Source organism: Opisthocomus hoazin, chromosome 1, assembly GCF_030867145.1.
Source record: "Opisthocomus hoazin isolate bOpiHoa1 chromosome 1, bOpiHoa1.hap1, whole genome shotgun sequence".
In the NCBI taxonomy this organism is placed as follows: Eukaryota; Metazoa; Chordata; class Aves; order Opisthocomiformes; family Opisthocomidae; genus Opisthocomus; species Opisthocomus hoazin.
The window spans coordinates 110928978-111073156 of record NC_134414.1 but is presented as its reverse complement, the minus strand read 5'-3'; the positions used below and the strand labels follow the sequence as shown (position 1 = coordinate 111073156).

Sequence of the window (144179 nt, the reverse complement as noted above, 5' to 3'; positions counted from 1 at the left end):
AAGGGCTACAAGGGCAAAAGCAACAGAACCAGAAAGTTCAGGTAGCCCAGTACACGAACACCACACTCGGGGAGACAAGGGCAAGTTGGAGGACACGGTGCCCAGCCCTGGGGTACTAATACTCCTGCTCCTGCAGCTTTCTTGCTCAGGACAGGTTCAGGCAACTCTACCTCACCCATCGTTACAGAGGGCCAGCGTAACACCAGGGACCTCAGTGCCCAAAGCAAAGCTCAGCACCAGGTCTCTACATTCCCTTCAGAGCGGTTTTTCTGGCCAGACACGTGCATGGTGCAAATCCTCTCCTGCGCTGCTCAGAGCTCACGCTCCAAGATGTGCCGTTGTCCTCATGCCACTGTGCCTGCTTAGTCTGCTCTGGTTTAGGGAAGTTGTTCTGACGTGTGGCAGGGTTGTCTACAGTTATACCTCTCCCTTTGTGTCATAGAATGTATCATAAAATGGCAAGAGTTGGAAGGGACCTTAAAATCACCTGGTTCCAATCCCCCTGCCATGAACAGGGACATCTTCCACTAGACCAGGTTGCTCAGAGCTCCATCCAGCCTGGCCTTGAACACTTCCAGGGAGCGGGCATCCTCATGCAGAGCCGAGTCATTGTACAGACCTAAGGCAGTTGTGGAACTGGCCTTTTGTCCAGACTTAAATGTAATTACAACATCATTCACTCCTTTGGTTTCTAGACATTAATTTGTTTCTCACTGATTTACAACACCTCTTGCCAATGGAATAATGCTGATTGACTCTAAGGATGGCTCATCAAATAATATTATTCTCATCTGCAGCCCCTCAGATTTCTAGTTATGAACCTATTTAATTAAGATCATCAGGAGTAGACTTAATACAGTTTACATGATAAAAGAGATATTACTGCATTAATGAAAACATTTTAATTGGCATTTGACAGATGTTAAAGGAAATTCATTCCAAGGCTATAGTGACTGCATTAGTTTTTCTATCCTATAGAAAGACCAGTCATCAAATTATCTTCACAATATAGAAATTCATCACTCTAACTGTTATAGCCTGAAGGCACATCAGAAACTTTCCCCAATCAAAATCATTAGTCAGTTTTGAAAATCATGTCTATAACCATAAAGAAATTTAAAAAAAACCCACCCAACTTTTGTTGTTAGCTGAAAAATTCTCATGAAAATTTCCACTGAATTTTGGTTAGTGAAAAAATGTAAAGACAGGACCTGCTTTCTATCAGTGCTTTATAAATGTTTAAATTCAAAGTTGTGAGGTTCCCTCTGGTGTGCATTTTAAACCAACCAGACACACGCACAGGGTTAGAGAAACAATTGTAGTATTGGATAAAATCAGTGTTTTCCTTGCCTTCTGCTTCCCGTTCCTCACCAGTCCCTCCTTATCTGCCGCTTCCCTAGCAGCAGGTGATGGGGGAATCAAAACCAACTGGAATGAAGGGCAGATGGATTTTTCCACCTGAACAGAAAACAATTTGTTAGAATGATCCCAAAGGAGAAAAGAAATCCATTTGAAAAGCAGTCTTTTCTCCCTTGATGTTTCACATGGAGAAACAACATTTTCAGCCAGTTCAGTCCTAGCATGTTTGTGTGTGTGTATTTAGAAACAGACTCAACACTTCGTCTCCTGCTGCCACCTGCTCTCCAGAGCTTGAGGTTTAGGTTGGAGAGGTGCATTTCAAGACTAGGAACAGGTAGCACCTACAATGATCCATTTACCATTTATTGAAGTGAAAAGGAACATTTTATGCTGTATTTAAATGGGATGGCAGAATTTTTACTCCTAAATTTGGCTTAGGCTTTTATTAGAATATCAAGAATATTTTATTAACTTTTACCACTTTTTTATTTTATTTTTTATAACTGCAGTTTGACAATTAAAGACATACTTGTTTTTGTGGGATCAGGGAGGGCTAACACTGAAGTCTTCTCCAAATCTTCATGCTTCTCAAATAGGGGCAAACTTGCTCTCATCTGTGTGGTGCCTGCTGTACAGAGTCTATGTCCATCCTTACTGATGGGAGACCTGACTAACACTTTTAGTTTATTTTAGAGAACAGACTAAGTCCTCTCTCCTTTTGGACACAACTTAATGAGCAAGAGAGGGACTATATTTTCTGAAAGCTCTAGGACAAAGTTCACGAAATTCAGCATAAAAATGCCTTCTTAGTGCTTTTATCCTGATCTCAACAGCTCTGTTGCTGTGCTAGAATTTTTTTTTTTTTTACTTTTTCCTATTATTTTCTTCCTCATTTCTCTTACATACAGAAGGGCGACGAGGATGCTGCTTGAAGGTAACCACTTTCAGCAAGACTTTCTCCGATTCAAACATTCATAGAAGCCTTAATGAGGTCATACTCAAAGAACTGCATCTCTCTCTGCTATCCCTTTTAGATACACATTAGGCACTTCATAAACATTTGCATGAAGAGGCAGACCATGAGTCTGGTATAGGTACTGATAATGTCCAAGGATCTAAGGCCTTTCTAGCAATAGCTTGCTCTTCTGTTTGGTCCATAACAGAGATGTGCAAATGCTAGGTTTATTTTCAGTTGGACAGTGAGAGAAGCAAAAAGTTGCATGCCCGTGTAATTCAGATAAAATTTCAGATCATTAGATCTTTGCTTTACAGGAATGAAAGTCTTCCACAGTACATTTAATTTCATTCAAACCATGCCACTTGGCTCTGTTTGAATCTCTAGACAGCCAGGGATGGTACCAATGGCTCTGTATTACCCAGAAGCACAGAGTTAGAGCATTCAGAGGGAAATTTGAGGCACTGGAGGGAAAGGCAATGCTACTAATCCCCTCAGGTCTGTAAACTTAGTTCCTTGGTTTTCCATTTCCACCTCTCCCTCCTCCTGCCCACCCTAAGCAAATTATTTTGTTTTGGCCATAATGCACAGCTCATTTGGGATAACAAAACTCAGGTATTTCACCAGATTTATTCTTCACTGGAAAATACTCAACATCTCCTGGAGACCAGTGTGCCAAGAGGGGCCTCTTTGTCAGACTTTGCATGGTTTGCTCAAATACAGAAGTAAAAATACTAAGTGTCCGGATTTTATGGCTACAGATCAGCTGAAGGATCAGCAGATAGCAGACACAGCATATGCCTCACTTCGTGTTCCCAATACTGATTAAAAAAAGAGCGAGGCTGGCAGCCAGCCTGCCAGACTGTGTAAAGGGGCTGCCTTATCCAGGCCAAGAATCTTGGCGGGGAAAGCAGCAGCACAAATCCATGGACGTGGGAAGAAAGGCCATCCCCTGCCAGGGCCCAGGGAGTAAGGGCTTGTGTGGCGAAACTCATCCTCTCACATGAACCCTACATTTGAGGAGGTTCACAATGATTTCACTGCAGGACTCTGAATCAAACTGGAGTTCCTCCCAGGACCTCAGCGCGGGTTTTCTGGAAGCAGTCTGCCTAGAGAAGGGGAATACTGTCCGTGGGTCTGCTGTGGGATATGAGGCTTTAAGTGGTCCATGAGCCAGCACCGGGGGACACAGCCTGGGCAAAGGCAGGAGCAGGCTGTCCTCAGGCTCCAGGTCTCTGCTTGGAGGCCAGAGTGTCTCAGCTTTGAAGGACCAAGCATCTGCTTGTTTGTGGGGGTCCTACCCACTTAGGACAGGTGGCCACCACCACAGCAGGAAAGGTTTGCAGTGGGTGGGCAGTGGGGTACCATCAGGTCCCGGGGGGCCCTCACTGTGAGGCTGCAAGGCTGTCAGGGAAATGAAAAGCTGAGAGCCATAGTTCAAGACAGGGGAAGCCTGCTTGAAGGCCACTGTGAGGGCTTTGGGACACTTCACTGGGGTGCACCTGGTGCTGCCCAGAGGCTGTGTGGTAGACACCCAGAGCGCTCAAGCCAAGGCAGCCCTTAATAATGTAACAGAGGAGCAAAGATGTTACCAAATCTATCTTTCTAAATTCATCACTCCCTGCGTTCTGCTCTTCGGGTGCGTATCTAAGCATACATCACACTACCAGTAATCGCGATGTAATTAGTATCTGCCCATCAATATTAGCAACACGCCTGTGTGTAACAGCACTTATCTCTCATCTATGAGAGATCTCAGATGATTGCAAGCCTAGAATGCTTTGCTGAGTACATCTATGAAATAAATGCCCTGGCTAAGGTTTTCTAGGGAAAAGCCACTGATCTTCCATTATTTCTCATGCAAAATGTATGGCACACCTAGTCTGAAAATCTAAACCCCTGTGTCTATATTAGAAGGCAGCAGTTCTGAACTTCAGTGGAATACTGACAGTAAACAAAGTTACTTACAAGGCCTGGGCAGCAGCCACAATGTTGTAAAGGCACACTTCATTACAACAAAGTCTAAGTAGGAAGGTAAATTTTGCAGCTGCTAACTAGGATAGAATTTTCCAAAAGTTTTTCTCAGGCTAAGAATTAAAAAGTACATAAGAACAAAAGTCAACAGTCACATTTTCCTTAATTTCATATACCAATGCATTTATATAAATGACTGAGTCATGCTGTTCTCTTGCAGGCAGTACAAAATTCAGTATTTTACTCTTTTCACAGAATGTTAGAATGGTTTGGGTTTGAAATGGCCTTTAAAAGCTCATCCAGTCCAATCCCCCTGCCATGGGCAGAGACATCTTCCACTAGATAAGGTTGCTCAAATCCCCAACCAACCTGACTTTGAACACTCTAGGGATGGGGTACGCACAACTTGGGACAACCTGTTCCAGTGCCTCACCACTCTCATAGTAAAGAATTTCTTCCTTATCTCTAATCTGAAGCTATCTTTTAGTTTAAAATCCTTACCGCTACAGGCTCTGGTAAAAAGTCTCTCTCCATCTTTCTTCCAAGTCCCCTTTATGAAAGGCCACAATAAGGTCTCCCCGCAGCCTTCTCTTCTCCAGACTGAAGAACCCCAACTCTCTCAGCCTGTCCTCACAGCAGAGGGGTTCCAGCCCTCTGACAGTTTTTGTGGCCTCCTCTGGACCCACTCTAACAGATCCATGTCTGGCTTGTGCTGGGGGCCCCAGAACTGCAGTACTGGAGGTGGGATTCTCACAAAAGCAAAGTAGAGAGGGAGAATCACCTCTCTCAGCTTCCTGTCCATGCTTTTTATGCAGCTTTTTTCAGCTCCTCTGTTATGACATCAGCCCAAGAATATCACCTTTCCCTTTGTCTCACATGGTGCTGAACAAGTGTCCACAGCAAAACAAGAACAAGAAAAGTTTCAGGGATGTTTTTCTTGCAAGCTTCTTCTAGAATCCTCCGTTGTCCCTTCTAAGCAGATTTCTGAGTTTTACAAAAAAACCTGAGGATATTAAATCTTTACCAGATATTACCTCTGGAAAAATACCAGTTATTTTTATAGCATTCATGACAAACGCTTGTGGCATCTCATCACACAGGTGCTTCTGCTGCAAGCACTCATCAGCGTTCACTGAGAATATCACAATGGGGACTATCAAATCCAAATGCTTATTTTGGCCCCTAGAATGTATTTTCACAAAAGCTATTAAGGCAGTTTTGGGCTCTAATGGTCAAAACACATTTATCCACGTCCTCAATCCCTAGAGGCAAACTACACTGGCCACGGAGCAGGGACAACGACCGCTAACAAGACAAAACACAAAAGAAAGTAACATTGGCTTTTTTTTCTGAAAAGCATCATGAAATTTAAGAAAATTCTTACTCAGAAGATTGAAGATAATGTACTGCCTATGGGTTATAATCAGGGCCACATGGTAATCAGACTATTTGAGGATGTGGCAAGCAAACCACCCTCAAGCCTATGAAGACAAATACCCATGTATTTATAATACAAAATAAGAATGTTACCACCAGTTGTAAGGAAAGAAAATTAAAGAAACAAGTGCATGTAGGAAAATAAGAAAACAGTCTATTGCTTTAAAACTCATTGGTTCAAATTCATTACTGATACAACTTTCTTAAGATCAGTTGAGTCATACCATGAATGGGTTGGTTAATTGAACAGAAATTATGAGGCAAAAAATCAGATCTCTTTTTTTAATAACTGGAAAAAGCAGACTATCTTAAGTAAAGAATAAACAGGATAAAGAGGTTAAGAGTGGGAAAAGCTTCTTCCTTCTTTTTTATTGAATGAAGAGGAAAACAGATTAATTCTGGGAGTTGTTCATGGTACAGCCTGCTTGCTTATTCTGCACGAACCCTGTGTCCACGGGACCCTTGATGATCTCTCATTAGACAGCTTCCTCACCCCAGCAAAACAAAACAGAGATGGCTGCTTAGAGTCTAGCTGCACTGAAGCTCCTCAGCTAGAAGCTACCCTCCTATTCTTGAAGGTTATAATCCATAATGAATCATTTCAGTAATGCGATCATGAGTTACTGCTTATGGGTTACATCATAATAATTCGATGCCCAACATCTGAAGACTTAAGTCAGGAGAAAATTAAGTGAAAGTAAAGTGGAATAGGCAGGAGCTGAGCAGCTGCTCAGACTCACTTTCCTTTCTTAAAGCAAAAACAGCTACGTGAATGTTGGAAAGATCCAGCATAAAAAAGCTATTGTATGACTCATCATTGTATGATGCTCATCACAAGTGTGAATAATTTCTTAATAAGCAGCGAGAAATCAGAGCAATACTAGTTAAGAATCCAACAGCTGCACCAAGCATAACATTTCTGCACCTTGTGTGCTATACAATTCAGCGGAACAAAGATTCTGATGTATATCGTCCTTAAATCTATTATGTCTCAACCCATCTGCTAGTGCAAGGTGGGGCCTGAGGTATTTTTAGTTCTTCCTTCAGTACACTGGTTACTGACATAGATGGTAGGACACGCGGTAGGTAGGAGGCTCGTCCGAGCTGTTTCATCCCTGTCCTGCATGGACAGAGTACGCACAAGCCAGAGGTTATTATGAGCCCCGGGCTGATCCAAGTCTTGAGCAATGAGAAGATAAGGGCAAGCTGTGAAAATCACGTTGCACAGGTGGTAGCGCCATTCCAACAGACCTCCACTCTTCAATTCCTAAACTATTAAACTTTTATAAATGTATGACAAATGAAATTGTTATTTGCAATGTCTTTTTTCCAGTTAAGCAATTTAATAAATCAATGAATTAGCAAACAGAAGGAAACAAAAAATAAATTAGAACATCATACTTGTGTTTACATTAAATGGTCACTTGTATTAATGTTTATAGCTGGTTTATCTAAGGGCAACATCCTATGATTCATTATTCATCAGTATTAATGAACCTTTTGTCCTCTAATTTCTATAAAGAGTTTTGCCCACAATGTAACTTGACTACAGTTTTTGAAGGATGTTTTGAGAACGCCAAGGAGCTGAAATAGGAAAACACTATTGACAAGAAGGGGAGAGTATGTTACAGAGAAGATGTGTCCCTATGTTTGTAAATAAGACACACAGTTAAATAGCAATAGAAGTTACTTTATCTACTGCCATTAAATCAACCATAAAGTCAATCCCTACTTGCACTTCCTGAAACCCCTACTCCAGCAGAAACTCTCAGAAGGCACCTGACAACCACTGGCAGGTCTGGATGCCTTAAGAGGCTGTAGCAGTGGCTGCAGGCTTGGTAGCAAACGTGATGCTGCTACCACCATTTGTTCTATAAAATATCAACTCTCCAATTCTGTTTAGGATCTGTTCGGCCTGTTCACTTCAAGAGAATGGACTCATCACCAGGATAACAGCTGTCATCCATGGGAGAAGAAAGGAAAAGAAACCTCCTTCCATGGGGGTTTTCAAGACCTGCCTGGAGAAAGGCCTGAGCAGCCTGGCCTGATCTGAGAGCTGGTTCTATTTTGGGCATCAGGTTGAATCAGAGACCTCCTGAAGTCCCTTCCCACCCAAGGGATTCCACAAAAAAGAAAGCACAGGAACAACGAGCCATAATCCCTATCCCTTTTACTGGAACTGTGAAAGATCTGAGAAAGCAAATAATATGAATAACTATATGTTCAAAATAGTCACCTCGCAGAAAATGAGGACCACCCATGTTCTTTCAACATACATTACTGAAGACTTTTCCCACTCACCAGTTAAAACTTGCAACAAAATACACAAAAACAGTTCTTGAGCAATGTTTTCAGAGAAAACCACCCTTCACATTCTTGCAAGGAAACAAAGAAGACTATTATTAAACACAGGTATTGGATTTGAGGTCCTAACTGGAGAAAGTCATGAAGCCACAAGTAAAATCCAGAGACCTAAAGAGATGCAGAACCTGCAGATTTCCTCATTTTCTTTCAGATTACATGGAGACAGAGGAGCTGTATAGTTTTTGGATCCTTCCCCTGGTACTCAGCTCTTCCTATTGCAGCATGTGAGAAGCCAGCACCACTACTCAACTGCGGCCAAGTACCTGGAAATTCACTGTGGTGGCATCCAAGTTGTGGGCACACTGCAGTCTCAGTGCTTGACTACAAAACGAGGATCAAACAAAAAAAAGTTGTGTTCCTTCCTCTGACTTGCAAGACTAAGTTTTTGATGCAAAACAGCATTCATTTCTAGTCTGCATAGGTAAACAGTAACAGGAGCTTTATAATCCAAATTTTAGGTTGCATAGAATAGCCGTTAGGTAGCTAAATTACATTCCAAAGTGGTAAACATTGCTATGTTTTTCTTACACAGAGACTGTTTAATTGGATTCACTGTACTACAGTAGCCTAGCTCTGGAGTCAGAGGTGACTGCTGCTAGAAGATCAGAAGGTAAAGAAGCTTTTCTATATCATATATAGTACCTCAGTGATCTTTTTGGTGGAATGAGATATAAAAAGACCTATTTAACTGACTCATATGATGTCTGATAGCTGAAGCTAGAGAAATTCAGCAAAAAAGCATGCCTTACTAGATGAAGGGTATTTATTCTCTATCCAAGCAAATCTGTAAATCAACATTAAATGCTTAGAAGATATGTTCAAGCAGAAGGTAAGGTTTTGATGCAAAAAAACATTTGGTAAAGTTATGGACTGAGCTTGGCAAGATGGCAAATTATTCCAGCAATGCCTTAGAGAACACTAGTCATTTTGCTAGCAGTGTTACCACCACCAGGCCCCTACTATTAAAACCTGCATGAAAGAACTTCTGCTAGAAACCAATAATCAGGCCTTTTCTTCACAGACTGATCTATTTTTCAAAACCTAATCTGTGAAACAAATAGAGCAAATCCCCTCTCCTTTGATCCTTTCTAAAGCCTCTTTATCTCATAAGGGGTCCATTCCTATTCACTCTGTGACCATCTCCAAACAGATTTCCTAGCCAAGGAGTACAAATATCTCTCCTCTACTCTTTTTGTCTTTTTTATGGGGCTGTGCACTGGCCTTTTAATTGGGATCCAGGCTCCCTGCAGACTGCCACCTTGTTCCATAAACTTTTGTCTGGGCAGCCTCTCATTATTCACACTTTCAGGTAAGTCCATCTCTGTTAGTGGATATTAAGCCACCAATGGGAACTTTAATAACTGTTGTATAGATTTTGTGTCATGAAAACACTCTTTAGGAATATTTTGGCACTTTTTTGTGCTCTTTGTGTGCCAAGATTAAATTCTGACTTTGGGACAGAATTCTGTCCCTGTCTGCCCTGTTGTAGAGAATTTTGATTGTGTCTTGATGTTTTTGTAAAGAAATCAGTGTGTAAGTACCAAAGATATCAAACCTATCAGTCCTGTTTTGACTCGGGGTAAGACCATTGCCCTCTGAAAGCTCTTCTATGCTAGGGCAAGACATTATGACATTAAGAAAAATTCTTTAAAGTTACCACAAACTGGGCCTCACAGAAATCATTCATTTGTACTTAACTCGATAAACTTTGCCTGTTTGCCTCTAATGTGAAAATTGGAGATGCTTGGTACAGACTTCCATATTCTGTGATAAAAAGTTGGTCTGCAAAGTTTCATTTCATTATGTTCCCATTTTCTTGAAGAGTACTTCTTGCTGTCCCATTTCTTCTGAATATAAAAAAGCTGTAATTCAAACTCAGTGGTTATGCTTCAAGTTTCCTAGTTCATATAGCATAAGGTAAAAGTTAGAGACCTCATGGATATGCTTTGATTAAAACTGTTTAAATTATAGGTCCTGGACATTATGTGATTTTAGGATAGAAGACCACACCAGAGATTTCTGAGGATGTAGATATATACATATATTTTCTTCAGTAGTGTAGTGGACTGAGGTGGCCCCAAGTCTTCCCACCTCCACTATCAGTTCCTCTTCATGCACCATGGTTTATCACCATCTCAGATATACCTATGCAATACAAGATCATGTAGTAACCTGATAAGCACAGATATTTACTTTTTATGGAAAAAATTCCTCACTGGTGCTGGTCTGCAACCAGTTGCAACGGCATGCCTGAAAGGGCAGTCAACTTCAAGAGAGCACGCAGAGCAAGGGAGGGCTTAACTCCCTTAAAACTGCTTTGCCTCTAAAGAAAATGCAGTTTTAAAAGATATGATTCAATCTGAATACCTCCCATATGGTGTCTCCAATACTATGATTCAGCTGAAAACATTTAAAGAAGGTAAAACTGGAGTTTAGAAGTGTCCAGTTCGATAACGGTTTACAGTAGGTGCAAGCCACCTGCTTTACCCCCATTTATGTATATCAGCATAGCTGCTGATTTAGCAAAGTAATTAAATCATGCCTAATTTTAAGCATGTGAGGCGCCCCATTAGATTCAAAGAGATTATTCATATGCTTAAGTACATTGCTGAATCAGTGCCGAAATGAAAATAGTTACATAATTACAGGATCATATGAACATAGAGTTGCAAATGTGATGTTTAAAAGAGAAAGGCTAATTTACAGGATGATAGGAACATTTAATTGCAGTTTAGAGATGGAAGGAAATCCACAACCGTAAATGATACAAAACACAGCATGTCTTTTACAATCACTGTGGCATCTTTAACTTGGAAAGCTTGAACTGAGAACCCAAGCAGGTGTATGAACAGCACAGTGCCACAAATGAATTATCACATACAGCTTTTGTATATTCCATTCTGTACCTCTACACTTCTATATAAACATGTCTGCTTTTCATCATTCTTGGGTTTTTACTCTAACCCAACACCAGTTTCATTGTGCTGTAACACTCAGGTTGTAAACCTGAATTATTTCACAAGCCATTCCATTATCCCAGCTGTAGGAGCAGAAATCCCTAACAGACTACAAGGCTGAATTGCCTTTTTTTTTTTCAAAATCATCTATCACTGATTAGATCCAGCATCTATGTCCATACCCACAGATTTTAGGGATTTATTATCCAGAGTAGGATCCAGAGCCACACACCAAATCTACTAACAGCAGAAGGCAGCCTCATCTTGCAAGTAGAGACTATCTCATGTTGCAACAGTGGATGACACGGGTGCCCTCCACTGCCCACTGCACCCCTCTATTCTACATTTCCACTTTTTCTTCCTACAGGGAAGGACAGGTTGCTCCTGAAGCCTCTGACCTTTCTCTACTGCAGATGGCAACATGTGTGCAAACAAAACCTCCATACAAATCGCTTCAGGCCTGCACAGCCTCCATGAAGCGAGGGTAGATGCATCATCTGCTGACCCAATGCAAGTTGCCCTGCTTGCAGTTCAGAGCCTTCAAAGGTGGCCTAAAGATCAGAACAGAAAACCTTTGTGTGCCCGAATCCTGTGCCCCTCTGGATTTCACATCGTGAGTATAGCGAGGTTTCACCTTCTCTTCTGCTTACAACCCACAAGCAGCTTCTGAAGGGAGAGGTCTACAATTATCCATTGAAAGAATGGACCTGGCCTATCTTCCAAGTCATCTAGGTGGCCACATGCTGCTCTCAGTCATATCTAGTTAAGTCAGTGAGGTTGCATCAATGTAAGCCTGCAGTCTGACCTCAGCTGTGCATGCCCAGCTTCCTCAGCTGAATAGCTGGTGACTACAGAGGAGGTCAGCAATGTCTGACAATACTAATGAAACTGGCAGCTGTAACTATATATGAACAAGTTTGTACGGCTTTGTTCATGTGGCTCTTTCCTTCCTCTAAATTGCTCACCGGTGCATAACACTGACACCATTCTATCAGAATTTTTCAAGGGGTAGCAGTTCAAATGTGGACAGGCCACTGCTATGCTTTGCAAATCAATACAGCTTAGACATGGATTATCAATATTTATTCCATGTGAGTGTAGAATAAGACAGGCAAAGCCCACAGGAAGATTAGTGCATGAAGAGAAAGCCATTGAGACACCCCTTAGTTTGGTTCACAGGCAGAACAGGTTTGGGGTGGTTTTATGAGAACGCTTGATGTGTGATGCTTATTTTTACCTGCTCTTCAAATCCATTGAGTTCTTGCTCTAAAAACACAGGGCTATCAAAGCAGCCCAAAACAGTAAACCAGTAACAACTTCACAATAAATCTTTAAAAACTACGTCAATGTGAAATATACTTGCAGAAAATCTTGGTGGTGTTGAGCTATATCATGCCTCACTAAATAGTTTCCCAAACATGTAAGCTTGCAGAAATACTAGCAAAGATCACCAACACTGAAGTTTTCTGTGGTAAAACAGAAATACTCAAAGCTTGCTGACAGATACAATATGTTATGCTTTGTGCTTTACCTGCTGGAAAAGCGTAGTGTCATTTTTCTGCCATTTAAATCAAAGTTTTTGAAGAACAAAAGCCTGGTTTTAGAAGACAGAAGCAAGTTGCTAAGTTCAGAGTACAAGCCTGGCACTGAAAGTTGCCCTTTCATAGTCCTTACCACGTTATTGTGGCTTCAGTAGTTGGTACACTTCGTTCCCAAGATGGAGGATCACATCCATGTCTGGGAGTTTCTGGAGTTAGAGACTCAGGGCTGTACTGTACGAGTAAACCCCTGTGCTTGATACTTTGTTCACCTCACTGCATAGTGTAAGAATAAATTGAGGGTGTATTTAATCTAGTCAATGTATCAGGAATAGTTGTGGGCAGTTATCTCTGCTAAAAAGTATTTTTGCTCAGGTGTGTGAGAAAAGGCTTGCCAGCTTTTCCTGGTGGACTGCAACTCCTGAGGAATTAGGCGAGTCTGAGAATGCAGATTCTTAGACTTACCTAATTCCATCTGCATATAGATGACTTTTTTGCTGTTTCTCTCCTCCTGACTTACCTTCTCTAAACAGTGCAAACCGGTCAGTTTTGTTATGAATAAATTGCCTATTACGCTTGCAAAAAATCAAAGCCAGACTGGGGCAGCCAGGGTTTCTCAGCAGGGGAGGACCACGGCTGCAGGGGGCCGCTCAGCACAGGCCAGGCCTCCTGCCAGAACCCACAGCAGCTCCCCGAAACAGCCAGGGATTTCTCTGGGCACCCATGCACACATACAGAGATCTTTCTCTGCATGTGATGAGACGCCTGCTTACATTTTCAACTTGCACCTGAACCAAGAAGTCTTAAAGCAGCCTAACCTACACAGAAATGAGACCTGGGGGAGTTCAAAGGAAGCAATTTTCAATTTTAAAAGAATTCCTAGTCATCTGATCCTTTCCCCAACAGAAACACAGCGGCAGCACCCTGGTCGTGGTTACAGGAATTACTCCTCAAGCAGCTGGCAAAAGAAACAAAACAGCATTGTCCGGCCAGTCAGGAAACAAGGGGAAACTTGTGAGATCAATCACAGCCAACCTCCACAGCTCCAGATGAAAGCACCAAGTAACAATCCCCTGCAGCCTGAGGTCTGTAAGCACTGAACAGAATTAAAAAATGAAAAATAGTTCACTTGAATTCATTCAAGCAAGCAGTTTCTTTAAAAAAAAAAAAGTAATGCTTATGTTTCATGAAAAAAAGAAGAAACTCACAATTTAATAAGCTTCACTTATGAAGTGTGTGATTTTCACATGGTGAAGGCATGTGTACTATGTCTTATAGGTGGGCTCTGATGTCAAATATCCCCTTAGGCTAGTGGCACTGTTCTGCTGTCCCAGAAACATTCATCCCAATGAGAACCTTCGCAGCTTGGTGTTTTAAAGGTGAGTTGTGTTCTGTGATTTTTTCCCCCTCCAATTATTTTCTATAAGTTAAAAACATATGCTAGATCTTTATGCAGTACGAAAACAGACCCTTTTAATAATTCATTTTTTTCTAGCGCTACCATGTTTTTAGTTTGAAAATGATTAAAGCAGTGGTTTTCATAAGAATTGGTGAATTACAAACAAATCTTTCAAAGCTGCATATGTTAGGCCAAGAATATGTACAAACATCATAACCTTGCAATTCTTTGGTTTATTTCAGTAAACTCTGATTAAAAGCTTCTTACACGTTTTAAACAATTGGCTAAAACAGTTGCGGAGCAGTCCTAGTTTCTTTGTGCAGTCAGATATACTGGAGGTCATTTCTATGACAAAAGCATTAGCTAAAGGAAGAACAGGAAATTCACCACTTGAAATATTCTTACCTGAACTTGGAAATACCCTTGATACAGGATCCCACCATCAAAATCAACAATCTGACTACCGAACATTAAATGTTCAACATAAATTATCTTCCTTCTGCGTAAGAGTTAGGTTTTCTGCTCTGGGATTAGGATAAATTGTTTTTAGAAAAAAGAACAAATAAGCTTTGCAAAAAGTCTGGTATTTCCATTTTTAGTGAGCTTTCCTCATCCTCATGAGGACAAGCCTGCAGAACACCAGCTGACTGCAAAAGCATTTAGCCCACTATCAGTGAAACCATTCTAACTTTGCAATTACCTTTGATTAGCAAAGGGCACTTAAGGAAACACGATCATCAACTTCACCTAGAAATTTTGCTCTAGATTTCAGCGTGACAGAAGTGAGCAGTGCACCAGGAGCTGAAGGGTAGCAAGTGAAAGCACTGGTAAAAAAAAAGTGTGAGCCCTTTTAAACTTGTAGGCTGGCTTTCTCCATTTTTATATATCTACTTTGAGAAAATTAAAATCTTCGTGAAATAAGACCTGAGAAGAAGTAAATAAAGCCCTCTATCATCTCTGGCTTCATCCTGTCTCCTTAATCATACTTCCATTTCCAGTATACATCTGTCAAAGATCAGCTGCTGTCTCAGCAGATGACACAAGCAGGCTCCCAAAGCCAACGCAGAGGGGCTAATCATGCAGCTTCTCTGTGTTTGTTGGCTGCAGTGCCGTTTTCATCCCGAGCTTCAAGTGTTGGATTAACCGTGTTTGCTGCAGGGCAGGGGCAGACCAGGCATCAACAGCCAGCAATGTCCCACAGACATGTCCCGGGGCAAGCACAGCCTGAGCATCTCCCAGGAAGATCAGATGATGCTTGTGACAAACTTCCCCTCAGCAAGACGCATCTTGGCAGCCAGGAGCTCTCCCTCCGGCAAGTCAGAATCCATCCTCCCTTGTTTTTGACAAGCTATCAGCGTTCTGCTGGCGTCATGTTACTTTTGGTTGCGTGGCAGCATCTTTGGGAGTTACAATGAAGCCCCGAGCACATCTAGTCATGAAATAAATGGCACAAAGTGCTGTAAAATCTCTTATGAACAGGCTGATGGGCCATGCAGCAGGTCTATCTGAGCAGCAGGTGAGAGCCATAATGGATCTGGATGTTACAGCAGGAGACTGCCCAAAGTTACTGCCTGCAGTCTGCAGACCTCTGGGTGTCAGAGGAAGCCAAAGCTCTGCAGAGGCAAGAGAAAAGCTGGAGCTTCTTCCAGCTGTCCCTGACTGCCTTGCAGGGATACTGTTCACATCCTTCTCTTTCAGGACTAGTGACATGACTTCTAGGTAAAAGGATACAGTGTATGAGCAGCGTAGGGATTAGGCACGGCTACAATACACTTCTGTTCTAGATCAGCTCTGATGTGCTTTGGGCTCTCCTCCCCAGCCCCCACCCGAAAGCCTAAACAAAAATTCCTTCTCTGAAGCTCTCATGACTCTCCTCATTCCTTTCTTTTATCAAGCCACACGCTGAAGCTGCTTTGCTTGCCAGTGGAAAGGAGCATTCCTCAATAATCCATTTTACCTTCGATTTCACTAAAGTGAATCTTCCAAGAGATCCAAAGAGCTCACTCTTGCAAGAGACAGCTCTGTCTCAAAATTTGAGTGAGGTCCGCTACTCCATTTTCTCACAAAACTATGGCATGATTTGCAGTTAAGTGTTGCTGTTTTCTTCAGCAGGGAGAAACTACAGATTTAGAGAGATGTGAGCAATGCTTCCTTGGCTATAATGGTGACAGAAAAACTATGTAGGCTAAGCATTTATGTATCACAGATATAGCACCGAATATTGTGGATTCCATACTGATTTACTATATTGTAAATCAAGATTATCTAATCATTATTGCTACTTAGAAACCTATGGATTTTGGAAGCCTTATGACACCCTACAGCTAGATTAACAGTATATCATGCAAGGAACTAGAGCGTTTGTGTGTCAAACATCTGACTTCAAAGTCAGTGAAAGTTTTGGAGTGCAGTAGGAGTTTTTTGAACAGCTGAGGGTTCACCCCACTTCCTACTCGCATTAGTACAGACTAGGAGAGCATCAGAGCCAGCCTAACTCCACGCTCATATATTAATACGGGGCTGTCCTGTGAAAGCATCGTCCCACAGAACGGGCCAGAAAAAAAGAAGTATTTTACTGAAGTGCCACAAAGTTGCTGAAGTAACACTCATAGAAGTTCAGTTAGATTTCTCTTAAGGTACAGGATTACAAGTATGGAGATGCTCTTTCTAATGGCTGAGGAGTATGGATTTCCAGGAACATTAAGTCATGTGTCCTCTTGGTTCTTCAGCTTTCCTCACTACAAGGTGTCAAGAAACCCCATCTCACAGGCACACTGAGAAACTAAACTGATTTTTTCAGGCACGTGCTGGTCATGAAACAGAAGCTACACTTGCATGGTGAGTTAGTTCAGGCAAGCTGAAAATGGGTAGTATGAGTTTTTCCTCCCTCAAAGGTACCCAGCAACGCTACTCAGCTTGTGTCAACCCTAATTCCATGCAGCTCAGATTTCTCTTCCTTGCAGCTTGTAAAGAGTTAACAGTTAAGCCAAGAGAAACAAACAGTGAGAAAGAGTAACACTATTGCACCTACATTACATCCTTTCACATACTTTTTTAGGAGGCTGAGTATACATATTTGCAGAAATAATTTTCAGACCATTAAGTACAATGCCTTCTTGCATGATCCATTCTAGAAATAGCTGATATCTGAGGCTATGAGAGCCAATTGCCATGGATCATCTTAAAGTAGGATTAGAAACCAGTCCAGTTAGACTAGTGAAAAGGCTATATGTTCACCCTCATTCTGAATTCAAGTGGTGGGGTTTTTTAAACATAATGGGTTGAAAAGCCTTTGCTCCTTAGTGAGGAGGTATCAACAAATCAGAAATGCTAAATGCAAAACGTTTCCTTGAATTTATAAAGTAGGCTTTCTGTGCAACACATCAGGTATAAAGAGGTATGTAAAAATCACATCAGCCTGTGTAAGACTGTTTAGTATTCTGAGTCTTTTTACATTATGGTGTTTGGGAAAAAACCCAATAGATTAATTTAAAAACAAGTGTAAGAAGGGTGAACACAGTAATTAAGTACTTCTCTTAGGTGTTATTTCATTGGCTTCCTTCTCTCTTCAGTTTTATGAGTACTGCTGGAAAGCTGGATTATGATTTTGTTATTTTCCAGTGCTTCAGTGTCTCCCCTTTTCTGCAGGATCATTTATTTGCAATGAGAATTCACGAGAGAAAGCCCTCAGTAAAACTGACATTTTCAAAACATGCAGGTTTGGATCCTACAAGGCCTTCAGCAGGCATCTCACTTTCCTGCTGAGCTCAGGAGGAAAGCTGCAGACATGGTCTGTGGGAAGATTAATGTTCCAAGAGACTTTTAAAAAAGGAATAAGGCAAGATATCAGCACACATTTTGTATCTGGTTTAACAATTAAGATAAACCAAATAAAAAGCTTACTGCACCATATGCTTAAAATAATTTAGTGTTAAGAAAACTTGATATTATTTCAGCTGAGAAAGCATATCCATCTCTGTCACTGCGTTCTATGCATGCATATGCAGGACACAGATCTAATCAGTGGCTGAAGTCATGCTGTGTCAAAACGACTGAAATATTACATATATTAGATTTCACGGATGTGGCAAAGGTTCCTTTTTCTGGGGAGCTATTTATAACAACTTACAACGAAGGCAAGAGGTTCCCTTCTCTGCAATCACACAAATATTCCTTCAGAAGGATTAAGTCCTCCTAATTTAACTTGGAAACACTGAGCTCTGCTGTGAGTTTGATGGCAAGCCTAGCTCCGAATACAGTGTATGTTTGTATCTCAGTGGAATAGCTACATCAGTCACATTTGTAACTCCAGCTGCCTTCAGGGTTTCGCAGAGTTGGCTTCGTGCTTCCATTAAGCAGAAGCTGTGGGTTTCTAGGTGTCTGACAGCCACTTGAAAGTCAATTTGTAGCTGTTTATGCCCGTTTCACCAGAGCGGCTCCTCACGGTACCGGCCAAAGGGACAGCAGCAAACACACAGCACAACATTTCGAGTGGCCCATGAAAGGCAGGCGATGGGGAGCTCTACAGGCTGTTACCAGCAATCCTGCATTTCCACTTGGCAGGAGTTGGACACACACAGAGGAATTAATTTGGATGTGAGGTAAGAATCACTAAGAGCTCGACTGGCTTAGGATTCCCTGGAAGATCATAAAAATAAATTGGTGTCCTAGATTTATTCCTAAGACTCATTCTGCTTTCCCCCCAATACGTACTGCATTTCAACACTTACACATTATTCTCCTTACAGTTGTCTAGCCACCCCCATCTTACATTGAATACATTTTCTCTTTTAGGGATGAATTAAAACCAGCCTTTTCTCCTGCCTGTAAAATAACACACCAAGCAGTTATAACCGCTTTTATCTTCTGAGTTTTACCTGTCATAACCTTTCCATTCTCCAACAAGACACTGCTGTTGCCATGTCTGGGGTGACACTATATTCGGTTCCTGTTATCATGAGACTTCATGCTTGTAAAATTTACCACAAAATCGATTTTTCTCCTTGCCAAAGGAACACACTTTAGTATACAAGCTGGCTTTAATTTTAACTTACACTTCTTGTCTATATGGTGTGAAGTAAACTTAAAATGAAATAGTATAAACAGATGTAATGATTCCCTGAGCTTGAAGAGAGTCCAAAAAACACTAGGGTAAGCAGCAAGGATTGACCACTTCACTTTATAGTCAAACTGATTATTATGAGCAAGCTACTCTGGGTTGAAATTATCCTCTAGTCTCTTTCCAGGCCATGTTTGGCTATTCAGTATTTGACTTTCACAAAACACTATGTGCATTATCTGTATTTTTTGCCTTTTAACATCACCCACAGAGTCCATGTGGGACACCACATAACACCAACCCAGCAGCGGGGAGGAGATAATTCTGCATCTCAAGAGAAGAACGTCTCAAAACAGTACTAAATACACTTGTATGCATGTAGAACCTCTGAAGCCATTAGTCTATAGGCCCTACTGGCTGGAACTACGTCCATGTTGGAGGAACCAGGAGCACCTGCTGAGCTCTAGGTTTGAATGCACGTGTGTTAGACTTCAACGTAGACCACTGAGAAGAGTCTGATGTGTTCATGAGGACAAGGAGAAACCCTCTGTGTCCCCTCACCTCTCCCCAGCCCCTCATTTTGCTTGAAGCATAAGGCTTGAGGGCCAACTGCAGAGCACAGCTGTACCACCTTATCATAGTTTTAATCTGCCTCTAGTTAAAAATATATTAACAGAAAGTCACAGAATCTCCTCCTACTATCAACTTCCACAGAAAAGGTTGATCAAAATAAAATAGTGAAAGGTCACAGCGGTGAAGACAGAAGCAAATTTTTGCATAAAATAAGAATATGCTAAGTGGATTAACATGAAATAGAAGTACATTTAATGTTTCACTGTGGTACACACAATGAAAGAGAAGGCAAACTGGCCATTAATTAGCCGTCTTTTACCACTCCTGAAGACAGCATCTAGCATCAAAGCCTGGGGTAACGACTCAACAGTATATCCAAATAAGCATTACATATGCCATGCTCAACATCTGCCCCATTTGCTGAGTACTTTAACTCAGAATCCAGATGTTACAATAGCCAACCTCACCTTCTCCTTTGCGGCAACTGGAAGCTTGGCAGCAAATAAAACAGTAGCATTCATTCCAGAGTGAAGAGTTATACCAAGGTTAGGGGATACCATCACAATGTTGCCAAAGCTTGATCTTGGGAGTATTCAAAGCCAAATTTTTGTCTCTAGAAATATATCTGTCCTCCAAGACAGATTCAGATTGTCTAAGCTAAGTCCTACTTTTAATCAGCCTCTAAAATATTTTGAGTAATTTCTTATCTGGGATGTAACATCTCATTTTCTTTAATGACTGTCCTACTAAATGGTTACTCTTTCCTCCAGGCACTTGCAATTCCAAGATTCCTTCAATATTTAATGGTGCTTTCAGCTCAATCCAATATTTACTCTTTTTCTAAGGCCTCATTTGCACTGGGTGGGTAAACTTCAAGTTCAGATTAAAAGTCTTGATGGTTGGAGGGAAAAAAAAGTTAGGGAAAACTTCCACAGATCAACATCCAAGCATATACTTTGAATAGATGCTTAAGTCTCACAAAGTTCTGTTTCTCTGTATATAGACAATGGCTCAGAACATTTGCTAGTTAAAGTCCCTCAAACCAGCATGCTGGCTGCTTCTCTTCCGAGTCCAAGACAACATGTCAGGAAGTGCATCTGATCAATACATCTTACCAGCTCTGCATTTAGAAAGTCTTCTTGAAACCATCCTCTGCATGCACTGTGAGAACTACAGCCATGTGACAAGAATTCTTCAACCAGTGTCTGGGAAAAGAGCCACCCACACACTCACAAACCCCCCACACACACACACCTGTGATGCTACACACTTATTCAACACAAAGGTGTAAAGTTGGAAATGTTTTTTTAGAGAACAGATGTTTCCTCCAGCTATACAGAATCCTTACTTTTTATTCTAGGATAGAACTGAGACTCACAACACACCTCTCTTTAAATCTAGCCATGATTATCAGCACTGTGTGTAGGCAGTATTTAAAGAGTTTATTCTCACTTACTGAAGCACTCCAATGGTTATTTGCATTGCAGTAGTTTCTTTGCCTCTTTCTTCGAGTCACATGGTATTCTGATGTACATTTGTTAGAACCAAAGTCTCTGTATTTATGTATTGTATGCTTACGTACAAGAGACATCCCACAGCAAGTAAGTGGCTGGACTGGGCCTCATGCAATTAAAGCTGATTAGTGGTCTGTGCACCAGATCCCACTTCCAGATGATTTCCCATTGGAAAGAAATACATTTAAGACTAATCCAGTCTTTCGCTGCCAGTTTAGTACTCAGACAAGTCATTATCAAGGGCTGAAACACTGCAATGCTAAACATGGGGGCATGGAAGTAAGAGGCCACATTTACCAGAAAGCATCCCAAAATGATGACCAGAAAGCAGGAGAGCCACCTCAGAGGGCATCCCCCAGCAGTTCAGGACAGCCAAGTAAGTGTTCATTCACTTTGCTGGTCTCCTGCAATCCCCACCGGCTGCTGGGGAGCAGCGGGCAGCTGGGGCTGGTGCCAGGGAGCAGCAGACAGCCCTGACAGGGGGGCAGGAGAGGTGGCCAGAGGGAAAAACCCTGCAGGACCCGAGTCGCACTTCTTGCTGCTTCTCCAGCAAGCAGCAGGGGTGACTCTTAATGGGGCTCCTGTGGGTCCGTGTGCCTCCACAGGGGCTGCCACCACCTCCTCCTCCTCCTCTGTAGCCCACAGGATCATGACCCTGCACCTCTGCAGTTCAGGGTGCTGGCAGCACTTCGATGGTAGCAAGATGGATACTCTTGGCTGCTCAGACATTTTCTGCAATAGCCACTCATTCATGAACAGTACAGAAAACTCAATAAGTATGAATTTCACACCTCTGAAGATTTACCTTCTATTAATACAAGCTACACCCCAAACTCACATATTCCAGTAGTCATTTGGAAGAACTCTTTGTACAAACAGCTGTTTTTCAAGAATGAGAGAAAAGATATGGTCTTAAAATACACTGTCTTAAGCTCAGTCTGGTACTTATGAGGTGTTTTAGCAGTAAGAGGTTTGGCTAGTTATAAGACCTCAGGTTGAGGTTATCTGGCATCTCTAAAGAAATCATAGACTAGCTTGGTTTGGAAGGGACCTTTAAAGGTCATCTAGTCCAACCCCTCTACCACGAGCAGAGATACTCTTCTAACTGATCTTATAATAGATCTCATTCTTACATGAAACAAAATGCAAAACACTGGCCAGTAAGCATTAATGAAATTGGTGCTGCTGAATGCGAGCTGACATGAGGATATGTCCTATTTGTCTTCCAGGTAATACCCCAAAATGCACTGACAGTTATTGTCTTGCCCTTTTCTTTGTTATTCATGGGGTTAACCTCACTGTGGAACAGCAGTTTGTCCTCCACTGAGCAGATGAATAAAATTATCATCCACACCAACACACCATTGCCTCCAGAATGATAAATTGAAGGATTAAACCCAGAAAGCAGTTGTTCCTCTTAGTCAAAGACATAGCAGAAACACCAAAACAGCAGTTATCATGCAATAGCTGGCTTCCTGAAACATGACAGATCTGAAGTCTTTTACACCAGCTCCTCGCTGATCAGAAGAATAATAAGTGGAAGATGCAAGGGTTGCCTCATTGCTACTGTTAATAAACATAATATTAAATATATCTCTCTCTTTGGAGACTCATTCTTATTTCATCCTTGAAACCCAAACAGCTCTATTTACTACACAGAAATTAGGTATTCAAGAAATGTGAAGTGCCAGGAAATGAATCCAGAGTTTATTTTAATAGATTCATTGTTACCTGCAGACACAGACTAAGCAAACATTTCCTTCAGCAATAAAGTCAATAGCAGCCCTTCCTGCTGCTGTAATGACTGCCTTTCTTGACATCTCGGCTGACAGTTGTCTGCTCCATATTAGTTTGTTGAACCAACACCCACACAATAACAGAGAAAACTGAGACAGTTTTAATTTTAACCTCCACACTCTAAACAGATGAGCAGTTTCCTCACATATTCATGATATAATTAAGAAGTTATATCAAACAAAATGTGATTATTGGACAGGGAGCCGAATTACTCAGCACTTCAGAGATCCCTAAGGCAGAAGCTCGCAATAGCTGCAGACCCGTCCCCGTTTAGGTGCACAGCTCCCTGCCACAGCCCACGAGGCTGTCTGTGACAGGGCACAGCACTGAAGCTCTGAGGAGGTTGTCAGGGTTTTGCCACATGGTAAATATTTAACTACAAAACATGGGCTGTGAGTGTATTAAGGATATCTGGGGGCAACACGAGGCACTTGAATTAAGGAAGAAGGGACAGGAAGACGTGTCGCAGCATACATCTTCCTACTCTGTTTTTTGAGATACTACAGATTTGTCCCAGAGTTATCCCTCCTTCTGACTTTATTTGCTCTTTTTATCACTAGCATTGTTTACATCAGAAATGCAAAAGTGTGAAAAAGAGGTTACAGAAAATGGTACTGACAGCAAAAACCCTTTAGTTTCCTTATTCCTTGAACTTTTTCTTCCCCATGCATGCTGGAAAGGGAGCAGACTTCATATTACTTTCTGGGTCTTACAGGCTGAGGATCATTCTGGCAAGCAATTCACCACCCAGCTGTAGGGATTTTCCTGTCCATTTGAATTACTGGGCTGCTGTGATGGGGAATCATTTATTCTCCTCCTTCCCCCCATTCTTCTTATGCGATTTTCACACACTCCTACATAGAGGTGCATGCTTGCTCACATGCACATATATAAATACATGCTCACACACAAAGCAGGTCTTGTTTCTGTGGCGCTAAAGCAAAAAGATTCTGTTACATGTCAGAAAAGAAAACCCTGCAAGCAATTATAGGTCTGAAGCTAAATGAATGACTTGCTATATTAGTGTGTCAATAAGAAGTCTTAATGGACACCACAGCCACAGTGTATATGGCTGAGGAACTCCAGAAACAAAAGTGCAGATTGGCAGGATACCCCTAATGTCACTGCTCCAGCAAAGGGTCAGACGGAAAAAAAAAATTCTTGCTTTCTTGAAACAGGAACTGGGAACTTAAGAACTTTATCAGTCTGGAGATCTTTTAGTCACAACAGTGCCAGAGAACCACCACAATTTAGAGACACACATCCCCCCACTTCAGCTGATTTCATTGCTGCCCCCACAGCAGAGCTCAATGGACGTTACCCAGAGCTGCAGGGCATGCTAAGAACGATTCCTGAAGTTGCCATAATTCCTTGTGGCTTAAAGCTTCTTTTCTTATCACAGACTTAAAGAAAAACTTTTCTCTGCATTAAAACAGCCAAGAGAGATGTACATTGCTTTTCTTGAAGTTTAAAGAGCTGCAGATCTCTTATCAAGGTGTATGTCCCCAATGGCATGCAGGGAGAAACCAGGGGAACACTCCCCTCTGCTAACTGTGGCATTCCAGGTATAATGCAATAACAAAGCCACAAACATCCAGTGTCTTTTGGGTACCCACAGCCTAACCTACCTGCTACTTCAAAAGATGCATGGCTCTACCAGTCCTAGGTCATCTCTGCCAGCCCCATGTTGTCCTTCCAAGGAACATGAAGAAGCTAAAACAACCTGAGGACTGATATTTAAGCAATTGAATCCCACCCCAGCTGTTCAGACTACATATTTTATCTAAGATCCACCTGCAGGCAATGAAGAGAACAAGGTGTCTTCAGCAGGTGATTCATCTAACTTAACAGTGATCTAACATCTACCCTGTAATGGGTAGCTCTCTCTTCTGGAGCTCAAAGTCTCAACTAGCCTAAATGAGGCATATTTTAAGAGAGGTGTGCCAATATTTTAACATTTCTCTACCTTAAAGGTAGTAGCAAGAAAAAAAGAAAAGAAAGGCCTAAGCAAAAAAAGCCCAGGCCCTCAAAAAGCAAGGCATAATCCCTTTTCAGATAATCTTCCTTTTTATAGGCAGTATTGTCCTCTTTCTAGCGAAGTATTTAAGTCAGAGAACAATGACAGCGTGGGCTGTCAGGTATCTGATACACATAATCATGTCTGTGGTCTGGTTTCCCTTCTCATCAATATAGTTTAGGCAACACGATAGATATAGCTTTTATTCATTTTCTTGTTTACTTTAATGGCACCAGGGTGACATGCTGCCTGCATGAAGACCATTTCATTGGCCTTTGGAAAAAACAAGGTGGCAAATTGACAGCAGCCTGAACAAAAGGCAGGAACAGATTATTCTGCTACCAAATATCAAATTATATTTTTGTTATCATACATCCCTGGGTATATAAGCCCAAAATTTTGTGGAGATTTTCAAACAAAGAAAAGAAACAAAAATCCCTGTTTGCTCCAGTGCATATATGTACTAGAGAAAGAACCTGCTACAGACTCAAAATCTATGGCAATTTTTGAAATCAAAACCAACGTGCATAACTTGGAGGCGTACTAATAAATCAAACCTATCCATGAGTGTCCTCTGGCTCTGGGGCCAGGAGCCACCAAGTCCCTTGAGCCCACCAAGCATCCTGAGTCCCAGCTCCCCTGCGGAGCCTGACTGCGGCCAGCCTGTCGATGGGCTCCCTGGGCCACGTTAACTCCCACATCCCCGCCACAGTCTTACCCACGAACTGTTCACTGGGGTCATCGTAAAGCTTCCCACATCGAAGGGAAGGCTGTGGAGGTGAACAGGACTCAAACTCGTGGCATTGAGCCCCCTGGTGCTGGCAGGGCTGCTCCCCACAAGAGCCAGGCATCCGCAGCAGGAGGAAGGGAGATGTTGCAGGAGCATCTGGAAATAGCACAGTGGGATTCCCTGAGGAAGATGAGGATCCAGTTGTGCAAATGGCAGAGCTGTACGCTGGGGAAACAGGAGGGTCTTCACACCCTAAGACTCAGCTGGGTGCTACCCTAAATCTGCATCAGTATTCAGACATTCCGTGTTGTCTACAGCTGAAGGTGAGCTAGCAAAACAGACCACAGATAATTCCTGTGCTCAGAGATGACAAATGAGATAAAGTAAATGAAGTTTTGAATGAAATCTGTGACTGGGTTGAAGAAAAACCCATGTTTCTCTTCAATATTTTCTAGAAGTGTTAGTATCTCAAGAACACCTTGAGTTGTTTGAAGCCTTTTCATGGGTCTTTCTATAGCTGCTTCTCCTATTTAACATTAATAATTCCACGGATGTTCAACTCGCCCCACGTGAGCATGAGATTGCTAACCAAAACCTCCAAAACATTTTCATATGTGAGCCACACTGACTGATCTTTTCCTCATTGAGACTGGGATTTGGCGTGAAATTATGACTAACAAAGTGCTGTGTTTAGCACAGATGATGTTTTATTTAACTAGAAAATGGCTAAGAAAGAGCCAGTATTATTTTACAATACTTTATCCCAGAATTCACAGAAACTATGTCTTCTTTACTTCCAAAGCAGCAATCAATTCTGCAGTGTCCCATGAAGAGGATGCCGTCTTCTGCTATAAATGTGAAATCTTCTTCAGAAAAGAGACCCAGTTATTTATTTTAGAGAGACAATACAGAGCAAATGCTCACCAGAAGAGCTCTTTGTTCCTTGGGCTGCTCATTTAAAACAAGGCTTACAGCATAAAGCAAGAATATAAAAACACCTGGGTTTGGAGTACGACTTCAGGGAGGACGGAGAACAGCAGGATCATTTCTGACCGTGTTCCCTCTTTGTGCCTTTGAAAATGTAGTAAAGATACCCTGTATCCTCTCTCTTTCTCCAGCAGCTGAGGGAACCATTTTGGGTGATAGCATCTCAGATTTTCAACATCCCTTATTAAGCAAGTTGAGACACGGAGAGATATTTACAACGATACCGCTATTTCAGGTTCCAAATGATTCGCTTCTCGCATAATTATTTATGGCTAAAAAAAAAATCAGATGCTGAAATTAAATCATTTTGTATATAGCATTGTGAATATAAACGCACTTCTATCACTAGCTGACACAATGGATTTTCTCTCTGAGAATAATTTGGGTATTAGACTTATGTGTGCTTTCCCGCCATCATGCTTATAATAAGCTAAGCTACTTAAAATGATTAGCTTTCAAAATGGAATTTACTGAATTGGAGAAGGTGGCAGAAAATGAGGAAATGAAGTTTTCCTTACTGCTGAGGAATATTTACAAATACTGTGTGTCATTTCGGCTATGGGAATTTTGAGTTTTGTTTTGTTTTAATTTGTAGCACAGAACAGAAGTCACACAAATGCTGTTGTCTCTTCAGATGACAGTTTAAGTGATAGGGTATAAGAAGTTCAAATTTAGATTTGGTTTATGAAAAAACAGTTTCAGGCAGTATGTCAGCTCTACTAGAGTCATCGTACAGAGACTGAAGACTGTCAGAGTCCAGGTTGCTGAGCTCTTCTAACGAGGTCCATGTTCCCTGGACCCACAGAGATAAATCTGAGGCCTGGCTTTTGTCTCTGTTTAGTATGAGCTACGATCTTGTTGTCTGCCTTTCTCTCTGTAGAGAGGTCAAGAACCTTATAGACATTAAATACTTGCAAAAGTAGCTTAACTGTAAGCAATGCCTTGTTCAGCTGTGGTTTATAGTGGCTTAACTTTCATGCAGCATATAGTAAACATACAACGAGCCATTAAATGATGTTCATCTTAGTGAGGATCTAGAAGAGGAGGAAGAAGTTGTCTTCTTCCCTGGCATTACCTGCAAGGTGGCCTTTAGCATGGAAAGGATGGGGCAGATCTGTACTGGGAAGGCTTTTTGCTGTACGGACGTCAGCTGAGCTGTGCGTGGTGGTGCAGGTCTGACTCTGGTTCCTGCAGTCAGGAATGAGGAAGCACGATTTTTTTCTTTTGAAGAAAACCAGTTCTGAGAAAAGCCATAAAACTAGCAGGAACGTAAACTTGTTGAATCCCAGGGAAGAAAGTGTTATGCAAACATAAGTAATGTTTTAGTTAGAATTAAGCTTCTGGAGTTATTTATGCCCTGATTAAGCTGTGTGAAGAATTAGGCCAATTAAATGGAATAGACTGTAAGAGAGAATTTTCCTGTCGCAGTACTTCATCTGGGGGCTGCTTGTGGCAGGAGTATTTCGAGTAGCTGCAAACTTTTAAAAAATTTGTGTTTATTTATTCATTCTTTCAGTCTCAACACTCTTCAGTTGTAGGCAAACAGGATGTCAGGGATGCATGGATATGTAATAATCAAAAGCTTCTAAGAAAGCACTGAGTTTATCTCTTCTTCTGGGAAAGGCAGACAGCAACCCTTTATTTTTACCAAGACAGATATAATTATTGCAGTTCTGTTTGTACAGTTTTATTGGAGTTTCTTCTGAAAATCATAATAGGAGGGAGAAGAAAAGATGGCCTGTCACCAAAAGCTAGGAGAACCTGAAAAAACCCTCTTACTTACCACTGCATGAAAGGAATACACTGTTCAAGAGACCTCCACAAGCTGACCTCCCACTGCTTTGAGCCTAATTTGGTCAGAGAGAAAGAGAAAAATAGTGGCCCCTGAAAACTCAACATCACACTGCAAAAGTCTGGTCTAAACTTAACACGGACCTTCAGCTGCCATTACCACAGTCAGATGTTTTAGAAGCGTTGATTTTCTCGTACTGATGATAAAATGGTATGAGAGTATTTGTCCAGTGAGTGCTTGGTGGCTTTTTTTCCAAAGTTAAGTACATTATCTCCTCTGTTTCAGAACGTTCTTCTTTCAGAGAAGCCGTATGACATTAGACTGCTGTGAGTACGACTGCCTGCCAAATCACCTTTGTCTCTTCAATATTTAATTACAAGTCCAAGGAATGACACAAATGTAGGAAACTGTAGTCTGAAAAGCTGTGCTTACGGCAACCCATTTTTCTCAGCAAGGAGAACAACAAAGTCAGAGCAAGGTTTTTGGCCAAGCTGAACAGTGAAAAAATTTCTGCATGAGTATTCATTCATGCTTTCTAAGACTTCAGCTGGTCACACCGATTACGCCTGCCTTCCACAAATTTCAGATTTCTAGTCAAGAACTTTCACCTTGGAAATGAGGTCCCATAGGAATTATGCCGACCCACACAGCCCAGTGACCCGTGTGGCACGGCTGTGGGTCTGACTCCATCTCCGTAGCGTTATCTTGCTCTGATCTCTCCTCTCCACCAAACCGCTGAGATCTGCTCCTGGAGCAACCTCACACTCCTTACCACTTTGGCCGTGCTCTTGGCATGAGTGTGGTGCATAACTCACTGTGCTGATCCAGCGGATCTGTGCGAGTTCAGGCATGTCCTGGTCTTCCCTACAAGAATCCATGTGCAGTGTGGTATAACTCCAAGAATTACTCTGAAACATAGGGTCGGCGCATTTTTATACACAAAAATCTTTAAGAACAAGCCATCCACATGGATAACTCTTACATTTAGAAGCTCATCATCAGGTGACACACCAGTCTGGTCTCTTAACTGATCACCTTCCTTGATGGAAGATGAACTTTTAGCGTCTGTCAGATCCCTCATATTCTTCCCTGCTTCTGTTCTGTGGACCATCAAGGAATGAGTTCCTGCGGGTTCAAAGAAAGACTGAACCTGAATCTAGGGACCTTTTTTCCCCTTTCTGCCTGTTTCCTCAGACTCTTTGGGTGATTTAAGCCAACAGAGTCATGTGGCAAAAAATTTTACAGTGCTAACACACAGTTACAGAGCCACCCCCAGCTCATTAGGCATGTCCCACAAAATACAGTTTTATTATTATTTGCCCTGTCATCATTTATGCAGAATGCTTTGTTTCTGAAGGAACATTAGGGACAATAAGAAAATTAAAGCAATGACATAGAACTGAAGAGACGAGGAAACTATTTGTCCCAGTAGGACTCTTAAGGTCAAGCAAAACAAGGATCTCTCTGGCTACCCTCCAAGTGGTTCTCCCAAAAGGCCCACCGAGCTGTACCATCTTTTGTTAAATCACCTATGTTTGTCCTTTTCATAGTCCTGAACAGTAATATATTCCTGGACTGGCTGAATTATTAAGTCCTTGGTGTTGCCACTACGATGATTAGGCAGAACGTACTGCAGATGTAGAAGGACTACCGCTTGTGTGTGCAGTTATGTGTGTCAGAAGCGTTGAGGAGGAGAGAAGGTAATTTTGAGGAGGCACATAGTCATATTGATCCCAAGTGAAGCAGGGGACAACTCACCACGACAGGGACTTACCTGGCCCAGGGAACTGCCCCATGAATCAGTCTTGCTGGTGATGGCTTTCCTTAGGCTACAAGCTCGACTCAGTTTTTCACTGGGACGAGTTTCAGTTATTTCTTCCAACAATGATACACAAGTCTTTCTTTTTACTCTCTACATGGGCAGCCTAGGCAAGCCTTTTCAGACCCAGGTCCTCCTGGCCTTTGGGTGAGAAATATCTGTCCTAGATGGAGTGCCTTGAGACAGGATGGGCCTTCGAGGGGCCTTACAGGGAGCTTGCAGAGCGACATTCAGTTTTCACTGGGGAATGTTATTTCCTCTGCAAAAATCCTCCATCACCCATAAGCCAGGGCTGGGGAATTCACGAGTATTTTTCTGTCAAAAGCAGTTTTTAAAATCTGTCAGAATCATTCTGTCTTCATCTGTACTCACAGACAGATTTCTACACAGGACTATCCACCACTGTGGCTGAAGACACAGGTCTTCTCTGCTTTGCAAAGACCTCTGCACGGTCTGCCTTTCATGAACAGACACCCAGACACACGCAAAGCTCCACAGCCTCGTTTCCCTTCTCGTTACAGGTAGTACAGATGATGTGAGCGGCAGTCTCCTCAAAGCTTTTTGGCTAGCAGACAGGGGGACACCACTCCATTAATCTGTTTGAGTTCTTTAACGGCCTCACCAGAACCACACCTGAACCACTTGCTGACTTTAAGTGGTTCTGTGTTACAGCATCCCTGTGCTACAGAGAAATGCCATCCCTACCTTACAGACAGGGAGCTGAAGCACAGCAAAGATTAGATGTTGAAAATCACAGCTGCAGCAGAGTTATGAGGAAAAGTACATCCTCGGCGAGTGGCTGCTTCATTCAACTATCCTATTAACAGTTACATATTTGGAGAAGAAAATGAGGGTAAAATAATAAGGGAAGGAGATGTCAATAGAAAGAAAGAAACCACAGGAAAGAAAGATTTATCATCAAGTGATTTTACTGGGTAATCAGGCAATTCTTCTCCATTTTGTCTTCTTGAGAATGTCCCCTGTCGCATAAGCAAAATGGCATTTGGGGCAAGCTTTCATATTCCATTTACTGCTGCTGCAAATGTGGGATGTATGGGAATGACAAAGGCCACTGGATGAGGGAGCAAAATTTGCTTTGACCCAGGACCGCACAGGAAATCAGAAAAAAGCAGGAGAGTGAGAAGAAAACCTCTGGTCAGCGGTTTGAGAACGCACCCCGTAAATAGGTTAAACGCCGACCACTGCCAGCTGCTTCTAAACACCGCAAGCACAGTGCAGCTCCTGGTAGTGCTTACTCACACCCAGGCGCTTGCAGTCGGATTTTTGCTCTGAGGAAATGGCTCAGAGCTTCAGGCACTCAAGTTTCAGAAACTCGGGCCAAACTGAATTTGAACACACCAAAAAAAGAAAAGAAAAATGAAAAAAGGAAAACCAGCCATCCTGTAAAGTGAGCTAGAGCCACTGGCCCTCGGATATCTCGTAAATAGGGTTATCGACAGGTACCTTTGGGAAGTTGTTTGAAACTCAAACAAAGGCTGTATTTAAATAATACGACAAACTATACTTTCTAGACTATTCCTGCTCCCATTTTAATCATGTTTTCTTTCACAACAAAAACGAAAATCTAGACGTTTAACTACCATCTCCCAAGACAACGTTATTATTATAACAGAAAAGCAGATTTAGAGACCTAATAATAAAGTATAGATTATGTTTTCTTGAGCAAAAGGAATCACTTCATAATATATTGCTCGCAATAAAGAGTAAGCCTCAGATTTCGTGCAGCAATATTAATTACTAAGGAGAGAGAATGAGAGAAATCACATCAGATTAAGATTCCTCTGAATCACAGCAGAGAAGATAGAGTGTGCCTTCTGAACAAACAGATGATGTTACAGAGAGTAAAATTAGCAGGCAATCTTCAGCGATGCCTGCCTCTAACAGTTCTCCGTATGACTTCTTGTGGGCAGGCCCAGGGGAGAACAACTGATGGCAGAATGATTATTTCGGCTTCCCGTGTTATTATTCTGCAGCCTTTCTCAGAGCGAGGGGATATTAACTATTCCACCTCTTCTCTCTGCTGCGGAGAAATTAGGCTTCACATCAGCATGTAATGTGTGTGCAACAAATAATTGCTTATCACAAAAGCTTTTTGATCTGAAACTATGAGAAATAGCACATAGAAGAGAAAGGACTTCGTGCATTACCGCTGGAGGAATGATAAATTTCAAATAATTGATGTAAAATAAGATTGCCATCAAGAAAGCAATGTAATAACCACAGGTTCTCACACACGAAAGATCAAGGTACGTGCTTTACATGTTGCAGCGAGAATATTTCCACTGATTTTGGCGGGCTCGGCCGCTCTCCCCCGCAGAACAGGACACTGCCCTTGGCGGCACAGCATCCCTGGGGCAGCACAAGCCTGCGTCACCGGGGCTGGGCTGTCCTCCTGCTCTTCGGCTAACGCTGCCCATGAGGGGCCGGTTCTTTCACTGACGTGCACACAGTTCATCCCTCACGGAAACAAGGTTTGTGCAGGCCCTGGGCTCTGGAGGAATTTGTTGCAGGCTGCTTCTATTTTCTGCCCAGCTGACAAGAAAACTAATAATGTCCACGGTGCCGGAGCCTGCCAGCCTGCACACGTCTTCCCAACGTGCTGGGAAGTCACCCGCGGCTCAGTGGTTACCCCAGCTTCATGCCTTTGAGTGCCTCAGCCTTGACTTCACGTTCTTCTCCCGCCAGCTGAGGAGATTGAGGAGCAGATCAGAAATCCTCAGCGGGGCTCACATTGCCGAGACGTGCCCTGTGTAGGCTGGGGCACCCGAAGGGCTGCTGGGGCTGTGGGCTGTGGCCCAGCGCCGGGGTGGGAGTCGAAGCCCCCCCGCTGCTGGCTGCTCTCGGAGGATGGCACGGGGAGCGGGGGCACCGGTGGGAGCTGAGGGGGCCGGCAGCCCCAGAGGTAATGCCAGCTCGGTGGCGGGGAGCAGAGACGTTTGCCCCACTGCTGTTGTGTGCCAGGGTCGGGGAGATCGGTACCACAGCGCCAGCCTACCCTTGGGTGCCAAAAAATGTTGCCCACGTGTGCTGAGTCAAGGAAACCCGTCACCAGCAGTTTACTCATGAGAATCTCTCCTGTCCTAGAAATCCTGCAGGGATTCTATATTTAAAAAAGAAAAAAAGAAGGTTCTGAAGTACTAACTTTCTCCTTAAAATGCAGTGAGGTTACACCACCTCATGCCCACGTGACGTTCACGGAAATGTCTCTCCTCCTTTTCATCAACTGAAAAACTCTTTGCTTTGCCAAGCTCTGCAGAGATCCCAAAATGCACCGTTGTTACTCGGTGATGAGAATGGGGTCAAGCATGAGAGAAGCTCTTCATCCTATAAACTTCAGAGGTGCTTTTTTAAAGGCGTGGCAGTAATTGTCCCTCCTAGAAAGGTGACTAAAATAAACGTACTGGGTTTTTGTTCAGAGCTGGTGGGTAGACTGTGCTGTACAGGGTTTGTTCTCTCCCTGCAGGAGGCACGCTTCCCGGGCCCTTGTGGTGGGCAGGGCTTGCTCGCGCCCACGTACAACACGCTGTTTCTGTTAAGAACTCCTCTTTAGCCTAGGTGTTTCTCCAAAGCTTCATACACCAGATGAAACAGCAGCTGCCTAGAGATAATGACATAACACCTTGCCCTTTGGGAAATACCACCTAACAGGAATTTACTCACTCTCTGAAAAATAGGTAAGAGAACATTTCTCCTTTGTTTAAAAAAACTTTTATGCTTAAATCCTTACTAAGGAAGACACTGCCTTATACTGTATATAGCCCTTCATTTCTGAAATTCTGTGATAGTTCCTAGCTATTTCTTCAGTTTTCACTAGAAGAGTCAAACAACCTTGAGGTAATGAGATGGCTTTTGTGCTAGCCTTTTTTTTTTTTAGGTTTGTGTCTGCAAGGTTCTCAAAAGCGGAAAGGGCTCTGCCTCGGAGAGTCACATAAGAGGGATGCATAGAGCTTCCTTGCCTTTCTGAGCAGCATCTACACCTACATAGTGGACAGTACATGTGAAGCAGTTCAACTTGCCTTTGTTGTAACAATGGTATAAGGTACTTAATTCCCATACAGTCACTCCCACCCAGGAAGAACAGCACGATGTAGCCCAGTGCGGCATCCTCATGCCAACAGAAACCCTAATTATACGTTGGGCAGTGAAGAAAAGGGGGAATAACATCTCAGTTACTAAAGCAGTTGTTAAAATAAAATAGGAATGCTCCAGATGAAGCATGAAGTCACAGAGAAGATATTCGATGTCGTGGAGAACTGAATGCTGGATGATGGGTAGCCCCCAAATCACAGACCAGTGGTCCCTGCTCCGCAGGAGAGGAGGGCTCTTTGCCAGAGCAAGCATGTTTTAGCTGTCCTTTCTTCTGGGGACTGCCACAATTTGGGCTTGGGCAACCACGAGCTTACTGCCTGATGACAGCAAGTGAGCATGGGTCTCACTGTATAGTATTTCCATGTGGCAAGGGGTTTTTTTTGGTATTTTCTTGTGCTTGCTTTGATGTGGCACAATGAAGGACCATGTCTGTGGATGATCCAGTCACCTTGTGTTGGGCTTTCACCCGTCAGTGCATTCACCGTCCTTTCCCAAAAAAGAGAAACAAAGGGCTCAGAGCTGCTGCTCTCCCCACCGAGAGGAGGAACAACTCCCCGACCAGAAGAGTTGGGGCCGAGGGACTTTCACTCCTGTAGTCACACTTTCACTCAACAGGCAGCTTTCAGGGGAAAGGGAGAGGGAACTGATGTGTGAAAATAGACTATGGACATACACAGGTAATTTGCCAAACTACCTGCTGACTTCAGCCTCACTAAACTCACATCTCCAGCAACGTCCCGTGAAGAAGCTGGCACACCCCAGCCAGAAACGAGGTGCCAGCTGCGGGGGATGGAGGCAGCCCAAGAAGGAGCGGGGCTGTTGGGGGCACCCAGCTGGCCCCACGGCTGCGCGAGGGCCGGGCAGTGCAGGCTGGCTCCGCCACCGACCCCGGCCCCAGCGTCCCCACCGATGGGTGCCGACGGCACCGTCACGGAGAGCAAGGCCCTGCGCTGCTGTGCTGTGTTGCAACGGGGCAGCCATCGGGATCCAGCCCATTTGGTGCGCGTAAAAATTGAACCTACAGCTTCAGCTCAGGTTTAAATGGGAAGGGAGCTCTTCCTTCCTTCAGCCTGCCTGAGATTTTTACAAGACTGCAGCTTCCCTATGTGAAAGATGGGTATTTGCCTATTTTTTTGGAGCTGTCAGATGATAGGCAATGGTCTCACCGAAACATCGCGCGTGGGACAGTGCCTCCTGTTGCTTGCAGAGTGTGGCTGAGGAAAGGAAAGTTGCTCTCATCAGTAAAACAACCAACCCTGACTTTTGTTTCCACTTGATTTTGCAACAAGGTAACCAGGACTGGTTATTAGCTTAGCCTGTGGTAAAACTTCTTTTTTTTCTTCCTTTTTTTCAGGAACCTTTATTTCAGCCTGGAGATTTCCTGGACAGAAATACAAACACACACAATAAATCTGAATTTTCTGGAAAGCTCTGCGAAGACCCGGTAAATCTCTTTCAAAGATAAAATTAATTTAGCAGAAGGAGCAGGCATTCAGCAGCATCTGAGCTGGAGACCCCTCTGCCCCTTCCCAGGCCCGCCAGCCCTGCAGGGAGGGCGCGCGGCAGGCAGCAGTGTTTCTTCCCAACAGCGGCAGCCTTCCTGCCTCTGACCCTTGTGTGGTGGCCCCAACGGGTCTGCTGTGTATTTCCAGCAAAACTCTGGAGAGCCCTCAAAGTCTGCTGAGAAAAACTCTCTGGGTGGATAAGGAAGACACAGAAAAACCTGTGAAAAGTTGGGAGACGAGGTCATCTCAGCCCAAGCAGGCTACCAACCCAGAGTGGGTGGGAAGCTTTCCTCTGTTACAGCGATTTCATTATTTTTGCCTCCAGGTCACGCAAGTTTATTCAGCATTCAACACAGGAAAACAAAGGGGGAAAAAAACGACAGGGCAGCTGCTCATTTCAGGGTAAACAAACCAAATTGAAGAAAACCATCCTATCCAACTCATATTCACACTTCATTTATCATAAGGCAACCTCCTTTTAGCCTGTCTGTTGTAAAACAAATCATAACCTACAACATCAGGAACAAAGTTTAAAACAGAGATGCTTCCCAATCCACTTAAGATGGTTCCAAATTCCTCCTGGTCTCGACAACAGCCCTGCGGCGTGCACAAGGGTAACGACGCTTCCTCCCACTAAGGGGCTCAGGGCAGGCTTGGTGGCCTGCAGTGGTCACAAGAACCGATGCCCGTGGCACGGTCTCAGCAGAAGGTTTAGACCGTTCAGTCTCTGCACCGCACACTCCAGCCCAGGAAAAATTAAATTTCAAGCTCAGTGACAGAGCCAATGGTGACCCTTAGGCAAGCTCAGCAATACCACACAGTCAGCAGAACACACGTTCGTCTCCGGGGAAGCCAAATACACCACGGCAGTTTCATCTTCCACGTGACTGGATGCTCAGACCAAATGGTTTCTTTCAATGGCATGACCTCTCCTACTGCACCCCGTTCTCACGCTGCCTTCGTGGGGTATCAGGTCTCACTCAACCCAACGCACCCAACTCACACTTGCCAGTAACGACATGAGTAACGGCAGCAGCAGAGACGTGGGGGCCAGGGGCTTACAGCCGCAGCCTTGGAGGGCGGTGCAGCCTCCCCAGGGCCCCTCCGTACCTCCCCACTGCGGGTCTGCATGTTGCATGCCCTCTGCTCCCCTCCCAGCTGTGCCACAACCTGTGACAACCACGCTGCCACATCGCCACGCGGACCTCACCTGAAGTCCTGCCGACACGTTTCAATGAATGACGCGAGTAAGGCGCTTTCACTGCCAACCTTGTATTCAGTCTCCCAGCGGGCAAAACTGAATATTTTGCCATGCCTGATCACATTTCCACGTTCAAGTCTTCACTCAGACTCTAACTAGATGCTGACTAATTTTTTTCCTGAATTACGCAGAGACTAGCAAAAAATACATAAAGGAAACAATAAAAAAAAAGCGCACTATTTTGCGGTTGCGTTGTCTCTAGTAAATAGAGACCGTGAAATGGTATTACATTCAGTATCAATTATTCATATTTCCAACAAGTACCTGACACATCCTCAAGTTACGACTTCAGTCCACACTGGCTATAAAATACAGTTTTCACTATGATTGGAATGGCTGTTACTGGCTGTCAATTAAAATATGTATCATGTATCAGGCAATAGAAGCTGACACCACCAGGAAGAAATAACACTTGACAGCCACTTGGGAAATATATAGGCAAGAGAAGACTGAAAATTGCTGAAGACCTTTGTCTACAGCTTCTTACTTTTAAACACTGACCTCCAAGTTATGAAGAACAGAAAGATTTATCTGCACTTGAAAATTCCCCTTACCTCCTGTTGTTCTGTTTCTTTTTCATAACCAGGATAAATGAAAAATTTCTAATTTACAGATTGCATTATGCGTATTTTAAAGAAGCAGCGTCAAAGTCACTCCCACTGCCCAGCACGAGAAATTCCTCTTAGCAGAAATCCTTGGCTGTCGGTGGTGTCACCCTTGCACCCAGGGTGGACTGGAGCTAATTACCTGAAGTGAGGAAGTCTTCAGGTGAAGCCCAGGGAAGATTTATCATTTTGTTTGTTTAGCCCTTAGATCCACTGGAATTGGCCTTTCATAGCAATATATTATTTGCACAAGAATGAGGATTTTTTTTTGGAATCTGGCAATTTAGACAAAATATTCCCAACCCTTGGCTAGGCATGCAGATCACAGAATCACAGAATAGTAGGGGTTGGAAGGGACCTCTGTGGGTCATCTAGTCCAAGCCCCCTGCCGAAGCAGGGTCACCTACAGCAGGCTGCACAGGATCTTGTCCAGGCGGGTCTTGAATATCTCCAGAGAAGGAGACTCCACAACCTCCCTGGGCAGCCTGTTCCAGTGCTCCGTCACCCTCAGAGGGAAGAAGTTCTTTCTCGGGTTCAGCTGGAGCTTCCTCTGCTTCAGTTTGTGCCCATTGCCCCTTGTCCTGTCACTGGGCACCACTGAAAAGAGCTTGGCCCCATCCTCCTGACACCCACCCTTCAGATATTTATAAGCATTTATTAGGTCCCCTCGCAGCCTTCTCTTCTTCAGGCTGAACAAGCCCAGCTCCCTCAGCCTCTCCTCATAGGGGAGATGTTCCAGCCCCCTCACCATCCTTGTAGCCCTCCGCTGGACTCTCTCCAGTAGCTCTTCATCTTTCTTGAACTGGGGAGCCCAGAACTGGACACAGTACTCCAGATGAGGCCTCACCAGGGCAGTGTAGAGGGAAAGAAGAACCTCCCTCGTCCTGCTGGCCACACTCTTCTTGATGCACCCCAGGATCCCATTGGCTTTCTTGGCAGCCAGGGCACACTGCTGGCTCATGGTTAACCTGTCGTCCACCAGGACACCCAGGTCCCTCTCCGCAGAGCTGCTCTCCAGCAGGTCCACCCCAAGCCTGTACTGGTGCATGAGGTTGTTCCTCCCCAGGTGCAGGACCCTGCACTTGCCCTTGTTGAACCTCATCAGGTTCCTCTCTGCCCAGCTTTCCAGCCTATCCAGGTCACGCTGAATGGCAGCACAGCCTGCTGGTGTATCTACCACACCTCCCAGTTTGGTGTCGTCAGCAAACTTGCTGAGGGTACATTCTAACTCTTCATCCAGGTCGTTGATGAAGAAGTTAAACAAGACTGGGCCCAGTACTGACCCCTGAGGGACACCACTTGTCACCAGCCTCCAACTAGACTCAGCGCCGCTGATGACAACCCTCTGAGTTCTGCCATTCAGCCAGTTCTCTATCCACTTCACCGACCACTCATCCAGCCCACACTTCCTCAGCTTCCCTAGGAGGACATCATGGGAGACTGTGTCGAAAGCCTTGCTGAAGTCAAGGTAGACAACATCCACGGCTCTCCCTTCGTCTACCCAGCCAATCATGTCATCGTAGAAAGCTATCAGATTGGTCAGGCATGATTTCCCCTTGGTGAATCCATGCTGACTACTCCTGATAACCTTCTTTTCTTCCACTTGCTTCATGATGGCCTCCAGGATAAGCTGCTCCATCACCTTACCCGGGATGGAGGTGAGGCTGACCGGCCTGTAGTTCCCTGGGTCCTCCTTCTTGCCCTTTTTGAAGATTGGAGTGACATTGGCCTTTCTCCAGTCCTCGGGCACCTCTCCTGTGCTCCAGGACCTCTCAAAGATGATGGAGAGTGGCTCAGCAATGACATCCGCCAGCTCCCTCAGCACTCGTGGGTGCATTCCATCAGGGCCCATGGATTTGTGGACATCCAGATCACTTAAGCGATCCCTCACACAGTCCTCCTCGACCAAGGGAAAGTCGTCCTCTTTGTAGGCTTCTTCTCTTACCTCCGGGGCCTGGGATTCCTGAGGGCCAGTCTTAGCACTGAAGACTGAAGCAAAGAAGGCATTCAGTAGCTCTGCCTTCTCTGCATCCTCCGTCACCAGGACACCCGCCTCATTCAGCAGCGGCCCCACGTTGTCCCTAGTCTTCCTTTTGCTGCTGATGTAGTTGAAGAAGCCCTTCTTGTTGTTTTTGACATCCCTTGCCAGCTTCAATTCCAGGTGAGCCTTGGCCTTCCTCGTCGCATCCCTGCATGCTCTCACCACGTTTCTGTACTCTTCCCAAGTGGCCTGTCCCTCTTTCCACATTCCATGGACCTTTCTCTTCTGCCTGATCTCCGCTAGAAGCTCCTTGTTTAACCATGCAGGTCTCCTGCCTCCTTTGCTAAATTTCTTTCTCAAGGGGATGCATTGCTCCTGTGCATGGAGGAAGTGTTGTTTAAAGAGCGACCAGCACTCATGGACCCCCCTGCCTTCGAGAGCCCTGGCCCACGGGATTCCTCCCAGTAGCTCCTTGAAGAGGGCAAAGTCAGCCCTCCTGAGGTCCAGGGTTTTGATCCTGCTTATCGCCCTGCTTCCTCCACGCAGGATCCTGAACTCGACCATTTCATGGTCACTGCAGCCGATTCTACCTCCAACCTTCACATCCTCCACCAGTCCCTCCTTGTTTGTTAACACGAGGTCCAGCAGCGCGCCTTTCCTTGTTGGTTCCTCAAGTCATACGAAGATGACTTACAATACAAAGATGACTTACACAAAAAAACCCTACACTGTCTCAAAAATTAACAGTCTGGAGATTGCGGAGTTGGTCCTGTAATTGCCCAGGAGTTCCCAAGGCTGGATGCAGATGCTCGGAGCTGTGCCCATTCCCTCCATCCGTGCCGTCACCAGGCTCTGCAGGAGGGCAAGGACAGGCCCAGCTACTGCCAGAGGTCAGCCTCCACACCACCTTCTTACTCCTGGGGCATGGAAGAAGCAAATGGCAGAGACTTGATTACTCTTTTCAATTCCAAAGGTCAAATATACCAGCTCATCAAATTGATATAAAATGAGTAAGTGTATTTCTGAATGTAGATTCCACTTTGCTTAATCCAACTTCATCATGCAAGTCTTATGTGAGGGTCATGGTGAACAGGGCACCAGGTGAACCATTTTTCTCCGTCTAGATCAGAATTATTCCGTCATAGGCAGCACCGATCACTCTTGTCCTATTTCATTTATGAAAACTCTCATCGGATACCTTGACCATCGTGACCAAAGTAAGTCTACTATACATGGACAGAGAAGTGCTTTAAAACTGCAGTGAATCTTGAGCTCCAACTAGTGAGATGCTTTGTTTTCCCTCAGTTCCCACAAGCCAAGATCCAAGATCCAAGATCTGGATCAATCCCTTTTGTTACCCTTACTGCTGTCAGGAGGATCACTGTCCAAGCTTACCAGTGAGCAGAACAGGCTTTAAAAGGAAATTCTCTGCACTCCTCAGCTAGAGAAAGAACGTATGTTGGGCTCCTGACCTTTTTGTAAATGAATACGACAGGCATGGAAAGGACAGGAACATCAGGATGCCACTCTTCTGGCTTTAAAGACAAGCATCAATAAACTACATGGTTATGGTGTGACTCTTCCCAGGCTTCTTGACTGTCAGGTCAATCCTACCTTCCTGCAGGACGCCAATCCTTGAGACACATGTCATCCCCTCTATGCACCACATCACTACTCACAGCTTGTCCTCAATTTCACTCGCTGAGGCTGACCAGAAATTAGAAATACCAATAAACACCAGCAACCAGAAGGATTTTGATGATCAGTTTTTCAATGGAAGTAAGTACTGGCTCTTGCCAAGCTGACTTACTGCTGTGTCCCCCTCTCGCTGGCTGCCCTGCAGAACCGGGGAGCAGTCGCTTGTACAGCGGGGCATGAGGACACACGGCTGGGGACAGGGAGCCCTCCCCATCAGGGAAGGATCACTCAACTGCCCTCGCTTGATTGTATCACATAGTGAGAGCTGGTGGAAACTGTTTTACTTTACCAGGCTCTCGGATGCGTCAGGGACTGCTTACACCTCGCTATAGTCTCTCGTGGATTACGAAGATGGATACACAGCGACAGCGTAGCAAGGGCTGTGGCAGACCTCTTCAACACAGGCTCACAGTTTGTCAGCAAGGAGCCCAAATCTATCACCCAGCCGGGATGGTTTAGCTCCAAGTTCATCGCTGTGTGCAGACACACATGTACCAACTGATTTCCCAGTCCCGAATCAGATGGTTGATGCCCCACCCTCCACCTCGGGGGCAGAGCACCACCTAATGAGGACCAGTAATGCAGCACATATGTATGTATTTTCATTGCTAAATCTCAAGAATTTACCTGATGAGGTCTCAGCGGAGGCACGGTAGTGGAAACTGCGCTATCACAGCACTTCTTTGATGAATGCCCACAAGAACTCTGCCTTGTTTTTTAAACACAGAAATAATGATGATGATAATTGACAAGGGCAGCTTGAGATGATGTCATAAATTCTTGCAATGTGAGGCAGCAAGTACAGCAGCAAACTTGTCTCTTAGCTGTCAATAACAGGCAGGTACCCTGGTATCCCTTTACGCCTTGGCAGGTAATCAACCACCCCAAGCCTACTACCGTAACAAAGTGGTGCACTGCTATGATACTCGGCCTCAGGCAAGGGCCAGTCGCAAGTACACAGATTCATTCCACGGGTATGTTCTGCACATCCCGCCACTCAATCTATGCCATCTGTAGTTGTCGAGTTATTGTTCACGTTTCAGGGTATAATGAAAGAGTCTGAGTCCCACTATGCGGGTTCACTGGATTCCCAGCGACAGATTAACATTTTGTTTAACTAACCACAGCCTAGTCACCAACGAGTTACTGCCTCTATAAGACCCAGGGACCTTCGATACCTAAAAATTAAGCCAGGAAGCATATTAATATTGGGCTATAGATACCAAGCTCACAAGGCAGCCCTAGGTAACGTTTGGGCTTTGCAGTTGCACAGATGCCCAACGCACACCCTCCTCTCCTGTTAAAGATGCTCTACAGTGAGGAGACCCAGAACCACTCAGAGAACTCTGAGACGCGTCATCAACTTGACAGCCGACAATACACAGGGAAAAACATCTCTCAAGAGCTGAGCTGAACTGGCACACAGGCGTGGGCACGAATTCTCTTCCCACTTCCCTTTCCTCTTTCTAAACTGACCGACCACTTTTTCCTTTTTGGAAAGCAGAGAGAGCGAGCGCGGAGTCTCACCAGCATCAAAGCTTGGGCTGAGGAGGATCTCAAGAGATCCCTGCCGAGGAGGTGATATTTGGAAGCGGGATATGGACGACTCCTGTGGAGCCCAGCCTCCCCGGGCAGCCCCCAGCAGTGGGGACACGGCGGGGCAGGGGAAGGGTCCGCTTGGGCAATGTCCTCCTGTGGTCAGCGCTCTTCGGCAAAGCTCTTTGGCAAGCAGCAGTAAAATAAGGACGCAGCCCCGAGGGATCTTGAGGGAGCGTGTAAAATACGGGCAATGAGATGAGTCACTGGTAAATACACTGTAACACAAAAAAGATGGGGCAATTTGGATAAACTCGTTAAAGGCCATACCAGTCTCCACATTAGTTCCTGTAATGGAGGACTTCCCATCAACACAGCACGGGATCTGCTGAGAGAGCTGGGACTGCTTACTGGCCATGAAAACAACATTTCTGCCCGTGTTCCTGAAAAGGAACGTGTGGCAGATGTGTGGTGGCGAGGGCTACTGGCTCAGACAGGCAGCGTGGCACCGGCGCTGGGCAGGAGAACTGCAGCAGTGCCCCTGAGGCACAGAGCCAGCCCTGGGGAAGACCAGCGCCACACCGCTCCCACTGCCTGCAGCTCCCCAACGTCAGAAGGCAGCTGCCTTCGCTGGCGGCAGGCCAGCTCGCCTCCCTGAGGGGTTAGGCTGACAAAAAATCCCCATATTCTTCAGAAACACCTCAGTCTTTGGCGTTCCGTTTGTTTCTGTTGGCTTTGCTCCACTCTGAGTCATCACTGTGACAGCAATGGATTCCGAAGCCTGCCCTTTCCTGCTCTCCACGAAGGATGCAAATACTAATCGTGCTTAGCACAACAAAAACAACGAACATTTTCCATTTCCAATGCTGTGTCAATATTGACCATCTAATTTTCACAGCACACCGGACCGACAAACGTTACTGCTCCAGCTATCGCCTCCACCACCGTGACCTACATGACCCCGAGCCGCAGCTCCTCGGCCCACGCCGCGCTTATCACCTTTGCCCTTCCCACAGCCACAGCCGCCGGCACCAGTGAGCCCTCTGCTCACGTAGGTCATGCAAAATCAAAAAGTCATGACTGTTCTGGTTCTTCCCCCATCTCTCTTTCCCTCCTGCAAAGCGAGGGACCATGGCCTCTCCTTGCTGCAGCCCTCTGGCTGCCCGTCTCCACCGGCCGCACACCAAACTGGTGACAAGCCGGAGGGGTCTTTTTACAAGGGGTGCATGGCAATCCAGGCTTGGGCCAGGGCTCTGCTTTTCAGACCTCAGACATCGCTGCAATATAAAAACCACCGCTACACCGGGTGTACCCGCCGAAAAGCAGTAACAGGGACTGCTTGATAAAAGGTCCCGGGTGTTATTTTCTCAAGGTGTTTTGTCCAAGCACTGACATTTTAGTGAAACTCAAGAAATATATTCAATTATTTCCCTTAATTCTTTTGTGCAATTTCTGCCTCAGGGTGTTACATGCTATTGCTGTGTGCTGTTAAATACCTGTTGTGCTTTATTCCAAGGTGGCTAAAATAATTATTTTTCCAGTTGCTAAAGGATTTGGAGAGCTTCCAGGATGAAAGTGAACACAGAAATGCCAAACATTTACTATTCTAATAGATAGCCATCAGTGCTTTATGAACTATCCCATTACATCCAAAAAATATCACTGTGGTTTCACAAAGGGTCTTGAGAACATTTGCTTTAAATTGAAAGACTCTATTTCTACTCTACCAACAACAGCGTTAATATCGATCCAGGCGCTCTATGGAGCAATCTGATTTTTTCATTGCGGCACTATTGAAAATCTGGTCTAGCACACTGGTAAAACTGCATCTTTCAAAGTTACCAACATGAAAAAAGCAAACCATTACATTTTTCATTAATTAAAAGAAGCTTATAATAGCATTAACGATCCTTTCATTGGAGTGTGTCATTTAGGTAATGGCAGCCTAGCACATTAACTTCCCTTGGCTTTGCCTTGGCCTTTTAACTCCTCCAGCTGATTATTACCCAATTTGTAAAGTCTCCCAAATGGGTCATTAGCTCTTAAATACATTTCTCCTGCTGTTTGGTATATACCCCAGAAACAGTAGGCTGTCAGAGAGATAACTGGTTCGGAAGCAGCTCTTTCTGGGAAAACAAAGAAATGCCAGATTAAATTAAGTTTGCGAAATGAATCACGGCTTGAAATATCCCCGACACATGATTAACGAAGACATCACACCGAACTTCTGTTTTTCCACCAAAGAGGACTGGCATCAGAGCGCACGCAAGCACATGCGCCCCTGTCAGCACCTGCAGCTCCCGCTGCTTCCCGCCCATCGCAGCGATCGCGCAAGCAGGCAGTCACCCACCGCGCCAAGGGAGGAGACCAAGGAGAAAGGCTCGTGGGGCCAGCTCCTGCGCCCCGGACACGGTGACCTTCCCGCTCTGCCTCCCCAGCTCAGCCTAGGAACTGTGAGCTAAAGGCAGAGCAACCCGAGACCGCACGAAGATCAGCAGCACCTGGTCCAGGTATGTGAAGTGCCCGAGGCAACGCTACACTCGCCGACCAAATCAGTAACGCCGTCCACCGCCAAGCGAGAAAAGCTAAAGATCGTTCGGCCTCTCCCAGCCATAGATTACATTTTTGTATTTTTTTCTTACTTCACAATACGATGTCAGGTGTGAGACTGAAATAAGTAGGTGTGACTAAGCAACAACTCTTTGCACAAGAAATCACATGTGAAACCGAATAAATGACTACCGGCCAGCAGTATCTGCACTGCAGGAACTTTGAACAGGGAGGTGTTGAACAAATTACAGGTTTCCACACAAAGAAAATAACACTTAAGGTATTACACCACTTCAACTTTTTCAACTAAACTCAACTAATAAAACTTCAGCACTAACAAATGCTCGCATTTGGTTATGCAGCAGCTTCTGTGTTCTGTTCCTTTACTTTTACAAATCTTTCTGACGCTCTCCTCCCCCTCAGCTGCCGCAGTTTGCTTGCTTCTTTTCAATGCAATCATCACCTCTTTCTGACAAGAGGCTGCCCTCTACTAGTTTTACCTGGTTTGCTGGAAGGGCAACACCTTTATGTTTTATGCCCTCAGCAAGGACAAGAGATGTGGCATTCTTTGAGAAGTAAAATCACTGCCTGCTATGGCCCAATACACGTGGATCTGCAGAACCTTAATTAACATACTAAAATCAACACCTTTACGAGTGTTTTCATAGCAAACAAATAGCTCTCTATCACTATGAAATTCTCAGTTTGCTATTTCCATACTTTTCCCCTGGAATAAGCCACTTACGCACTGTAGGTGCTTCGGTCACTATGACCTACTTGCAGCATCATCAGAGGCAACACACAATCACAAAGCTGAAAAAGAGGACTCTGTGATCAAAGACTTTTCGTTCTTTTCCAGAAATGCCTTTTTATTTAAGAAACCCGCTTTATAACTTGTTCTGACAAATGTCATGGCTGGCGAAATTCTTCCTCTAAGGGAAGATTTATGATCTATAGGATAGTTTTCTTTCTCTGTATTTTTCAGGAGACTGGACTCATCAAACACAAACAGCTCTTTGATTTGTGTGTCTGCATCTTCAGCACAAAGAAATGAAATACCAGAATGGGGAAAATGACAATGCTCTTCATCTATAGGTAACTTCTCGGCACACAAGTATCATCCGGTGTGATCAGCTGGAAAGTGCTGAGGTACTAGTGTAGAATGATGTGGTAGGAACAGGACTTCCCGCAGAGAAAACGGTGCTTATCTTGTTCTTCACGCTGGCCACCACGTTGGCAGGCACATCAATACCCCAGCAGATGGTTTTGAGTAGGGACTGCCAAAACCCTGCGTGCAGAAGGTTGCCCTTCATGGGAGAATTTCAGCTGAGGAACATCCATCGATCTCTGGAGAGGTCATGGCATCAGCTGAAATGTCGCACAGCATAGCCCAGAGCAGAAGTAATTGTACAGACAACACGTTCAGGACAGAAATGAGAATACAACATTCCTTCCCTGGAGAAGACTCCAAGGAACTAGCTGCAACCAAAACCTGTGACACAGCTCGGTTTTCCCCTGAGTGGGTTACAAATGCTTCGGTAGCTAACTGGCCTGCGACTCAAGGCTCAGTTTGGCCAAGGGCCACAGCACAGATCTTCTGAACTTACGGTGGTGAGGACTGAGGCCATGTGCGCTCTGAAGCGGAGTTTCAAGAGGATAAGCTTAGTCAGCCTGGAAAAGACAAATGCAATTACAAAGTCTGAGCAAGAACAGTCAATAAGGTCTTGTTTACAAGGCAGCCTCTGAACAACTTCTGTTCTCAAAGTTAAAAGGTTGCTTGAGTTCTTCCCTGAACCAGGACTGAATGCCACAAAATATGAGACTTAGGGGGTGACGACAGGTTGTCCACTAACCTCATCTGGTTATGGTACCACCTATTGCAAGCTGGTTTTTTTTTTATTCATTAATGCACTGATAGACCTGAAAAGAAGACGAGGGCTACACTGGAAAATATTTAAATGTCTTCCAGTCTCCGGGAGTCAGAGGTAACCTGCAGTTTCTCACCCTGAAATGGACCTGATGCCACAGATGTCCTGAACTCCACATTTTTGTCACCTTCCACTACTTTGGCTGTAGCATTCTCAAATTGCCCAACTCAAACTAAGGACATTCAGCGCTTTTAAATCCCCAAAGAGAACTACTGTCTTTGTGGTTTGCATATAAAACTGAGAAAAATGCTAGTCTTCCCACTGCAGGATGATGCTTTAGGTAACCCAATGCTCTATCCTGAAGCCAAACAGCTGCTGCTGAATTACAGTTAGCCCCATAAGTATACAGAACATTTTACATCACGAAGGCCTGTACTTTACATAGTAGAGATAATTTTGAACAATATGTGTTACAAAGGCAAAAAATACTGTTTGGTGACTTGCAGTTTTAAAATGCCCAAGACAACATTCAAAAGTAATCTGATGCTCACAGTCTCTCTGCTCATCTCTTTGGTTAGGCTGAGTATCATTAACTCATTAACAGTATGATTTTATTTTAACATAGTCTTTACGCAATCCAGTTGAAGACAAATCTATGATGTTTTAATATTTGGTTTGTATTTCTTCTCCCTCTTGTGAGTTTTCCTGATTCAGTTATTTTTTAAAAATTTTGAAGTATCATCTGCTGATAAAAAAGGCACGATAGAATATGTCCAACGTATACAGTATTTAAGTTCAGGTAAATCAACTATAAATTAGTGTATTTCACATATAAAAATGCTCTTTATGTTTACATTTCAGGTCACGGACTAGTCTGAAATTGTTTAAAAGTAGGTACTTAAAACAACCTGCACTTGGCCAAAAATAATATCCATCATTTACTGGTTACTGAGTAACTCCAAGAGCACTTCTCTTGATAATACGCTTATCAGGCCAATACGCACAGCTGATCATTGGGCACTACCAGCCTGAAGCAGAAACTGAAAATAGCTTCAGTCTTCCTTGTTCTTCCTTATTTCCCTCAAGGCGTAACACATGCTTGAAGACAACAGTAAAGCCCCAGCAGCTGCCTCTTGCACTTTCGAAACAGCTTGTTGAACCATTTGCACCACTTGCACGTTCTTACACGGGAAGACCTCCGCTCCCACGCGCTGCAACGGGCTGCCGCCGAAGCTGAACGCTGGTGCTGAGCACGACTCACCAGGCACTAACTTACAGGAACTGTTCGCTTCGGTCACGCATTGTTCAACCACGAAACGTGATGGTCTGGAGTGGACCGTATTTTTCCTCATCCTGAGCCATGGCAACCCTCCCAGGTTATTCCAACACCGGGCCATGTGTGTGGATGCAGACTCCATCCTGTTTGTCCCTGAGCTGACAGCCTTTGTCCCAGCGGTGCTGGCTGTTTCAACAGGCAGTTCATATCCGTGTGAAGCCATGTCGCTACTTCCCTGAATACCCGGGGTAAGGAGGGGGTGGGGGATACTGTATCGAAGTCTGTGGGGTTGGAGTATAAGGTGGAGGTAGGTCAGATGGGTACTCCATTTCATATTCGTAACTGTATGGCGGTGGAGCCACTGAAATGGGAGAAAAAAGAAGACAAAGTTAAAACTTTTTTTCAGATGCAGACTCCCAAGCATTTTCTAGTTCACATCCAGACTTCCATACAACAGAGTGTGGCCAGCAGGAGCAGGGAGGTGATGGTGACCCTGTGCTCGGCACTGGTGAGGCCGCACCTGGAGTACTGTGTTCAATTTTGGGCCCCTCACTACAAGAAGGACATTGAGGGGCTGGAGCTTGTCCAGAGAAGGGCAACGAGGCTGGTGAGGGGTCTGGAGAACAAGTCTTAGGAGGAGCGGCTGAGGGAGCTGGGGCTGTTCAGTCTGGAGAAGAGAAGGCTGAGGGGGGACCTTATTGCTCTCTACAACTACCTGAAAGGAGGCTGTAGTGAGGCAGGTGGTGGTCTCTTCTCCCAGGTAACCAGCGATAGCATGAGAGGCAATGGCCTCAAGTTGTGTCAGGGGAAGTTTAGATTGGATATTAGGAAAAATTTCGTTACTGAAAGAGTGGTCAGACATTGGAATAGGCTGCCCAGGGAGGTGGTGGAGTCACCATCCCTGGAGGTGTTAAAAAAATGTGTAGATGTGGCACTTCGGGATACGGTTTAGTAGGCATGGCGGTGTTGGGTGGATGGCTGGACTTGATGATCTTAGATGTCTTTTCCAACCTATGATTCTATGCTTCTAAGTCTCCTGGCAATGTGTTTGCTTTTTTTCAGACTGTCATTACACAATCACTTCATGTCAAGGCAAGTCCTTGCCTATTGCCCTTTCCTTCACGGCTCAGCCATGTGCCCACCGACATGTTGTGCTGGTAACAGCGTTGGAGTGGCCCTATGGCAGGTGATACCAGGTTGATGTGGCAGAGCTAAACTTTTTCAGTGGAGGAAAGTTGGATTTTTCAGATCCACTCCCCTCCACCTGCTTCAGCAGCAACCTGGATTCACGTCGTCTCAAAATGACGGGGTAGCCAGGGCTTTCGCTGATCTCCACAGACCTCTTAAACACCCTCCGGATCCCCAGGAGATGTGTGCCATGCCATGCCACGCCAAACACAGCAGCATCACGCCTCCCAGGGCAAACGCCGGACATCTCCCCAGGACATTCCCAGGGCTCGGGCTGAGGAGGAACAGAGCTTTTGACTTCTTCACCCGAACAGAGACATCTGAGGAAAGCCCACCATTTGTAAACTGGGTCAGGCATTCAGGAAACAACAAAAATATTCACAAACAGCTGAAAACATTTTCTCAACTACTTCTACTAACCTTAGAAAAAAGGACGAACTCAGTGGTCAAAAAGACAGTAAATGCTGCAGAACGATAGCACAGCAGGAACAAGGGATCCACATCAAGACCCCATTAGAGCAGTCTCTACAGATGTTAAGGTCCAGAGTCTGCTCATGATTCTGTTCATGTCAGCATGGATGTTTTCCTACCGCCTCCCTAGATGTCTCAAGCAGACTGGCACTGAAATAGCACTTGAACAGAGAGGAAACAGAAACCTAGGATGTTTGTGATGGGGGGGAGAGACTCAAATCCCAGCGTGCCATGAAAAGCACTCCCTGCTCTCTGAAAACCCAGCTGCTGCTGTGGCTGAGGCCAAAGGAAGGGCATCCCCTCGCTTGCTGTTCCTGTCCAAAAGAGGTAACGGCAGGGGGGAGGGCTGGTCACCAACCCTGCAGCCAAAGCCAGGTCAGTCATTATGCCAGAAGTGTTCATGACAGCGGGGAACACAGAAATAATTTCAGAGCTTCCCCATCCTCCAAAAAACTGCTGCTGCTGAGAGGAAGAACTGCTCGAACTAATGTTTTCACCAGGAACGGTGAGCGTGCAGAGTCAAACTGCCTGGAGGTGGAGAGACAGAGGTGAGTCATTGCAGGAGCAGACTTGGGGAGCAAAAGGCTACCGCCCTGGAGCCTTCATTTTGCTCTTGTTTTTACAGCTTGCAGTGACTATTAGATACTGAAGCAGCTCCTCAGCAATTCATGGCTGAGAATATTGCAGTTCTCTTTCATTATTCACCTCTCTATGTAAAACAATGTTGCAATGATAAGGATGATTACAGATGGTTTTACTTAACTGGAAAGTAAGAGCATGAGGGAGAAAACACACTCGTGATAAAGGAACACATCATAAATACTGCTTAGCTTGCCTATAAGTATACATAATGTACCTGGGGTTTGCTGCAACCTTTCCAACAGGGGGGAATATAAAGGCAGGGGATCTCTAAGAGTTCATCCATGAAACACCATTGCCTTTTATTACTGTGAACTCTCACGTTATTCCAAGGCAATTGCTCCTGGAATTGTAATTAACAGTGTCACTGAAGCAGAGACATAGCTGCACTGCATAAACACCGTTATGCTGCTTCCAGGGTCAGCTTTGCTCTTCAACAACGTGGCCACTGTCACACGGTGGAGAGCCCTGACAAGTGAGCCTTGCCAACCCCAGCTGGCTCGGTGCCGACCCACCTTTGGTGCTCCTGCACCCCAATCCTAGACTGGTGTGAGTTGACAGGCATGGTGCAGAGAGTGGCTCTGCACAGAGCTAGCTCAGGTACCGCCTGATGTTCCAGCTCCCACTCACTATGGGCACAGCCCTACTGGAGCAGATCCATCAGGGGTCTGTGCTGTCCCCTGGGCTGCCCCAGAGCCCGTGACAGCTTATCAGCTCAGTGACAGATCTGACTGAGGCTCTGTGCCTCCCCTCGTGCCGCCCTGCACCTAAAAAACCTTTACACAACGTAAATCCACGGCCAACGCTAAGCATCTTCTGCCAGCTCAGGCCCAGCGGATGCAGAGGGCCACCTCAGGTCCAGCAGCCCATCCCAGCCAGCAGCCCCCCAGGACACGCGGCAGAGAACACACCGCAGCGACGCCTGCGTGTCTCCGCAGAAGCCACCTCGGATCCCGCAGCACCTGGCAGGGCTTGTCATCTGGCCGAGCACCAGCCAGCTCGGGCTGCGCTAGTCTCCACACGGCACCACTCGCAGCCTTTGCGCTACGATCCACAGGCCTTACTGTCCGGGTTTTCCCCTCTCTGTGGTGTGCCGGGCCCCCATCATATCGGATGATGAAAGGGAGCTGACTGCATGTGAAAAAGAGCAAACACAAGAGCCAGAACACAAAAGAAGAACACCTGATCCGTTGCCAGAGAGCCTCTGGCACAGGGAGAAGGTCTGTCCTGCACAACACGGCGCAGCCCCGAGCGAGCTCTCAGTGTGCCGCGGCGGGCACCGCAAGCCACGCCGCTGTGCCAGGGAGCATGGCACCTGGCCAGACCTCGTTAGCCCACTGAGAAGCTGAATAAATTAGACCAGGCAGAGCGCTGCAGTGACGAAGCTGCAGGCGCTGAGCCATCTTGCGCATCCCAGCCGGGAGCCGTGCTGTTCCCCTCTGGACTGGACGCTGTATCCGCATTCCCCACTCACCGCGGAGCCCCAGCTACCCAGAGATGCGCTCCCACCATTGTGACAGGGATCTCCTTTGGCTTCCTTACCTGGGTACGTGCTGATAGCGTTGATGTGCGTGGTTCGGATGACCCCTACTCGAGTGCCACGGTTGCTCTTCATGCACATGCAGACACAGATGGCAATCCCAGCAATCACTCCCATTATAAACACTATACCGAAAACAATTCCAGCTATCGCTGTGCCTCTGCAAGGGGAATGGAAACATGCAGTCAGTCTCTGCCAAATAACGTTGGCAAAACAAAATTCTTTTCTCAGGAGTAGCCCAAGTTTGAGCAAAAAAGTGCATATTGGTTACTGAAAATCCTGCAAATTTTGATCCATCAGGGCATCTGCATAGAAGAAATGAAAGATCTCTGAGACCAAAATGAGAAACTCTTTCAAAGCCACCTTTGCAGTCATGCCAAATCACTCTGCTGATTTACTCTATATTAAACCCTCCTATTCCAGGACCTTCTGAATTTAACAACTTTTAAATATTACAAAGGATAATTTCTGCCCTTTCCCCTCATCACACAAGACTTTTTTTTCCTAAAGGCATTGGTACGATTTTCTTTAGAGTAAGTTATCCCCAGTAATACATTCCAGAAGCATCCTGGGGCGCCTGCATGCTGTGCTTCCACAGGAATGGTTTGGTCATTGTTTTATCTTAGGTCTAAAAGCCCTCCTGCTGCGCTTCCGAGCCCACAGATTAAGGAGAGCCTCCTCTTCTTGACGATGAACAGCAAGAAGCAAAGCGAATGCCCACTCTTTCACACATCTGCTGCTGCAGCCAGCATAAGAATTTGAGGCGTACACGATTTCTTTCAAAATGGTCCAAAGGAAAGAATTTAGCTCAGCCCCGGAAGTAAGAAATCAAGCTTTCCTTGAAAATACATAGAGAAAGGAAAGGAAGCCTTATTGCACAGACACACAAGAGAAAAACCTCACCAAGAGGCACTGAGGAGCTCCCAACAACATTAAGGGCAAAATCAGCCTTTCTGATGAACGCTAGTTCACTCAGGTTTGTTGTCAGGCACAGGCAGTGAAGCATATGTTATATGAAAGACGTTATTTATAGCCTGCCCTTTTATGAAAAAAACCCCGTGGCTTTCCAGAAATACTCTTACGCTGCGCATCTCTTCATTTTCCAGCAAAGATTTCACATAGCAACCTTAATGGCAACTTTTTTCCTGGACACTTTAATCAATCCAAACTGATAGTTTGTCAATACAAATAAGCTCCACTAGGAATTGTTGCAATGCAGGGAATCAAACAGGCGCTGCAATACTACAGAAACAAATATCAAAAGGAGTCTAAAACATAGTCTGGCTTCCCCGTACAAGCATGGGAGTAAGTGGCCGGCCTGATTTTCAAAATGCTCATAGCCTACTGACTTCCAAAGAGTCAGCAAGAATCAGGATGAACTCAGTACTTGAAAAATCAGACCTTCTGTTTAAGAACCTAAATATGAATTTAAGAGCTTGTTTTTAGGCCCCAACTATTCAGGAACTTTGCCAAGATCTGCAGTACAATTACTGAATTATACAGCATAAGTAAACACAGACAATTTGCTGTCTTACTACCACAGACTGCCAGGGAGCTAAATTGCTCTCTGCTGTTATGTAGCAATAAATGAAGAGTGTGCAAGGAGAGTAAACCTGTTAATGTTTTTTGCAGAATATATAAAGGCCTAATTTATACAACCTTAACTCATGGCAGCAAGCACCTGGCCATAAAACTAGTAGCTCAAAACACCGACGTGATCAAGCGCTTTGGTATTCACCACCAAGAGCAACGGAGAAACACCACCCCCAGCCGCCCCCGCACCCCCAGATAGTTTGCATCTGAAAAAAAGACAGTGATGCTCTTGGGAGATGTGACCAAGAGACTTCCAGTTTTGCCATCCTGCTGTCTCTGGGAAGATTGTCACTACCTTGAAAGAAACCGCCATACGAGAAAACAGTTTGATTCAGCAGATACTTCAGCACAACACTCTCTTCATTCCAGAAAGCTTTCTTGTAAAACCATAATTAAAAAATCAGGCATAATGCACAGTACCCCTATTACAAACAACAGCGAATTGCTACTGCTTTTGCTACACCCATTTAGTGAACGAATCATTGTGCCCTTCACCGGGAGGGCTGCATCGCAGAGTGGCAGGGAACTCTGTGGCGCTGAAAGAATCCCTCTCCCAGCTGGAAGAAGCAGAACCAGCCACCGCTGACCACTGGCCTCAGGTCCTGCATTGCGTTTCTTCTTTGTACACAGTCCACTGCTGCCCAGCTCCTGCATCCCAGGTACGCTCTGCCTGGCTGATCTGCTCAAATCCCAGAAACCACAACAGTTCCTTGCACTTCTCACCAGCTGCACCTGAGGAAAACCCACCCTCTGTCCTAAGGACTGAGCGAGGTGGGTAACACACCGTACTGTGTGCACACGCAGCACACGTTATGTTCCCAGCGCTAAACTGAAAGTTCTACGTTAATAAAGCCCATTTTAAACACAGTTTAAATAGAGTTTGTCTCAGCTGTTTCCAAAGGCAAGGGTGTCCCATATGTTCCAGAAGTGTTCAGACAGATGCCACTCGGCCATCTGCCCTGAGCAATGGGCTCACTGGTGCCTGTCGGACACCCCAGCCCCATACCCAAAGCCCACTCTTCTTCTGCATAAACAGCAGCTGCTCCAAAGCAATACCCCCCCACCAGCTTAAATGACGATTCTGTGACACTTTATGTAAGAAGTTAAAAGTGTTCATAAGGAAAGGAAAAAAGATGACAAAATGTCCGACACCATCTTCATAAGGAGTTTCCATCTTTCCTGAGATATTAAGCAGATACTTCTACACCTGCCAGCTGAGACCCAAGGACTCAGTTGCAGCCCTATAGTTCTTCCCAGTGATCCTTCAGCAGTGTTGCCTGACAGGCACTACCTCGCCTCTGCGAAGAAAGAGCAGCAGGGCAAGGCACAGCTGTAAAACGCCCCTCCGTATCTGCTTGCATCTGAAATTCAAAAAGGGCTGAAATCCACTGGAAAAACTTCCAAGTTAGAAAAGGCCTCTCAATCTAAACACAACTATACTGGAAAGCAAAAACCACTTCTGCCAGGCTACCAAACCCAGGTCAGTAAGCAAAATAAGGAACCTCCGCTAAACCACTCTTTTGCTGGTCCCCACCGCAGTTCCTGCTGGTACAGCCACGAACCAGAAACAAAAATGGTCACCAAAGAAAATACTGACCAGCTTAGCTTTGCGACAAAACTGGTAAGTGCAAGTCTTCCTCATGGTTCTGAAATCAAGACAAAAAGTGGTTTAAATAGCTAGCCCTGCCACTGCTTGTGGATTCAGGTTTTCACACCATAGTGGTAAAATTAGACAACCTACGGATGGTTACACAAAGAGAGGCTGAGATATGGACCAAAAGATGTAGGTCAATTTTTAAATCTGGGTACAGCCTGACTGAGTACCAGCAGAAAGGCGCTCGCTGGTCTCGGTGGGCTTCAGACCAGACCCAGTGCCATGCACGTGAAACTGTTCCAGGAATCGAGTGTTTGAGTTTGAGTCATCTGTCTGAGAGGACTTCAGGAGATCTGCTCTCCCAAATATACATAACAGAATATATATAATTCCATACCACTCTCTGATGGTGAGTCAAAGCTTAAACCCAGCCCAATTCAGAGACCTGCAGCCCCTGCCACTCACAACGGCCACCAGTAAAACTAGGAGGACTCTGCCTCTCAACATCAGGCTGCACCTTCTCAGCACCAAATCCTGGCAGGACAATAGTTGTGCAGTAGCTGTTCCGGGCACACAGCACAAAAATAAATGCTTGTTCTTTCTTTGTGGAAAGCCTGTGGTATGACTAGAATGTATGAAGAAAAATAAGCATGTATTTTTTATAAAGTCGCGAAGTTGCTCTTTGTGCTATTAGGGAATTTTTGAAAATAAATATCCTATAAGCCTATATCCCTTATTTTATGTTAAAAAATGCTTGCTTTGTCTCTCTCACTGATATTTTACACTTCTGCATAGAGACACAGAGGGCTACAGCGATTTTTCACGCTGCCACCACCACAGAGCTGTTCAAGGGAAAGTGCCTAAGAGAAAAAGGACACTGTAAAGCAAAAGAAATCTAGAAACCACACAGCAGAGTCACGTAGCAACTAGGAAGTTCGACATACAGGGAAAACTTTGAAATGGAACAATTTCAAGGAAAACTTTATGCAAGGTCCTTTACAGAAGCAAAACTAATGAAGAGAAAAAGACTCCCACAGAAAAACAACGCACAGAAAAGTGAAGACGGAGAGGGGAAAAGTAATTTTAAAGCTCTGGAAACGGCAAGACATATTATCAGGGTGAAAATCAGATATTCAAAGAAGCAGCTTTCTACCTGCTTTTAGCAACATCCCGCTGGAAATAATATAAATCTCATCCACAGCTTAACATTTCTGGCCCAGCAGAACGCTCTCCAGCAGATCAGGCCTTTTGCTGGGTGCCGCCAAGGCCTTGGCAATCACAGAACCACAGTGTGGTAGGGGTTGGAAGGGACCTCTGTGAGTCATCTAGTCCAACCCCCCCGCCAAAGCAGGGTCACCTACAGCAGGCTGCACAGGACCTCATCCAGGTGGGTTTTGAATGTCTCCAGAGAAGGATACTCCACAATCCCTCTGGGCAGCCTGTTCCAGTGCTCCATCACTCTCAGAGTGAAGAAGTTCTTCCTCATGTTCAGACGGAACTTCCTGTGCCTCAGTTTGTGCCCATTGCCCCTTGTCCTGTCGCTGGGCACCACTGAAAAGAGTCTGGCCCCATCCTCCTGACACCCACCCTTAAGATATTGGTAGGCATTTATAAGGTCCCCTCTCAGTCTTCTGCAGGCTAAACAAGCCCAGCTCCCTCAGCCTTTCCTCATAGGACAGATGCTCCAGTCCCCTCATCATCCTTGTAGCCCTCTGCTGAACTCCCTCCAGTAGTTCCTCAGCCATGCTGGAGCCAGGCAGGGCTCTCATAGCTCTTGCAGGTGGCACGGCTGAGCTGCCCAGGGTCAGAGACCCCGTCCCTTGGGGGAACCGGTAACTTGGGTGTTTCACACCAGTGGCAGAAGCATCACCAGTGGTTGCTCCAGCCTGCAACGGCTAGGGTTGAGATGACCGGAGAACATGAGAGAGACTGAAGAGCAGACCTGCTCCTTCAGGTCTTAAGGAGTGGGAATGGATTTCATTTAGCACCCCTTTCCCCTCCTGAAGGCTACTAATTTGGGATTTAGGCAAGCAAAGTGGATGTTGAATTTCAAGACGAATACTGTCTCTGTGGTCATCTCCATTTTGGGGACAATAGATCTCAGAGGCCTAAAAATCTTATGGCTCAATAGGTTAGTGTTTCCTGAAAGAAGAACAATTACTGAATAAACATAAATTTTTAAATGCATTGCCAAAATCTGGGAGCCCGGTATACCATGGCCTGCACTGCTGTATGACAGGGACTTTGTAGTCTGTTGACCTCTGTTCTTCCTTCCTGGGCTCTGCCCTAACGTCACACGTGGTATGGCCTGGAGCATAACACTTTGGCGGGGAGACTGGTTCATTAGTACAAAATCGCAAAGAAAAAACGTTTCAGTCAATTTTTCCAGCAAGCCCACAGGCTGCAACGCGAAATGTTTCAATCTCACCACCACAGCGACAGCCCCTCCCGAGCCTGCCCCCTCCGACCCCACTTCCCACCCAGGGATCCCCAGCACAGTGCACACCCCAAAACTCCCTGCATCTCTGTAGCCGAGGGATGCTGCGCAGCACGTCCCTGGCCTCCTCCTGCCTCTCTGGTGTCCTCACCACGGGGGCACACACAGCTCTCGCTCTGGTGATCCGTCAGGGCAAACCAGGCGAGCCACAGCCGGACAGACGCCTGCCGGCCCAGCCTCGCTGCACCGGAGACCTTCACCCATGTCCCTGCATCCCAAAGCTGCTTCAGCCTCCCCTCGAAGCCCTCCTCCTCCAAGGATGGGACGGTTCCCATCAGCATCCCCTCCCGCGTCCCCACTGGGCAGCCCCCTCGCCCTGGGGTGCCCAGCGGGGAGCGGGTGCTGCCCGGTGCTCTGCAGGCCATCCCCATGCCTCTGGCTCTCCAGCTTTGGCTCGTGCAACCCTCACGCCCCCGTCCTTTTTGCATTTGTTCTCCTCCACAAGCAGACGGTTCCTCTTGATTCCCGCTTTCCGTTAGCCCTTCCCCTCCCCGGAGCACCTTTAAAGGCAGTCTTAAACCGGAGAAGACAGCAGGGGCAAGGAGCCAAAAAGATGCCTCGGGAAGAGCATAAACAAAGAGAGAAAACGTGTTTCTCTCCTGGCCTCCAATGTTTCGCAGCTCAGCAACTTTCTGACCCAGACAGGTTGGTTTGCTTCTCTAACTGCATCACTCCGTGGATTTCCCCTCTGCAAACCTGCTCAGCTTCATCCCGAGCTCGTGTCAGTTTTAGCATCCACAGCCTCAGGTGGCAAAGAGCTCCCCAGCTTAATCACGTGTCTGAAGAACTGTCTCCTCTGGTCTCTTCTGAGCTGAACGCCCAGTAATTTCGCCCAAGCCTCCCAGCTCGTCAGCCACCAGCTTCCGCTTCAGCAGTGCCCGTGATCTTACAGACCTCTGGCAACGTGCCTAGCAGCCAACTCTTGGCCATCCTGCCGGAGCCGCATCCGACTTGGCTGTTCCATGGAGAGGGGCTGCTTCACGCCTCTGGTCACCCTGGCCACCCCTCCTTGCACCCCTCTCATCCTGTTCTGCTGTTTTCTGAGAGCCACAGCAGAAGCACGCATGGCACATGGTAAATATTGTTGTTCTCAATTTTCTTCTTAAATAATCCACGGTATTAGACCTGTTTTTCTCGACTGTCAAACAGACTTTATGGCAGTATTTACCACAGCATCAAGCCTCCTTTCTGAGAAGTAATGTCAGCCCAGAGCCCATCAATTCCTGTGGGAGTTTGGGCTGTTTTTCCCTGTATGCATTACGTAGTGTTTACGGGCCCTGGATCTTCTGCCTGGACTCGTGTCCTCTAGCAGAGGACACCGGCTACAGCTACCACAGGTGAACTAAAGCCACCAGCTTTCCCAAAGCCCAGCTCACTCTGTAACACCGTATCTATTTAGAAACGATCACTGCAGAAGTGACAGAGCTCCACGCCAAAGGTGCGTTTATACTGGCGCAAAGGTCTTTTCATCCTGTAACAGCTCACGTTAGCAATTTTACAAAAATTTGGCTGAGTATGGCAAGACGTTGTTAGAAGCATGTGAAGATCAGTATTCCCACTCTGCCTTTGCTATATTTCATTACCATATTAGTGCAAGCAAGACGTGCCACTCTCAGTCTTCACTTTGCTCAGCTGATCTCTTCCATCTCATCATCCTTCCTAATTTCCAGTACTTTTTTAGTTCTCCAATTAATTTATTGCCATCTCTTTATATCTGTGATTTGCTGGCGCTGCATCTCTAGAATAATATTAATAATAATGCATGCCATACATTTTGGAATACTGCTGCTAATACTAATAAACATCCTTTAATTTCTTCCCCTTTCAGGCATTCAAAAAGAAGCTGATAAGGGATTTTTTAAAACTCATTCTGTGAGATAAAATAAAATTTAAAAAAAATCAATGATCTTTGATCTTCTGATCCAGCCACTGACATTTTGAAAAATGTACTCTTTAGACTCTTAATCAGCCATGATGTTACTTGGAGGGAGGGGGTGTTGGGCTGTTTATCCAATTTGGTCGGCAGACCCCAGGTTACTTGGACCGATCGCAGACGTGCAGTAGGGTTGCGCACCGTTTTCTCCTGCTCACCGTCCTGGGGGGTTTGCTCCTCTTCACAGCTGTCCCTTAATTTTCGTAAGGACAAAACCACGTAGTGAGCGATTGTCTAAGAGACTGGCTTTGCTGTCCAGGGCATTTTGGCTTTACGGCTGGGGTACCGTGAGAACCCCATGGCGAAAGCTGATGGAGGACCGACTGAATCAGCCGGCGCACCCCATGGCTCAGCCAGCAGCCTTCGCACCACGGAGTTTTACAGTCCTGGAACACAGAGACCAGGGCGGTATGGACAGAACAGCCATCCAGTTTGGGAATCAGTTAACCAGTCAGCTAGCTGCTGCTTCCTGTTTTAAATTAAATAATTAGTTTACAGAGTAGTAACTCAAATGGACCAGGCTTGTCTTTGAGGCTCTACTTTTGCAAGTCATACTTCGACAAAACTCCTACTAGCACTTCCTTTAAATACATGTTTTATCACAGGGAGGAAGGAGGTGATTGTCTGCTTCTGTAAACAAATCCCGCCTGCCTGTTAAAACTGGGTACAGACTGTACTGGGACAGTATTTGCCTTCTTTTGCTCCTACTCAGTTGTATTTAAGGTGTGTTGTTACTGTTTAATTCCTTCCAAATAGCTTCTCTGTGCCGTTCCCTCTCTCTCTTGCTATATTTGCAAGACTATTAACTCAAGCACCAAAATATCCTGAGTAGCAGCTGTATAATGAAAAGGTAGTGGGTAATCACGCCAATTCCTGACCTCCCTCCTCCCAGTTCCTTGTGGACAGGTCATCACTTTGGGACTGCTCCATATTGTTAAGCTACATAACCTTGCAACGGGTTAATGGATAGTACGTTCCATCTTTTAGTATTGCCAGTGTCTGAGCAACAGGGCACCTTCTACAGCTTGTTTAAAGGCTACTGAGCCACTGAAGTGCAACTGTGGCACACATCCAAACCAGAGAGAAAACCATACAAACTGCAACCCAAAAGGATATGTAATTACAGTTTGCTCTGGTTTGGGTTATCATCCGACAGACTTTTCAGGTAATTTGCCTTTTGAGAAACATGTAGACATTTCATGCTTACTTCCTTTATGCCAAACCATGCGCTTTTCTCTCCAGCACGCTGCTGGAGGTGCTGCTCGGCCAGCAGTGCTGCAAAGTGCTTCAAATCAGTGATCCTGGAAAGGCCAACGTAGCTGCTACAGTAAAGGGAGAGTAGAGAAAGCAGGCTCTTCTTCTAGCTGGTTCCCAAACTGCTTCCCCTGCCTGCGTCCGACAGGCCTGAGATCTTCCCGCTGCCCTAGACAGAGGGGGTGGAGGGAGGGATGGCACAGCTCCCACCCTGCCTAACGCTCAGCGCAGGGCTGGCTCAGAAATAGCGGCATGGACGGAGGGAATGATGCATGAAATGTAGCTGGGAGGCGCATGCCGCAATATAGCCAGCACAATGCTGAATACACAGTGGTGTTATTAACTGATCATGGCTAAGCAAATACATTTTGATCAGTCCCAGCCTGTCCAGCATTTTCATCAGGCTAATACGTGCACACATGCAGATGCTGGGTTTGAAAACACTGAGTCTATCTGTCTGGCAGTTCAAAAATTTCAGAACGCTGCCAGGATGTGAAAACACCCCGAACAATGCATAATTAAATTAAAACAAAAGATTAAAAAAGTCAGAAACACAGGGGTAATTGTGGGGGCAAGGGGAAGCTTTTTTTTTTGACCTTTTATGTGAAGGAATTCTGATTAAGATCCTGCAAGGTTTCCAGTTACCGCTTTTCACCTTCATGCCCTCCTGCTGCTTCTCTGCCCTTGTTTTGCCGCAGCTCCTCTCGCCCCACCTTTCCCACTCAGACATCCAGTGCTGTTCCCTGCAGTCATGACCCTCCCACCCTCTGCAATGTGCTTCACAAGCTTCCCTGGAAAGGAAACCGAAGCCGTAATGCAATTTCCACTTCCCAAAACATTCCTCATTGTGCTCACAAATCCAAGGCCCAACCTGACGCTGACGTACATAGAAAACCATGGCACAATTGTACCTAGTGTAGCCTTTGCTGTAATTTAGGGACTTTTGCCCTTTTTATGCCTGCAGTTTGCATTGCTGGCTGAGCCTGCCATTTAAGACTCTTTCTGAATCAACAATGGGAGAGGCTGACACTGCTGCGCAGCTTTCTGCCCTCTAAGCATCCAAGCACGTGAGGCCAGGACGATGGAGTGGGCTTCCAAGAAGACCACAAAGTAAGTAACCCCAGTAACAGTTCATTTTCGGTAGCTGCGTTACGGGGTATAAACGCTTCTGAGAATCTCAGAAATATTATCTTTCTGGTAATACTTCACATACTCTTTCTGACAGAGATTTTATTTATACCGGCTTCTGCAAATGCTTGGCTTTGCACGCTCCATGAGCTCAGCGCAGGAGAATCCCGCAGCTCCCCTCCCGGGAAGCTCTTGCTGTAGCGGGCTGACTTGCTGTTGCGGTTTCTGGACCTCCTGCCTGTCAGATCCTGAAATCTCTGAGCTATCGACAGCCAGACCTGCCCACTTCCGCCCTGGCCTGCATCTAGAGTATATTTTCACCTGGCCTGAAGCCAAGCCTGTAGAGTCACGCTTGCCAGCATGGCTGATAGTTCAGCACCTTCTGGCACACTGCTGCCTGCCTTGCGCCTGTAACAAACCCCGAAGCCAGCCGCGCGCAATGTGATTTTGATGTGCCAGGGAACAGCCTGCATAGGGCTGGCTGGTGTTTGGTCAGCGAAACAAGCCAGCAGGCACTAAGGGAAAGGGCCAAAAGACGGGGCTCTGAACTCTTGCTCCGCGAGGCAGAGGAGCACCAAGGCAGGATGGAGGTGATCCACAGATTAATTAATGTTAAAACAGAAAGAACTGCGATGGCTGTGATTAAAAAGAGCAGTTCCTCATGAGTTCCAAGGCAACGGGCTGAACAGAGCAGTAAATGCTAGATACGGAAACCAAAGGAGAGCTCTGCCGTACTCCAGGGCATCTTCTGTGTCCTCCCTTCGCTTTCTTGCTGCTGGCCACAATGTCCATCTTCCTAGTTTCCCACCGCCCTGCCCGTTCCAATCAACTGCACTTGCAAAGTTGTGCACGGTGAAGGCTGGCCCTTAGTGAATTTAATTTTCTCCACATCAGACTGTCTCCTTCCCAGCAGCCTTGTGTGTGCCATCCAGCCACCACCCGAGCACTGGGGCACCAGCTGCAGTTGCTGGCTGAGCTGTGAGCTAACCACCACCCTCTGCTGCCACACTTCATTAGCTGGAACAAAGAAACCAATCACAGAGAACGAACTGGTTGTTGGCATAAAGCCCTCCACCCCTTAACATAACAACCACACCTTCTTACTGAAGTTTCTGAAAAATAAGAAAATAAAAAATGATGAAAACATAGTAGCAGCCCTCTCCTCTCCGCGTTCCATGTGGGCGGCAGGGTGAAGGAAAACGGGCATCAGGGTGACCTTCCTCAGCTGGTGAGAGCTGGGACCTGACACCTGGGCAAGGCACCCTCCAGGCATTTCGCAGAAGTGCTCCCACCGGCACAGCAGAGACCAGGGCCGGGTGGCTCAGGAGCGCAGCGCTGGCGAAGACCTCTCCTGCCCGCTCCCTGTGGCGGCACAAACTCATATCAAAATCAACTGACCGTGTATCTCTGGCTGAAATGCAATGACTGAGTGGATTAAGGTAAAAACATGTTATTTCCCTGCCAGTTAAATCCTGTACAGGACAGGGTTGTCTTTGAGAAGCAAAATGCCACTGAATATAATTCTAAGACAAGGTTACTGTTTGGTTTGCTAATGAGAAACCTGTTTGTATTACGTAAACGTGGCTCTTCTAGGCTGCAACCCTGGACTTTCTAGGTTCCCCTCAGGGGCTCCCAGAGAAGCATTCTGTCTCACAACACTCTAACAGAGGCAAAAGCCCCAAATTGGTATCTTGCATTTAGTGCACGCTTCACATAAAATTGCTTGTTGACAACTCAAGATCTCTTTCCCAATTATGGAAAAGTTGAGGCCAGCGAAACATTTTTTTCCTTCTTGGTGGTCAGCTCTGAAGACAAAAGTAACCTAGGTGCCAATCTAGTAGCTTATGTAAATTGCTAAGACATATTTTTAATATTGAAAGATTTCTGCCGAGATGCAGCACAGCCCCTAAATAAATGCTTGGTGAATCATTGCAAAGAAGTGCACTATCAGCTCCCGACAGAGACAGCGCAAGCCAAATAAGAGCCTTCAGAGGAACAAAGACCACAGAGCGCAGAGGGAGAAGCCACCAAGCAAATGCCACAGACCAGATGTTACAAAACCGATTGCAGTTCTTTCTTGTGTGAACTGAACAGGAAGAGCATCACCGAGACCCTCAACCCTGAAATGCTCCCTGCTCATCCAGCCCATTTTTCAGGAGTCCATCACTCTCCCTCAAGGGGTATCACAGATCTTACTCTGGCATCCTAGGATATGTCCTCATCACCTATTTAACAGTTGCACGGGACCTCAGATCACCCAGAGTAACTTCTTTTCAGGAACACACTGTTTCTCCATACATTGCCCCTTTCTGAAGTAAGTACTGTCTTGGGACTGATCAGCAGACACCTGACGGCAGCAGCGCCAGGAGTGCAAACCGCATTTATCCACAACAGCACTGGAAAAGCATCTGAAAAGTATGAACAAATTGGAGGCTTTGGCTATCCCCTGCACCTTCTGGAAAGTCCAGCAATGCTCCCGAGCCTTTAAATGGAACGTTGTGTGGACACCAGCACCGCGAGGGTGGGAGCACCAGGACCCACTTACTGAAGCAGTGTCAGGGCTGGTGCCAGTCACCTGGTGACTACATCTGCAACTGGAAAACAGCTTTGATGGTGAAAAGCCAAACCCCTTCCAGGTCCTGCAAAGCTCAATGCACATGACACGTGAGGAAGAGGAGGCTGAGGGGAAGCCTTATTGGTCTCTACCACTACCTGAAAGGAGCTTGCAGTGAGGCAGGTGTTGGTCTCTTCTCCCAAGTAACTAGCAGTAGGACAAGGGGAAATGGCCTCAAGTCGAGCCAGGGGAGGTTTAGGTTGGATATTACAAAAAATTTCTTTACTGAGAGAGTGTTCAGGCATTGGACCAGGCTACCAAGTGAAGCGGTGGAGTCCCCATCCCTGGAGGTGTTGAAAAAACAGGTAGATGTGGCACTTCAGGACATGGTTTAGTAGGCATGGTGGTGTTGGGTTGACGGTTGGACCTGATGATCTTAGAGGTCTTTTCCAACCTTACCGATTCTATGATATGCAATTCATGGTCCTTTCCTAACTAATAGTGTTATTTCACTTGTACTCCTTCGCCAATATTAGTGAGCTATAAATCACTGCCAGAGCAGAAGCTTATTAACTCTTCCTTTTTTTTTTCCTTCTTGGAGATTGAGGGAGGAAGAAGGAGAGAATTTTGCCTTTTTATGCAACAAAAAGGAGGAAGATTGTAACCAAAAAACAGCAACAAAGTGAAAATAACATAGAACACGACAAAGGAATAAAATATCTGAAAATGAACAGATGCCTGCAATCAACACTAATTCAATGACCTGAAAAAAAGGTTTTTGACTTTTTCAGAAATCTGATTCTCAGAACATAAACTGGAGCCCCAAAATGCATTTATGATTTACTAAATTTCAACTCACATTGGAAGATTTTACTGGTTTTAGAATTCTGTCTGTTATACAGACAAATGAAAAAGACGTAGGACATTTTTGGACACTGAATTATCTGAAGTGATTCCTGGAAGATCTGGGAGAAAAAGTCTGGATTAAGAGATTAAAAACTCCATATCATAACTTACTTGATTCCATTTTAAAAAGAAAATAAAAAATTGCATGCATTGCCTGAGTAACAGTGTAATAGCTTTTTAAAAAGGCAGTGCTAGCTAGTACTGTATATTTTGAGTCTAAATAAATCTATCTGGGCTTTGAATTATCCAGCATAAGGATTTTTCCCTCGTATCTTCCAATAAAAATAATAAGACACAGAGTTTAATTTTAGAAATTCTGGAGCACAGTGAAAGAAAAAAAAATTTTTCATCTTCTCTTTCCATCCCCTGTTTCTAATGTACTTTAATATTCAACTCTTACCCTTGTGAAAGCAATAAAAGAGCCTCTTCTGCATTCTTTTCTGCATACGATTTATAGCACCAATTCCACTTTTCTCTCTTATTTTCTCTTCCCAGGTGCTGTGTCAGAGCTTATGAGGACCACAAACACTCACTGAGTCTAAGCCAGTGGACATTCTGGCTCTAACTCCCCATTTACAAAAACCTACCATGAACTTGAAAGTATTAACGTAAGTCTTTGCAAAAACCTACCATGAACTTGAAAGCATTAATGTAAGTCTTTGCAGGATTCAAACCTTACTATGTACCATAAGCAAATTATGGTTTTAGCGGTTTGGAATACCCTCGTTAAGCATGCATGAAGTGCCATTTACAAATCTAAAAGGAGTTAAGTGCTTGGGTATATGAATCATTTTATGTTTCTGGAGAAAAGGAATATGAGTCAGAAAACTAAAAAAACCTGAAAATTAAACTGTCGTTACAAAAATACGCTGTGGCTCTTACAGGTTCCATAAAATGATGAAAGTCGCTTTATCTGAAGGCAGCTGTGCTGAGGATGCAGAAGCCATCGCCCGATAAAAACGCGTGCACACGCTACATTAGGTAAAATGTTGAGCTAGATTTGACCTCTTCCGCCTCAGGAGCTGTTTGGGGTCTGGAGAAGAGCCAGTTATTGATGAATCAGTAGTAATGCCCCTTGCAAGTGCATGAAATCCTTGCTCATCTGCCTGCATGGCCAGGACGAAGGACAGAGAAACCCCACGGAGAGGTGAGGGAGTGCAGATCGAGGACCCAGTCGCTTCCTCCCCTTTCCCAAGAGATGGGACATTGCTTATTCCTGTAGAGCTGTGCAGAAGAGACACCCCTTTGCCCTGGTGCCCTGACTTTTTTAGGCACAGTGCCCAAGGCCTTTCCCCTCCCAAGCAGGGGAAGCGAGAAGTGCTCTCCCCGAGGGCCTCGCTTGGAAACCACAGGAATTAACTTAAACACATGCTTAGATTTAAATATCACGCTCCCAATGAAGTCAACAGACTTCATGTGCTTTGCTGAATAAAAGCCCAAATCCACTGCTTGTCAGACAATTAAAATGTTACCCTTCCATTCTAGTTTTGCCTAAGGTAACAGCTTTGAGGCTCGCTCGACTATTTGAAAAGAGACGCTCGGCTCCCTCCTCTCGGAAACGCGAGGAAGCCTGGCAGAAGGCTCTCCCCTGCTGTGATAATCACATCTGACAGCAGTTAAACACAACCGGGAACACCACAGCGCAGCCAACCTTCAGGTGCCCTCCGCCGCGCTGCGCGCTCTGGTAAGTTCACGCTCTTTCACAGGGCCGGGCGTCCGTCGCGGCTCTGCGAAATGGCGACGGCACCCGCAAGCCAGAAGGGCTCATATCCACGGAAATGCCTCTGGCAGCAGAAACAGAGAGGCAGCGACAGTCTGAGCTACTCTGACAGGACAATCTGCAAACATCACGTTTTGCAAAGTGTGCCTTGAGGCGTTACGTACTGCTGCTGTGTCACGACCTGTTACTGATCTAAGCTTTACACCGTTTCGCAGCAGTGTGAAGGAAGTGACTGTATGCCGCTATATGGCTTGCAAAATACTCAACATCAAAAGCATCCACAACCACTAAACAACTTATTAATACAGTTTTCATTAAGACATACGCTCATGGGGTCAATTTTTTTTCCAAGTGTCACAGTCCATCACAGTCATTTCAGACATACGTGCAACTGTCAACAGAGCTGGCCGACAGCGCGGTGAAGTAACACAGAAAGATGCTTCCCCACGCAGCCGGACTGAATTCTGTCTCTTGGTGTAAGCGAACCATGTACCCTACGGATTAAACATGAGTTACACTCTGAGATCAAGAGCTGCCCTTCAGTCTACACAGTTAACAAATGTACTGAACAGGAATGCTGTGATACATGCATGGACATACACTCTGCCACACAGCAGCTCCCCAAAATAACCCCAGTCTGGAAACACCATCGCTTAAGAAGGGATCAAAAAAAGCTATTTCACAGTGTTATAATCAAAATGGCGTATGCAGGGTGAATTTAGACACGTATCACTAGAATTAACACACTTGTAGAGGAAGCTTGCAAAAGAAAAGATTTTCAAGGAGCAGAAGAGCATGGCTCTGGAACAGCTTTCCAGAAGATGCAGCAGGGGTTAGCTGCTTGGGAGGTGGGAATATGGAGCTTGGCACACTCAGGAAAGCAAGCACGTGGCGGCCTGCCTGCGATAGCAGAGTGACCCGGGAGTGCAACGCCAGCAAAACTTCTGAATTCAAAGCGAAGCTGCAGTGGGTTTAAAAAAGAAAATATGCAAAGACATCAAAAGGACTCATGTCTGTCTGAGTCAGTGCTAAGTCACCAAAGCTCTGGGAAAGCTCTGGGCTCAGAGATTGAGAGAAGGATCTAATTAGCAGCCTCCATTCCACTTTTCTCCGAATTTTCAAGCCTTTTCTTTCTGAAGCAGCTGCGTGCACCCACTGTTCCCATACAAAACACAGTAACACTCTTGTATTAAGCACACATTTAGCCCAGCACAGATATTTTTATCCTGTCAGGGCAAATGGAGGTGAGCTAGTGTCCTGGGACAGGTCTCGTGGCATGGGAGTGGCATTCTCGGTCACCTGTCTGGTGGTACCATCAGGAGGTCACGGACCAGCCAGTACGAACTGCCAACTCAGTTAAACTGATTGTACCGTACAGCAAATGTTATAAGGTAGAAAGCAGAATTACGCTTCCCAACTCTAGGGAAGACGAGTGGTAAATGAAAGAACAGAGTGATGTGAAGCCAAAAGGCAGATGGTACAATAAGGCAGAGAAAGTAAAAAATGGGAATCTAGGAGCAACTATACTGAAGAATCAAAGACACTAATAAAAGAAAGAATTAACTGGTCCTCTCTGTGCCGCCGAGGAACTCTCCTTGTGCCTTTCAGACTTCAAAGGCTACTCGCACTCAGACAGGCCGTGCTGAATGCAAAGGTCCTGACTCAGCAAAACACTTCATCAGTTGGAGATGAACATATGTTTAACTGCTGTGTTGCACTGGGACTCCAGCGAGTAAGGGGAACAAGGGAAGCAGGAACAGAAAAATAAGCGGCAGTATGTTGGATTTGGCAGAAGCAGCAGAACACGCTGCTTCTAATACGTGACACGAGCTGAAACGGAAGGCGGCAGGGAACGGAGTTAAGAATTAACAGGGTTTTAAGTACCAACAGCCTAGATGACGTAACAGCCAAGAAGGTCTCATCCTGAAGTTAAGAAAAGGCAATGAGGCACACTGATTTCTCTAAAATGGGTTGGAGTATTACGAGCAATGGTGCTCTACCTTTGGACTGCACCTTGCTTTTCAGACAATGGCCTTGCTGCTTCTCACTCTTCGAGAGAACAACGAACATTCCAACCAGACTGAAGGCTTGGGACAGGCACGCTTTAGGAACAGCAATGGCACACACAGATTGTGGGAGTGAGCGAGGGTGGGGGCGATGGGAGGGCCCAAATTCTGGTCACCTGACACGAAGTGTCATGCTCTGTCATCCTTCTGTCATCCAGAAGTATGAGGAATGCACTAGAAACCCGTGGTTGCATCACCCAGCACACACATACTCCCATCACAGAATGACATCCATCATGGGAAGCCACTATGTTTTGGCCACGTGATGAAGATACATCCAGCCACAAACTGCAGAAAGGGATGTGGAGAATGAGAACAGCAGCTGAGTAAGGTGTCAGCTGCATTAATTAGCAAATTAGCCACTCTTCTATTTGAGGAGATTTAATCACTGCACAAAGGCAAAGTGCCACCAGGAACAGTGAAGAAAAATGTTAAGATTTCAAAAAGAGGAGGAAAGCCAAACATTAGCGGGTATAATGAAGGAACTGGGAAAAAAAGGGAAAAAGGTGTTTTATCATACAGCTCTCATTTTCAGGCTTTTGCAAGGGACAGCTTACACTCCGAGTGGCTTTTTTGCAGTTTCACCATTTCATACTTCAGCGATGTATGTCTGCCTGAACAAAAAACATGACTTAACCATCAGGTAAAAGCGGTTTTATCTGCCTGTCTTTAATGCTACCCTCTTGTCTACAGCACTGAATAGAAGGTAAAGTCAATACGAAACCCATAAGCAAGAGGATACAATGACTGGTGTCTATGACTTAATGGTGTAATCTAATGGACGTATTTCCTGCCATAAAAACGTACTTGCGCCTTTCTTATGACCTGCCAGCTTGTGAGTAATGAAGTTTGTGATCTTCAAGGTACTTAATTATCATAATGTTTCTGTAGTCTGGTTTTGCTTTGGAATCATTTAATAATCCTTTATTCCACATTGTGTTTCTACTCTGCTTTATCACACAGATAATTACAAAGAAAGAGATCTACAGCTTCTTTTTGTTCTGATGGAAGAACTCGTGGATAAAGTAACATACATGCCTGCCCATTTTATAAGACCTTAATTTCAAACATCAGGCTATCACTTGGTTTTCATCCTTCATGTCCTGCACTCCCTAAAGACAACAAAGCTTCTAACAGGACTGCATCAATGACAAACCACCATTATTTTTAAGAAGCAATTTGCATTTTTTAAAGTGAATATAAGAAAGTAAAAGAAAAAGTAGTCTCCCTGTACTTCTACCATCGAAGATTTTTACTTCGGAACTACTGTTCAGTACATGCCTCATAGTACAGTCACCACAGTAAGATATAAATATCGCAGCTGCCAAAGAAGTAGCACAAAGTATCTGAGGAATCATTTCAATCCCACTGTGCTTTTGCTTTCCTTTATCAGCAACTTATCTTGAAAGGTGTTTCATCTATTTCAAAATGTTTTTATAACCCCCTCATTTCTTTAATGGGTTTGGGGATTATGAACTGACCCTCCCACCACAAGGGAATCTGATAATGCTCAGATAAATACCTGTTTAGAGACTCAAGGTTATGTGAGACCCATTACCAGATTACAAGCGGTCTGGAGACCCTGTTGTAAACACTGACTTTTGGGAAGCAGAGAAACAGATAAATTAAGTCCTTCCATTTCAAAACAGCAATCTGACAAAGTGCTTTTTCCTATTTTTCCCCCTCAAAAACAGGGTTCAGGAGATAGCAGACAAAAAGGTTTTCACTACTAATGAGAGGCGTAGCTGAAAGCTCTTACGATTTAAACCACGGCATTCCTTTCTTCTAATCTGTCAAAGGGAACAGTCATGTTTTAATGTTGCTTTTTCCTCATTTACTAATTGCACAGAAAGCTGTTTCATTTAGCTTATTTAGTTCCTTACAGAATTAATCTCTATAAAGCCAAAATGTACATCACGCTCAATCACTGACATTTTAGACTACTGGCAAGCAGTCAGGTCTGATTTGAAGTAAGAGAGAGTTTAAACGCATATTTGATTCAGAAGTCATGATCAAACACTCTGCTCTTCCTAGCCTTACAGCTGTGCTGGATTTTCAGACATGCACACCAAGACACAAGTTTTGACTGCCTTTGACTGGCGTTTTGCAATGCACTTCTGGTCTCACTACTCAACCTTTAGCCTCAGGTGATCCTCACCTCAGGGTGAGGGAAAGTGGGAGCAAAGGAGAGAGAAGATCTCCTTCCCAGCTTCCTAAAGAGCCTCACCTATTTTTAATTAATTGACACCATGCATGTGTGACAACATTCACAATTACAAAAATAGCTTCTCCTTTCTTTTCAGAGGACAAAAAAGTTGTTTTAGATCCCTGGCTGGCTTGAGAGGATGTAGGTCTATGAAAGCTGGCAAATATTACTGCGGATATTCACCAGCCAAGATCTAGCTCAGAGGGTTTTAGAATAATTTCTCCTGAGTAGCGTTCAAATGACCCTTACTGTACTTCCTCCGTGTAAAACTATGGTCAGTGACAGAAGAAATAGTTTCTCCAACTCCTACAGCACTGTCCCGGGCAGGTATCCCCACTGCAACCCACTGAGGAGCTCACGCTGGAGCAGAGCAAAAGCGTGAGGAGAAAGGAGCGGCCGAGAGGAGCTGTTATGGACACACCACACCTCCCATTCCCCATCCCCCCATGCTGCTTGGGGTGGGGAGGCAGAGGAGTTGGGGATGAAGGAGTGAAGCTGAGCCCACGATGAAGCATGGGGCACAGGGTGTGAGGTAAGGGGAAGGCGTTGTAGGTTTTGTCTTTGTTTCTTAGCATCCAACTCCATATTTAATGGCCAAAAAATTAAATTAATTTTCCCCAGGTCAAGTCTGTTTTGCTCATAACAGTAATTAGTTAGTGATCTCTCTGTCCTTATCTCGACCCACAAGCTTTTTCATCTTATTTTCTTCCACCTGCCCTGTTGAAGAGAGGGAGCGAGAGAGCAGCTGGGTAGGCAGCCATCCCAGGTCAAACCACCACAAGCAGATAAATGATCTAGAGCCCTAAATCTAATTTTCTTTCTAGCTCAGAGAGAGATGTTCCAAGATATCCAAGTACCCAGCACCTATGCCAAGAGGAGTCAGATTTTTAACTCGTTAGAAGGGAGGATCTATCTTAGAAACCCTCAGGACTGGCCCTTAGCTGCTCCTCCCCAGAGACTGCCACCCACACTGCAGGGACCGTTCCGGTTTCTGCTACTGCCTTACTCAACTGCCACAGATTACAGCCCGATGCGTTATGAAAACACAAAACTGGAGCGAGTTTACCTTAACTGCGTGAAGATTGGCCGCCATTTTAGGGTAGGGGGCACAGTTTGTCACTGAATGTCTGGGCTTTTGTTTGTTTGTTTGTTTGTTCTGGTAATGTTAATGTGACCTCTGAATCAGAGCAGTAGAAAGTTCTGCCCCTTCCAAAATTTTCTGCTTGGTGAGAGCAAATACAAAGCAATTCACTATAGAGACACCAGAACTGGCACACACCAGCAAAGAATATATTATATTTAACAATGTAATGCACAGGTGCTCAGAGGTTAAGCTTACCTATTCTAGTCTCCAGCTGACATGACGTAAAATCAGAGGTAGAACAGCTTTTGTGAACTGAGCTGAGGGAACAGGCCATTCATTAAAATGTCACACCAAAAAACTGGAGATAAGTGACAGTAGTTTAAACAGAAAGCAAAAACAGAATGAGAGCAAAAAATTTCCCTATTTAGCAGTCCAGTAACATTTTAAAAAAGACTTGATAGTAGCTGGTCAACCATCATTTCCAGAAAAGCCAAAAATCTACATAATTTAATGTGGAAAGAGAAAAATAAAGACAACCCCAACACTATGAAAAGAAACTCATTCTCTGCCTTAAGGCTAAACTCAACAGACATCTGTGCATCATCTAAATTTATGAAGATAAAGCTAGATCACACCTCTCGCAAATAGCTGTGCCCACCCTACTAACCTTCTACAGGGAAACCTTAGGTGCTTTTTTTAGTATGTGTGCACCATCCTATTATGTGGAGCTGTAAAGAAGTGAGTCATTGCTAGAAGGGCAAAGTTGGGAAATGCAGCCAAGAAAATCATAGCCTAAAAGTTACAGTGGTGGCAGAGAGAAAATTTGCTGCTGTCCTGGGGCTAACAGGGAGAAGTGGAAGATATTTAGTCCTTTCTCACCCTACCAGTCTCCACTCCTGGGGACAGGATCTGAGTAAACTTGACTGCAGCAATCAAATAAAATGCAGATGTCATGCTGGGAGGGATAGCATGGCTGGACAAACTAAGGTCACAGGCTGGATTTCACCACCTCCAATGCCTGTCCTCTCTTCACTGTCTGAAAAGACAAGTGGATTCTTTATACATCCACTCCTATGTAGGACTGCTTTGCCAAGATAAATATTAGAAAACACATTTTTTTTTAAGTTGTGGAAGCTGATGCTGGTGTCCCTAACTGGGTTTTGCAAGTCTTGTTTAGGATAGCAGATTAGCTTTATAAAAGCGCTCCTGTAAGGTAAGTAACAACCACCCTGTTTTACGTAAGTAGAGGAGGCATAAGAGGTTGAACAGCAGCAGTTCTGAAAAAGAACCCAGGATTTCCAGTCCTCATACATATTAGCTACTTCCCACAGGCAACCATCTCCCTACTGCAAAACAAAGCTTTCTAATTTCCAAGTGTTTACTGCACTGGTGTGGAGATACTGAAACGCAGTGCTAGAGGCTTCCTCAACAGTCAGAGCACAAAGATTTGTACAGAAATGCAGAGTTTGACGCAGGCCGTAGGAACCCTTCCTCTCCCTTAGCATATGCATTCAAAGGGCCTAACACATGAAGAACGTGCTCCAGAAATATCGGTGCCGAGCTGAAGAGCCCTCTGGTGATTCAGTCTGACCCCAGGCTTGAATTTCCTTCACTATTCGTCCTCACCCGAAGAGGCTGGCAGTCATAAATAAATGTACAGCAGTTGCGGCTACCAGCAAATTTCTGTGACCCGCTAGTTTGGGTACGAACAAAAACTGAAGAAGTTACAGGTCAGGGCACTGATATACCTGTCAGTTATATAAGTAAGGCTGGCAATGAATGGAAAAGTGCAGAACATACTACAGGTAGTTTCAATCTCACTCACCTCTGTTCAGAAACAGACTTTGGGTTTATCGGGTGCTTCTCCCACCTCAGGCACTGTGGCAAACAGGACGCTTACTGAAACACTGACCCTTCACATGCTCAATACACAAGCATTGTGGGCTGCAGATAAGCTACATGCAGATGCTGGAAGTAGTAAACTTCAGACATGTCCTCTCTTTTGTACAGTAACCCTTAGATTTTGTCTCTGCCTTTGACTAGACGATCAATGGAACGAGTGAATCCAAGGCAAAGAGTTAAGCTGTAGGTTTGCTTGTTGTGTAGAAGCGGGAAAAGGCCTCCAGCTCTCCTGAGGCCCAGGTAAATACAGAATTTTTCTTTTACTTGGCACTAAGTCCAGGGGCAAGAAGCTGGGTGGAATTGAGTCACTCCCCTGGAGAAAAGACACAGGTCTTCTCACCTATCTGTTAACAAACAGGGTAGAAATCTGGTAGCGCATCCTGTTCTTCATACTGTTTTGCACTTCAGTGTGGCCATTTACATTTGTGCAAACCAACAGTAAAAAGTCTGCAAACTAGAAGGGCAGGAGTTTACACTCACTTTGCTCCTGGAAAAATATGCGAGATGAAAAGCAGCAGAGGGGGAAAGAAAGGTAAATCAGGCATTCATGGTAGAATTGGTAGGAAAAAGGAGATTGTAACGCTTCCATGAAATCCTTATGGCAGATTGTAGAAGAGCCTTTTAAGCACAACACTGAGACCTTGCTATGCTGGGACCCCATCATGCCCTATCGGCTACGCACGGCCCTAAGCCCCTGTCAATCTCTGTGATGCTCCTTCTTTCACACAACTGGTCCTGCAGCAGAGGGTGAGTTATCTGACAAACAACATGCGTTTCTCAAATCATTATTACATGCTCAGACCTTCAAAACCAGGAGTGAAATGGTGGCACAAATGTAACACAAGACGATAGTACCCACTCCCCTGGGAATCTTCATGGCACTGCTGTGCACTTTTGAACCAGGCCGAAAAGTCAAGAAGGTATGCAATAAAATATAAGTGAGCTTCTGTAGAACAAGTCTGATCAAAAATCCCCACCAATATGTTTCCGCCCCTTCAACATTTCAGTTCTTTCAATCTTTGTGTCAACTTCCCCATGTTTCAAGTAAACCAGGAACTCTTCATACATTTTCTTTCATTTCAGGAACCAGGCAGGCTCTTGGCTCAGGACTTGGTGGTTGGAAACAGTTATTTTGCCTCAGCACTCAGTCTGCATGAACATAAAATGCTTTGGAAGCCACGGTGGCATTGGCAACGTAATTCTTTCAACGTTATCTATGTGGTGTAAATGCAACCTTTTTTGAAATTCATTGCCTGCCAGGCAAATCTATTCATGCATCATACATATCTTGGAGCTGGACACAAGATTACTGACATTGTATTACTCCCTATTTCCTTTGTCGTGGAAGCTCTGCATTCCTGGTAAACAGGAAAAAATAAAATCTTACGTCTCTCATGAAGAAAGACTTCTCAGCTCTGTTTTTATTTACCATTTCTGAGCACTGACTCAAAGTTTGGCATCAGTATAAGAGTTAATCCTGTTCTTCCTTTTCATAAAGTTTTGAATTGGTTTGCATTGTTCATAAACTACCTTCAAAATGACATTAAGAGAGAACATGCTTTACAACAGGCACAACCACAGTACAAGTAACAGCATGTCTTATAAAGAAGGTATGTATCAGTCGTTCCTGGGGCAATTCTAGCTGTACCTAAATAAAAAATGAAGCAACTCTGAGGTAAGCCTGTAATTTTCCTCTGAAAGGCATAAGTCTACATTCTGCTAATATTCTTCGCACTTTTATAGGCAAGGCAGTGTCAACATTTGAGCTTTGCTTCATCACCTTTTTGAACCTAAGCTTCTCATTAACCACTCTGAAAACAAGTACTTGTTCCCAGGAAGAAATATGTGCGTATGTGCTATGTTGCATACATGTGGTAAGGGCAGTGCAACTTGGACACAACAGGGCTGCAGACACTCAGGAAAAACAACTTCAGACCACACCAGGCTAACTGTCTCTGTGTCAATGGTATAATGCCTGCCCACGAGGTTTGCAGACGATGGAAATTTTGGCCTTTCTGTGTGCAGTTCTCACCTCTGGGCACAGCTGACCAGAGTCTGACCCCTGGGGTGTTTGCAATGGAAATCCTCTTGGTTATGGGAAGTCCCAGGACCCAGCATCAAGTCTGCACTAAGATGGCCCATTCCTACCTCTCATCTCAATGAGCGTGACAGAAGAATGGCCAAATACAGGTTTGACAGATCACAGAATCACAGAACAGTTTGGGTTGGAAGGGACCTTTAGAGGTCATCTAGCCCAACCCCCCTGCAGTGAGCAGGGACATCTTCAACTAGACCAGGTTGCTCAGAGCCCCGTCCAACCTGGCCTTGAAAGTTTCCAGGGATGGGGCATCTACCACCTCTCTGGGCAACCTATGCCAGTGTTTCACCACCCTCATTGTAAAAGTATTCTTCCTTATATCTAGTCTGAACCTACCCTCTTCTAGTTTAAAACCATTCAAATAATTTCTAGGGGCTAGCAGTGGGTCAAACGTAAAAGCAACTCAGCCTTTGAGATAATTAAAGACAGCCTGTAACCGTAATAGTACAGTGACCATGATAAATACGCAGAATTCAATTGTGGAGCAGAAGTCAAGCTGGCAATGGTCGCTGGCATGGACCTACCAAGCGTTCAGGACTGACCCAGGTATATCAGCTTCTCCCCCCACTGTTGATCACATTTGAGTCAGTATTTCTTTCAAGGATTATGTGAAGTACAATGATAGTACGAGGAGCACAATGCCAACATTTGTACTAGCAAATTACGCAAAACACCACATGACAATTTCTCGGCAGTTTCAACATAGGGAAATGGAGCTAAGAGATCTCTGGGGTAGCTTTCCATTAGTGACAACACGTCCACTGACGGAGGGAAATACTTGGTTTTCCCATCTCACCACCGTGATTTTTTAAACAGAGTAACTGTCAAAATCCAGTCTACTTTCACTTCAGAATCTCAAATTGCAGGGCTCAAAGATTGCCTTGTTGCCTCGTTTAAGTTCTCCTTTCTTTCACTACACCACCCTCCTCCTGGTTCATATCCCTGCGCATTAACTGTTTGATCAGCTGAAGCCCAAGACAGAAAGACGATACAGCTATTTCATGGGAGGACTACCCAGTGAGGGCAGGCCTGGGTCTGCGTATCACAGCTGTGGAGGGCTGTGCCCGCACCAGAGCAGCGGCAGGCAAGGTGAGTTTGCAGGCTGCAACAGTGCTGCATGCCCTGGCAGCTCCTGTGCTCAGTGTTGTGAGGGTCCTGGGGCAGCGGTGTTAAACAGGACAGGAAGGCAGTCGGCGTCTGAAAGCATCTGTTCCCGCTCAGGGATGGGCTGCAATAAAAGGGAGATTTAGATTGAATATTAGGAAAAATTTCTTTACTGAAAGAGCGGCCAGGCATTGGACCAGGCTGCCCAGGGAGGTGGTGGAGTCACCATCCCTGGAGGTGTTCAAAAAATGTGTAGATGTGGCACTTCGGGATACGGTTTAGTAGGCATGGTGGTGTTGGGTTGATGGCTGGACTTGATGATCTTAGAGGTCTTTTCCAGCCTTAACGATTCTATGATTCCATGAAAAGCCACTGCTGAGTGAGGTGCCTGCCACCTCTGCAACGCCTCTGAAAACACAAGTTTCATGCAGAGAGCCTCTGGAGCTGCTGCAGAAAGTTACTTGGTTTTTGAAAGCACGAAGCAACAAAGCGAGCGCTGCGCCTGCTGAGCCGGTGCCCCAGTCAGGTTCCCCACGCTGCGGCTATGTCCTCGGGTGCGGGGAGCAAACTTTTCAGAGGAAAACAGCCGAGGGTGATGGATGCATGGAGAAGGCATCAGTGCAGAGTGAACACATGGCTGTAGCTATCTGGCACGGTTATGCTCTCTTCTGTCTTTGCCAGGACCTAAACAACCTGCCTTGGGGAGCAAGGACGAAGGGCAACAGTGGAGAAGATGGAGACCAGGGCAGTCTGCAGGAAGACACAAACAAGATTGCCAGAAGAGCAGAAAAGAACCTCCTACATGCAAAAGTTATTTTCCATTCTAATCAGAAGCAAATTTAGTCTTGTATCAAAAATCACTTTAACTACGTGACAGCCTCCACTACCGTTTTGGCAAACGCGACTTTTCCTTCTGAGCAGCCTTTCAGGATTATTTTCATCCTGCTGGTTTCCGCATTTGGCCAAGCTGATCTTCTGCCAAGGGCTGCTGCTGAGCTCCCCACCCCTCTGACCCTCGCAGGACCTCTGCCAGCCCTGCCTCTCATCTCAGTATCAGGAGCAAGACCGTGGCCTGGACAGTCAGCCCTGGGAGAAGCCGACCTCTGAACGCACCAGCCACAGGGAGCCATGCCACCACCAGGCAGGGCCAGCAACAAATCACACTGCCTTGCCTCTCACATGAAACGGTTTAAAGTCTCCAGAGAAGAAAAAAACCTCTCCTTCCTGCCACGTCCAGGAGGACATTTCTTACCGCCGGCCCAGGCTGAAATAAAACACCAGGACCTATGCCAGCACATGCAGAAGTAGAAGCAGACGCAAACCATGCACTGTTCTTCCAGGGATAAAGTGACACAAAACCCAGAAACGCAAGACCAGAATTTTCCATTTAAAAATTATGCCAGGATTGATAAACCTGATCGAACCTCAGGATTTTTACCGTTCCAATTCATAAATCAGTGATTTCCATCCCAAGGGTAAAGAAAAGATTTATATTTGAACGCATATTTAGGATTTATTGGCAGGATTTGTACTGTAAAGGCATGCAAGGGTTTGTAAATCTGATTTCTCACTTATATAAGCTTTTGAGGATTTTTGTGTGCTAAATCAATGTAATTTTAATGCCATGATTAAAAATCAGGCAACCCCACCCCCCAAATTTTGAACCATGTCACATCCTCATCAGTGAGAGCCACTGGACTAGTAAGGGTGCCCTGCCACTGAGCGAGGTTGGCTGGACAAGCCTCAACCGCCTACCATGGAGACCAGGGAGACAAGGAGCACAGCTTCCAGACAGACGGGTGCTGCAGAAGAAGAAACACTGCCAGCACAGAGGTCTTCAACTTTTTTCTCAGAACCTTCTTTGCTTGCTCATCACAACCTCTCCTGAGCCACAGCAGGGAAACAGCCAGGACTCTCAGCCCCAGAGAGGCTGACAGAGACCACCTCCCCTGTTGGACCCAGCCACGTCCCCTCTCCCAGCTCATCCAGGGCCCAGCTCATCCAGGGCAGCAGACAGAAGGGAAGGAACGGACCTGGTGGGTGATCAAGAAGAACTACTACTGAAGAGCTACTGGAGAGTCCAGTGGAGGGCTACAAGGATGGTGAGGGGACTGGAGCATCTCCCCTACGAGGAGAGGTTGAGGGAACTGGGCTTGTTCAGCCTGAAGAAGAGAAGGCTGTGAGGGGACCTTATAAATGCCTACAAATATCTGAAGGGTGGGTGTCAGGAGGATGGGGCCAAGCTCTTTTCAGTGGTGCCCAGTGACAGGACAAGGGGCAATGGGCACAAACTGAGGCACAGGAAGTTCCGTCTGAACATGAGGAAGAACTTCTTCCCTCTGAGGGTGACGGAGCACTGGAACAGGCTGCCCAGGGAGGTTGTGGAGTCTCCTTCTCTGGAGATATTCAAGACCCGCCTGGACAAGGTCCTGTGCAGCCTGCTGTAGGTGACCCTGCTTCGGCAGGGGGGTTGGACTAGATGACCCACAGAGGTCCCTTCCAACCCCTACTATTCTGTGATTCTGTGATTCTCTGATCAACCACCATGGAGCAGCATGGCTGTCTCCAAGCTGACAGCATTGACTTTGGAAGTCTCTGTCTGGGTCAGGGCACCCCCAAACACACAGAGTGACAGCTCAGTTCACAGCGTTCACAGCACTGCTTCCCACCGGCACATGTTCACACCAGGGATGCTCATGCTTCAAAGGACGCCACCACCAAGCTCGTTGCTACACAAGGGATCAAGATCCAGGCACTGCTAACCCCTGAAAGCCCAGCCTTCCCAAGCTGGAGAAGGTAGGCTGCATTATCTCTGCAGGGTTTATTTTGAGGACCTAAACCGATTTAGATCCTAAATGGTGGCGCCTGGGGGGAGTCTGGATAAGGAAGGGCAAAATGCTGCCCGGCAGCAAGGGGTGAGGGGAGCAGTGTGAGGAACAGCTCTGCGAGCCCCAAGGAGAGAGCGGGAGGAGGGAGAAGGTGCTCCAGGAACCCTGGCAGGGATCCCCTGCAGCCCCCCGGAGAGACCACGCTGGAGTAGGCAGTCTCCCTGCAGCCCATGAAGGAGCCTGCACTGGAGCAGGTTTATCCTGAAGGACCACAGCCCATGAAGAACCCACGCTGGAGGAAGGGAAAATTGTGAGGAGGAAGGAGCAGAAGAGAGAAGCTGTTATGGACAGACTGCAACCCTCATTCCCCATCCCCCTGTGCCACGTGGGGTGGGGAGGCAGAGGAACTGGGGATGAAGGATTAAAATTGAGCCCGGGGAAAGCTGGGGTAAGGTTGTTTAGTTTTTGTCCTTGTTTGTCACCATCCAAATTTATTCTAACTGCCAACAAATTAAATTAATTTTTGCCAGGCCAAGTCTGTTTTGCCCATGACAGTACTTGGCAAGCGATCTTCCTGTCCTCACCCATGAGCTTTTTCATCTTATTTTCTTCTACCTGTTCACCTGTTGAAGAGAGGGAGTGAGAGAGCGGCTGGGTGGGCGTCTGGCAGCCATCCAAGGACAAACCACCGCCGAAACACAAGAGATGTTGGCACAATTCAGGCTGCTGAGGTAGCAGAACCCGTGCTATCCTTTTCCCGTCACTAAAGTTTCACATTTCATAACTCTTCCTTGCCAGCCTGTCAGTATTTTCACTTGTTAATCTAATTATGAGGTTACATTTAAGAGAAAAACAACCACCACCCTGATCCTGATGTTTGAAACAGCTAATGCAAGACAAAAGAATTCCAAGTACTTAATTATCCATAAGAAACGAGTTGATTACAGTAAAGTTAAAAACAACTGGTATCACACATGCACTTGGATTTTAACCAGAGCCTGTTTTCTGCATCCAAATTTGCCAACCAGTTTCTAAGTCTCCCATGTCAGCAGCTAGAATGGCCTTTTCAAACAACGAAAACGACTTTAAAGAAACCAGATTCCAACTTCAGGGCCAACTGCCTGCAGGGTAAGATCAGGGACCAAGTCCTTTAGCTATGCCAGGCCCTGACAACCTGCATCTGGTAAAGATTTGCATAAAGATGCAGTTAGTGGAGCAAGGGACTGGATATCAGAAGAAATGGGTTGTGAGTGCTGATATAATTCCAACCCTTGCTCATTTAAAATGTTTAGACAACTCGCTGCATCTCATGGTGCCTCACTGCAAACTGGGAGTGGGGGGGAGAAATTATTTTCTGCTACTTCGAAAAGGAGCTGTAAAGCAGTATCTGGTTCCCAGCAGCTTTGGGATTGCAGGCAGTATAAAATGTGGAGGTAATTCAGATTTAATTTCACTCTTAAATTCTGTCAAAATGCATCCAGTAAACAGGGAATATTCTTTATTATGACTAACAGTACCACAGGGTTTCAAGCAAGACTACGAACCTACTCAGTCAGGAAAAAAAGAAATAAAAAAGACTGTACACACATGCTCACAGACTTGGGAACACTTGATTCCTTCAATGCGTTTATAGGCCGAGCTGGTGACAGTTTGCCCAAGGCTGCCCAGGACGTCAGTGACAGAGCCAGGAGTTTACCTGGGACTTTCACTAGTCCTAATCCTGCACTTCAACCTGAATTCTCTCCTTGATACTTTCACAAAATGAACCCAGAGGAAGGAATTCCCAGTGTTAGGTGAGATAATTCTGATGAACCACAAAAAATACAGTCTGACCAGAACATGCGTTTCTCTCCCACGCATCAGAAACAGAGATGATGCAGATAATCCCCAACAAACCACTGGCTTCGTAAAACAATTAGTAAATGACCTTACAAAGGTTTAACAGGATAAAAAATCCTGCTAATGGCAGCACAATGTACAATTAAGTTTCATCTTTCGACGAAGAAATCTCATTTCTACTAAAATATTGGGTGATTTATATTTTCTTCTTCAACAGATCGTTTAAGATTTAACAGCTTGGTGAATAAATTGTTTAAATATGCAAATCACCTGGGCATTTTGTAGTATTTCTCCAAGGGCTTCTTCCCAGTAGTTCTCATCAGATCATGCAAATTACTAGTGATTCAGAAGAGGAAGCATATAATATTTTAATTGACAGATTGCTTATTTCGACACCAGTTCTTTTACATTTTCCCCTTCAGATAACTAGAAACATACGACCTCCAGGAATCCCCATATTCTGTGGGTCTCATGACAAAATTGAGTCTTAGGAGAGATGGAGCACAGGAAATTAAGTGGTTTATGTAGCTAAAATGAGCTGACTTCGGCAATACAAACAGTACTAAATCACACTATATAGTCTGCCCTGCACACCTCATTTCCACGATAAACAATGAGCTGTGATGGACATTCACGCGTTCCTTGCTCGGCATCCCCAGAACTTGATTCTGCCTCTCTGCTGAGGCTTCCCAGGGGCAGCTCTGCGCAGGGAGAGCTGGCTGTTGGGCTCACGGCCTCCACTCGATCCTCGGGGTGCGGGCAGCCCACCGGCCCGGGGTTCCCACCGCCACACGCTGCTGCAGCCAAAGCCCACTTCCATGAAGCGCTCCCGACCTGACGCTCAGGGAATCCACCTTTCCCCTCCAAAGCCGCAAAAAAAAGTCGTAACTGTCTCCTGAGACTAACTCTTTAACTACCCTGCTTAACCACCAGCAGCCAAAATCTGAACCTCTGGGCCAGAAAAGAAAAAAGAAAAAAGAAGTGGAAAAAAGGCAGCTTAATGAGTCACGCACTGATTTCACTCATGCACTACCCGCTGAAAAGGGCAATGCACTTGTAATTGCACTACAGAATAGCGCTAGACACATTACTTATTTTCCCTGTTTTCTTTAAAGCTCAACCTCTGTACCAACCCAGAGAGCGAGCAGCACAGACCGCGCTCAGTCCCTGCGAGCCAAACGCTTTCCCTCATGCGCTTCTGCTGAGCCGCAAAGCCTGCAGTGGCAGATTTGGGTCCGCTGCCTCCAGCACACGCGCAGCTCCCCAGTGACCTGCTTCAATCAGAATCTGAAAAGAGCGATTTCAGCCCTGCAGCGTGGTGTGAGCTCTGCTACCTTATGCATTATTTCAGCATCAAATATTTATCAGCTAGAGTAGAGGGGCAGGCCCCTTCTTTAAAAAGTGTAATGATTTTTTTTTTTTAATGTATGAGTGCAACTTGTAAGAATCTGCAACTTGTTTGACATCCTGGGTTTAATAGCCCAGTCCCCATTCCTCATCCATACAAAAGGAGCCAAGATTTCACCTTGTAACCAATTTCTCTTCAAAACTGAACTTAGACTAAGCAGGTATTTTCATATCTTAGGCCTCATTTTGCTTTTTTCTACATTAGCTCTCAATACCCTGCTGTACTTTTTTTTTGTAGAAAACAAAAAATAACAGCATTTGTATCATAATTCTTTCCCCTGGCAGCAGTTTGCATTCTGAAATCAAAATGGTGGTCACAGTCTAGAGTGACATGCTGTCACAAAATTGGTCCTTGGAAAGCCATAGGGGACTGATGGTGGCAAATCTGACAACTTAATGGCCAAACCAGTATTCCCATAATACAAAGCAGTTGGTGGAAAAAGCCACTGACAGGTAGATTCCCTCGCTCTACCAGATTAGACCTGTAAAACATAACTCCTATTTCAGCTGGAAAGTTGGACTTCAAAAAAGCTGCAGGTAAATTGGTCCCCTGTGGGCACCGAGGTCCTCAGCGAGTGCAGCAGCCTTACAGCTTGGAGGACTTGGGGCTGAGGAGCACAAATCTCTGCAAATTAACGCTCTGCTTTGACGGGTTACTCTGCTAACGAATTCTGCAGAAGCGGTTACACAATTGACCTGTTCTCTGTAGTACTGATGAAGCTTTACTCTTTTTTTACCTACGGTTTTAGAAATATTTACCAGCAGAGAACTAATTGACTCTCAGGAGAACAAACCCAATTTTATTTCCTTTGAAAGATGAGGAAAATAATTCCAGATGCGTAGCACCTCGCAAGCAGGAATACAGCAGTTGTTACCACCTAGCGTTTCTGAAGTAATTTGATTACAGAATAACTAATTACTTTTATTTTTCACAAAACATGGACTGTTTTCATACAATTTTTTTGTATTTCCTATTTGGCAAAACAAGGTTAACTGACCTGTCTTCCACTCAGCCCTAAAACATGTCCATCTCTGTCACCTGCTAGTGTTTACTGTAATTTGTATTTCCTTCCAGGCTGCACTACAAATAGGCTTCCACGGAGGCGCTGTGTGTGCAGAGATCCTTGTAAATGCCAGGACCACTCTGACTCCAGCCCAGGGAGCCAAGAGACATGCGTGGAGCTGAGTGCCCAAGCATGCCACTCAGCCTCTGCCAGCTACGGGGAGCACAGCTTTCAGAAGCAACGGGCAATTCCTAAGCTTCCTGGTTTAAGCAGACGACAAAAAAAAGCTTAAGTCCAGTGACAGAACACTCAAAATTAGCTCTAACTTGGATTATCTGTGGAATTATAAATTGCAGGAAGACATTGGCATCCCCTTAATAAAGTGATAATAGGAGAGTACCACAGTGAGTTGCTAAAAAGATTATGCTTTGACTTTATTAAAGGTAGCCGGTCTGGCTACAACAACTTATCTCGGTATAAGGAATTTCCAGAAAATCAAGCACTTGCTCAAGTTGGTAACTTTTTTCCCACCTGGGGTCATGACTCCCCTTTGGTCATTCATTCCCACAGAGCATCATCTGCTTGACTGACAGATACTGCAGTGAAAGGTACTATATGGGCAACAAAAATCTGTACTTAATCTGTTCCTATCTCACTGGACATATCCTTATCATCGACAACAAAAAAGGCTCCATTTCACTCAGTGCAGCACAGGCTGTGCTAAGCCTACGCCACCTGGTGCAGACGCACACAGTAAGTACCTATTTAAATTTAGACAGCAGTTACAGTATGACCTGCAGAGCAGGGCAGTAGATATTCATGTCTGAGAACGTGATGTGCTTCCATTATCACCCTGCCTTTTAAATGGCGCCCTAAAGCTGACAGCACATTAACTGTTTTTGCAGACGTTGTCTCTGTTACACGCTGCCTTCTTCGTGGCAATATAATCAATTCACTGGAAACTGCCAGACGTGGACTACGCATTGCAATATTCACTGTCCTGGTTCCTGGCATTAAGCAAATACATTCAAAATATATCAGCTTTACATCAAAGCACCTCTCTTGGAGACAAACTCTGCAGTCTTGTGTTCAGTATACGACTCCGCTTCAGGTGCTAGATGGAGATTACACTGATTTTTAAATGTGCTGCTCGAGAGCTTGAGTCATCCAGGAGAACTGTATATAAAACATTTATATCCATGTGATCAGTTCAGAAATACTGCTATAAGATCAGCAGCAAAATGATTTGACAACTTCAGTCCACTTTTTGAACTGACGTCCAGCTCCCAATAACCATAACTGGCTATTAAGCCACCATAACCAGTGCCAGTCATGATACTGACTGGTTGACCCAGCAGTAGGACCGAAGAGCAAATGCCATTTCTGCCCAGGTGGAGGAGAGGACAGGTTACCACTAAAAAGGTGACAGCCGTCCAATCTCCTCTACTACAGCCCATGAAATACAGCGTAAAACTTTCTGCTGATGCCCTGGGAGCTGAACTGGGACGCAGGTTACAAACCAAGTGCATAAAACTACTCTGGCTCCCACTAAACACAACGGTTTCAGAAACTCGTACGGAGCTATTAAATGGCAAGATGCAGGCAACAACTGATTTGCCAGGGAATAATCAAACACTTTGAGAATTTAAAAAGAAGCAAAACAGTAAAATCACCCTGACTTTGGGTGGGAGAGGCTTTAAATCAAGGCAATGTCTTTTTAAAGTTGCCAGGTCTGCGCAGTAAACCACGGGGAAGGTAGCCCCCGTCTGCAGACAAGTCTCTGGACAAATTTCTAGAGCACATTTACAGTAGGAAGTTGTATAGTACGACATCCTTGTTCACAAACAGATGGAAGAATGCTACAAAGATACCATGCTAAGAATGCATTGTGGTGATGATGGGTCTCCAACCAGCATTTCCATCTATTTTATCTGAGAGATTAAAATGGCACACATGAACCATGCATCAGCCGTCGCTGCGCATGTGGACCAGAGGTGTTTATTACCAGTCCAGTTCTACAGCCTCAACAAAATTCCCATTGACTTCAAGATAAATCAAGTTGGCATTTTCATGACCATTAGAGATCTGTTTTCAGACTGCAGAAATTAAGCCTGAGACAGACACATAAAGACAGATTTTAAATTTTGTTTTTAAAAAGGCAGTTTTGAAAATATCTTCCCAAAAATACAACTACAAAAATCATGTTTCATAGCTTAAATATAACACTGCTATGAAAAATATGCTAAGTAGCTTAAGAGACTGAATATATTGTTACAGAAATCTACTTGAAACAGGAGAGATCTTATTCTCACTCTCCTGTTGACCTTTATTTGAGTGGATGCCCTGAAACTCTAGGTATGTTGTATTACATCTGATGGCACTAATTCAAAGGAGTTTTCAACCTATGTTGAACTATCAGAGATCACAGTATAGTCCAACCTCCCCTTCCCTCCCTCATTTAATTCACCATCTTGGACAGCTTTCAGAAATAGGAACGCAGTCACATTTGATCAGAGTTTATTTATTATATTTCATGGTTTAGCAGAATTAATGTCACAATGTTAGTGGAAAGTGTGGAAGGATCAAGAATCAGAGTAATTCAGCAAGCAGAGAGCGCAAGGGCATTTTGAGGTGGTGGTGGTGGGGGGGGGTTCTTTTTTTTTAAAGGGAGAGGAAAGAGCCATGGCGCCGAGACTGAAAAGTCAGGAAATAAGTGCACTGAAGTCAGCATACAGAAAGACATCCAGTTTTCCAGTAGAGGGGGTAAAATTTTGGTCACGGAAAGCAAGTGTCCCAAAAGCCAGAGGTGACTCCGCAGCAGACCACCTGCAGAAAGTCTGAGTCTTCTGAGGCCTCTCAGAGCCTTTCCTCTGGAAGCAAGCCTCTTGCTGGACACGTGAAAATGGGATCCTGGGAACCCTAAACACTTTTGGTCATAGAGGCTGGAAAACACTTTGTTATGTTTTTAATTAGGTTGCATAGATCATTTCTCATTGTTTTGTCACTGAATTCCTGAAACGCCACAATAAAAATGACACTTAATTAGAACGCTGAAATTTTTATTGCCTTTCCTTAATGTGCTAACATCACAGGAGGGAACATCTTGTTTGTGTTCAGAAGTTATGCCACAGAAAACAAGAGAAAAGCATCCCTGCACTGCTTGGCTACTTGTTCACCCTGGCCAGGGGGTACTGCCTCCCCAAGGAGAGTGCACGCTCAGTTCTCCTCCTGCCCTTCTGCTTCAGGTTTGAGCTATCCAACTAACATTTCGCTTGGCATCAGCTATGATGAATTTTGGTCATATTCAGTAGCAGCCGGAATGAGGCCAGCAACATATTTATTTCATAGGAGCTGGTGAAGAATTTCGGCCATCAAAGGCCCAAGCGACCTACAGGTCTGAAACCACCCACGTCAAGATCAGAGATGGGATCTTTTCCACTACTGCATGCAATATGCGGTAAGCGGCCATGTTTAAATCTGTATGGAGATGTACATGCCCTTACGCATTGAAAACCTCTCTGTGGAAGACACATATGAATAGTACAATCCCACTAGACTGTGAAAACCATGTAAATGAAGGCTGCAGCACAAGGCAAACAAAATAGGAACAAACTAAGGTCACAGAAACACCCTTAAACCTGCCCTCTGAGAACTCCTAAAGTGCGTGCATTCAAAATGTATCTTTCTCACACATGCACATTTACAACCAGGGATTTTGCATTTACATGCTAGGTCCTGAGTGGCACTGGAAAATTTTCAGTGCTAGTGCTAATCCCCAAAGAACCTCGCTGCAAACAACCTTCATTACATGACAATTCTTTGCTGCCTTCACTTTTTGATGTCAGCCAGTTCTTAATCCTTTTAACTTCTTAAAGAAGGAGTAGTCACACAATGGCGGCATCCCGTGGAAGGTCACCGTCTTGTCCCTTGCAAGCGCTTCCATGGCACACGGCACAGAGAACAGGTCTGGGATCCCGCTCACGGGCATGGACAGCTCTGGGACACACACCTTTGGGGAGGACGGGTCTCCCAGCCCGGGAGAAGCCGCAGCAGGCACCTGGTGCCGAGCAGTAACGCCGCTGCCATGCGTGATGCCCTCCAAAGAGACGTCCTGCCTGCAGCTCGGCTCCCTGGCTGGAGGCAGCGACAGCTGCCACGCAGGGGCTGCAGCCTGACCTGCCGCAGGACAGCTGCTCCGTGCCCACCCGCATACCTACAGCGCGAGGGGCACAGCATCGTGCCCCCGGGGAACCGCAGCGACGACGCTGGGCCTGTCTGAGGAATGGAAAGGAGAGCTTTTTACTCTGAACCCTCACGGTCCTGCAAGCTGGTGTTATTTTGGCTCCTGGGCCTGTTCGAAACCGCTACAGCAGAAAAGCAAATACCAGGTGAGGGGCCGAGGCCTTTGTGCTGGTGCAGTCGCTGTGAGAGCTCTCCCAGCCCGCCAGCAGGCCAGGCAGGTGGGACAGAGGCAACAAGTAAAATCAGATGGCTATTTTCTAAGGAAGAAGCAGCTAAAAACTGCAAGAATAAAACAGGATTGGAAACACTTGGCTGCAAAACAGGGACCAGTCTGAAGTTTAGCCTCAAGCAACTTCTTAACTAGGTCAGAGCACAAAACCCAAGGCTGAAGATCTGAATTCACAGGGAAAAAAACCCTGTTTTACGGCACAGACACCTGGATACAAAGGTTCGTGTTGCTCTTGTGAAGCCAATATAAGGATTTTGTTGACAATGCCAAAGAAAAAGGTACTTCCGACACCTTAGCATGGCCAGTGGAGCACAGGGAATCCTTACGGTGGCAGAGCCACTACAACACTCTTCTGGATGGGCCAGAGACAGCCCAGAAGATTTTGTTTGCCAGTTTTGGAGGAAAATCTCATAGCTCTTCTCATGCTGGACCGTATTTTCAGCCAGTGCATGTCAGCATAAATCGAGTGACTTGATGATTTTGCCCAGTTAATTTGACAGTTTGTGTCTCCTGACACAAGCTGAAAAAAAAAAATAAAGACTGATAAAAATATAGCAACAGCTACAGCAATGCTACTGGTGGTTACGATGGAGCTGTTAGTCCTGGCAGTTATTAAAACCACTCAATGCAAGTGACAGATAACAGTAATAAGTCAGCTGATTTGTTTCACATACCCACACATCCAGTGTTTTCTGTGAGCACAGCAAGTATTCAGCCCGGAAAAACAACAGCATCTCATTACAAAGCCCTGCAACTGCAACATACATTAAATTAGTGACACGTAACGAAGCCAAAGTGAAAATCCTCACTCGAGGCATAGCTCCTTCAGATTTAAAGAATGGCTGCTACCTGGTAACTTGCTTTTCAGTTACCGGTCTCACAGAGCAGTAATCGCTTTTGTGTCAGCTAAGAGAGGCACTGCATCCTCCATCAGCGCAAGGGCTGTACCCCGATGGGGTGGCCTTGGGACCCTACTGGGAGGGTGCAAGTGGGCACCAGCACAGCGAGAGCACGTCCTCACTGCCCCGAGGCCTCCGCGCCCTCCCTGCCAAGGTCCCAGCCTCCCCTGGCGGCCCCTCCGGCCACCCCTTCTCGCCAGGTGAAGGCTGAGCTCCCGGCTGGACCACCGCACCCGAAACCGTGCCCTCCCCGAGCGCAGCACCACAGGCAGGGCAGAGAGGACGGAATGCAGGCATCCACCATGACAGGCAGCAGGGACAGCGAACATGTTCGGGGCAAAAGCTCATAGCTACCAAGGTCATAGCATCCTGTCCTTTTCCTTCAGTTATGGAGCACAAATGCCATGAACAACTCTCTTTTCAACCCTGGTATACAACAAGGCATGGAAAGAGAGTACCAAGCAGCAGTTTTCCATCTTCAATACAGCCCTGCTCTCCCCCATGCAGTCTGGGCAGCTGGAAGCTCCTCAGAAGGAGTCCTGGTGATTTCCTGGACGAATCAGCAAGCCTTATGCCCCGGAAGTAACCTCTTCACCTTTTAAGCACCAAAAACTTCCAAGTAACACAACTTATTCATGGAAGAGATGAGTCAGCCTTTAACAAAAGTATAACCCAGTCGCTGCAGGTTGCTGGGGTAATTTGGGATTGCATGTAGCTCTGCGATGGTAACAAATCTCTAGAAGGAAAAGAAACCAGAAGTATACAGAAACTTAACTGACACTGTCTCAAAGGTCCCTGACGGTACCTGTACCTGTCAGATTTCAAGTGACAAGGAGATCAACTACGGGCGTTATTCTACTAGACTCCTAAAAATATCCGACTCGGCACAAGCCCTGGGCTGGTGATCACAGCAGCGTCCCCACAGCTTCCCACCACCCACTCGCCCAAGCGGGATCCCCCGACAAGGCTTCCCAGCCCTTCGAGGGGGATTGCAGGGCTCTGCAGGTGCCCACTGAGGCATCTCCCTGGGGAACCGGTCACAGACACGCACAACAAAACCTCTCCTTTGCCGGAGGTAAAAAAAGACCCTCCTTCCTTTAAACAAGCATGTATGCCTCAAAAACCCAAAGCTGCTCTATAACTTGCCAAACTGGGATGACGTCAAGCAGGGCTGTTTCCCTAGCGGTGCACCAGCCAGCCGGCATGCAGAGGTGCCTGTCCCCGCTGGAAAAACAACGCTGGTCGCCGTCTGCTGCGCGGATGCCAGCCTGGAGCTCGGCTCGTAAGCAGCTGCTGTCAGCCTGTGACTGCACAGGATTACAGAAGAGAGACCCCGCACCTACCAGTTTGCCAAGAGCTTCAGAAGGTTTGATCAGCCCAGGCCCAAAACGGAACAAATTCTTACTTCTGTGGCTAAGGTGGAAGGACCTTCCTAGGCCATCAAACCCATCCCCTGCCAGCACAGGCAGCCGTGCCAGAGGCCATTTCAGGAGCTGATCGCCTCTCCTCACACACCTACTTCAGAAGGAAGGATGACTGGGGAGGAGCCTGAGGAGCAAGCAGGAAAGATTTCCTCTCCTGAAGGAGAATATGGAATTTCAATGCAAAATAAATTACATTAGAAGACAGAGACAGCGTAAGCTTACCGAATGCAGATGTTAAACACCACAGCTCCCCTCCTAATCTCAGCACATTATCTTAATGTAGCGTATTATTCAAAACATACAGCAGACATGCCACCATGTTTACAGCACCCCTGTCATATAGCAATTTCGAAAGCATTATTGTCAAGATGACATTTTATTACATTTGTGGAAATATGCTAATTCAATCATTAAGTTTCATTCAACAGTCGCGAAGGCTCAGGAACAAAGACGTATTGTGCTTTACTTAAGACAATTTCAAATGCTGGAAACAGAGAATGAGGGCCATAACTTTTCATCCATCCCCTGTTCCCTTGAAGCTCTATCCTTTTGCTCTCCACTGGAATTTAATACCAAACTATCCCTGCAAAAGGAGCCACTGGAGGAAAGAAATGTGAGGTAAGCAGATTGGTGATCCTGTCATCCATTTTCATATTTTCGGTTTATGTAAATAGGCCATCTATTTCCAAGCCAAACACAGGGTTACTGCCACAGACTGAACAAACAATATTAGCTTTCAGCCATGTAAATATATTAGCTGTCATCGGACACAGCCTCACCGAGGTCTTTCGGGATAGGACCACGCAGCACAGCAAGCACTGTAGCGCGTGAGAAGCTGTGCCCCAGAACAGAGATGTCAGCAAAAAGAAAGGCAGACAAAAATAACTGTTGTCATAGAAGAACGCAACGTTTGCACATGAGATGCTCTGACAGAAGAGTTTTGGGGGAAGGTTACTAATGACTTAGATTAGATTAACACCAAGGCTTCTCGCTCACAGCTCAGAACACTTTTGTGCTGGACATGGCACACAAGGACTCCTCACATGTACGGCCATTCTCCACCCCAAGAGCTTTTCACATGAATATGCTTATCCATGGTATATTCAACATCTATATTCAGACATAAAACTTTGCCTCCAAGTAATCAAAATTCTGCCCGTAACCCAAATAATTCATCTTCATTTGTGGTAGCTTATAGTGCTCTTAGAAGTGAGGAGCCACCACCAGCAGCAGGACATGCTACCTGGATGGCAGACAGGCAATGATGCCCAGACACTGTAGCCTTGCCAGACGGGATATTGTGAACTCAAGACTGAAACGAATGACAATCTTAAGTGTCTGAAAAACGTTGGAAGATAATACGCTATGCAAGTGGAAAGTAAAGATGATTACAAACAAGCTGTACTCTTTATATAAAATATCACACTAACAAAATTCTTGTTACTCTTCCAGAAGAACCTCAAAGATTCCAAGAGATGTATCTCAACAAGGTCTTGTACAAAACATTAGAATCGCTTCAGTCTCAACAATGAAAAGTTAAGTGCTAAATTTATGCTGGCTGCTTATTTTCTCTCCTCTTGGTTTACATTTCCAAAGCAGCAGATGAGGAGGGGCCCAAAAGCTCAGGGACTTTCAGGATTTGAGCCAAACAAAAGAATTAAGAGCTGCTGTCATGTATCATTTAAACATCATCATATTATAAGTGCCACTTATGCATAAGTAATTCATTTTAGGTCTTTCCAATGCTTGTCTTCCATTTCTGAAATCTCCTCAGTCTGATATCAGAATATTTTTTTCTCTGTTTCTGCACACTTGCAGGTCTATCACAGCGGCATCACGATACGAAAGCAAGCACTCCGCAATGCTCCTCCACCCTCCCTGTCCACCACCAGAGCCGAAGCCGCAGAGGCCGGCCGGCCTGGAGCGCTCCCGGCAAGGGGCCCTCATGGGCTCCACGGAGCCACGAACGAACGCGGTGCTTCAACAGTACAGAGGCCAGAACAGGATCCTAACGCCAGCTGCGACTCGAGATGGTTTTTGTGTTGTAGGAAAACAGCAAAGTAGTATTTCAGAAGAAAAAACATTGTAAGACTGTAACTGCATGCATACATACACACGCATCTACATACACGCATCACATAGGAAAGATAACAGACAGCAGCTGGAATCTCCTGCCCTCTCCCTGACAACCTCCCTGTCCTCCCCAGTTTACGTTCCCTTACCCAGAGGGTTGCAGACTGCTCCTCTGCAGTGCAAAGCATCCACCGGTGAAGCTGGAGCCTCCCCCTCCATGGTGGGACGTGCCACCCTCCAAGGCTAATTGCTTCCCTCCTGTCCCAAATGATTACTCCTATTCTGTTCCCTTTGCCGAGGAGGAGGAGGGAGCACCAGTGGAAAGGGGAGGGAAGGAAGGGAAGGAACAGAAGGGGCACTGCTTCTGTCCAGGCCCTCTCTCACCCTGCTGTCGGAAGGGAAAAGTCAAAGGCATGGGCACAACAGGAATAAGCACTACAGAGTATCAGAGACCAGAACTGCAGTTAATGTGTCAGCATAAGCACAGCCATTCGGGACTGCATTTCACACGTTATCCGCAGTTACTAACACTGGGGCCCTATGGGCTGCTCAGCAGCTGGAAACAGCTACAGGGCAGCAGTACCCTAATTACACCTTCACTCGGTCACCCTGACCACGGACTGTATGAAGGACTGGAGTAGAGACAGTTTGCACAGTCCCTTTACGCTTCAACGGCAGCGCAGCAAGTCCACAAGGCACCTAAAAGTAAGGCTCACTGTGTCTCAGCTGATGAACAGATGTTCCAAGAAGAGCTGCATATCCTTAGTACCTCTTGTGCTTGTGACAAACTGTACCATGGGCCCCAGTTAAGAGAGAGAAGCCGGAACATTCAGCACTAAACCAAGCCTCCCTTGTGAGCAAAAGGAATAACTCCATTTAATGACAGCAGTAAAAATCTCTTCTCTATGAGGATGAGCCAACAGAGGGAGACACGATGACGAAACCTGCCTGTCCAGCCTGTGGTATTAGTGCCTCTCCATCCCACACTGAACAGTTACGTATGGAGTAGAGTCCCAAGAGAAACACTGTATTTTACAAAAATAATTCGGGGGGGGGGAGGTTTTTATGATAGCGAAAGCGATTCCGAAAGTAAACGTCACAACTTTTTTCCTTTTTAAATGGAGAAAAATCATTGAATTTCTAAAGATTATGTTAACTGTGGAATTTCTGTCTAGTTGTGGTTATAAATCTCAAAGGAACTTGTGGCTGCCCTGTGAATTAATAGCTCATTTCCTTTAATTTTTAATAACTCACTTATATACGCCAAACTTCGTTTCTGTCCCTTAAAGAGGCGCATTAAGATTAGAATGAGAGTTTATCTTTCTAGGACAATATGCTTCAAATATTGAATTAGTGCTATAGGCTTTATTTGGATTGGCTGCAATTACCTTGTGTGCAGCACCAAATGGCCCTCTTGCACAGCTCTTGACCCAGAAGTATCTTCATTAATAACCCAACCCTGCTCTGAGCTGGCACGATATTACTTACTACAGAGTGACCAGTACAAAATGCAACAGACTAATCCTTCGAGATTCCCACGAGCTCTGTGAAATCTCGGAATTAGCCAACAAAACAGAAATTCTCCAGCTGGGAGTAGGGGAGGTATGGATGCACTGGAGAAATGCTGGGGGCTTGTGCGGGGAGTGGATGTGTTGGGATTTGTCCTGTGTATCTCCTGACCCCCCACAGCAGCGACACACCTTATCAAGCAGCGCTTGAACTAGGAGCAAGGGAGCACGAAGCGGCTGTGAATGTGGAAGGTACCACGGTGAATAAAAAAAAAAAGAAAAAAATTTTTTATTCTAACACTTGGATTCATCAAGGCACTTGAGCTTACAACTTGTCCCATTAGAACCAGCGCATGAAATCCCCACTGAAGTAATTAGCTTATTGATTTCAACGGGATGAGAACTCTATCCATTGCATCTACTCACCGCCTTGAAGTCACAAATGCATTTAACTCCTCTGCTGAACTGACGCCTAGCAAACTATCTGAATTCTCTCAAAAGTGTTGGATGTACAGATGACTGAACAAAGTTACAGATTCTTATTAAATTCAGAGGCGGACCTGTCCCCCACTTGAAAACGGAAAAGATGAGGGGGTATAAAATGACAGACAGAAGGTAAACTTCTTGTGAAGAAACAACAGTCCTCTTGCTATCAACATAATCCCCAGGCTCAGTCTTTACATCAGCCTAACCGAGTGTTAAGAAAACATCTTTTACAAGATCGAGCCCTATGGGAAAATCCTACAGGCTTCCAAAACAGACCACTGCAAGTGGTAAACACCAAATTATCTCTCCCTTCACTGAAAAATCTTTTCAAAATAAACAGTGCAGTATAAGCAAGCTAATTTCACTGGATTCCTTACAAATGTTTATTTTTCCCTCCTAGAGTTTTCTGTAAGCCACAGAGAGCATTTCAGTGATTTATACCTTAATGCTTCCATTTTCAGGCCAAATTCTAACAATCTTCCAAATGATGAAAAACAGATGATCCACAGGGATGTCAACAACTCAAATTTTACCACAAAACTGTGCTACCCTTTTATCTTATGAACAACTGAACTTACATGTTCACAAAAACTTCCAGTTTTCACCAAAAAAACATTCTAGTTCTTATAGCTACCTACTAAAATAAAAACCCCTAACTTCCAAAACCGATCAAACAAACAAAAGAACCTGGTCCCATTAGTCCCAAACATTTCAAAAGAGTTAGTCAGACACTTCCCCCCCACCCCCCCCCCCATAAAAAAGAGGTAGGAGACTTGAAGTAGGACCTATCTTTTGAGAGGTGCTGTTTGGCAAGCAAAACAGTTTTTTCCCATCTCGAGTTGCTTGTCACAACACAGGGTCAGAAATGAAAACACAAAGAGCTAAAGAAGAGGCGCCCTATGCTTTAATTCTGGTGCTGACAAGGGCTTCCTCTGCAGCTGTCGTCAAGAGCAGATACTGCTCTGGTCGTAAATCGGATCGCACATTCTCTGCTGCAGGATATGAACTGGGACAATAGGCATGGAACAAAAAACAACTGGAAGTTCAAATACTTCGCAAAGGTCACATTTTGAATACCATTTCTCTCTCCAGCAGATCTTACAATGAAAATGTGGTCCTAGATCTGTCTCTAAATCGCAGTCAATCTGCACAGAGAGAGTTGGATACCCCTCTTGCGGAGGCTTTCCCAGTCTGAAGCATGGCTAGCACGCTTCCACAGGTACTCCAGACACTGAAGACCAAGGATTAAAAGGCTGAACTGCTGTTCACTTCTTAGGCAGAATGAAAGAGAAATGGTTTCAGTCTGACTAGCAGTCTTGCCCTTGCCCACCACACATTTATAGCCAGCCCCAAGCACTCAGCGCAAGCACCCTCAGGCTCTGCTCTGTGTGCTCATTCAGGGAGACTTTCCTGACCAGAAGCCACAATTCCAGCCAAGTGGAAAATATAATTACTGAACTGGGCCTTTGGCATAGCTCTGGCATCGTATCTGAAGTCACAGAGCCAGAGACATGACACGGCAACTGTCAGGTAAATTGCAGTTTTACATATTGTCCCAAAGTGCTTCAATCATGAGAAATTTTGAACATTACGTTGATGAAGAGGAACAGTTTTATTTTGAGTAGAGTACCATACAACTGTAGCACAGACACCATCTCCAACCCATATGCTGCTTCACATATTTACTGTGGGATGCCTAAAAGTGTCTAATTTTAATTATTTGGAATCTACAGCAAATGCTAAGCTTCCTGATATTTTTTTTTTTATTCACTATGAACTCCAGAGGCTACATCTCTATATTCCTAACTCTTAAAATGTTAATTCTATCCTTTGGTGCACTCCTCCTTCACCACCTACCCTCCATCCTATTCTCATATCAAGGGAATCAGCCTAAGGGACATTTTTCCTTTCATGAACAAGAACGGCATCCTCTGAGGTCAGCTGCTTTTCTCAAAAGTACTACTGGATATAAAGTGCTTCATGTCAAATGCCACACTTAGATACACTACACACGGCTTTTTCTTCAGTTTTGCAGGCTGATGCATGCACGCGATTTTTATGCTAAATGCATTCTCTGTCTCTTTTCCTCCCATTCTCTCTGTCTGCCTTCCTTCCTTCCTGGCCACATTGTGCAATCTCGAGACTTAAAACAAAACAAAAAACCCACCCAAAAAACTTACCCCCTCCAACATATATTAGGTTAATGTAAATAGCACCTGATATTTCAGCCATCACTGAACAGGCTGTGGCTTCCTCATTATCTCTGGTAAGATTTTTCCACCTGCTCTCTTGCAAATCACCATCCACTCTACCTGTAATGAGATCACAGTTCTCTAAAGTTTTTATTTACTTTTTTGTCCAGTTACTTTTGAAGTCCTTGGAAACACATGTTTTGGTTTATTTTGTTTTATTTTTCTAAATAAAAGGTGCCTTAGAGTAAGTCATTCTGAAGACATTTACCAAGAAACTTCATACACTTTGCAATGTGATGTAGCATTGCTGCATCTTAGCTTTCTCTTCTGCTTAAGCGAACACTCCAGTTTACTACCCTTCAAGACTTACCCAGGAAAATATGGACCAACCACCAGGGCTGCATATTTCATCAGTGAGTTTTCTTAAACACTGTGGGCCAAATCTGGGTCTAAGTCCCTTCATTTCCACTGAATATTCAACTGGCCCAGCAGTACTCATTCGAAAGAACAGCTGGACTATTTGGACTCTTTGCTCCATTATTACGTGGAATTTGGGATTACTTCACATCAATTCACAGCTGCTGGCCATGAAGTCATGTGAAAGAGCAAAGGCAGCACCCAGAATCACCCCCGGACAGCATGCAACGACTGACATCTCTGCCCAGAGAGCTCCCTGAGGCTCAGGAGTTACCTGTGGGCGATGATAAACACGAAGCACAAGGTGGTGGAAAAGACCAAACTGGAAGTTAGCCCACAGAAAGTCCAGTGGCCACCAGCATAAACATGAGGGCCACACAATTTGCAGCCTCTCAGAAGCAAATACGCAGAGCACTGTCAGAAACACTCATGCATACAGATTTGGGTTCTGCAGAAGAAAACCCCATTCATACCAACTGCCACCTCTGAGGAGCTCTGGGCTTTAAGGCTGGAGCTGAAGGCAATAACCAGACGTCTACAACTTCCCTGAGTGACAGAAGGCAAAATGCTGCCAGCTGGTTAGCTAGGGAGATACTGGTGTGGTGGGCAAACCTGGAGCATCTGTCACAGGGAAAACATGCTGCAGTCCTCGCAGTGCCTAGCCTGACAGCGAGCTGCGGAAGCAGACACAGCACAGGAAAACAGATAAAAGGTCGGCCACAAATGATTCAACAGCTTAGAAGCTAAGCTCTGCTCTGGTGAGACCTCACCTGGAGTCCTGCATCCAGCCCTGGAGCCCTCAGCACAGGAAAGACATGGACCTGTTGGAGAGGGTCCAGAGGAGGCCACAAAAATGATCCAAGGGCTGGAGCACCTCTGCTATGAGGACAGGCTGGGAGAGTTGCCATTGTTCAGCCTGGAGGAGAGAAGGCGGTGGGGAGACCTTGCTGCGGCCTTTCAGTACTAAAAGGGGGCTTATAAGAAAGATGGGGAGGGACTTTTTACACGGGCATGCAGCAATAGGACAAGGGACAATCGCTTCAAGCTGAAAGAGGGTAGATTTACATTAGATATAACAACAAAATTCTCTGCTGTGAGGGTGGTGAGGCACTGGCACAGGTTGCCCAGAGAAGCTGTGGCTGTCCCCTCCCTGGCAGTGTTCAAGGCCAGGTTGGACAGGGCTTTGAGCAACCTGGTCTAGTGGAAGATGTCCCTGCTCATGGCAGGGGGGGTTGGAACGCGATGATCTTTAAGGTTCCTGCCAACCTAAACCATTCTATGATTCTGCAAAACTATCTTCTGAGGAGGAGTGCAGTTTGAGTTTCTTGACTCAAAGGGCTGGGGTGACGCTGAAGGCTGGAAAGGGTGCCTCCAAGCTTTCTTCTGGCAGGGAGTGAAAAGGTGGGCAGGAGGAACAGTCTGAGCGCTGAAGCATCCCTGCACCTTTTGCTTCATTCCACAGACAAAGCTGCGTTACTTTGCAGCAGTCCAAACATAAATCTGTAATTTGTCCAAGAAAAAAACATTTTTAGAAGGGCTAACTATTAAGCACTAGATGCCGAGCAAATGAACAGGAGGAAATGCATATGCATCAGAGGAAATAATGACAGGCTGTAGCTATTGAAAACTAGTGGGAAGGGAAATATAGCTGGAACATGAACGCTGTAACAACTTGCTCTGGAAGGGTATCATGAAGGGGGGGGAGGAGGGGAAGGATGTGTTACTTCACATTAGAGATGCTCATGGGATTACAGACAACTCAATCAAAGACCTTGAATGCTTACAGATTATACCTGCAGTCCAACTAAAGTCTGAGTTACTGGAACATCTCTTACAGGCCCTGAAATCCTAGTACTAGAGTGAGCCGGTAAGTCCGCATCTGTTCTTCATGTGTGGAAAGAAAAACAGGCTCATCACAGATGCACACAGCCTGGAGGATGTTTGCCGAAAATCTCATCCGACTAAAGAAAAAAAATTCCCTGGTGTCCTAAAAAGATGACAATTTCTTAAAATAGAAAATTCTAAAACCCTACGTGGAGTAAGTCAATGTTGAATCTCATTTTAATGAGTTAAGAAAGTTAATTAATCACCTAAAAGCTACAAGCAACTTGTGTATCGATGATCAAGATCTAGTCCCACTGACTGTTTTAAAATCAGTATATACATTACTGCCTGGTGTTTACATTCTGTTTGTACAATTGCTGGCATATGGGTCTAGAAAGAGAAGAGTGAGAGGCGTGAAACAAAACAGAGAATTGTTTAAAAAGAATGTACTGCACGCCAAAAGGCTTTTCCAAAACTGCAAGAGACAGTTACGCTCATGAAAAATACCATCCCAGAGAAGACAAAGAGCAGAAGCTTCAGAAAAACTTGCAGATTTATGAAGAATGGAGAGCGTGGAGAAATCAGTGATAAACAAATGAAGAAGCATAGGCAAACTCTAAGGAAGCAGAGGAGCCAATACACCGAGGACTACTAACGGTGTTTAAGACAGTAAAAAGGCACTTCTGAAAGCACCCACACAGGGCAAGTCCACTGTTTGGTGCAGACAGTAGGATCAGAAATGATGACCTGGGAAAAGAAGGATATTTAAAGAACAGCATTACGTGGAATTATCAGGAGACATAGTTTGTTGGATTAAAAACGGTTCTTTAAAGGATTTCAACACACAGTTGTTAACAGAAAGACATAAGCAGATAGGTCACTAGTGGCCATTTCCAAATTCCAGGGATTGTGTCTTCTTCTAATGCAGTTTCACCAGTTTGTCATTTGGGGGTGAGGCAACACGAAATTTCTGCAGGAAAAGCTTGCACATAAAAAGACCAACATAGTGCCAAATAATGGAAAAGGAAGGTTATTCTAATGGAGCACGATTAAAGTCACAGTAACATATTCTGCAATGCAACTAAATGCAAGGTGGTAACCCTAGCAAAGAACAGTTTGCAGGCTTAAAGCAGCAGACATGCTTTGAAGACTGTGACTTCAGGACTTAGAGCTGGAACAAATTGCTAAGTTCATTTACGTCTTCTGCGATCATCCCAGATAGCTGCTTCAACATAGGTACTCGAAGAAAGATACAGGAAAAAATAATCCTAGCAAGGCTTCTGTCAAAACCCTGTGCTAAGCCCTCCTAGCCATACTTGAAGAAGGAAGTGAAAATACTAGAGGGAGCTCAAAGGAAGGCCAAAGAATTGACCCCTGAGCAGGACAAAGCAAAACAAAGCAAATCTTACATGTGAGGCTGACAGAGTTCACCCAGCTCAGCGATAAGGTTGAGAGCTGTCATGATGACTATTTAGGGCCACATTTCAAACTCACAGATAAGTTAAGAGCTGACAGTAGGAATTTCAACCTTCGTTTCCCAGCACAATTTCCCAGCAATGTTAGTAAATGAACTATAGAACAGCTTACCAGGTCAGATGGTCAACTCATCGATGCATGAAGTTTTCAAAATGAGATTACACATTTAAAAAAGACACGCCCAAAACGGGTTTTTTTTGGGGGGTGGGGGTGGAATCTATGGCTCAATCATGCAAAATGTCAGGTCAGAGGAATATAATGACTCCTGACTGGTCTTCGAGTCTATGAATTGGAGTACTTAACCATAAAAAAATGAGAAGAATCAAATGTCTCCTTCAAGACATGTTGTGGCAAACAGCACTTGTAAGAGCCCCTTCAGTATTCAAAACCTTCCAGATGAGACACAAACCCTCCCAATGCGTCAGAGCCACTTGCACTCAGCTCTAATCAATAGCTGTTTACATTTCTTAAATAAATACACAAAAGACTAGGTGTCAACCTGGCGCTGAAGGCGTGGTTCAAACATTTCAGCAGTCACTCGAAAGAATCCCCTTGTCCATCCTTCCCAAAGCACAGCTCTGACATTAGGCTAGACAAATGCCAGGGATGTTCGCTTGGAGTGGGAGACAAAATCCACTTGCTCTGTGGGAAGCTTCCTTCTTATAATGTGGTATCCTACGCTATCGTGTCCGTCATGCCGAACTACACGCGAGCTGGAATAAGGTATTCAAGACCAGCACGTCCTTCCATGCATGTAAATGGGAAAGCGATTTCGGAATGAGAAAAGAAAAAGAAAAAAATCAAAGCAGACATTCCCTAGGTGAGCGGAGGAAAAAAAATCACTTGTCATTCTCCAACAGTAATCAATCTTAAGTACATGGGTTTTTACTTCCACAGGAATGAAGGATTCTGGTGCTTTATAATCATTTTATTTACTTTAGCCCAGGAAGTGTCTGATCTGCTTTAAAAACTGTGGATCAATTCTGTATTAAAATACCATCTCTCTGCCTGCTCCCTCAAAGTCCTATAAAATATGCTGAAGGGAACACTGGCTAGCTCCCCAGGTACCATGGCTCAAACAAAACCTGCAACAGAGGAATCTTTCTAGAAAAAGCAACCCCCACCTTCCTGCTCACTCCGCCCCAAGCACCGAGCACTCTGTATGACGGAACTCTTTGTCCTTTTCCGGTTTTAGTCAAGAACATAAAGCAAAAATACGTCACAGACTGCATGCGAGAGGTTAAGGAAATTACTGGTGAGGTTGACGAAACAGAAGGAAAGACGAACAACATTTTATGTTTTGTTTAGGTTTTGTCCTCACACATCAATGTGGTATTTATGGGTTGTCACTTGAATTAGGCCCAGAGCCTAGAGTCAGGTCCACTAGCACGCAAGCTTCTCGTCTTCCTCACCAATGAACAGCTAAAAAGCTGCACTGGAGCCTATGCCGTTAATCAATGGCTTACTCCTACATTTTTCTCTAGATAGGAAATATGCGTAACAACCTCTTTTCACCTGCTGTGTTTTTTTTAAGCACTGTGAAACTCGCTACTCATACTGCAGCATTAAAGGGCCGGGTTACCCTTACCTAGTAATCTGTTCAGTAAATTACACCGAAAGCCAAAACACCATTTAACAAAAACAAGTAAGTCAATAAAAAGGAGGGAAAAAAAAAAGTACTTCAAAGCAAAAAGAATCTCAAATCCAAGTCATTCGAATAGTGGTTTAACTTGGGTATTGTAAGAAAATATTTCAACAAAACCCACAAGATTTCTATTCACAGTCGTTTTCACCTGAAGAGCTTGAAACAAAGTTCCCACCGCCTCTAAAGCTTATGTCCACAGATTATATTATTGTACACAAGCTAAGGACATAAGCCTCAATTTTAGCAAGCTTTCTGGTTTGCTTCATATATACATGCAACCTCAGCTTTTCGAGGAATACCGATGCTTGCTACCAGTAAGGAAAAAAAACAAACCAAATCCAAAAAAACCCCAAACCCTGCCACTGTTTATTGCCAAAACAGTTTCCCTCAATCCGAGCTGACACCAAGTCCATGAACACAGCACATCAGGCTTTTCCCTACAGCGCAAACATACTTACGAAAGGACATTCCCAATGTAGGCATAATACGAACAGCAGTAGGGAGTAGTCCCATCACAGCAGTAAGCTTTGCAGTCATTATCGCACTGAGCCAGGCAATCTTCTGCTGAATAAAAATAACATTCGTGTGGTCAAACAGCAGCAACAACAAAATGCTGTACAGCACAGCTTTAAAGAAAACGCAGTCTAACAGTTTTATACCAGCACAGGATTTCACTCGTGGCGCGACCTGACCCCAAATGGCCGCCCGTTCCCACTCGTGCTGCCCTTCAGCAGGAAGTTCAGAGTTGGGTGTTCTGTGTACGGCTATTTTGCAGCTGGCCGTTATCGGTTCCTTCGCATATTTAATCATTTAAAACAAAAAAGAGCATTTTGAAATGTCAAGACACCACGGATCACCTTTTTCCATCCCAGCAAGGAGCCCAGAGAGAAGCCTGAGGCTGGGCTGCCCGTCCCGCTGAGCTGCTGGCAGGGAGGAGGAAGCCGTCTGGGAACGGGCTACCTCCCCCAGCCCCTGCCCGGCCCCGGCCCGGGCCGTCAGCGAGAGCTGCCCCGGGCTCCCTCACCCCCCACCGGCTGGCAGCGGCTCCCCTCGCCCCGGCCGTTATGGCATGGCCCCCACAGCCAGAGACTGTCGTGCCTGCCCCGCCGCCCTTCGTGGCCTCTTCGGTTGCACACATGCTGCCGCGGCCGAGACGTGAAAGCACAGACGGCAAACCCCGCTCCCGCACTCCTGATGCGCTGTGGCTCCCGCTCCCAGGCGAGCGGGCCGCGCTCAGGGCTTCCCGCTCCACCATTCCCGCCTCCCATCCGTGCCGGCCCAACGTGGCGCCATGTGCCTCGACGACGCCAACGTCCAGCCTCGTCTCACGCCCGCCGCCACGCTCGGTCTGGGCCTGGAGATGCCAAGCGAGGGCGGAGGCCGGAACAGGCTGCGCTTCGCAGCATGGGCGCCTGCTCACGCCGCTGCCCCGACCCCTGCGTGGTCACCCCAGCGCTGAAGAAACGTGCGTGCGGGACCACGGCCCCACGGGCCTGACCGGACCCCCCAGAGAGGGAACAGGGGCGGCCGAGGGACCTCCGGGAGGAGCGGGGACGGGAGGGGAGGCCGGCGGCTGCCATGGGCCCTGCCGTCCCGCGGGGGACTCCCCGCGCGGAGGCTGCTGCCCCCGGGGGGCTGCCCACGCCCGCGGCTCCGGGCCTTCGCGCCTTCACCCGCTTCTCGGCGCAGCCCCTCGGCGCCCCAGCCCTGCCCGCCTCCCGGCGCCGCTCTCGGAGGGCGCGGACTCACCCTCCCGCGGCCCTGCAGCTCCGCTGAGGGGCCCCGCGCAGCCCCCGCCGCCTCCCGCTGCCGGTGCCACCCCCGACGGCAAGGGAAAGCCCCAGCGCCCGCCTCACACCGCCGGGGGCCGGCCCTCGACGCCCTCCCAGCCTGGCCTGCACCCTCTGCCCGGCGGCTCCGCGGCGCCCCGGCTCCCCACGCACCCGCCCGGCCCCGCTGACCTGCCAGGAGGAGGAGGAGGAGGAGGAGGAGGAGGCGGCTGCCGGCGGGGCGCCCCTCGGCCCGGCCGCGCCGCCCCGCTGCCTCCATGCCGGCGGCGGGCGCGGAGCCGCCGACCGCCCCGTCGCGGAGGAGAGGGGAGGCGGGCCGGGGGCGGCGGCGGCGGGCCGGGCCGGAGTGGGGTGGGCGGCGGGCGGCGCCGTCGGGGCCGGGCCGGGCCCGCTGCCCCCCGCCGCGCCGGGGCCGCCCCCGGGCTGTCCCGGCGGCGCCGTGGGTGGCTGCGGCGGGGCCGCCCCGTCGCGGCGCGGCCCCTCACGCTTCCCCGCCTCCCGCCGCCTTTGTCCGGCCCGGTGCCCCCGCCCCAGCTCCCTCGGCGGCCGCGGGCAGCCCCGGCACCCCCGGTGCGCTTGTCCGCGCTGCGCGGCGGTAAAGGCGGGCCGTGCCCGGGCCGGAGCCGCGCTCCCGCCGGAGGTGCCCGAGCTGTACCGGCCGTTCCAGTGCCGCCGGGGCCCCGCGGAGCTGAAGGTGGGCTCCGGCCCCGGACGGAGGGCTGCAGGTCGGGGAATGCCCTCCGGCAGGCCGGAGTAGGCGGGCAAAAATGAGAAGCACCCACAGGTGTTCCTGCTCGGGAAGGGCGCCCTGCTGCTGGCAGCTGGGAGCGGGGCTGAGCCCCGAGCACAGGGTGGGATGTTTGGGGAGGGTTTGGGTGTTCTACGCGAAGGACGGCAAAACCCCGGCCCGCCAAGCCGGTTGTCTTGTCTTTATCAGTGCGCAGCTGAGTGGTGTTTTAAACCTATGCCAGAACCTGACCGTCAACAAAGAAAAACGACTTTTCATCTTTCTAACTGCCCTGGCCCTTAGTTTACGCGGCAACCTGAATTAAAGGTGTAAAAGGAAATTTCGGGCGTGTGTTAACTGCCGAGAGCAAAACTCGGACCGGGTGGGTAGCTTCATTTCAAAGGAATTGCATCCGCTCCCTGTGTCTTCACACGGTCATAGAGGCCACAGTTTGTCCCTGAAGAAATGCCTGAGAAAATAACACGGTTTTGCCAATAGATAGCATCAGTAGTAAAGGAAAAGAATTTATCAGATAAGAGAGACTCAGATCTGATAGGTAACTCCCAGAAACTCTGACATCTGCTTTTTTGTTTTAATCAACCATCTCCAATCACCATGTCAGCCTGTCTTAGAAAAGCCTTTGTTGGTATTCATTTTCTGTTCTTCCATTTTTGTTGTTGATTCCATCCCTTGCGGTCCCCTTCCCTTCATAGCTCTCTCAGCAAGTCACATCTCAGTGTTTCCAAAAAATATTGGCCAGAATTGCCCAGCAGTTGTAAGCCGGCCTAGCACGTTTGACTTTGGTACTGATTTACACACCTGACAAACTTACGGACCTTCTTGTAGCCGTTACTTCTTTCTCTCAGCAGGGAGCAAGCCCTTTGAACCTCTCTAATGCTCCCTAGCCCTGATTATTACTTCCCAAGCACTGTCCTTCCAACAAATGACTGAAAGGTCCGTTTGACAAAGAGAAGTATCTCGGTCCTCCTTCTACTGCTCCCAGCATGATGGAGGGCATTTGTGGCAGGCTGAGAAGAGGGAGAATGGCGTCAGGGTGATGTCGTCTGGCTGTGCTGGGGTGAGGTGAGGGCCTTCTGGGACCAAAAGCTGTTTCTTGTTCTCAGAAAGAGATTGTAATGAACGACAACTTCATAGCAAAGAACAACAAAAGATAAGAGCTAAGGTCCTAGCCACGACAGTACTCTTTAGCAAACTCTGTATCAGCGCCACATGATGGCAAAATCATCTCTTTATCAGAAATGTTTTCTGAAGGATGGTTTTGAAAGGCATGCAGGAGTGATAAAATTGTGTTAAGCGTACAAGCCCTGAAGCACTAATCTTCAGGCATGGTTCAAGGAGAAAATCCTGTTCCCAGTGCACTAGTGTTTTGAAACTCACTATAATCAGGCATCTATGTCTCCAGAAGCTTAATTAGCAGTTTAGAAACAGTAATTATCACACTGTAGAGCACTAGAGGGAACTCAGTAGAGAAAAAGGCACATGCGTAGGACAAGCATTTAAACTTCTTTACCTCTAGACTACCCCTAGAGAAATCACTTCAAAACAATTAACGGGATATCTTATATACACACTGAAGATGTCTCTTGTTGAAGTGAAGCTGCTACCTGGCTGAACATGAGGAATGAGAAATCTGCTATGTGTTTTCCAGCATGTAACCAGCTGACATCTTCAGAGCACCTCCAAAAGACCCTGGACATACTTTGTGGCAGCAGGGGACCTGCTGAGTTGGGCAGATTATGGTTCTGGAAAGAGGGGAGGCTGGGAAGATGTCTTTTCATCTCTGCCCCAAGTTATCCTGTAATGACCCCGAGGGACAGTCTCATCTTCTGAGTGTTAGCCACCTCTGAGCACCACCTTCTCCTCCTGGCTCTGCAAGGTTTGGGTGCATGTTTCTCAGTCAGGAGCGGTGGCTGTGTCTGCTCTGGTACGTGGGAGAAGCATGAATCTCACCCTGTGTTCCTGTAGATTCCTTGTGTCAGTGTCCAGCGATAGGGAGTGAACCAGATACACAGTACAGGAGACGACAAATATAATTTAATTGTATTTCATGGAGTGCTGTATTTCATTTAGTATCTTCTCTTTTCCTCCACCATGAAAGAACAACAACATTAGCTGACAGAGGGCATACTCCAGCCTCTGCTGAAGTTAATGAAAGGCTTCCCAACGACTCCACTATTAGCTGGACTGGGCTTTTAATTTCTGATTCCCTCCCGTCTCAGTTTACTTATCTCACGACTAGTCAAAAAGACCTAATCTTTTCTCCTCCTTTAAATGGAAATCTTTTCACACTTCTAATCAGTTTCATTGCTGCTTTGGGATGCTCTTTCTGCTAAACCTTTCTTCCGAGGATGGCCTGAATACTAAACACAATATTTAAAATAGATTTTCAATATCAAGCTCTGTCCTCCTTTGACAGAGTGCCATGTCTTTTCGTGACCGCTCCATTAGCACGCATTAGGTCTATTGTAGTATTGGCATACACTATTAACAACTATAACACACACAAAAAAACATTTTCAAAAAAGTTGTCTGTGATTACATTGCTGCTCATCTCCACACAAGCCACTTCATTATCTCATTGGGTTTTTCTGATTTCTGCCAGTGCCTTTGACACTGGTGAATTTATCACAGAGCTCCTAGAAGGCTACGAGACAGTCTTGTCCTTCTCTGCACAGACTGCCAGTCTCTCTCACGTGAGGAGTGTACTCCACACTCCTGCTTGTTGCTGTGTAAAGCTCGCAAAAAGCAGAATGCAGGAATGCTATTATTCCTAGGCAGCAAACACCATCCCTTATGGCCCCTTCAGTCATAGCTGCCGTGTTAAGGTAGAGGTAGTCTCTGCAATATAGCAGTTATATTCTACAGGATTATTCTAATTCTGCAGGTAGAAATACATTATTTCTGTAAACTTGCATAAAAGCTAGAGAAATCTTTACCTACATCTTGCCTCCAGGAAAGATCAAAGCAGCAGAGAAGAAGATGGAGTGGATGGGTTTTTAATTATTTGCAAAGTAGACATGTCCCTGTTCGTATCATCTTCATGTGTTTGCCTACAGGAGGGGAAATAGTGGAACACCTTTGGCATTATTTCTATTACGAGCAAGCAGTGTCTCAAAAATGCTGTATCCTTTCTGGTAGAGCACCAGACAGTGATTTATAAATCACAGTAGGCATCTGCTGAAAGGCTGAATTTCATTCAGACTTCATAAACGCTATTTAAAAATACAGGCACTTGTGTGCTTTATTGGTTTTCTTAATGAAACATTTATTTAATAAACTAATCAGTAGTGCTTGGTAAAGCTTAGCAAACAGTAGCAACATCTGGAGAAAATTCACTAACTACAGGCGTCTTGGGTTTAGGCATTGGCACTGATTTTTTTTCTGACCAAACCCCCTCCCTCCCAAACAATTTTTTTCGCAATTCTGTATGAGATTTCAGAATCTGAGTAGTGAAATACTCTTTCATAAATATCTGTATTGCTTTTGAGGATGTATGCTTTGACTAGGTCAAAATCAGAAATACAAGAACTTAATTCAAACTAGATTTTTATTTCCTTTTGAAACTAAGCATTAGCCATTAAACACTCGTGACATAAATTCTGTGGTTGAAGTGAGTTAACTATCACAGTAAAAGGTGCTAGGAGAGCTAGCTTATCATCTGACTAATAATCCTCTTTTTTTTTCTTTTAAATTTCAGGGGGCTTATTTTGAAAATTTTGTCCTGCACATGGTTTTAGTGGACAATGTTTTTTATGAACAATGTCTTTTTTTAGAATGATAGTCAGAGAGGAAGGTACCTAAAGGGACAAGCAATGAACTGGAGATTACCAAGCTAAAATGTGGTGTCAATGTCCTGGTCAGTGTTATTTTTCACATTCCTTCTACAGAGCATTTTAAATGATCAGCCAAACCTTCGATTGCGTTGGAAAGCATAGAAATAGTATGACAAGCTCTGTACCAAATTATCTCAGTGCCAGGAAAAGTGATGTACCCCAGAAAGAAATAAATCCCCGTAGTTTGTCAGGGGCTATTACGAGCAGCCAAGATTTAGCATTACTCTAATACTTAGGAAAAATCCAGCAGCCCAGGATTCAGGGAACCGTGAATACGACTTAAAGCTCTCTCTCACATTGATTTAGGGATGCTACACCTAAGAATTTGGCCTGAAATGTTTAAATTATATAAAATACTTGTAGAAAACATTTAGAAATCACTAAATGTTACCTCTTCTTTAATCAAGTTGATGGTTCACGAGTACATATTACTGTGCTGTGAACTTCATAGGAAGTGTTGGCCTTTATCACGTTCATTGCAAACAAAGCAAGACCTCTGAAGACAGGACAGAAGCTAACGTTAAAGAACTACTTACGAGAAAATGATGAATGTCCCCCACTTAAGAAACAATTATCTCAGTGAACTTCAAGTTTCTGCTCCAAACAGAATGCTTTTTTTCATTTTAAGCAGAATCATTCAGAGCACAGTCACAACGCTTCCACCATTCAATGCCGAACTGGATTTTAAAAGCTTATGGTGGGGACAGGAAGGTGAAGGTTTCATTGGATCAGCAGTTGCTGGTGAAGGATGAATTAGTGTCCAAAGAACACCTCTGCCTCATGTAGTACATTTTCTCTTACCAAATCTCCTCTATCTTTTGTTTTCCAACACATCATGTATTATTTCAGTTTGTTATTTAGCACCTATGATAAGAGCAGAATGAAGGGGTGGTAGGAAGGTCTCTGGGTTTGGGGATTTTTCCCCCCTCACATAATGAACCCACTGAAATTATTTTTCCTAAGAAATATACAGCACAAACAGCCGAATGTCACCTTCTCCTGCAGCATCCAGCACATAGGGTGAGTAGCCTCAAGTTCCTGTATCAGTGTCCATTGTAATTACTGATGCATGGCTGGTATTTGTGACCTTCAGAGAACTTTGTCTTTGTGAAAAATACCGCTAAATTTATTTTTCTGCTTTGCCAAACAGATCTACATTGGCAAACATTTTATAGAAACAAACACCAGACAATAGAGTATTAATTTCAGGCTGCTGGTAAACTGGATTACAAATTAATACACTTACTTACTTGAATAAAGATAAAATAGCAAGTAGCAGAAACCAGCTAAGACTGGTGGCAAATGAAGAGAAGCACACTGGGTAGGAATAATAGCTTGTTGTATTTAAAAGGGAAGAAATAGTTATTCTGTATTTAGGAGGGAGGAAATAGTTGTTCTGCTGATCCTTTAGTCCCTGACCTACAGTTATAAGGTTTGAAACAGGTAGTCTTCTGTAGTGATGTGTTCTTGCATATTTGCTTGGGCAAAGATACCTGTTTGCTATTTTTAAAAGGCCGTCTTTTGTATAACATCCTTTTAATCCTCATGTTTGCAACAAAATGTATGTGGCTCCCACTGCCTCCAAACATTACGTGACTTGACAGAAACCATTATATTGGAGAAAGCTTAAATCTCCCTCTTGAAGCCTGAGGGCATATAGACATAGCCAGTCTGAAAGGACAGCAGTCCGACATGCTGCTCATGGAAATGGTGGTGAGGCATGGCTAGCCCAGCAGATACCCTATGCTAGTGGGCCTGGTCATTCCCTTCAGCATCCTCATTCCATGGATTGAAACAGAAGAGTGGTATTTGTTGACATTATTTTATTAAACTCTCATACGCGAAAGAACCCAGTCCCTGTTAGCTGGAATCAGCACCTTGCCTGTCAAATTTCTTTTGGCCTGTTTGTCTACACCTCAAATTCTTATATAAATTGATGTGAGGGACAGTAGAGGTAGATGAGGAGTTGGTGAGCTGGGGAAGAGAAAGAAACCCAACTGCTGTAATCAGAGTTCTGCAGCTATGAAAGGGCTCAAAGCCACGTGTCTGAAGGTGACCACTTACTAGCTCCAGTATTTGAATTGCACTAGTCAAAATGCACTTGCTCTTCCTTGAACAGCTTCAGGATGTGGAAGCAGATCTTTGGCTATTTCTTTGCCTTATATAAGGATGTTTTCAGAAGTGGCAGTGTGCTTTCATTGAAAAACAAAACAAAATGTTCTAAACTTTTCAATTAAAGAAGATGACAAATGTTTTGGAGCAGGGTAGAACTTATTCAAGTTGGAGGCAGAGAGAAGGGTCAAGACAGCACCATCTATATTCAGCAATGTGCCTAATCATCATGGCCAGTGGCACTGGAATTACTATTCAGACCGTACACTCATTAGCACCTTGGCAGCTTGCTAGTTCACTAGAACTGGCAGTAGAAACAAGTGATTTGTATTAATAAACTGTGGGGAAAAAACACATCCTCATAATTGCTAGATGTTTTTCAGCTTCCCAAAAAAGCTCAGCTGAACAACTTGTGTCTTCTATTTTCAATGCTCTGTGGAAGCGTCTTTGTGTCGATCTCCACGAAGTAGAGGATGTTAGAATAAAAATATTTCCAGTATTCTTGCAGTGGTATTCTGCTCCCTGGTCCGTAAGGAAATAAGGTAGAGACACTACATGGCTTTTCTAATCCACTATGAGAAGTCAGTGACAGAAGTAAGATTTTAATTAAAATGATCCTGAGCTCCTCCTTCAAGGGCAGTCATGAATGACATCCCGAATACGGCACTAGAAATGTTACGTGGACTGGTTTCATCAACAGGTTCTGGTGAGAAAGTTAAGATAAAACTGCCAGTACCTTGCCATCACACTCTGGCCACACATAAAAATGAAAAAAGCTGCTTCCAGCTCTGCTCTGGTTCAGAATACAGAGATTGTGTAACCCCTTATAAAAGCTATGAACATGTTGCTCTTTTTCCTAGTAATACAGTAAATGCTCACACATGTACATATATAAATTTTTTATGTATGTGTGTATATATATAAATATTTTTACATTCATACGTACAGACACACACATATATATCTGCATATGTATCTCTATAAATAGGCAATGAGCCTGTGTTCTGATAAACAAGCATACAGAGAAACCCAGTGATTTGGAAGTTTAGTGAAGCCGAAGGTAGGAAACTGAAGTGCAGTGCAAAATTCATACATATCACCCCGTGTTGTAACTGAAGGGTGCTTGGATGTTGCAGAAAGAGGACAAGGGACACAGCCTAACACTATCCTCTTAACGATATTGTCATTCTGTTAGCTGGACGGTGGGGAACCCCAAGCCTTACCCCACACTGCCAAGCCTTGCGCGACATGACGTCAGGATTTCAGAAGAGTGAGTAGTGGTAAGTCTCCTCTGTAGCAGACAGCATGGAAAGGCAGAGCTGTTCGGTCTGATTCTTGGCTGTCTGACCTTTGGGTACAAGACCAGCGCAAGGTGCTTGTCATGGAGAACTGGTGCTTCTGGCTAAGACTGGGAGCCAATGTCCGTAGGAGGCACGGGATTCAGAGGAGGAAATTGCAATTGTCAAAGACTCTCCCCGTGCTCTTCCGTGATGGCACCGCGTTCTGGCACTTCTGCGAGGTGGCCACAGGCTTCCTCCTCAAACCCTGAGATCTGACAGTTTTCAAGTCCTGGGACTAGAGGCAGAGAAAAATGGGATTCAGAAGTAAGTGCCAAGGACTAATAAATGGAAGATTAAAGCTCCCCGTTCTGAGAAATGCCCCACAGACATGTCACAAGGGCTTCTTGCCATAAGAAGGACTTACTGGAATCAAGGAGCCGTTAACATACATTAAAAAATACCATTAATAACAACATGTCTAATAAGTGACAAATGCACTTTCTTTGTTCTTCCTAGATGCTTGGGTCTGTGGAGGTCCTGCTCTCTCCTACAGAGGTCAAGGCTCAGAGGCTTTTGTTTAAGGAGTAATTTTTGAAGAGGAAAGCATTTTCTAGAGATTTCATGGCCAGCTACCATATGGTTCAGGTGATCCGTTTTCAAGCAATGGCCCACTTTTCGTGGTATGCCTTAACTTTGAGGGTGGAAGGTTTTCAATCCCTTAACATTTTTCGAAGTTTTTTCTTTTGAATTGGGAGGCAGCTTGCATGCAATGTCACCCTTGCGAGCAGCACAACAGCTGTTAATTGCATTCTGCAGAGTTTGTCATGCGGTGACACAAGATGAGGAACTGAAAAGCAAAGGGCTGGAACAGCACAGGCATATAATCATAAGGGGGGGCCGTTATAATCAAGCCATATACATTCCGGTTTGGAACTGAAAAAATTATCTTTTCAGAGTGATGAAACACTTGGCAAAATGGATTGTAGGAATTAAGCCAAGAGATTACTAACTTAATCAGAGGAGAAGGCATCTCCGTGTACATTTCGATTTAATTGGATCTATCCAGAATTATCCTGTTATAATGGATCACACAATGGATTACCCAATATACAATTAGTAATTATTTTATGCAGAGGGTCGAGCTCTTCCCTCCTGTATTAAACCACGTGCACTGGATGCAGTAGGGGCAACATTTTATCAAGTACTTCAGCCCTCACCCATGGGGACATTCTTTCAGAAGCTCCTGTTTAGACACGAGAATGGGTCAGCCTCTGAAAACTGTGTCAGTGCAGGACTTTATCCTCACCACATCATGAAAGCAATGCTCTGTGCAGACTTATTTAGGGTCCCAGGAGGGTGGGCGACAGAGTAAGAACGGACATAGGGAAACACTATATCCATGTGTTGCTGCTGAGTGGCTAAAAATCTCTTCTGCTGGAAAACTGTGTCTCTGCAGCTCTTCAGCACCTAGCTTGTCCGTGTGCCAAATTTTAGATGTATGGGATTTTACTAAGAACACACCAATGCGATCACGTAATTCACTTACAGGAGAGTAGCCTAGACTTTCCTACCAGCTCGGGGCAATTCCCATGAAAACCGGTGGCATTATGTCAACATGGAGAGCTGTACCTGAGCTCAGTCCTGCAAACACCTTACATCACAACTTCCTCCAAAAAAAGCCCGTTATGCACCCCCACCCCCATTTTGCTCCTGGTGTCCGCTTCTCTTGTTCTGGATTGGGAATCGGTGGGATTGCCTGGTGAGGAGGACTGGGAAACTGCTCCGAGTTAACCATTGCTTCTTTTTTTTTTTCTAAACTTTTCTGGTTGGGTGATTTTCTGAGAGCAAAATTGGGCCAGCTGTCTGTGCAAAGCATATCCTTTCAATTTCCTTTGTTCTATCTGGAGTCCCTGTCTGTCTAAGATACCAACCTTCTACATTGTATTCGTTATTTCTCTTCCTGTCAGACATTCCTGTGATAAAGCACGAGTTTAAAATTCCATTCACCTGTTTACAATGATCAGAGGTAATTATTGTAACTGGTTGATGACCAGTGAAGGTCACTTCGGGGAAATCAGCTGGAAAACTGAAGCTGTGAAAGGTCATTTTTAATCAATTCCTCTCCTGAAAATCTTCTCCAAAGACCTCTTAAGTTTTGCTGTATACTCAGCTAGCAATGCAACACTGATTAAAAAAAGTAGTAGCGATGAATGCAAGTAATCTCAAAAATGTTTCGCAGCCTATGTGTAAGTTTGCATGTCATTAGTTGCAATAAAATGATTGCCAATGACAATTAGGATTTGCAGTTACCACACAATGATTGATATTTTCTCTATTCAGAACAGAAAATATTTCGACCTATAAAAAAAGTTCACGTCTGTGTGACAACCACTGTATTACACCAGCTGGCCACATGCAACTTTACTAAAACATTAAGAAAGAAGTTGGTACATATAACACATAGGTGCTCAGAACCATAACTCTCAAAAGAAATACTCTTTGGGCTTCCTAAAGGCAATACTATTGGTCAATAACATCTGTGTCCATATGACAAGCAGTCAAGGAGTGACCTCTTCAGGAAACAGTGATATTCTAACTCCTGTTTAACAGAGATATCCTTAAGGGTGTGATGGCACCTGGGATAATAAAAAATATTGAAAGTTCCCATAAAAAAATCTGTGTTCTTGAGGATTAGGTAAATCCTGCTTTAGCATTCAGATTTAAAAAACCCATTAAATTCAGGAATGATATTTGAAACATGCCATTTATGTTTGGAATTCGTGACTACAGCATCTGCTGTCGTAAACTGCTGTAGAAACTGCCACTGAAATTCGAACAGTTGCGCCAGTCTACAGCAAATAAGGATCTGGCTCGTGATGTTTATGCACAAAGCTTGTAGAAGGTGCAAACTGCAGGAAAACATAAATGCAGACTCAGAAGCTGGGAAGTTATTGAGCCACAGGATCAAATCCCAGTTACTTTTTGGAAGCCACAAGGAGAAACAGAAAGAATAACAGGAACAGAGGGCTGAAAGCAAAAACTGAGAGTTATTCTCAGAGGAGACAAGGATTTCCTTTGTGAGCAACCTAACCTTTGTATTCCTTCTTTACCAAACCATAAATTACATTGGACAATAACAGCTACCCACAGAGTGCTTAGTTCACTGTTGTTTTGTGAGATACATTGAAAACCATCAACAGAATCTGCAATAGAAACAAAGTTATATCTTATGGTTCAAAATCTACAGGTGTAATACATCAATAAATAATAAATTTAAGTGTATAGCACTTTTTTGCATCATCAGCATGACAGTAAAAGACAGAAGGATTTTTTTGGTAACACAAAGATTGCTGATGAACTTGGGCCATAGTAAGAAGCATCATAATCAAAATTCAGAGAAGAAAAATCTTGGTCGCTTGCCAAAAGAGAATGTAAAAACGAGACTTTTAAAACTTTTCTTATTGCTTGTTTCATTATTATACCAGGATAAAAGAAGTCTTTACTAATATGCTATGCAAGTGAATGCATAGTTCATGGTAGCACCCATATCTGAAGGGTGGAATGTAGCTGAACGTATCCAAGGCCGTTTGTTATTTGTAGGAAGAAAGAAAATCAGCATCATCCACATTTTCTAGAACAGAGGTCATTTTACAGATTTTAATAGGCTTGGATTTTAAAGGTCTGTTTCCTACAAGAGCTGCTTTTTTGTTGCCATTCTCTCCATTGAGTAAAGAAAAAGGAAGCTTTACTTTGAGCCCAGGGATTCCTGCTCAGTCTCTCCTTCAAATTCTACAACAAAGACCACCACCACCATCCTCCCAGCTTCAAAAATGATTCTTGCCTAGATTCTGCGTTCCACACAAACCTTTTAAAAATCCCTGTAAAAATGCAGTTGGTTATGCTGAGAGAGGGCAATATTAAAAATCTGCAATGGTATTTTACTTGTGTGTCAAAAATATACACTTTTCTTCCTTCTGACAGTAAATAACTCGTCTAATTGTTGTAAGCCTTGTAGCAGGTATCTAGAATATGATGAATCTGGGCATTCGTCAGTTTGGGCATGCTCTTCTTCTGTACAAAACTAAAAAGATGAAAAAGCCTCGTTTTTTTATATTTCTAGTAATAGTCTCATTAATTCCACTAGCATGAGACTGCCTGTTTTGTAAAGTTAAACTTGTGCTTAAAAGCATTGCTGGATCAACAACTAAAAGTTGTGGCTTTTACCAGATTGTTTACTTTTGCAGGTCACTGCTCATGGACCAATCCATTTACAATGGTGGTTCTGCATATTTCATAGAAATTACACTATTCAAGTGGCATTTTAAATTGCATACATAACACAGAGAGGCATAATAAAAACATTTTAGAAGTCTCTAGAAGTTATTGAAAAGAGATCACTCTTCAGTGTTGATGTTTTCAAAATTGATATAAACTGACAACCTGCTTCAGCAGGGCGCACAAACCCATCCTTGATGTTGGTTCACTTCAAAGGTAGGAAACGTGTAAGTATTTGCTAAATAAGGATGAGCTTAATTCATAAAAGCGTCCATGAAATGATCCTGAAAACAAATGAAAAAGCTCAGTGGATAAGCTGGGACGTCGCTTTTGCTATGGTGTAAGGCTTTCACACCCAGTTACTATTAGCTGTATCCTGTTGTTAGTCAGGACAGGAGTACTGTATATTTATATATCATTCTCATGTTAAGGCAAATTATTTTTGTGGCTGATTTTTATAACTCTCAAACTGCTGATATATGCTTCATGGTAGGGATTTGGGAAGCCTGGAGAAGCCCCAAGAGAGGCAGAAACAGGCCGAAGGTAAGTGCATGCCACACCCTAGATGCATTTTTTCATATGACCAAGAGTTTCGTGACATGTTGGATAACATATATTTCTTCATGCACACTCCACTAACAACTCAAAATGTATGTTCAGTTCAGTCGAATAAATGAATCATTGTTAAGTACAAAGATGAACAAGAGTACTGTCTGTAGAAAATTTAATGACTCTCTTAAATGATAAATAAAAATTTGAATAAAAGGTATGATTACCTATTTACCAGACAGACTAGAGTAACTTCTGTATTGTCATTCTGGTCTGCTGAGTACATAATATGCTTTAAAAAACCTTAATTACATACTTAGCTGATAGACTAATAGCTCTGGTGGGAGTAATTTTGCTCTATTAAGTATGAATAAATATGTATTTACCCAAGATGGAGCCTTCCTAGTCTCCTGAATGAAAGGTAAGAATTGTTGGTTTCTACCCAAACATGAAAGAATAATAATTAAAAGAAATCCAAAACCAGAAAAAGGGCAAAATAAGGTATTTTTACCTACCAGAATAACTTCATGAAAATAAATATATGAAAAGGATTCCACAGACAATAAAGCATTAAAGTAACACTTTTCCAGTCTCCCCCCAGATAGTGTTCCAGCTATAAATATCCACAGGTGAGAAGGAAACTCCTCTTACATCTTTAAAATGCCAACAGCCACATAGCAATTTCCCTCCTTGCAGGACAAATTGTGCTACAGAGAACACATGGGCCTGCCAGCTGGGAGGTATTCACGTTCTGTGGGGCTTGGTAGACATCAAGAGAAACCTTGAGGAGACAGTCCTTCCAGATACTCTAAGCAGCTGCATAAGCAGCTCCACACCAACCTGTTCAGCACACACGAACGGGCACACTCAATTATCTTAGAATACCCTAGAGAAATCTGCAGCATCCCTTTGCATCCCCGGACAGCTAGGTACTGTGAGTCTAGTTCAACACTCTCCTCCAAGCAGGGCTGACTTCAAAGTCAGATTAGGTTGGTCAGTCTTTGCATAGTTAGTCATGTTTCAAATGTTTCCAAGGATGGAGGTTCTGAAAATCCACTGGGCAACCTGAGCCAGAGTGTAAACACCATAACTGTGATCTTTTTACCTTACGTTTGGAATTTCCCTCATTGTGCCTTGTGAACATTGCCTCCTGTCCTTTTGCTGTGCACCTCGAACCGTTCTGAGCCTGTTTCTTCTCCAAACCCCAGAAGATATATCTGAAGAAGGCAACTGATCCCCTGGCCACCCTGAGACCATCTCTTCCAGTCTGATCAAACCGATTTCCCTCAGCCTCTCCTTGCACATCATGTGCACCAGCCCCTTAGTGTCCTAGAGATCTGTCCCTAGACTTGCTCCAGTGTGTTGGTGTTTCTCTTGCCAGTCCTCCATCTGGGGTCTTAAGGAAGCTGCATACAGGAGAAGCATCACTTCCCTGCTGGTTACACTCGTTCTAACTTGGCCCAGTATGCGGTGGGCCTGCACTGCTGCAGGTGCACTGCTCCTCGTGTTCGACCTGTCGACCACCAGCACCCCCAGCTCCTTCTCTGCAAAGCTGCCTCCAAACCGGTCAGTTCTCAGCCATTGCTCCTTCACGGGATTGTTCAATCCCAGGTGGAAGACTGCATTTGTCTTTGTTGAACTTCAGGAGGACTTTTTCAGCCCGTTTTGCCAGCTGTTGAAGTCTCTCTGCACACAGCTCTCCGCTCTGCCTTGTCAACTGCTTACCCTTGGTTTGGTGTTGCCTACAAAGTTGAATTCTGTCACATTGCCCAGGTCACAGGTGGAGATGTCTAACAGCTGGATTCAGTACTTAGCCCTGAAGAACACTGGCAGTAATCAGCTGCTAGCTAGATTTTGAACCACTGAGTATTATTATTTGAGCCCAATGCTCCTGCCAGCTTTTCACCCATTTTACAGTCCACCCACCCTGTCCATACTCTGCAATTTGGCTACAAGGATGAGAAATAATAAATGTTTTTTGCACTTTATCACTCTGAGTCCATACCATGACTTGATACAGATGCTGAATGGAAAGAGAGAAAGAAATGATCCTTGTAGCAATCCATTATTGCAGAATGCACCTTGCCATCCTCCCTACGCATTCAAAACATTACTCTATTCAAGTGCACACCCTTGGGCATATGTCATTTTTCTGATGAAAGACTACAGTGCTGCATGACCAAGAGTGTGAGTTCCTGCACAGAAGCTCAGAATGATGAAAATGGCCTTCCATCATTGTCAGGAAGGTATACGTTAAGATTTTTTAATCCCTCTTCTGATTGAATCTAGATTGCTCCAAGTCTAAGATACATTTAGACAATGCAAGGACAATTTGCAGCTGGCTTTTGACCATTTTTTCCCAAGAGTTTGCTATGGAATGGCATGTACAACACTGACAGTAGCTCATTACTTGAGGATTGCCTTCTCCACTCGCAGCTGACCTGTTAAGAATTTGAAGTTGAAAGGAGTTCTTCCCTTATTTTGATCAAGAATTGCACCGGGGGGTCAGGTTCTCCTCCCCCTCTACTCTGCCCTAGTGAGGCCCCATCTGGAGTACTCTGTCCAGTTCTGGGCTCCCCAGTTCAAGAAAGATGAGGAGCTACTGGAGAGAGTCCAGTGGAGGGCTACAAGGATGATGAGGGGGCTGGAGCATCTCTCCTATGAGGAAAGGCTGAGGGAGCTAGGCTTGTTCAGCCTGAAGAAGAGAAGGCTGAGAGGGGACCTTATAAATGCTTATAAATATCTGAAGGGTGGGTGTCAGGAGGATGGGGTCAAACTCTTTTCAGTGGTGCCCAGTGACAGGACAAGGGGCAATGGGCACAAACTGAAGCACAGGAAGTTCCGTCTGAACGTGAGGAGGAACTTCTTCCCTCTGAGGGTGACGGAGCACTGGAACAGGCTGCCCAGAGGGGTTGTGGAGTCTCCTTCTCTGGAGATATTCAAGACCCGCCTGGACAAGGTCCTGTGCAGCCTGCTGTAGGTGACCCTGCTTTGGCGTGGGGGTTGGACTATGACCCACAGAGGTGCCTTCCAACCCCTACCATTCTGTGATTCTGTGATTCTGTGTAATATCCTTCAGTGGTCAGAAAGGGAACAGGCTAGATTTGTAGCTCAAGGATCAAGGCTCTTTAAGGAAGGCTGAGATCTTTTAGAAGCAAGAAAATAAAAAACTGAGATAGAGATGGCCTAACTATTTGTATAGGAAGACCAGATCCATGCTACAGAGGAAAATGTTCAGAATGTGTGTATTATCCCACTTCTGCTGTGGTGGAATAATGGTTAAACATAAGAATGCCTGGTCCAGGCCAGGGTGGATGTCTGCTTTATTCAGTACTATGTCTCTGATGATGACTAGGAAAGAATGCATGGGGTGAAGCATAAGGAAGAGACAAAACCACACTGCAAAGCTTCTTCAGTCTGCGACTCAGACTTGTTTTGTTTGATAATCCTTGAAGGACCTTTTTTGTATGAATGTGTCTGAATTTCTTTTTGAACCCCTGAGAAAGCTTGTGGCACTCACAGCCTCCAGCAGTGAGGGATTCCACCTGAGCTATGGATTGTATAAGAAGGTGACTCCTTTTGTTTGCTTTGAGCCTGTTGCTTTTATGATTCATTTGATTGTCCTTATACTGGGAAGCAGTGAGTTATCATCCTTTATTTACCTCTGCATTATCATGACTTTATAGATATCACAAAGGTGATTTATCTTCCAGGCTGAATTCTTCTAGTCTGCTTAATTTCTTTGTGTATGGAAGCCCCACACCTCAACTATCTGTTGCACCTTTTGCTGCACCTTTTCTAATAGTACTTTGCTCTCTCGAGATGGGGGGATGAAGGTTATGCATCCTACTGAGAATGCAGCTGCAGTCTAGATCTATACAACAGCCTAGTGATGTTTGTTCTTTTGTCTCTGTTCTATTTGCTTTTTTGACCGCTGCCAAGCTTTGAGCTGACATTTTAACAGAACTATTTATTATAATTCCAAGATCTCTTTTCTGAATTGTAATTGCTAGTTCAGAGCCCATCATTCTATATGCAAAGTGAGGGTTGTTTTCCCTCTTGTGAATCATCTCACAAAAGTGAAATTCATATGACATTTTATTCACCTGTCATTCTTCTAAGAACATTCTGCAGCCTGTCACAGTTGACTTTTCTCTTTTCTTTTGACCATTGCCCCGAAAAATTTAGTGTCATCTGCAAATTGACACTGCACTCTCTACTCATTTTTAGGTCATTTAGGGATATGTTAGACAGCATAGGTCCTAGTACCAATTTCTGCAACCTCTCCCCTTTTGCAAAAATGTAATTTGTTCCTACCTTTTGTTTTCTGCCTTTTAGTAAAGTACTAATCCTTGAGAGGACTTTCTCCTTTTAGTCTGTAGCGACTGTGTCTCTTGAAGAGCTTTCTGCTTGAGGAGGAGGAGGAAATTTTGCTGAAAGCTGCCTGGAGATGAAGTAGACCATGAGCCTGTGATATTTGTCTGTGTTCTTATTCCACCCAATTCATTTTAAAGGACTCATGCGAATTTGTGAGGCATGACTTGTCTCTACAAAAAAATAATGTGATCTTCCCCAATGTCATATTTGTCTGTGCATTTATGGCTTTGGTTCTTTAGTGCAGCTTCTGTCAGTTTGCCCTACGCTGATATCAGGCCTACAGGTCTTCATTTTCCAGTATAAGAAGAAGAAACAACAAAAATGATGCTGCTAAAAGCTGTTGGGGAAAGGAAGTGGCCATGTTTTGTTTGCTGCTCTGACTCACCTCTGGTAAGTTCTCTGTCCCAGTAGATATACTCCCTGCTATAGTGTATGACAGGGTCCTACAACAGCTGTTCTCCCCTTCCAATGATAATCTGAGATGCAGTGAATGAGAAGAATGAGGAAGCTCCTCATGCAAGTACATGGCTGACCTTGGAGTCCTCATGCGGATCCTAAACAACACTGTCATGAATGAAAGTTTTGCACATGCAAAGACTGATTAAAAAAATCCCACCAGTAAAGACCTCAGATATGTTCTGGTTATTTGTGGACACAGATATGTATTGATGTTTACTGAAGCACACCTTAATATTTCTTTTCCTCTGTCCTTCAGTATTTTAAAAAGGTAAATAGTAGTTTCATAGGGTACTTGGAGATTTTATGCGTGCCATATGACAATAAGGTTGCCATGGAGACTTCTCATCCTTGAATACTGATGTAATTAATGTAGAAGAATTCAGCTCCTTTTATCTGCATGAGAGTTACAAGACAGTCTCTTCTTTTTTGTCGACTTGTTTTCCTAGTGAATATGCATGCTTCGTGTAACAGAGCAAGGCATGCAAATCTGCAGTCTCCTGACCTCCGAAATAATGCAGAAAATACAGAAATACAATGTTTGCTGCTGCAAGCAAAGACCAAGATTACAGCCTGTGTGAAAAATGCATCAGTAACAACACAATAGCAGCTACTTGCGGTAAGCTGCATACAAAGCAGGAGGAAAGTTGGAAACATGATGAATCACAAAATGGCAGCTCCCCTCTGACACTTCTTTTCCTTGTAGTAGCAGTAATAATTTGTCATGTATGATGTGGAAATGTCTCTTTAATTAATTCATTGATAGCTTAGTAGTCACCCAACATACAAAAATCTGACCTGGGAAATTTCTTTTACCTGACGCCACAGAAGTAAATGTGTTATTGTTTGGAGATTATCACCAAAAGCAACTCATTGCATTGACAGTGTAATGCTTTGAAAAAAGATAAAGCTGAATTTTTAAGAGCTATTGGATGAAGAAAGAGGTGCTGGCTTTAAGTCAGAGGAAAGACTCTCTTGAAGTGCTGTATAATTCTTTATTTACATTTGGGATGCTCTCCAAGGCTGGACCAAAGTTAGGCTGCCTTACATATTAAGGCCGCTTAGTGTTTTCCTTCCATTCTGTCTGTCATTACAGATTCAGATCCTGCCTGGACTGAATGATTCTTTTCACTGCAGAACTAATGAAACCATGACTGCACAGGAGACAAGCAAATGAACTATTACAGTGAAATAGGGTTTCATCACAGTTGTTTAAAAGTAATTTTTGTTTTGCTTTTGTTAACACCTATGTAATTTCAGCACCTCATGTTCTGTATAAATCAGGAAGGTTCTGCTAAAATTTCTACAGTCTTAGCATTTTACTTAAGAATTTGAAATAAACAGCCATTAGACTGTCTCCCAACAAAAAAACCCAGGTTATTTCTTTTTTTATGTATTCCAGGGTATGCTGTCAGTAGAAAGTAATGTATGTTCTCAATTCATGTTAATTAGCTGAGCTCAAATGCTGAAAGATAATCTCTCATGCTGAACTTACTTACTTAATGTTCTTTTTTTTCTCACGGAGAGATAAACTAAAGTACAATCAGTCAGAATTTAAGGACAACTGTAAAAAACATCAAAAACATCACCTTTCAAACTCTTTGATATTCCATCTGATATTCAGTAGAGCTTCCAGCAGTCACAAGATTTCTTTTTTCACTTGTGTACTTCCATCCTCTCTGCTATTTTTGAAGTGGAAATACAGGAGAAATAGCTACTGATAAAAGCCATGCAACTTGGTCCTTCTAACTTTATTTTTGTGAGACTAATTGAGGCAAGCAAACCTCAGCTTTCCCTCCAACACATGGTCCAGTTTTACATCTACAATGAAGTTGTCAAGTAGACTTAAAAAGAAACAGACTTCAGGAGTGGCAATCACTTCTAGCGTACAGGTAAGAAAGACCAGACCAAGCCACAGCACTGCAGGCTATTGCTAAAAATGTACTTGCAGAGGATGTACCACTTCTGCTCCCTGCAACAACTGGTCCTTATCCGGAAGCCTTTTGAGCAAGGCCTGGACTGGAAAACAGAGGACGTGATCTCCATTTCTGGCTCCTTCACAAGCTTCTTGGGACCCATCTACTCAAAGGGTTTTCAAGGACCTGACACCAAGTGAACAGAGGTGCCCAAAGGCCTTGAGGATGCTGGGCTGGAGTTCCCTGCCCATCAGCGAGTCTCTTCTCATGCTCCTCCTTTCAACCTCTTGTTCGTCCTGTCTGTTAAGACGGAAAGAGTAACCCTCTATTCCGCACTTTATAGAGCACCTTATTTAACTGGAAACCTGTTCTTGTGTTCTGGGTAAATTAGTAGATGAGCTGTGCCCACACCTGATGTGGCTGGAGCACTGCTCCTTGTCTTCATAGCCATCTTATGAGCCAGGTGGCCATGGAGGGGTCCCTCATGCCGTCTGAGTGGGACCCTATGTTGGCTGCCGCAGCGGAAAGGGAAAAGCACAAGGAGGCTGGAAACAAAACTTTCTGGGAGATGGGAGCTGTCAGACCTCTCCACGCAGGGCTGCGTTAAGTGTGTTGGACCCTAATATTACAGCTACGTTCTCTGTGGAAACATTGGTGGCAAGCAAGAGAAAGACAGAGAGAGAGGGAGAGGAGGCGTGTCTCTGCATCCACAACTGTGTCTCCGTGACTGGTGTGTTGTTGAGGTGACCATAGTTTGACACCAGACATACAGCTTGTGTCTGGTCTTAATGTTTTTCTGGTGTAGTCATTAAGAAACTTAAAACATCAGATTTAAGTTTCTGGAACCTGTCATAAACCAGCTCTCACAGAAAATGTACATACCCTTTATTTTCATTTCACTTTTCGCCTAATTTCTAAGGGTCTTTCTGTCTTAATTTGCAGAATTATCTTGAAAGTGATTAAAAAATGGTCCAGTAAACAACCAGAGCCAGCCACAGAGTGCCTGGCACCTCTAGTGAAATGAGTTACAATGGCCTGTACAGAATAAGAGATAGCACAGACTTTTCCTATCTGAGTGTATTTTACTGACAAGAGTTTTAATATTTCATTTTCACTTAGAGAAAAATGTTGTCAATAGAAGCAGATCTTGTCACACATTTAGACAGAAAGGTTATTAACAGCATTTGTTGTCCAAACATTGTAGGCGGTGAGCTCAATTTGGGGCGCAGGGATTATTATGTGGTATAATTAATTCTGTGCTCTTTCTGGATCACAGAAGTTGAGTGGAAGGGAGAAGTAAGAGTCTGTGCCTACCATTGCTGCGTGGAAGGCACATTACTGTGCCAGTGCCCGAATAGCCTGTTGGCAATTACACCACAAGTGCCCAGGTAACGCTACTGCACTTTAAAAGCAAGCCCATGTCAGCAGCCAAATTTTATTTAATGAGCAAGGAACTGGAACTGCCATACAGGCTGCTGTGAAAAGTCAGTGTCAGGTGTGCTGCAAGAAGACCACAGCTTGCCTGAGGCACGGTTTTGTTCCTTATGTGTTTTATGTTCAGTGTGTGACACCTAACTCCACTCTGCTGTTGATCTGATCCTGAGTGAGGTTCTCCTGCGCAATTCCCTGTGGCGGCACACCGTATGTTTCGGAAAGAAAGCCGGGTATGTTGCTAGCCATTGTAAATGCCCTGCAGTGGGAAAAACCTGCCTACGTGTGCTGTCAGCATTTGTCAGTTCTGCCCCTGGGGACACTGGAGTCCCAGCCGGGCTGGGCTGGCCCTGATGGGGCCTGTGGGACAGGACCTGGCTGGGGAAGGAGGGCACCACGCTGCCCTGATGGCCCTGCATCCTTCCTACTTCCCCACGCAGGAACTGACTGAGGGGGGTTGAGTTACCCATTGCTTTTTCTTTTTTAAATCTAAAAAAATCCCAAGGTAAATCTAAAAAATCCAAGGCTGTTTTATTTCTAATCAGGAAAAAGCACCTCAGATTTGCAGACATCATTGATACCAAAACTGGGCGTTGAAGAAAAGCCCCCCAAAACAGATGTATCTCCTGCTGCTCTCTACCTGCCATGACGCAGTGAAAGGTTGTGTTGGCTACCTCAGTGGTGTGACTGCACGTTCAGCTGGCCATCTGCTACCATGGCCTTCCACTGTGCTGTGACCTCCAGCCCCACTCCCAGATGGGTGGCTGCACTGTGCCGTATCGAGAGGAAGGTGGTTTGCCAACTTGCGTCCCACTTACCAGGGCAACTCTGAACCAGTCGCTTCATCCTTTCTGCTGTTGACTCCTGTCCTGCACTTGTGTTCACTGCAAACTTTGCTAGCAATGATGTTACAGAGACTTACAGGTCACACTTCTAATGTTAAATAGCACAAAACCAAAGACAGAGATGGAGACGTCTTCAGCTTGAGCCAGCAACCCCATGGCTTGTCCTTTTTTACAAACATATTCTGAGATAATGTCACTTAATCCAGCTTAGATCCCTTTAGTGAATACCAAGTTAATTTTCAGTTGTTCTAATTTCTTGACCAAAACACAGAATAATGTCTACTCAGGCAAACTTCATGAGCCTAAATACATTACCTCTGCATGTTTGTTTTTTAAAGATATTTATAATGTTCTAAAAAGGTTTTTTTTTAAGAAATAGGTGTGTATAAGCTGGTGTGCTACGTCACAACTTCAAAGAGACATAACAGGTATACCATATTTTTTTGGTATGGGTTAAAGAGTGTTCCTGCTTATGGATTTGTATCTGTGTTTTGTCCAGTATCGCTTTGTGGTATATAGCTGTAATAAGCTCCCAAGCACCTGGTAGTTATCTGAAAGATGTGGGATATTTTGGTTTTGCTTTTCAGAAAGTATAATCCAAATTCTGTTACCTTCATTCACACTCAAGACTTTGTTCCTCAAGCATTTCTGGAATTCATGGGGAATTCACGGAGTAAGAGCAGACTCAATGCAAGAAAAAATATCAGCATCTGGTGCTAAATAGTAGAAGTGTATGAATGTGTATGGTATTTGAATGATTGTTTTGAAAGCATATGACAATAATAACCCATTACCTCCCCAACAAAAGGTAGAAGTGACCAGTATTATCACATGTATAACATTTTTGCTTTCTCGATGGATCAGTTTTCAAGAAACCATCAAGCTTCCCTCTGAATTTTTCTGGGCCTGCCCCTGCCCCCGAATTTAAATAACTGAGGAACACTTCTGAAATGATCTGCTGAAGCTTATACGCCATGTGCTGTAGAATCAGAGTGTCAGTTTCCTAATGCTGCTTGATTTCTTTTACGGTATCAAAATATTTTCAAAAGGCAGAAGTAGAGCACTCACCATGGTGGGAACAACTATTATGATAAAAAATATAATGATAAAATCAGTTTCTAATAGCTAACAACTGCTGGCAGGTAGACACAAATGCAATACAGATCTCATGTTTTCCCAAAGCTGTGCACCGCATCTTATGGTTTTAAAATGAAGACCTTCCACAATGAGAAATGAGATGAGTTTCCTCCTGATGTTTGCTCTTCTCACCATGAATTTCCCTATTAGGTACTGCTTTCTTTGGCAATCAGATATTTTTATTTTCTAGGAAGTAAGTTGTCATTTTAGTAGAACAAAATGGACTGTTCACAGAGTAAACATCTTAGAAGCATGTTGAGAAAGGTGTCAGCCCCAACAGGGCTCTGCTCTTCAGCTCCCTGCTCTGGTAAATACTCTCACAGAAAAGAACAGGATTGCTTTCACTGCAGGGGTTTTCAGAAATATGTGTAATTGATCCCATTGCTTGGATCCAGTTGTGCAGTCTCTGATGCTGAGGATGAAGGTGAGTGCTGGGTCTGATAAATAGCACAGGCAAGTGCCTGTGGCATGGGAAGGTCTTATTCCAAGATTCAAGGAAGGTGTTGTTTTTAGCAGCCAGAGGGTAGTGCAAAACACTGACAATGACAAAGCAATAACAGAATAACGTTGCTAATTGAGTTTCAGTATATTTCATTTGATTGGCTTAATAGCAATGAAAACACACGCTGCTAAATACAGTTGTGGCTGTTCCAAGTCATCCACAGAGCCCAGAAGGATTAGAGTTGAATTTCTGATGTTCCCAGAGAAGTCTTTTTTAAGCTCTCTTCTCCCCTTATTTCTATTAATCATAAAGGTTGTACAATGCTTATTTCAAAATTACTTTCAACAGCCATTTCAATCCTGATGGCATGCTGTTATCCTTTTCTAATGCATTCTCTTTTTGTATTTTATGGGTTGCAGACTAGGATATATGAAAAATTTCCCTCATGCTGACAGCACAGGACAGCCAGACACAAATCCTGGTATCTATCTAAATTAGGCTCTCAGACCACAAAGTTTCTGCTTTGTTTTATTACAGCTGCTCAGCACCCTGGCATAATTCAGAAGCCATCCCAATCATTTTCTTCACTTGATTCTCCCATAATTCTGAAACAGGAGGTTGAGAAGAAGAAATCACAGTCTTTACTCTAACAACATGCCTCTGGGTGCTTGAAACACTAGTCTTGGATGCAGATTTGCATTTCCTATCTGATTTTCCCTGGCTCTGGAGGCTTTGCTGACCTCAGTGAACCTTCGTGTGCCTTAGTTTCCCAGCTGTGCAAGTAAGACACAAATATTGCCTCTCTCTTTTTTGGCACAGTGCTAAGCAGAGAGAACTCCAGTTGTAATATCAAGAACCAAATTAAGAACCCCCCCCCAAGGATATCTTATTTGTAAGACCTGGTTCCGAATAGGTCTGTAAGCCTTTCAGCACCTTTCTTTAATAATAGGATGGTCAGGAAGCATATTCATAAAAGACCGTAAGTCGGTACCAGTAGAGATGAATAGGACATCAATGTGTTTCTACAGAGGAAGAGAGCCAAGGGATTTTTTTTCCCATTTTTTCTAAAACTCGAGAATTGAGCTTTTGGTTTGAGTTAATTGCCAGTCGGAGGAGCTACAACAACTTCCTCCAGCTGAGAGGTCTGCCCACTACGGCTTTAGCGTGGTTCCCGAGCCGTGCGATACACTGCTGAAGAAATGCAATTTTAGGACTAATATTAAGTTCTTTTATCACAAAGCTGTTGTCATATCAAATACAGTATCAGCATGTGTCAAAGGAGAATCGTGAGAATAACAACAGTGAAAAAGCCCCATAATTCTGTTTTTAGTGGGAGTAAAATCTCTTCAAAACAATTCCAAAGGACATGAAATGCAGAAAACTGAATCATACTGCAATGATTAGAAAGAGATTGCTCATCTGATGAAAGCTGAGAAGCGACCGGGATTGCCGTGATCTTGTCTGTGCATTTAATGTAGGTTGGTTACAATAGTCTTTTGGATTAGTTTACTTAATGATTCAGAATCTTGCCTGCTGCACGTAGAAGCCGTTAGCCTTCCCACTCACAATTCTGCCGTTTAAAACCACGCCAGCTCAAATCCAGCAGAGGTGCTGGATAAGCCATGTTGGTGGTCGCCAAGTGCACGTCAGGTCCTGAGGGCACTGTTAGCCCTGACTGTCCCTCCCCCGTCCCCTGGGGCTCCCCCAACCCTGCCTGTGGCCCAGGACCCCATCTCAGACCCCAGGGCTGCCAGCCCCTGCCCCAGCAATGCCGCAGCAGGGCCGGTCTCCACCTCCCCACAGCCATGTCCTGCCTGGCCACGGGTCCCCAGGGCAGGATCACCCACAGGCCCACACCTTGGCCCAGCCTCGACCCATCCCCAGGAAGGTGCCCGATGCCCATGGCTGGGGCAGCCCTATGCCCCCCGGCTGCCCTGCTGCTGGCTGGGGTGGTGGGATGGCCCTGCCATCCCAGGGGACCCCTCACCATTCCCCGCACCCTGTTCCCCAGGGAGCCAACAGCCCAGGCAGGGCCCTGACAATGTAGGCCCAGCATCAACTTTCAGAATAAAACCTCTATCTTAAAAGCAATTCTTGGTCTGAGTCTCAGATTTCAAAGTTAAGGCAGATTTGCAGAAATTTTTTGTTGCCACCAAACTGTTGAAACCATAAATATGGAAAGAGAAGCAGTCTCTCTAAGTCTGACTTCAAACCATCTAGGGAAACTCCAGCTAGGCTGTTTTTCAGTTTGTTTAATAAGTGTGCTTATTCTGGATAGATCACGCAAACACTGCCTATGTTAGGAGAAATGAAATTTCTGGCTATGAAACACGCAAACAGAAGTTGGTGCCTCATCATGGAGATGTGTGTGCTCACACGCATGTGGTGACAGCACGATGGAGCCTGGGGTCGCTGCTGCAGAGAGATGCGAGGGGGATCCCCTTTCCCCCAGCTGAAACCAACAGCAAAAAGTATTCCTTAATAAAATTCTTCGACAGTAAGGCAGAGACACGTAAAGAAAGGAAAATCTCCTGTGGAAGAGTTGTAAGTGTGTAGACAATGGTCTCCCATTAGAATATTACTCTTCATAAGGGCTAAGCCCTGTTTGGAATAACAGGGCTTCCCCTCAGATTTACAGTTCCTTGGAGAGAAGGAAGAGGTTTTCATAGGGCACATTTCAATAGCTCAGCAATTTCTAACTTTATGTATCAATCTTGCCATGAATCAAATAAGTGTGTAACGGTTTAAAGTGAAGTTTTTGTGTGGACAGAATATTGTCTGGAAGCTGATACTGCAATGAGTTTGTTAGTGAAGTGACAAGCATCCATGTAGCAAAAGACCTAATAGCAAACTTGCAGCCAATGATGTGTAACTTCAGCTGGATGAAAAACACAGTGGAGCTTAGATGTTTGAGTTAGGAAAGCAGACACAAATGTTATAATCAAGAATATCATTAAGCAAAGCCTAAACATGTAAACGGAAAGAGAATATTTGCTACACTGTGCTACATTTCTTCATACAGGTCATTCCTATAACGTAGGGAAATTCACTTAAGGCAACATTGCATGATTTTATTGCGGAGTCACACTCATGCTTTGTTTGTTTACTCACTGTGTGCTTGGCACAGAACATGCTACTTCGAAGAGGGAAATGCCTAACAGAGCTTCCACCTTGCAAACACATATGCTGCCCTATTTTTCTGAGAGCTCAGCGTGGTGCCCTTTTCCCTGTGGTGGATTTCCTCTGTTAGATAGGAAACATCCACATATTACCAGGCTTCTTCACCCCCTGCATCTTTCGGGGTGGCTCCAGGGAGGAAATAGATAGCAACTTTTCCAATCCACATTAGTAAGTTTCTTATTCTCTTCCTAACATACTGTGTTTCACGGAACAAGGAATCGATTCCTTACTGATTAAGAAAAAAACTATGAAGCTGTTAACTAAATTTCCGTAGTTATAACAAGGAATCAGATTCTATTATGCCTACAAAAGGCTTTTATGAAGAACGTCAGCAAGGATGGCCAAGGATGGAAGAAGGTATGTAGAAAAAGAGAGAAAAAGCACAAGCATGCAGGGCTATTCAGGTATGAAAGGGAAACTGAGGTTAAATTGTCAATGGGAAGAAGTTGTTATGTCTGAACAGGGAGGTGGAGGCACAAGCTGATTTGAAGCAGTTGGGGTAAGGAATTGGTTGGATGGTCGCAGCCAAAGGGTAGTGGTCAACGGCTCAATGTCCGGATGGAGACCAGTGACGAGTGGAGTCCCTCAGGGGTCCGTACTGGGACCGGTGCTGTTCAATATATTTATCAATGACATGGACAGCGACATCGAGTGTACCCTCAGCAAGTTTGCAGATGACACCAAGCTGAGTGGTACGGTTGATACACCAGAAGGACGGGATGCCATCCAGAGGGACCTGGACAAGCTGGAGAGGTGGGCCTGTGTGAACCTCATGAGGTTCAACAAGGCCAAGTGCAAGGTCCTACACCTGGGTCGGGGTAACCCCTGGTATCAATACAGGCTGGGAGATGAAAGGATCTAGAGCAGCCCTGCTGAGAGGGACTTGGGGGTACTGATAGACGAAAGGCTGGACATGAGCCGGCAATGTGCGCTGGCAGCCCAGAGGGCCAACCGTGTCCTGGGCTGCATCAAGAGAAGCGTGGCCAGCAGGTCGAGAGAGGTGTTTCTGCCCCTCTACTCTGCTCTGGTGAGACCTCACCTGGAGTACTGCTTTCAGCTCTGGAGCCCTCAGCACAAGAAGGACATGGAACTGTTGGAGCGGGTCCAAAGGAGGGCTACAAAAATGATTCGAGGGCTGGAGCACCTCTCCTATGAGGACAGGCTGAGAGACTTGGGCTTGTTCAGCCTGGAGAAGAGAAGGCTGCGGGGAGACCTGATTGCTGCCTTTCGGTACTTAAAGGGAGCCTATAGGAAAGATGGGGACAATCTTTTTAGTAGAGAGAGCAGTGACAGGACAAGGGGTAATGGTTTTAAACTAAAACAGGGTAGGTTTAGGCTAGATATAAGGAAGAAGGGTTGTTACAATGAGGGTTGTGAAACACTGGAACGGGTTGCCCAGAGAGGTAGTGGAGGCCTCATCCCTGGAAAGATTCAAGACCAGGTTGGACAGGGCTCTGAGCAACCTGATCTGTTTAGCGGTGTCCCTGCTCGCTGCGGAGGGGTTGGACTAGATGACCTCTAGGGGTCCCTTCCAACCCAAAACTTTCTATGATTCTATGATTCTATAAAGACAGACAGTCTGCCTTGTGAACAAAGAGAAAACCGAAAGACACCTCATAACAATCTCATCAGAAACTCTGTGGACAAGCGTGTAAACCCATTTGTTCATTTAATCTTCTGTATATAGCTGATCTTTATTCAGGCAGAATTTTCAACTAGCAAGCTGGTACGTGGCACCAGGAGCTGTTGATGTATTGCAGGTGACCAGTGTGGACACTGTGGGTTATCCTAAGTGCCACCATAATGTTGAATTGCAATATTGAATTATGATTTTTTGAATCCTTTTAAGGTCTTTTGCCTTTTTTCAGCCTTGAATTAACTAACTTTTTTGTGAGTATTGCAAGTGAGCATCAGAAGTCACTGCGTTAGCTTGCCTTTTATATAGCTCTTGTCACTGTGAGGCTTTGCATAGACATCACAGGTGGTGAGGCAGTGGCACACAATAATTCTGAGAGGGTTTTTCACAGGAAACAGATGAGGAGAAAATATTGAAATGCACACAAGCGAAGCTGCCTGATGGGCTGCACTGGTGGAAATCAAATACTAGTCTAGTAATATTGATCCAAATAACTCCTCCCTAGGAGGCTAGACAGACTTGCTTGCCTTTGAATCTGAGCACATGAACAGTAGTATATGGACCACAAGTAGAAAATAGTGTAGATACTTTTCCTCCTTTTTCTTTTTAATCATTCAGAGACTGAAACGGCAAATACACAATGGTAAATATATCCCTACAGATTCAAAAAAATTATTATGTACCTCCACCATAACAACAGATTGTTAGGCCACAGAAGATCAGATGGGAATTTCATAGCATCTTAGTAATGAAGCAGGAATAGGCTAATGGGTCTTAACAATAGCTAAAAGTTTTCAGCACCTTCTAGGCAGGGATCTCAAAAGCACTCTAATCTTGCACTACCTTTCTGAGTTATGCTTTAATATGTCAAGTAAGTATGCAGAAAAATAGAAGCACCAAATATTACATGACTGAGATAATAAGCAAAATCAATAACAGATCTAGAAACAGAACCCAGGGTTTGTGACTTCCAGCCTTGTTTTCTCAACATACTTTCTAAAACTGAATTGTTTGCTCAGCACTCTTTCAAAATTTGGAGCAAAAAGCAATCTAGCAAATATCACCCCACATTAGGTTCTGATAGGTATTTTGTACAAAAATCACCTGTTTTGGCTTTCCATCCATGACTAGAGTAATGTAAGTCTGCATTGGCAGCCTACCAAATGAGGTAGGAAGAGTAATCAGTGTCTCAAAAACATCCTTGACAACTCTGGGGCTAAAGAAATTTCAATAGGAGAGAAGGGAAGCTTATGTTCTTTCCTGCCCTATTATTTTTGCATGTCTTGGGTTGAAAGGCCAGAATCTGTTTTAATCTTTTTCCATACCTAGGATGGCATATTTCATAGAATTAGAACCATGCAAACCTCTGTCCTGCCAAAGCACCCATACGTGTGCTGTCATGGGAAAATCTGCTGATGTCCGCTGACTCGTTATGAAAATAGCGCTTGTCCCTGCAGCAGGTTAAGAGATTCTGAATAGTTATGATTAATGCTCCCTGAATGGATGAAAACAAGAAGAGAATCACTATATATTTGGATGATCAAATTCCTTCATGGAACATAAATCAAAACATAATACATTTATTAATTATTGTAAGAAGGGAGATGAAGAGTCCAAAAGATTACGTGCATACTTACTGTCCCAGATCCCTTGACATCCAGCAAATTGCAAAAGATTCTAGGCTTTCACCAAAATGCAAGTCAGATTAAAATGTGAAACCTTACAGCTTACTGGATATAAAAGTTCATAATCCATTTTTAATAGTTTGAGATTAATTTCAGTTACAGACTTCCTGTTAATCTGCTGAAGTATAAAGCTGTAATTTGGAGAGAAAATAATGATATTTTAAATTCATTATATGAAATCTTCTCATCTAGACTCACTGCTCTCCATTTCAATTCTGGAACTCCAGGAATTACATACAGGACACATATGACCCCGTAGGTCTTCTTTTAAAAGCAACCTAGAAAAAATACAGTTTTTTACCTCACAACTTCCAAAATGCAATTGAGAAACAAAATGTCACTAAACAGCCAAAAGCCTACTATTTGATAAGCCTTACAACTTCTATAACCAAGCATCCTATTAACTGCTTTACTAACACATCCTATAGCTTGTATTAAGACAGCAACCTTTTCTTGATTTTATAGGTTAGAACTAAATTCTTAAATCTTTAAGGAAACAGACTTACTGTATCTGATTTTGAGGTACAGAAGTCTAGCAAGGAGTTCAGATGTCAAAAGAAGGGTCTGTACAACAAGTTGCAGCATAATGTTGAGACACGCTACTTACTTTTAATCAAGAAACAACCAGACTGAAACACATGGACCTCTATGCTACCATAGTTGCCTGCTTCCAGAACCTGACCTACCTTACTGAAAACTACCTGTAATATTACTGTATTAATGCTGTGATTACAGGATACTGTAAATCTTCTCTTCCATTGAAAACTGCAGTGCGAGTTGCACCCCTTCCCTTCAAAATTGTGTATTTCCTTGCAAAATGGTAAAATAAATGGTAAAAGAAATTGTTAAGTTCATACCCTTTAAATGTAATTATATCCAAAATTCAAAAGAATCCATTCAGACGTGGTCTGCAATAACATAACAGGGAAAAGATGAACCAGTCTGGCCTACAAAGTAAAGTAAAGCAGAATCTGGGGGTTTAGAAGAACTTAATATGTATATTAGAAAAACCTAAATAAAATATAACCTACCCATACCCAGTCAGTGATGCACACGTAGAGGAAAAGAACTAACTACTATTAGCTACTATTTCTTTCCTTCTTAGGCAAGAATTCGAACAATATCTGCTTGAATGCAGGGGAGATTCTCGGGAAGGACAGCAGCCCTCTACTTTTCAACATATTCCTCAGAGCTCCTCAAGAGAACAGGAGAAAAATCATTAGAGCTGTGAGGAGTTTGCTGTGTTATACTCCCAGAGCATGGCCAATGTTATATGCCTTTAGAGATCACCCCCCAGAGGCAGTGGAGGATAGAGCACATCTCCCACACTCCAACCAGTCCCTCTATCTTACTTAGCATCCCTGCTGCAGCAAGGGCATCAGCTATATTGGCTTTATAGCCACATATATACAAGACACAACAGAGAATGTACCCAAAACACTGGTAGTAGCTTCTCACCTTAAAAAAAAATCATCTCAGGATGGTAATGATGTATCTTTCTGATCCAAACCCTAGGACCCCTATGAAACAGTTTATAACACTTAAACCTCCAGGGAAGACTATTAGTGATAATTGGCCTTGCTTTAGTGAAAACTATGTGTCCTTGATTCGAGCTTGCCATGCTTAAGCGCTCAGCTCAGTCAACTGTATCACAGTAATGTGATGTCGTCATGTTTTACTATTTGAAGATCCTGTCTGCCACTAAACGTCAGCAAGATGTTCAGCCTGTCACACATGAGCAGTCAATGGCTGATGGCCTGTGATTCTAAATTATAATAAAACTAAAGGAAAGAGTTGTTCTGCCAAATATTAGCTGAGTCACTGCTCATTACAATACAAGGCATAAATGTGGGGCTGAATTTTTTGAAGGGTCCAGCACAAAACTTGACAAATCCAGCATGCTTACAGTTCAATCTCTTTTGAAACCTGATCAAAGAAAACTAGAAGGCAAGAATACCCCTCACAGTCTTTGGGAATGTTCAAATGCTCAAAAAAATATTATAAGGTAGAACAAGTTTTATCTAAGCTGTCCAAAAATCTTGGAATAAGATGATATTCCCTGCACTACATTTGAGACCACTTGATCTTTGGTCGTAGTGAGACTGAGCTTCTCTTAGCTGGAGATAAATATGACTCATATACCCTTCTGCAGAGATTAAATATTCTGGACTCAATTAAAGTTCTTTCATAATGCCCTGAACATTGAAAATAGAACAAAACCCAAAATACAAAAATTACTCTTTTGAGAAATAGGATATTATAGCTCACTCAGAATATATGCCAGCCTACTGGGTCTTTTTCATCTTCGCATCCTGGTTGCGCCTGAACCCCGGAGTCCTACAGACCAGCACTTTTTCCACAGTGACAATTGTGTGGGAAGGGTGGTGACTATCTTCTTGGCGCTAATCCTAAACTTCTTTTCTTGCTTTCTCACTTGCCTGAGGAAAGGTAATTTGCTTTGGCCCTGTACCAGGAGAAAGCTGTAACCATCTCCTGTTGGTTCAGCCACATGAGCCTCTTTAGTGGAAGAGTGAAAAACAGGCCTCCACATCCCCTCCGCACTTTCCCCTGCCAAACCGTCAGGATCGATACAGATCTTGGCTTGGGTTTATCATCACACAAGATGGTATCAGGCTTTTCTTCTGCTACAGAAAGGCTGCCTCCCCCACTCTCCTCTTAAAATCTGCTTTGGGTTTTAACGCGATTAGTTATGAGACTGAGATTCAAAGTGTTATAAGCTTAGATAAAAAGCCAGAATATATTATAGGGGCAGTTCCTACCCCGATTTGTTAATAGAAAGCTTCCTCTGCCAGGATTTATATTACCTCACTTACACAGGTACTTACACATTAGATGTCGAACTGCACCCACTGCCTACATTCCTACTGTGGTCAGTTGGTAGAGACAGGCAGCGTTCAAGGATGATTTACTCCATGTGACTGAGATGCTGGCTGTGGAGACAGAACAGACTGCCAGAGGATGCCTGTCTCCCTGTTTCTCCCTTGACTAACTGAGATTCGATGCCTAACTCCCAGACAGTCGAACAGATGGATCCCACCCCAGGGAACGCCGAGGGACTGGATCAACTTCCTAAACATTAATACATTTTATCTGCAGAAAGACTCTGTAGATGAAGTTTGTAGTTAAGTAAAGAACTTGAATTCAGTAGTCCAGGTGTTGGAGGCAGGTAGATTTTTAACTGTAAGGTAATATGGCATCACAGTATTGGCGTATTTAAACCTCCTGGCTGAAACTTGCTGTGCTGTCTACCTGTCCCCTACACCTGATCATTTAGAATCACTCAGTTATTTCTAACGAGATGAAGACCATACATGTTGCCAGGCTTATATTAAAAATTTCCTATAGAGTACTGCATGTGACACTTCTAGTATTTTTGGAGCTACAAGTTCAAATGTGGCAAGAAGGATTCGTACACAGTGGGTTGTCCCCCACAAAGGATTACCCAAATTTGGCCAAATTATGTGCTTTTGGAAACTTCAGTTCATACTGCTCATCAAAGAATCTGGCAGCTGTTACTCTCTGTTCGTTCCATCTGCTGTGGGTTATGCCCTAGTGTAGTTCCTTCAAGGGCTGCATAAAAGTCCCCGCTGGAACTTGGAGGCTGCATGAGTATTTGCCCGGTGCTCTTGGCCATCCCCACCCTGGTCCCAGCAACACTCACCTGGCTAATGACCCATGAAGAGCTGGCTAGAACAGAGGGAAGGGTAAGACTGGCACAGAAGGAGCCTAGGACTAAAACTGAGGAAGGGATGGGGAGGAGAGAAGAGAGGAAGAACTTGTTGATGAGGCCAGAAGTGGAGGGTGCAATACTCACTAGAGCGGACTCAGGGTCTGGATGGGGCATTCAGATGCCTATGGACCAGCGTTAGCCACTTCTCAGGAGGTCAATAACCAGAAAATGAAGGGTGACACCTCCCTTAATGTCAGCCGTGAGAGTGGAGAGGATGGCTCATGCCTGGAGAGTCCGCATGGTTCAGCCTGGCTTTTAATTACTGCCCTGTATAGGACTGACAGAGAAAAAGCCTCCCAAACAATCCTGCTCCCTCCACAATTTCTCTACATACATTTCTATTTGAAATAACAGATCATACCACACATGTTAGGTCACGATTCAGTCCTGCAATCTTTTTTCATATAGATTGTACCTGGAAAGTAGAGAGTACTTGGGAAGTCAGGCTAGAGGCAATAGGCTAGAATTCAAAATCATTGGAGTTTTCTTGCTTTTGCCAACCCAATTATTCAGGCATCATAAACATACCTCCACAAGTATGTAAGAGTTTAAAAATAAAATAAATGTAGCATTATTTATGTTCGTCTTCTGGTTTTCTGGTTCCACTATCCAGACATCAAATATCACTCTGAAAAAAAGTCCTGTTCATAAAATTAAGACAAAAATAAGGCCATACTTTTCACGTAGTCACAGGAATTAAGGAACAGAAAGGCCTTGGTGAAAAGAGAGGACTAGCTAACACTGACCATGGACCTAGGAAGGAAGGCGGTACAGCCCAGGCCTTCTCATTGTTTGTCACAGCTGCATTTATTCCTGTCACACGAATTATGATAGAAGTTGTGTGCAGTACATTCTGCTTGAACCAGGGAGCAAATATAGCAAAGCATAGAAAGTATGTACTTTCAGTGCTCACTCTCTTCTATCCGGTTCCAAGAGCAATAAATAAAAAGTGTTACGAATCTCCTTTCTCTGCCTTCTCCTGTCTTCTTCATTATTCTTCACCAAAAGAGGAGGAAGGGGAAGGAAGGTTAAAGGTGAAACTGTTTTCTGCCTCATCTTAGAAATGAACTAATCCCCCCAGCCTCCTGCTTGTAACTCCAGTTGCCAGGTGAGTCTTTTCAGTTGCTACTACCAACACATGTTTTTCTGAAGCAACATGCTGCTCTGTGGCACCTTCCAGATTCTCATTGTTAAAATTTACTATAAGAAAACAAAATACAGCTTTTGATATCCCCTGCTTGCCTTGAACCCGGCAGTAAAGAATAAAAAAGCCACAAAATCAAAGAAATCTAAGGCTTCCCACCACTTCCCACCTGCTTTTTAACCCAAACTCATTGCCTACTACCACGCCTGGGCTTTTTTCCTCCCTTCTCTTTTGTTTGTGACTGCAAATCCAAATCTGCCAAGCTGAACAGTTTCTATTTTATGGAGTGAAAGAAACAAACTGTCCAACAAAAATGCCACTCTCCTGCTGAAACTGTTGATACATTGTTTGTTGTTCACAGCTGAGGACTCGGTGCATTACTCATAGGCCTTGTGCTTACAAGGTCAGCAAGTGACACAAAAACATGGGAAATAGTGAGTTTAAAACGTCGGCCTGTCATGCTCCTGTATATGATCTGATAAAGTACTTATAATATTCCACTAAATGTTAATGGCACAAGTCCATCAAAGTTAAAACTATACTTAATATTACAAACCCGTGCTAATAAGATACACTGAAAGAGGCCCTTGACAACATTGTGCACTGCTACCTTTATGACATGAAGAGAAGGGCACGCGTGAGTCATTTCATCTGTCTTATGGGTGCCCAATGAACCTTTAGCTGAAGCAAAAGGTTTAAAGCCCTGATCCTTCCCTGGGACTACTGGGATGAGTAAAGAGTGTAGAACCCAGCTGTTGAAGAAGAAAAGTGCCAGAGCCCTGCTAGCTTGTCGCACAAAATGTGCCTCTGGGTGTGTTGGAAGGGAAGGGATCTGCGACTAGTGCCTTGGGAGAAGAGCTCATGGCTCTGCCCATCCGAGGATCGAACTTGGGCTTGATTGTAACATAACCATCTAGTTAAAAATAGCTAAAAAATAAAAATGTAAAGGTGTCCACCTCATTCATTTCACTTCTCTGTGTTACGGAATCACAGAATCACAGAATCACAGAATGGTAGGGATTGGAAGGGACCTCTGTGGGTCATCTAGTCCAACCCTCCTGCTGAAACAGGGTCACCTACAGCAGGCTGCACAGGACCTTGTCCAGGCGGGTCTTGAATATCTCCAGAGAAGGAGACTCCACAACCTCCCTGGGCAGCCTGTTCCAGTGCTCTGTCACCCTCAGAGGGAAGAAATTCTTCCTCACGTTCAGACGGAACTTCCTCTGCTTCAGTTTGTGCCCATTGCCCCTTGTCCTGTCACTGGGCACCACTGAAAAGAGCTTGGCCCCATCCTCCTGACACCCACCCTTCAGATATTTGTAAGTATATATTAGGTCCCCTTGCAGCCTTCTCTTCTTCAGGCTGAACAAGCCCAGCTCCCTCAGCCTCTCCTCGTAGGGGAGATGTTCCTGTCCCCTCATCATCCTTGTAGCCCTCCGCTGGACTCTGTCCAGTAGCTCTTCATCTTTCTTGAACTGGGGAGCCCAGAACTGGACACAGTACTCCAGATGAGGCCTCACTAGGGCAGTGTAGAGGGGAAGGAGAACCTCCCTCGACCTGCTGGCCACACTCCTCCTAATGCATCCCAGGATGCCATTGGCCTTCCCGGCAGCCAGGGCACACTGCTGGCTCATGGTTAACCTGTCGTCCACCACGACACCCAGGTCCCTCTCCACAGAGCTGCTCTCCAGCAGGTCCACCCCAAGCCTGTACTGATGCATGGGGTTGTTCCTCCCCAGGTGCAGGACCCTGCATTTGCCTTTGTTGAACCTCATCAGGTTCCTCTCTGCCCAACTTTCCAGCCTATCCAGGTCTCGCTGAATGGCAGCACAGCCTTCTGGTGTATCTACCACTCCTCCCAGTTTGGTGTTAGCAGCAAACTTGCTGAGGGTACATTCTAACTCTTCATCCAGGTCATTTATGAAGAAGTTGAACAAGGCTGGGCCCAGTACTGACCCCTGGGGGACACCACTAGTTACCAGCCTCCAACTAGACTCAGCGCCGCTGATGACAACCCTCTGAGTTCTGCCATTCAGCCAGTTCTCAATCCACCTCACTGACCACTCATCCAGCCCACACTTCCTGAGCTTCCCTAGGAGGATATCATGGGAGACTGTGTCGAAAGCCTTGCTGAAGTCAAGGTAGACAACATCCACGGCTCAGCCTATTTGCTTTATATTTTTGACACCCCCGTCAGCATAACTTTTGAGAATGACTTTTCTCAGTGTGGTTACACCCTATTAACTCTCAGATATATCAGAGAGGTTTAGGAGTTGAGAAGAAGCAGGTGGTATTAAAAAGACCAGGAAACGCTGCTCTGCTGTAGCCAGAGTGCGGTGCTGCTTGCTGAAGAGGGGCTGCCCACACCCCCTACACCAGGGAGCTGAGGCGGGGGCAGAAGGAGCCCCTTCTGCTAGGGGTTACCCCAGTGCAGCCACTGGCGTCTTGTTCAGGGCCCCATCTCTGGGGACAAGTGCTGATGCTCTGAACAGGTGTCACTTGCAGGCATCAGTTCAGCTGAAGTTATCGTGGTCTTCAGGTCATATTTCAAGACTCTGCGACTGGGGAGGCTTTGTAACAGCCATGGCAGAAAGAGTGCCCGTCATGGCTGTTTCCACATTATGAGTGCGTAAAGCTGTACCAGGCCTACGAGCTTTATCTATAAACTGTTAAACCAACTAGCTTAGCTAGTTGATACGGACAGACAGGAATTCAGTATTCTGACATTTCTTGATTGCAAGGCATCCTATGGGAATCATTCCACTGTTTCCCTTGCAGACGCTTTTCAGTTTAACTTTTTCCTACACCTCAAAGTCACATGCCACCTAACAAACCTAAAAACCATTGTAATCAATCTTTTTTAAAAACTGCTTTGCTGTACACACCCCACACAGTCCCTACTGAGGGGCTGTCGGAACCGGGCGAGCAGCAGGACACTGAGAACCGTACAGTGTTGTCGCTTGCATGTTTACACTTCACGACTAAAATAACGTAACATAAACATTTCAAAATGTTTGCTTCCTTTACTTTGAAAGGCTACTTCAGCATCATTTCCAGGCTATTTCTTCTAATAGGCAAATATTGCCCTTTAAAAGGCAGCTACTTTTAAGAACAGTTAGCAGCTCGTATAAGCTTACAGATGTGCCAGGGTTGTGTGAAAGAGTGATAATTAAGACCTAATGTGCCACCTTAACTGAGCCAAGCAGCAAATAAAAATGCCTGCTTAGACTTGAACTGGATCCTGTTCAGTAACTTCAGCCATCATGGACTCCTGCTGCCCTGGATGCCCAGCTCCATGGTTAGCCTGGGCAGAGCCAGATCAAGCTCACTGAAAAACGTGACCAAGCGGTACCGTAAGGGGTTTAACAGCAATTAAACTAACCCTGCCCTTGCTGTGCATCGAACCAGATGCTAGTGCGTGTGCAGGAATTGAGCTTCAGTGTATCAAAACAAAGAGCAGGATGGGGACAGAGCATAGGACAGAAGCGTTAGCGGCACTCTAGCCCATTTTTTGTAGGGTCTTTCAGAACTTTCATCCCAGGATCACAGGGAGCTTCAGAAAGAAGGTCAGAATCATCATTTTGTTGAAGTCAACTATATTCATAATGTTTCCTTTCTTTATTCAGCTGCTGCATTCCTGCAGAATCAGAATCAGAAGCGAGGACCTTTCTTTCACTATCAGTCATGCCAGGCAAAGCTCTGGGATGGGAGCACAGCTGGCAGGAGAGGCAGGGCCAGCTATATTTAGCAGCTGGCCTTTTTTCTCTTCCTTCAGGCTGTGAGTGCATCCCTGGTGCATGGGACCCTTGAGTAGGACTGGAAAACATGGCGCAGGTGTGTTCACATCTGGATGCCAGAAACACTTCCGAATTGGTAGTTCAGAGCAGGTCATATACTTGTTATACATTTTCATGATATCTTGTTTTCTTAATCAGTTTGCATGCATGGCTACGCCTAACCA

General features: G+C 44.9%; 1 protein-coding gene across 2 annotated transcripts; it reads right to left on the bottom strand.

The window, feature by feature from the left end:
* Positions 1–46359: 46359 nt before the first annotated feature.
* On the bottom strand, positions 46360–105680 carry CYYR1 (cysteine and tyrosine rich 1). Of its 2 annotated transcripts, XR_012766607.1 has the most exons (5): positions 105593–105680; positions 104090–104192; positions 52502–52659; positions 48647–49022; positions 46360–47188 (listed from the first exon to the last, which is right to left on the bottom strand). XR_012766607.1 is itself a non-coding variant. In XM_075446867.1 (4 exons), the coding sequence occupies exons 1-4, from the start codon at positions 105678–105680 to the stop codon at positions 48889–48891; spliced, it is 483 nt and encodes a 160-aa protein (XP_075302982.1). In that variant the 3' UTR covers positions 46360–48888. The 2 variants fall into 2 exon arrangements, 1 of the variants encoding a protein (XP_075302982.1); XM_075446867.1 differs by having other exon boundaries at positions 46360–49022.
* Positions 105681–144179: the final 38499 nt, after the last annotated feature.

What these genes read in the sequence shown, in the direction of transcription:
- CYYR1 (XM_075446867.1), bottom strand. Translation starts at nt 105,680, where the DNA reads ATGGAGGCAGCGGGGCGGCGCGGCCGGGCCGAGGGGCGCCCCGCCGGC. An exon ending in TACATTGGGAATGTCCTTTC is followed by an intron (nt 52,660 to 104,089) that starts GTAAGTATGTTT and finishes TTCCCCTTGCAG; the next exon opens with AGGCACAGCGATAGCTGGAA. An exon ending in CGCTATCAGCACGTACCCAG is followed by an intron (nt 49,023 to 52,501) that starts GTAAGGAAGCCA and finishes CTCCCATTTCAG; the next exon opens with TGGCTCCACCGCCATACAGT.